This window comes from Lissotriton vulgaris, chromosome 2_1 (genome assembly GCF_964263255.1).
Source record: "Lissotriton vulgaris chromosome 2_1, aLisVul1.2, whole genome shotgun sequence".
Taxonomy (NCBI): Eukaryota; Metazoa; Chordata; class Amphibia; order Caudata; family Salamandridae; genus Lissotriton; species Lissotriton vulgaris.
This window is the reverse complement of record NC_141687.1, coordinates 1,277,002,140-1,277,124,035: the sequence shown is the minus strand read 5'-3', so window position 1 is coordinate 1,277,124,035 and position 121,896 is coordinate 1,277,002,140. Positions and strand designations below refer to the sequence as shown.

Below are 121,896 nucleotides of genomic sequence, written 5' to 3'. Positions count from 1 at the left end.
CTGACCGTCCGAAAACTCCTCAAGACGTGGCTTTTCGAGCAGTAGCAGCACTCCCCACCCCCTTGAGACCCTCAGGGGTAAGTAGTGCGCTCTACAAATGATATGATTGATCAAAGACTACAACAAACCAGTGACTATTCAATCCCCTAAATTTGGGTTCTCTGGTTATGGTGAGGTTATACCCCTTATATTGACATTTATATTGACATTTATGTTCTCCTTTTGTTAAACTGTCAGACCTAAATTTAAAATTGTGTGCAGGTGAGTCAAAACGTTTTACTGTTGTCTCTCTACCAAAAGTTTAAAAACAGCCGGGTCGAACAACAGACCATGCTTTTTGTCAACATGTTTTGGAGCTTGAAGATTACCCTTGTGGGTTCAGGCACCTTCCTCAAGACTAAAGGTATCAAACATCAGATATTGTGAAACAGTCCCTAGTTAAAAGTGTATGTTGTTGTTAAGGTGCATTCAATCTATCCTTTATTTTTTTATAATATGGGGCAACAGCAGTTGAACAGACAATGCGTATGTTCCACTTTCAGTTCTGTCACCCCAATAGCATACATTACTTCTGGTTGCCTAACTATTGTGACATCAGAAGTAGTCCGTGCTGTTGGGGTGATACAGACCCCAAAAGGGGAACATGCTCATTGTCTCTGCAGAATTGGTACCCAGTGATCAGTGGGTTACCCCCAGCCTGCGCACGAAGGCGCTGTACTATCCCAGCCTCAGTGCTGCAGGTGTTTGAAATGTTGAGGGCCACCACCAGTTGGAATCCTGGTATGATAGCTCAAAGAGTAAGTACCCCGGCAGCAGAGATCTGGTTACAATCCTAGGAAGAAATTCTCAGTAGGCTAATTTCCCCCCACTGTTGATATATAAGTACTACGAAGGTGACTAATAGACCTGCATGCTGTTTCCTAGTCAGATTTACATCCTTCTTTGGTTCATAAAATTAGTGAGCTGAAGACTCTGTCAATAAACATTAACAATACAATATTTAACTTTCGTATTTATTACTATCAAAGCAAGCTTGAAACATATTTCCAAAAAGTACAGAATAAATGTAAGAGAAAAAGATGGCTTGCATAACTTAGGCCTGTGCCCAGAGCTTTGAAATTCAAGGTTGCTTAATAATAGGGGATGGGACCTCCCCTGACGCTCACTTTGAATGCCTGTGACAAACATTAACCCCCAGTTTGGGGACCTCATATATTTCTAATGCACTTTTACATGGTACTTTGATGTCATGTGAAGTCGTCAATAGCTGCAGAGCAAGTTTCTGGAGACCGAATGGTGGACGGGCTGATTGACTGCGGCCATCTTGAAACAAGCCTCTTTCGCGTATGCGTGGGATGACGTCAGCCTGTACCGTGACTTTACTTCCGGCGAGGCCTGCTGGCAGAGATGTGGCTATAGGCGCTCTCTTCGCGGTCTCTCAGTGGCTGCCAGAGAAAAACACCAAGACAATGTGTGAATGACTGACTCTGGTGTGTCAACCTGAGAAAATCAGGCCACGGTCAAACTACTTTGCCTCTCCATTCGCAACATACTGGACTCCAAGTTGAAATAAAATCAAAACACAATGGAAGATATGCAAGTTTAAAGATGGGGTGCAAGGATTATGTGTTAATAGATGTGAAAAGATGGAAGAGAAATGGGTGCAGCACAAGGGTTGCTAGAATACAGAGGCACCATCGCTGTGTTCGTGTTATGATATCCAGATTTCGAAAACCATTAAACGGGACATGGGGATTCAATTAGGACTGCAATTTGTCAGCATCTGAGGGCAGAAAATTGTAAACTGACTGCAATGACATCCCAAAAGTGCAGTTTGTCGTAATTACACTTGGAAAATTAAATAAAACTTGACGCACACACTATCACCTGAGTCACTCAAATTTTCTCCTTATGTTCTCAAAGCTCTCAAGTGTTACCAATGTTGAGGAGTAAAACGAATTTGCACAATGATGACATAACAGGAAGTGATGTCACATGACATTTGACAATGATGACACTACAGGAAATAAAATGCTACAAATGCTCAGAATTTTTTCAACAATATAATAATACTAAAACCATCACAAAACACACAGGCTAATTAAAAAGATGTTAAGTCTTCAATTATAAGCTAGGGGTCATAGTAATTACCACATTCCAGGATAAATAGCTCATCAAATTACAACACTTCTTAGCACAAGTTAGTCACATGCAAAAGTTTTCCCATACGCTAAATACCAGACGAAAGTGGTCCACGTACATTAGATATTGCTTGCACTATATATCACATATGATATTTACCACATGCAAAAAATAACACGTGGTAAATAAACCCAATTACAAGCATGAGAGGGTATGGAAACCATTATAAAATATCACCTAATAATATCTGCACTCAGAAGCATGTGGCTAAAGATCCGGAAAGAGTAGCAAATGAAGCAAAAGTTGGAAACACCACCAAAAACCTAACAACACAACAAAAAAAGAGTGCCTGCAGTTTTAGCTGAAAAAAACGCATACCTGTACACAGGGCCAGAACTAGATAAACCACGATGCAGAGGTGAACCATTCTTACAGGGATTGCAGCAGCTCACGCTTCCACTCTGCAGTACATCACTATGGGTACAACAGTGCTAGGTAGGCCTTCTGGACAGAACTGTACTCACCACAACCTATAGGTCATCATCTATGTCCACTCATTCTTTGTAACTGGACGCCATTGTTTCTGTATGCCATTAGGCTCGTCATCATTATTCTAAAGTGTGATGTAATCTCTCCAATTGGGAAGGGTGTTGTGAGTATTGGAATTTCACTCAATGTTTTTTTAATTTTGGTGAACATGTTTGTTGGACATCACTCATTATTCACACATTCACTAGATTCAATATGAGAATTACCTGATGAGGACTCGCACAATACAGAAGCATATCCATAGCCACAGCACCATCTCTCCTCTCATGTCCATATGTTGGATCCCTCTGACCTCTTGACCACAACTGATACCTTTCACTAAGGGACATGCTAAGGATAGTCATCATTTTTTCTTCCCCCGGCTTGGGGTAAAGCTGGAGGAAAGAACCAACCCACATGCCATAGTCGCATTTATTTTATTTATAAAAGCTTGTGCTTAGCTAAGAGCTTACGTGTCCAAAGTTTCAACGAGTGGAGCCTCTTTTTGACATCTTAAGTTCACATGGATATGTTGATACAGCATTGGGGCCCTAATTTCCTTCCACAGTTGTGCTAGTTTTCAATGGGGTCTTTAGCTGATCAGACGGTTAAGGAGTCTTCTTACCTCCCTTACGCTTGTACTGGCTAACCCTGATGGAATCCCTGATGGAAGAATTTGACAGGTTTTTGTAGGTGTTAACTGAGTGATGCCAGAGGATGGCAATTAACTCTGTTTTCAATTTTTAAGATATTTTAGGCACAACAAATATTTGATTGTGCGCTGCCACCCAGGAAGGAAGTGTTGGTGAGCTTAGGGGGTGTCCCGAGTTTTTATGTGTGCAGCTCTGGCTGCTTCTGCTCTCTACAAATTATTTTTCGCATTCAAGGGCTGTCAATGCAGTGGCGTAGCTAGAAGTGGGTGGGGGGAAGCGGCCCGCCCTGCACTGTACGGTTTTTGGGGGCTGCGGAGGTGAGCAAGTTGTGTCTGTCGACTAACACCATACCCCCGCCCCCCGAGAACAACTCGTAGTTCGGCCGACAGACTACCACCTCCCCAGAACAGGTCCCTCACCCCCACCCTACGGTCCCCCCGGGGTGAAGTAGGTACGCCACTGTGTTAATGCCTGGAAATGGGATTTTCACTGTGTTTTGTGCATTCACTCTTTATTGAGTGTGATATTGCCTGCAAGAAGGATTTTGCAGGCCACGGAAAATAAGCCTATTCACTGTAATTTAGCGTACCTATTGGAATCAGTATTCACAGAATGTGTGAGTTTCGTGGCTTTTACGACCAGACTCGAGGCCTAAGTACATAATATTCACAGGTATTCAGAGGACATATGGAAAATGAATTATGTTGCGCACTCTAATATCCAGTGTGTCCCTTTTCCCTGTACGTCTGTGCTGGTGTCTGGAATACTAAGAGTGAATGATGATGTAAAAGAATGTGATCTGTGCGTGTGGAGTAGGAGCCTGTAGACAGTTCCAGTGGGTGAAAGGATAAAGCCCCCACTAGAGCTAAGTACCTGACTCTGTATCTAAGAAGATATCCCCCTCTATCTGACTAGCTCTTGTCTGAAGTGATGACAGGGCCAGACTGGGAACCCAAAGCAACCCTGGCAATCTTCCCAGTCTCCCCCCTGCCCCCTCCCCCGGCAGGAGTTGGGGGGCAGAAAGTGTGAAGCACTGCTGCTTTTGTATCTGGGGGCTGATTTCGCAGGACCGCCACAAAAATGGCCCCACACTTCCAGCCTCCCAGGGAAATATCCAATGCCCACTACTGCCAGTCCATCCCTGGGAGATGAGGTGTTTTCAAAGTTCCTGCATGGCAATGCTGGAAAGCTTATGAGGAGCTATGAAGATCTTCCTTGGAGAGGAGGGGTCTTGAAGACCAATAAGATGTATCTTGGACTGCCCATCCTCAAATATGCCCTGCTGGGCAGGAGGAACTCAGTGAGGGGGTGGGCAGAGGATTTAAAGACTTGCCGTGGCGTATTAGAGTGGGACACGGTGCAGGCAGCGTTTCAGGTCTACACCACAGGAGCTGTAGATAGAAGTGGCAGATGGTGGGTAAAGGATAGAAGTTTGCTGGCCATTTGGTAGAACAGTAGAAACTGTGACCTAGATTAATTAATGAGACGGACAGAGACTGGACAAGAGGGGTTGGAATAGGTTGAGCAGTGTTTCAGGACTGCTATTTCTGAACAAGAGCAAGGACCCATCACAGGTAGGTGCTGGAAGTGTAAGATGATTTTGTTTGGGTGCATTTTGAGACTAGACCAGTGGTGACTGGCCAATCAGAGTTAAGGTACTGTGGGCATTTGGGAAAAGTACAAGATTGTATGAGCTCCCTAGTGGTGTGCACGCTCTCTGCAACGGTCAGCGTGGGTTTTTCAACAACAGTTGGTGAGGAGATGAAGCCCTGCCTATAGCTATGTACACCACACTGTTCCTCTGGGCCTAACATGTAAATAAAGAAGATAAGCTCCTCTACCTCAGTGGCTCCTGTCTCATCCTATAGGAACCTTCCTCAAGGCTTACCAAGCATATATCTTCCACGTGCAGAGCAGCAGCTGCAAGAGAGCCTTTTGAGCCTGTGAGGATTTGTTCTGATAACAGTAACTTTTGAGGTCTGGGTCGAGAGACCCTCACCAGTCTGAGTCAGCTGATGAGCTGTTGTACCTGATGCTCAGCCAGTGTGAGTGTGGTGTGGAATGTTGGTGAGTGGTGATGCAGAGGAATGTTGGATGTCTGTGAGTGTCAGTTGGAGTATGGACTGAGCATCAAGGAGGCTACTCCTGGTGCGGCTCTTAATTGTAAATACTCAGTAAACCATCTTATCTAATCTACACTTGGACTAATGGACTTCTTTGATTACAACATGAGCACTGAACTGAAGCACTACCTGTGAATCACACTCATGATGAGCGAGACTTGAGGCCTTTACAAGCTCTGCAAACCAACCCTGCACAGATTCATATCAAGACCCATCTCACTCTGTGCTTAGTCGACCCTCTTTGAAAAGTAAAACAGGTAGTATGTTTATAGAGATTTGCTGGGACAAACAATGAAAAACCAGGAGTATCCCAGCAAATCCTGAACGTATGGTCACCCTAAAAAAAAGAACGCCCATTCCTTCACCTGGATTTGTCAGTGGCATATAGGCCCAGGCCACCGGTTCACTGCTGACCAACTCGCTTGGCCACTGGATTCACTGTGTAGGTATAGAGGGAACCAATGTCAAGCCCCTGTGCAGGAGTAAAGCTCAGGTATTGAGCAGCATGAGGCTAGATACTCCACGGTGTAGGACACAGAGGGAAGCAATTTCAAGGGCACCATGTAAAGACAAGGGAGGCTCAAGATTCCTGAATGTGTAGATGCGAAAGGGAATCATGCCATGAGTGACACCTTTGGCCAGTCCTGACCTTTCACTCAAAGGTACTTTGCACAGGTAGATTCATATTACTAGAGAAAGCATTGTTTATAAAAAAAATCCCAGCATACAATGTGTTGCTGACCAAGAACGGCACAAGGTGTTGCATATATGACCTGGGTCCCCTTAGCATTTAAATGAACGTTTGCGCAAGTTCCAAAGTCAAGCCACAAGTTTTCCACGAGTGATCTTCCCCTTGAACCAGGCAGAACGGGCCAACCATGCTCAAGGCCCGATGCCCTTATGCCAGAGTTCCCTCCAGTCCGGGTCCACACTATTGGGATCACATTTAACAAGGAATCTCCTCTGCTCCTTCTTCCTCCTCAGGAAGGTAACATTATTGATACTCTTTTTAAAAACATATAATCAGCTCTTTAACTCCTCCTAAACCAACCTCTGGTGTCCCACTCTGATGCAAACTCTTCAAAGTACATTCCTCTATGAGAAAAGAGGCCTTGTCATGGACAACAAGTTAGACATTTTTCTTATGGAAACCTGGTAAAGCAACTTGCTCACCTTCCTAAAGCTGAACTTCTTGCATTTTCCTTAATTTGCTCCTCATCTTACACTTCTGTTTGTGAACCGCCCCCAGCCCTCAACAGACTTTGTCTCCTCTACTGCCGATTATTTTTGTCCCTCTTGCTCTGCACTCTGCTAAATCGGTGGTTTTGGGTGGGGACTTAGACATCTGGACTGAAGCATCAGACTTACCTCCCACATGCTTTCTGATTACTTCCTGTCTAACCCTTGGCCTTACAGATAACTGACTTACCTTACCCACGCCACTAGACATACTATTGACTTACTTTTGCCCTCTGGAGAATTTGTGACTAAGCTCTCCACCACTTCGATGTGCATGACAGATCAATCTTCTGTCCTGTTCTTCCTCCCTGTATGTGTCAGATTCTCCAATCCCAGGCCTGTTTTTTTAAGCCGCTACAGCTCGTTGACGGACAAGGATCAACTGCAGCAACCGTACAGATGCCCTAACTCCCTCTGCCCTTCCATCTTTTCCGATGTATATTCTAGTACTAACTTATCATGAGTGGGCAAATTCTGCTTATAACGTTCTTCCTCCAATCAAACCTCAGTCAGCTAACTGTGGCAAACATCAGGCTGAATGGTAGCCCTCTAAGATAGTCAAGCCAAAGTGATTCCCTTAGCCAAGCATTCAAAAGAACCTGGCAATGGGATTACCAGAGAAGCTCTAAATCAACTTATCTTGCCTAAGTCCGCATCTATTCAAAAGATTTAAATCAGTACACACACATATACTTCTCCTCGACATGCAGCATTCCAAAGGGCTCTTCTCTTAGTCCAACACTTTTCAACATCTATGTAAGGCCTATGGCGACACTCATTCAATCTTTTGCTGCCTTACATATGGGCTATACAGAAGGCACCTAACTTATTGTAAAACTCGATTCTGATCAAAATCCCACCAGATTGACCTTTCAGGAGTGTTCCATAAGCATTGGTCACTGGATAAAAGATCTCACCTTTAAAGTGGACTCAGATAAAACTAACATTCTGATCATAGTTGGAGCATCTTTCATCTGGTGCGACAGCTGATGGCCTTCTGAATTAGGAAACACACCTAGACAGTCTACCTCAGAAAGCAACCTTGGCGTCCTGTCCTTTAAGAATCTTTTCATTATCACTCTGGTGAACAAGTATCTGGCATAACCTTATTTGTACTTGAAAAGCCTGGCATTACTTCCTCCATCTTGCCACTTCTCTACAGTTCATGCCACCATAAAATCTCGCCTGGATTACTGCAATGCTCTATTCTTGGGTCTTCCTAACTCTGAGCCTTATTATGATGTAGATGGGACCGCCACTGACAAGCCATCAGTGGTGTTCCCACCGACATCCAGAATAGTTGTCCGACCACAGCATTATGATGCAGTCAGTGGGACCAGAGCAGTTGGAGGGTCAGACCTCTGCCTCCAACAAGCTCAATGAGACAGTCAGGGCAGGGGTGAGACCATAATCCCAACTGTGAAAGCGGTGCATGGGCAGGCACTACCAAGGGGATTACGATGTCCATTTTACACAGTCTTTTTATGGCGGTCCCACCGCCATGGAAAGGCTGTTGGAATATAACTTTGGTTGTCCCTAACAGGGTCACTGTCCCCCGTGGGCCTCTGCTATGTTGCCTGGTGGGGCACATGTGGTGCCCCACTAAACATCCATGCACGGCGTGCCAGCCACCACATCCATGCACAGTGTGTCAGGCACCACATGGTGCATGGATGTTTAAAAGCATCCCTTTTTCTATTGCGGCGTGTGCTGCAAACCTTTTCCGGACCCCAGCACAAGCCGCAATAGAAAAAAGGGATGCTTCCGACCGTCAACATGGTGATCGCATCAGAATCTGGCGAGTAGGACCTCCGAGTCCTTGTCGGATGGGCCCACTCCAGCTGCGATGGCAATCGGACGCTCGTCCGACCACCATCGTAATAAGGTCCTATGCTATCAGTCGTTCACAGACTGTGCAAAACTCTGCAACCAAGCTCCTCTCCTTGCGCTGCCCCACAGAGCTACCATCTCCAATCATCTTGCAAGACTGCAAAGACGGCCATGTTTAAGAGTTTTGTGTATATTTTTTAGAGGAGTAAACAACTCTGGCCCTCTTTCCTCCTGCAGTGGCTTTCCCCTACTTCCCTACTAGAACACTGCACACCTCATCTTCCAAGCACTTGCTTTCCCTACTTAAGGCTCTATCTGTTGCAGTTCCATACTCTCCTGGCGTCAGAACAGAAATAAATAAATATGCAGTTCAATATGCAAGAGCAGTGCTCAGTACCTCTCAAGGCTGGTCAAGGGTTGGCTTGTCGTTGGCCCTTCGTTGATGCAGATGCCTGCAAACAAAATACGTAGACACAGACAACCAAATCTCGACCTAATATAAATATCTCACAAGTTTTATAACTGAACATCTGTGACCTGGACATATCTCTGTGTGCATTATGATTCCACCTCTATCTCCTGAAAGACACTTCCTGATCGTGTCAACAGGATATAGTTGTTTACTAGTCATTTCCTGCTTTCATCCTGGTTTGGCCCTTTTTGATTCTTCCAGAAATTCCTAGGACACGTTTCTGACAGTGTGGCATACAGTGAAAGTAATAATTGTATGTTGCCATATATGTGGTAGGGTAGTGAAATAGGGGCGGTAGGGCCAGTGCCATCTTAAAGATTTTGGGGTCCCCAGGCAAGGCCTTTTTTTAGGGCTCGGAACAAATTTAAGTGTTATTACCCATTCCGTGCTAATTCAAGACTGCATAATACCAAACATTTCTAAAGTAGCTGTTAAACTTTAGCAGGTCACACAAAAAGCTAATACATATCGTGCCCAGGAAAGCAAAAAATCCTTAAGGTGACACCGGGCAGTGAGACTTGTCACAGAAAGCTTGTTTTCCCAGGAGGCCCCATGGAAAGTGGGGGCCCTGGTCAATTGCCCCACTTTGCGTATGCCTAAAAACATCTGTAGTGCTTAAAATGCAAAAGAAAGTATGTACCAGGGCCGTTCTCAGAAAGCCACAGCCACTTGAACCATACGTGGCCCCTGTCAGCACTGACAATGACAGTCCCAACACAACTACTAGCTATCACACTCCTACAAGTGTGACAATTTGGACTATTCCGGGCCTCCCAAAGCTATAAAAATGGCGTTAGCAGTAGGTATTATTCATATTTAATGTATATTGGATTAATAAACAACTATTATTGCACTCATCTCAAAACTAGACCAATGGCGCCCCCATGTGGTGCACTGTCATAAGTGTTGATGTTAAGTGCCAGTATTGAGCCCCGGAAGCCACCAGCTCAAAATAAGCCTGAAGGGGGAAAAAGACAGCAGTAGAACCATATGCAATGTGCTTTGTCATTGTGCGACATGCCCAACTTAATGATATTCTTGGTATACTCTAATAGGTCTGAAAATTCTTTCCATATATTTGTAACACTCCAGTGAGACCAAAATCAGACACACCTTTATTGGCACAAGTACCACAAAGAGGCTCTGCCTGTACCCTCACTGCCCACCCTATCAGTCACCCACCTGGTAGAGTTGGTCATTTGGGATCAGCACCTGCTTGTCTGAAGCTAAAGAGAAGAAAATATTCTTTTAGTTTTAAATGCTTACTGAAAACAAAAATGTAACAATATGTATAGAGAATTAATTACGATTTACAATGAAGACTATTAATGTGTGAAAGTTACATTAATTTGTAAATTAATATAATTTATATAAGAGTATCTGAATAAATGTAACCCAGAAAATACTATTTTTAGATAAAAGAAAACATATAAAAGAATTTAAAGAGAGAAAGTAAAAAAGAAGTGTACAAGAGGATGGGTAGGAGTATGAGTATTAAGAAAGTATATGCCAAAACGTATGCACTTTTTGTGCATAGTAACTGTGCAAATAAAGCCGAAAATTATTGTGTAGACATATTTTAGAACAACCCAAGTGTGTAAAAGATATAATTACATAAGACAGAGATAAAGAACACAAATTCACGAAGAAAATACATTTAATGGTAAAATCTGAATTAGAAGTAATTCCTTTGTCTCTACAAATCCTACTGGCCATGGGCATTACATGACCCCTACACTAGGACCTTCGACACCCATGGGCACCCAAGGAATTATTATTTTTATTTGTGTATTTTGTAAAGCGCGCAGCGGCCCCAACGGGGCATCCCGGCGCTAACGACTCTGACAACAAGAGGAACGGGTCGGGGTACCAGACTAGGTGGAAAAGAGATGCGTTTTCAGGGATTTGCGAAATGCTGGTTCTGCTTGGCAGGTGCGTAGAGCCAGCGGGAGCTTGTTCCAGTGCTGAGTGGCACAAACCTCAAAGGTTTTTCCACATGCCCGGGATCGTTTAAATCGGGGAGTTTCTAGGAAAAATAGGGAATTGGAGCGTAGAGCCCTGGATTTGACATATGGACGGAGGGTGTTTTTCAGATGGGCCGAGCCGTTGCCTTTAAATGCACGGAAAGCCAGCGTCATTGCTTTGAAAACGCATCTTTTAGCGATGGGAAGCCAGTGCAGTTTACGGAGATGGGGAGAGATATGATGTCTTACAGGGATTCTCTCCACCAGCCGGGCGGCGGCATTTTGGACCGCCTGTAGTTTGTGGCACAGGCCAGCTGTGATACCATGATAGAGGGCATTGGCATAATCAAGATGGGATATGATTAATGCCTGGATCACAGTCTTACGGCAGTCCTCCGGCAGATAATTAATAAGCCGTTTAATTGTTCTGATTTTAGCAAAACAGGAGGCTGCGACTGTTTGTACCTGGGTGTTGAAGCTGAGATGGTTGTCCCAGCGTAATCCTAGGTTTCTCACCGAGTCTTTAGGCGTGGGGGCTTGGCACAGATCTTCGAGCCACCACAGAGTAGAATCCAGGGGAGAAGGTGAATTAAAAAACAGGATCTCCGTTTTGCCTGCATTAAGACGGAGGGAATTAGCATCCATCCAATTAGAGATATCTCTAAGGCAGGATTTCAGCGGATCAAAGGCAGAGGCCGAGGGGGTATCGAACGTAAAGAGTAGCTGGATGTCATCAGCATAGGATGTGGATTTAATCCCAGTCTGAGCAATCAGCTTGGCCAAGGGGGTAAAATAAACATTAAACAAAAGCGGGCTTAGGGAAGAGCCTTGTGGGACTCCCCATTTGAGTGGTCTGGCAGAGGAAGTGAAAGGAGGGGTGAAAACTTGTTGTGTGCGGTCAGACAGATAGGAATGACAGCCATTTCAGCACAGAGCCGCCCAGGCCTAAGTCCTCCAGCCTTCCCAGCAGGATCTTATGAGAGACGGTGTCGAATGCTGCTGAAAGATCCAGCAGCACTAACACCGCCCTCAACCCTCGGTCAAGCGTCTACCTAACAGAGTCAGCCATTTCAATAAGGGCCGACTCCGTGCTGTGGCCCGACCTGAAGCCATGCTGGGAGTCATGGAGAAGCCCATTGGACTCGATGAAGTTCGCCAATTGGGAGTGAACCAGTTTTTCCAAGATCTTAGCTGGAGCAGGCAAAAGGGAGATAGGCCTGTAGTTGCTGGGAAGGTCGGGGTCCAAATTGGGCTTCTTCAGAATGGGGACTAAGGAGGCATGTTTCCATTTAGTAGGGAAGCTTCCTGTTTGGAGGGAGTCCTTCCAGATGTGATTTAGATAGGGGTTAAGTAGGGGTGCCAGTTTTTTGTATTCCTTGGCTGGCCAAGGGTCGTTTGGGGAACCTGATTTACACTTAAGTAGCTCTGTCATGGAATCGGCTTCCGATATTACTGCAAATTCAGACAGGAAGGACCGTGGCGGTGTACGAGGAATGGGTCGCTCGTCTCCTCCTTCACTTTTGGCGGGGGGAAAGGATGAATAAATGATCTCAATTTTGTCCTCAAAAAATTGAGAAAGTTTATTGCATAGCGCCTGTGAGGCGGGCTGAGATCGGGTCATCGCGATGGGATCCGTGAAGGATCTAACAATGTTAAAAATCTCCCTGGCGCCGTTGCTAGTGAGTTTGATTCTGGAAGCCAGAAAATCCTGTTTATGCTCCTCTATCATTCTCCGATATTCTTTAAGGGCGGTTTTATAGATGGTTTTGCTGTTGGGAGAATAATTCTGTCTCCAGTGGCGTTCAAGAGATTTACAGAAAGCCTTTTTCTGCCGAAGTTCGTCAGAGTACCAGGGGGCTGATGGTACCGGCCTGTGAGTTTTGATGGGTTTAATGGGGGCCAGGACATCTAAGGCCTGACCGATCCATATGTCCAGATGGTTGATAGCTAGGTCAGGGTCAGACGACGGGCAGGGTTGGGAGTTGTTGAGGTGTTTCTGGAGCGCATCCAGGGTGATGCGGCTCCAGTTTCTACCTGAATATTTAGGGGTGATAGAAGGTCTGGTGGGACGGGGAATGTCGATCTCAAAAGAGATAAAAAAAATGGTCCGACCAAGTAACCGGAATGGGGGGAGCCGCCCGGATGAAGGGGAGATTGGAGCAAATTAAGTCCAGTATGTGACCCGCTTTGTGCGTGGGTAGGGTTATTGTTTGGACTAGGTTACAGGCCGTTAGCGTGGAGATAAAAAGGCTACTGTGTGAGCAGGATTCGTTGTTAACAGGAAGGTTAAAATCTCCTAAGGCGGTGAAGTTAGCATATCGAGTGCTAAGCTGAATAATATAGTCCATCAAAACCGGTAAGTGCAATAGATTGGAGTGAGGGGGACGATAAATAAGTATTCCCGAACAGGAGGAGGACGGAGAGGTTTTGATGCTAAAAGGCAACCCTTCTATACAGTCAATTTGGTCGAATGGGGGAAAGGTAGCCGTCCAAACGGATTTGTGAATTAGGGCGACACCGCCTCCCGCTTACCATTAGGTCTATTAGCGCAGCTAATACTGTAGCCCTCCGGTAGGGAAATGGCGGGGTTAGTGGTGTCGTTCAGCCATGTTTCCGTTAGGAAAAGCAAATCCCAGTTGTTAGTGCTCGGCAGTGGACCTGATACAGGTTATCTCATAGAGATTACACTTATCTACGACCAAACTCATCTGGTCAATTTCATCAACAACCTTATCATCTAAATGTCATTAACATTAAGGAGGTTCTTAATATACAGTTCATTTAATAAAGTTTCCATTTCGCCTGCTGTATAAAATGAAATCTGGGAACAACACACATCAATTATTGCAACATAATGTGGTTGTGAGGAATGTTTTCTCACCGTAAAGTAGAGCATTCCATTTCCTCCACCATTCCTCTATGTGTATTTATATAGCGCTGGGAAGCAACGGAACGTTGTACAGTTAGCGCAGAGTGCTAAGAGGCAATTTTCAAAATAGTGTACCTCAAGTGGGGATTACACAAATATGCCACACCCATTATATTTCACATTTTAATCAATTCATTGCAATATTATTTCTTACCGTATGATCTCTCAAACATTAACATTCAGTATACCACTAACAATACCATTAATCCAGGTCCTACTTCAGGTAATGCTTGCCAATTTACCACTGCTATGCCTACTTCTACCATTAATATAACTTCTACTATTGCCACTAACCCTGGGCCATCCACTACTTATCCCCTTACTACTAGGATTTATAGTGCTTCAAGTAACTGGGTGCTGAAATGATAGTACTGTTGCTACATGTACCAGTGCTAGGCTAGATCTAGCGGCACAACAGTGGCTGGCCCTACTGATGCTTCTGACCCAACTGATATTTACAGAACTGTGAGGCTGTCTTGGGTCCAAGGTCAGTCGGAGGTTACTGGGCATCATTTGTAGCAACTGGTCATCATGCTGTTGCACTCTGGTTGGATGGCCAAGTACTCTTCTTTGGCGCTTAAATCTCAGAGGGTAGCGAGGCCCCGCTACCAAGGCTTACTCAAGGAGGTGATTTGTGGTTAGTCTCTAAAATTACAATAGGACTGCAAGTAACAGCAATTAAGGTCAATGCCCAGGTAAATAATGCTCTAAACATAAACCCGTAATAAACGGTTAAAACCAGACTTGCCTGGAATCCTCTGGGTCTTAGATTCAACTCCAAGTATATTTAAAGCTCCTAGTATGCATTAGGCGCTAGAAACAGAAGTTAACATTATGTTCTAAGGCCCACATCAGTCCAGGTGGGAATGTTCGCTGATCTTCAGATGTACCTGAGACCAGTATTTCAGGGACTGAAGTACAATAGTTAGTTTCAGAGAAACAAAAGGTACATTTTAATGGCTGAGGTAACATTATGGGGGGGTTCTGATTTGGGGTAGATGGGCGTTCTGTTATGTGTTCAGGAAGGTGGCCATGGTACCTGCTGGAAAGCCAGCTTACTACAGTGTACCAAGATCTGGTCAACAGAGCCCATTATTCAAAGAACAATGTGGCGCAATGTCATCGGGCCTTCCTGGTGTGTCTGGTGGGGTTGACTAGGGCACAAGTGTAGGGTACACGCAGGTAGACGGCATCTACCCACTCTTTTTAGAGGATGGACGCTGTCTACCCTGCCAAGAGTTTGGGCCTCACTGCTAAACTTGTCCCTCTTTGATTTTCAGACACCAGGACACATTCGGCAGCGCCTGCCGCTTGTCTGCTTTCTTCCGAACAGCTACGTGCAGGCGGGAGGGGGCTTATAAAGGCTGAAGTTAAGGGTCCACCAGGCCTCATTTTGTTGGAGTATCCTGGCTGAGAGGTATGGAGAGCCTCACACCTAAATGCAATGGAAGGAAAACAAAGGCACACAGCTTGGTATCACTTCACAAGTACTTAGAGGCATGGTTTGGACTTTGTCCAGTCCCTGCTTAAGGCACATGCATGCACTTTAAGAATGGCAGATGTGTTGGTCTGTCCTGGTATTTACACAAATAACAATTGAAAAACCACTATTTGTTGTATTTCTTTAATAGCACCAGAGTGCTACTCATCCTAATGCAGGGTGTCCGAGTGCTTCACATCATTCATACACATTATACATTGATAGTAAATCCTATGTGTGGTTATCAATGTACAGGATGTGTTACATAAGACAGTGAGGGTTACAAGGTGTAGGAGCCACATGTACTTCATAGTTCACTGTGCTGTGTTAGAAGGATTAAAATTTATGAACTGCAAATAACAAAAGGATCTCTGTTAAAAACAATAACCCACTTACCCATTTATCTAAAATGAACATCTGTCATCTGTGTGTTACGTTACATAATGTGCTTTGCAGTAGACATATTAACACTCTATGATTATTTGAATCAAACCTGAGGCTAGACAAAACACATGTCTCTCCAGTAAATACATTTTCTTACCATGATTATTATTCCCTGAGATTTAGTTGCACACAAAGATCTCTGCAGCAGGTGCCTTAACCCCATAAGATATTTTAAAATGCAGACTTTGCAACCAATTAAGCAGCACCGATCTACTCCCATGTTTCTTTGTGTTGCCAATTTCTTTGCGGCAGGATTAAAAAAAAAATTTACGTTGAGACTCAGATGTTACATTGGGGTTTCATCATTTTTTTGGCACAACACCGATGCAAAATCTAATTTGTTAAATATTGTAATGTGTTCAAGTGTACTCATGCTAGACCTGCTAAACATATGTGTGAGGTCTTAAGGTCTGATGTCACTTCTTGTGATGTATCAACAAAAAAAAAGAAGGGGGACCAGGAGCTATTTATGGTCCAGTACCCATGCTCCAATGTCGAATGCTATATCCAAAGAGGGGGGTCACTGATCTGTGGGTGTGGGTGCTATAGAGTCACACTAACATCGAATAGAGAGTAATGAGAAAGAGTGGGAAATATAAGAAGGATAGAACTAGGTCCAGGACCCTCTTTGTGAAGGTGGGAAAGACACTTCTTGTCTATTGTTGCCCTCACACACCCCAAAGGATGTCATGCTTCATCATCGGGCGGTTGCTTCTCGTCGGGCCGGCGCTGCAATGCCCTACAGGTCCCCCGAAGGGTCACTTTGGCGGAGATCTTTTTTTTTTTTTTTTTTTTTTGGTTGTAAGACTTTATTAGCAGTTGCCAAATGTACATTGCATTCTTGTACAACCCGGAGGTCAGTTGTCTTTCACAATATAGTTCACCTTCGTTGTTACCCAGCTCTTCAGCCGACAACCTTCCGGTCCGGCAGCAATATATCGACAATTTACGTAAGGCAGTGTGATAATAAGTGAATAATCTGAATCGTCTTACTTTTATTTTTTTTTCTTAACACAACTTTAGACTCAGTAAGAATAGTTATCTGTTTGTATTGGTATCAATGTATATTCAGTAACTCACGTTAGTGGGTGTTCCCGGCCTCTATCCTATCTCCTCTTGCCCCTAGTCCTACAGGCAACCAGACACATTCGTAACCCAAACCCCCTCCCGACCCTTATCGATGACTTCTAAGTGCATCATTCGTCCGTCTCCTCCTCATCCCCTGAACTATCAATATCTTCTTCAGGAAGAGGTTCACACAGTTCCCCCCTATAACTATTCCAGGGCTGCCAGATCTTATTCTATTTGCGAGGGTTGGCTCTCATCTTGTACACTGCTCGCTCAACCACCATAAGTCTGTCCATATTCCTGCACCATTGTGCCAGAGTCGGTATTTCCGCCACTCCCCATTTCTGCGCTATATCCCGTTTGGCAACCATGACCCCCACTGTTACCCATTACTGCCCCTGACGCGTCAGATCATTCTGTCCCCACACATTCAACAGGCACACACGTGGGTCTGGTGTCAGTGATATCTCTAGAGTTTGGGAAATGGTGCGCATGATTTGTCGCCAATAGTCAGTGATAATCGGGCAGTCCCAAAGTGTGTGTAGCAGTGTCCCCTCTTCTCCACAGCCCCGGAGGCAGTTTGGGTGGTCTGCCCTATGTATTTTGTGCAGGGTAGTTCTGGTGTAGTAAACCCTGTGCAGTATCTTAAACTGCACCAATCGAAATCGGGCCGAAACGCCAGCCTCCCGTGAGGGATGCCAATGCAGCGTTCCAATCCGTCTCATCCATCGCACCCAGCTCTTCCTCCCATTTCTCTTTTAATTTAACCAGAGGGTCCGGCAAGTTGTTCAGTAATTTTCGGTAAGTAAGGGACGTGGCGCCCGTTTGCATAAAGTCAGTGAGCAGACGGTCTTCTAGCGGCGAAGACTCCGGGACCTTGGACCCCGGCTCAATGGCCGCCATCAATGCATGTCGTATTTGTATGTATCGGTAGGTTTCGTTGGGGCCCAGTTCGTACTGCTGTTGTAGGCGCGAGAAGGAGACCATTCCATTGCTGGTCCATAGGTCTCCCACCGTGGTGATCCCAATGTTGTCCCATTGAGTAAATCCCTTGCTAAATCTCAAGCATCCTAACAGTTTGGTGTCCCACAAAGGTGTAAGTTTCGTTATAACCCCTCTCCATTTGAGTCTTGTCTGTGCCCTGTGCCATAGCGTCACTGTGTGTTTGGTTGGGCCTATTAGCTTTGCCGTGAGACCTCGGTTGTATAACGGGGCCAGCAGGCTGTGTGTGCCTAGTTGCGCTCTGTCTGCTAGATATGCCGGGTCATCTTGTGGGGCGTGGATCCACTGATTTATCACCTTGAGTTGCGATGCCTAGTAATACAATTGAATATTCGGCAGGGCTATCCCACCTTCGTACCAACCTCGATTGAGTTTTATATGGGCTGGGCGTTCTCCCCACAACAGACCTGTCACTACCGTCATTACTTTCTGGAAATAAGAGGGTGGTACCAAAATTGGAGTGTTTTCTAATATATATAGGAGACGTGGTAACGCCATCATTTTAAACAGTGCCGCTCGTCCCAGCATTGTCAAAGGGAGAGCTTTCCAATGTCTCACGTCTGCTTTTAAGCGGCGTCACAAGTGACATAGAGCCCCAGATATTTAAACAAGATATCTGCTATTGTCAAGGAACAGTTGCTAGGCAGGTTTGGAGTAGGTCCCCTCAGCACATAGATGACCGATTTTGCCCAGTTGATCGTATAGCCCGAATTTGTTCCATGTGTGTCACATAGCTCCAGCAACACCGGGATGCCATTCTCCGGGTCAGCCAGATAGACCAGCATGTCATCAGCATATAGGGAAACTCTATCTTCCCAATTGTCTCCCCATTGCACTCCCTTTAACAACGGGGTATTTCTAATGACAGTGGCTAGTGGCTCTAGAACCAAGGCGAACAGTAGGGGGGAAAGCGGGCAACCGTGCCGTGTTCCCCTAGCTAATAGAATTTCTCGGGAGATATGGCCATTTGCTGCTACGTGTGCAACAGGATTCATGTAGAGAAGTCTTATCCAGGAAATACATTTAGGGCCGAAGCCCATATGGGCTAACACTGCGAAGAGATACTGCCATTCCACCATATCAAACGCCATTCTGGCATCTAATGATAGTATGGCTGTCGGTCCTGTCAGCAAGGGGGCTCGTGCTATTGCTCCGTGTACACGACGAAGGTTCCTTGCCGTGCTTCTATGTGGCATGAAGACCGATTGATCCGGATGAATCAAGCACGATAGATAGGGCATCAGTCTGATGGCCAGTATTTTTGCCAGAATTTTTGCTTCGGCATTAAGAAGAGAAATCGGAAGGTATGATGCACACTCAGTGGGTGGCTTGCCCGGTTTTGGTATGGCCACAATTGTCGCCATTCGTTGATCATGGGGCAAGGTTCCCTTAACTCGACTCTCCATAAACATGGCTAGTAAGGGTTTGCTCAGTACGTCTGCCATAGTCTGAAACCATTCGATCGGGATCCCTTTAGGGCCCAGTGCTTTACCTGTGTGAAGTGCCTTAATTGCCATTTGTATCTCTTCTACCGAAAGGTCCGCCTCTAGCTCGTCCACAGCATCTTGTGGCAAAGTCGTGGTTTGCACAGTTTGGAGCGCTAACATTGCTGCTTCTGCCGTGACTTCTACTTCCGGGGTGTATACCCCTTGGAAGTGATCGGCTAGGACCTCTATTATTTCCGAGGGATGCGAGTGTAGTATCCCCTCCGAATCTCTCAACAGTAGTATGTTTTTGCAACCTTCCTTTTTTTTATCCAGCCAGGCCTGGAGTTTACTGGCTTTGTCCCCTATATCGTACACCCTGTGCGCTGTCGCTTCTATGTTCTCAACTGTCCGTCGTCTAAGGTGGTCGTCATGTAGTTGTTGGCAGAGGTTAAGCACGTGCAGTGTATCCTCCGTTGGGCTCGCCATATGGGCCGTGTTTGCAGTTTCTAATTTTAGCTCTAAGTCCTGCAGTTCCCTTTTTTGCTGGTGCTTGTGTCCCGCTATTGTTGTAATTGCCTGTCCTCTTAAAACTGTTTTATTGGCCTCCCATAAGGTTGGGGGGGAAGATACAGAATCTATGTTTTCTGTGAAGTAATATCGGGTTGCCTTTTTCAATTCTTTACAGATGTGTGGTACCTTAAGATACCCTGGGTAAATTGGATAGACTCTTTTGCGGACCCTTTCAGAGCACGACAGGCTCAGTGTTAGAGGAGAATGATCTGAAATTCCCCTAGGCCTAATCTTCATGTCATGTATTGTAAGGTGACCCCCTCCCAGCGTAAGGAAGTAGTCAATGCGAGAGAGGCTGTTATGGGTTGCAGAGTAATAGGTGTAGTGCTGGTCTTCAGGGTTGAGATGTCGCCATATGTCCAGTAGCCCCTGCGCCTCCTTGAACTCACCAAAGCGGGACGGGCCAGGAGTCTGCGTCCGGACCGGAAATCTATCCTGTATATTATGAGCCACTGCATTAAAATCACCCCCCACCACAAGGTCTCCCTCCGGGAGTTCCAGCAGGAATTTCCCAAAGTCAGGAAGGGCAGCCGCATGCAGCGCCGGTGGAATGTATACCGACACTACGTTAAGCGATTTTCCTTCCCATTGTCCACATGCTGCTGCAAAGCGGCCGTGGTCATCAGATTTAGTGGTCTGCAGTATGAACCGGGATGTATTCCTCATTAAAATGCCTGTCCCCCGGGATCCCGAAGTGAAGTCTGAATGTACAATCATGCGGTAACCCCGTCTGTCCAGTGCCTTGCTGGCTGGGCCCACTAGGTGCGTTTCCTGAAGAAGGATCAGGTCATGATTTAATCTCCTGATACCCTGCAGAACCAGCCCCCTCTTTATCTTGTCTCCCAGTCCTCGCACATTCCAGGACATCAATTGTAATGGATTTACCGGCCCCGAGTGAGGATTTCCATCTAGGGTATCAGCCTGTATATCTTGTGTCATTTCTTGTCTACAAGGACGGACATGTTTGTCAAAATTATTGGTGTCATTGTTCCCGGTCTATACCCATCTGCGTCGGTGCTATTCCGTGCCTGTATTAACAGGTGCGCTTGCATTTTGGACTGGCTCCGTTGCGCTTGGCCTGTACCCACCAATACGTCAGCACTTTTGCAACTTACACAATCCTGATGAGTCCAACAATTTAAACAATTAAACACTCCCATCTCCCCTGAATTCCCCCCCTCCCTGCCCCCCTGCTACACGGACTTCGAACTATCCGCCACCCCAACTTAGCAGAGTGCTTGACCCACCCCACATTGAAACACAAAGTTACTTGCTCGTTGGGGGAGAAGAACACTCCGGAGTCAGCGACCCCCCTTACCCTCCTCGGAGGTCCTCAGCCCAGTGTCCATGGCAGCCTATGCGGCAGTTCCATAACTGATAAATGTTCCGTACCCATCGGTCTGCTATTCCTCCATCACTGAGTCCCCGTGAATACTGTCTCTCGCTGGTGAGCGTCTCGCCCCCTCTGGTCCTGATTCCTGAGTGTCTGCGTGTTCTTCTGTGCGTTGATCTTTTGTGTTCCTGCCTGTGCGGCGTGGCTGAGAAGCCGGTTTCCAGCCCTCAAGCCAGTCCCGGGCTACATCTGGATTGTCGAAAAACCATGTCTTATTTTCCGCGACCACCCTCAGTTTAGCTGGGAACAGCTCTGGATAGCCGGGATCTCTCTGGCCCTTAAGTCTTTTTTAATGTCCAAAAACGTCGTCCGTCGATGGGCCACTTCCGTGTATAGTCCGGGAAGAAGGCCAGGGTGGAGTTCTGGATCTTCACTGGAGGGGATACTCTTGCCGCCTGCAGGATTGCGTCCCTGTCTCGGAAGTTAAATAGTCTCGCCAAAAAGGGCCTTGGAACTGCTCCTGGCTTTGGTCGCCCTCCCGGCACCCTATGCGCCCTCTCGACCGAGAAGAAGGTCGACAGACCTTTAGGCTGAAGTCTCGTCTTTATCAAGTCTTCTACGAAGAGATCAATTGCTCTGGTACCTTCAGATTCTGGAGCCCCAAGGATTCTTATGTTGTTCCTCCTAGAGCGCCCTTCTTGGTGGTCCAGCTTCTCTTTTAGTACTTTATTTTCCGCCGTTATTTTCTCCATCGCTGTTTGTAATTCAGACACATCCTCCACCAGTGATTTCGTGACTAGTTCCAGAGATCCCACCTTTTCAGACATTTTATGGAGATCCGCTCTGATGAGAGTTATCTCGGTAGAGATGGAGCCCACCGTGGTTTGTACCTGCGCCAACGCCTGCATCACATCGTCTAGTGTTGCTTTTTTCACCCCTGCTCCGTCTGTCGTTTACGTAGCATTTAGTCTGCCGTCTGCTAGGGGAGAGGCACTCTTGTTGCATGTGTATAGTTCTATACGAGTTTGTGTTGTGCCACTTTTGGAGCCTTTACCCGCCATGGTGCCTGCCTTTTCGGTATCGCTCACCAGAACCGGTTGGTTTTCTTGAGGAATGGTGCAGATAGGGGGAGGCAGCTGTGCTTTCTCGATCAGCCGGCACTCAGGCTCACTCGTCACCCTTCTACGTTCACTCAGGCCGTGTCTTGGCTGATGCTGGCGTTACACGTCTCACACTTTAATTCCTTATGGTACCTCTGGATAGACACACACATTCAGATGGCCGGTCCTATTTATTCGGCACCCACGATTATACGGTAACTTCCTTTCCCTGATTGGCGTGATTGAGGGCAGAGACGTTCTTGTTGATGACCACACTCGTCGCCGCCACTGCCAAAATTGCGCCTCGTAGCAGTGGTGAACTGTTTTCCCGGGGTGGTGGTGTATCCCGGTGAGCTAGGGTCCCCCCCAACCTCCGGCGCTATGTACTCTGATGCGTCATCGAGTCGACCAGCCCACAGGGTCCATGCTATTGCTGAGCAGGCTTATATAGTAGTGTCTTTTCGTTGACTGGCGTGATTGAAGGCAGAGGCGTTCTTGGTGATGGCCCCACTCATCGCCGCAACTGCCAAAATTGCGCCCCACAGCAGTGGTGAACGGCGCTGTTTACCGGGGTGGTGGTGTATCCTGGTGAGCTAGGGTCCCCCTCAACCTCCGGCGCTATGCGCTCTGATGTGTCACCGAGTCGACCAGTCTATAGGGTCCATGTCATTATTGAGCAGGCTAGTCGGAAGGACCCCCCGCACCGCCCGTTGGACTCCACCGTCTCCAAGCTTGCGCCCGCTGTTCAAGCCGCGGATGCCACCAGACTCTGTCCGCCACTCAGTCAGGTCCACTTGAGAAGGAGGGGGGGATCTCACACAGCTGCTCCCCTATGTCGGCGCTTGAATGTCCGGCAGCGCTACGCTTTCCTCTGCAGTCGCTCCACCGGCGGCTGTTCCAGCAGTCTCACCAGTAATGACTCGCTGCCTGCTGTGGCGGAGATCTTTTTAAGAGAACAGCCGTGTGATGAATCTGTGTATGTGGAAAGGGTCCTAAGTGCACAGTGAAGGTGTGTGTTGGTGGTAAGATAAAAATGGCTAAGGGATACCGGAAAGGTTAGTCTTTAACAGTGTAAGCACCCTTGTTATATTAAAAACTAAGAGGTTGCAACACCAAGAACTGTCTATATATAATCATATGCCCATGCCAGTTGAGATACGTTGGCATAACCACTAGACCAGTCAAGGTCAGGATGAGTGAACACAGGAGCACGATACGCAGGGGTCGCGCATCCACTAAAATGACTAACCATTTCATTGAGATAGGACACTCCTGTGACGAAATGGAAGGGAACACTCTGGAGGCTAACCACACTACTGAGGCGTGAGCAAAGCTGGGTCCACCGTCTACGCACCCACACACACGGTCTTAACGATGAGATACCATGGGTGGAGCTTGTAATTCTGTCTCTCAAACCCATTGGGTAATAATAAAAAGAAACTTTCTATTTACAATGTGCAATTCACAACTCTGAGGGCAACAAGAGACAAGAAGTGTCTTTCCCTCCTTCACAAAGAGGGTCCCGGACCTAGTTCTTTCCTTCTTATATTTCCCACTCTTTCTCATTACTCTCTCTTCGAGGTGAGCATGACTCTTTAGCACTTCTTGTGATGTCACTTCTTGTGAGGTCATCCGTTGAGATGTCACTACCTGTGATGCCATGTGCAATGTCACTCGTCGTGATGTCACTCACTGTGATGTCATGCTCCATGATGTCACTTGCATACTGCCTAACTTGGTTAGTCCCCTCACTTCTTCTTTTAGTACTTGTGACCTGAGGGTGACTCAGTGTCCGGTCACTGATGCCCAGTGCTGAGGGTACATTCAGCTGAAGTCTGGTCGGCACTGGTCTAATGGTTGGACATGGTGGTTGGTATGGGAACCAGTTCACCCTAAATGACTCTTAGATTAAGGTGACTTATATATTGGAATGCACTGATCGTGGCAGAAATTTTTGTGCGGAAAATACACCTACGAACAGGGTGCTCACAATGGTCCAGTGGCCAGCATCTGGTATAGGGGTACCGGCCAGGAAGTTCTAACCTCTATATACCTAGAACTGCTTAGGCAAGAATTATAAATCCAATGTTCTGGAACCACTGCAATCGCCTCCAACTACTGGCACAGGACCCAAGGACAGTGGTTAAAGTCAGGATTTTCCCCTAGTCTCCGCAGATGACTTCTGAGTTTGATACAGTCAAACTACTGGGACACGCAGGGTTGGGATGGAGGAGGATTACTCTTCTCATTGCCTGGTGGACATTAGCCTCCTCTGGGACCCAAATGTCATTTTCCTGGGCGGTTCTTCAACTGAGTAACTGGCTGATGTGACCTCATAACTCCTGGACAGCCACGGTTAATCAGGCTGCACAGGCCCTTCCTGTCGGCTGTGGATTACTCAGTCCTTCTGAGAGTTGCAGATCAGTCTCTCAAGCTGCATGTAGGTCTCCTTCTCTTCACCGGTCAGCAGCAAAGTGGTCTGGCAGTCTTTCTCAGACATCTGTCTAGTACAGAGTGAGAGTATCAACCCGTAGAGGATGTATTCTTTGATCTTCGGTATCACTCTGCTAAATTGGTGAGCAAGACCTCCTCCAATGTCAAATGCAATGGCAAACATGGCGCTAGTTGCAGGGCCCTGGACTTACCTTTACCGCAGGATCAATGACGTGATCGCCAGCTTTAAAATTGTAAAAAAAAACACAATCCTTGGGGAAATGTTCCAAAGTGATCAAGTGAGCCTGGATTAGGCTGGTTCAGCTAGTTTTGTGCAATGGCTCCATAAGAGAGATTGTCTAAAGGAATGCAGACCAGGGCAGGAAATGGATCAGGGTTGGTTTCACGCTGATGTGGCAGTTGTCATTACTTCCAAGGATCGAGGTAAAGGACCACAGTTATGGAGGACCTCTCAGATTTATCACCAAAAGGGCTGACAGGTTTTCACCCCATAGGAGTACGGGTGTAAAGGCCTCTCTCTGAACTAAGGATCATACTGTGACCAATTCCAATCTAAGAGCAACCTGGGTGGAGAAGACAGTAATCATCAGTGCAAAGAGGATGATTCCTTTTGACTCGACAGGAAATCTTTGGCTTGCTCTAGAGCTTCTTAGTAAATAGGAGGACCCTTGGTGGGCTTGCATGATTGTCGCGCTTACTTGTGGGAGAAGTACAAGACTGTCCAAAATATATACAAGGGCACCAGAGCTTCACAAATCCAGGAAAATCAATGTTGTTCCAACTACTATCACCACCACCAGTAGACATGTTACTAACTCTAACCAAGCATTGGCAAACTCTAAACAAGCATACTGTCTGTTGTGGTGGGCTGAAACAACACGTGATTGATGCTTGAACAGACCAATGAATGAAGAGGGCTGACCGAAAGCTCCTGCATGGATGTATTTTTTCCCTACTGTTTTTTAGGAACATGAGATTGCAAGGCAGTTAAAGCTGTCTCTTGGCTATACCTAAAAAGGACTCACTCCTGATTACCCCATCATACTTTAGCCTTTCAACTTCTTGTTAACTTTATCCATATCACTTGAGAAAAAGTAACCATAAGTGACTTGATGTACATATTCCTTTAAGAAATGGACATGATGTAAAGTTCAGTCAAAGTGTTTGACCTCAAAGGGGCTCACCCTATTGCCTAGGTTGACCAGATGGCTCTATGTCACCGGGACACCAGTTTTCTAGTCCTGAGATTCAATTTAACAAATTTGTGCATTGTGGGAAAGGGATCATTAGTTTGACTCCATTGAGGCAATTGCTCTAACACACCTGAAAGTAATGATTGGTCAAAGGAAAGCACATGGCTGAAAAACTGGTGTCCCAGTGACATGCCTCTGGTCATCATACCATAACCCCACATGCAAAACAGAGCTCTTCAGTGTCTATTATTGAATGGGCCCTCACCCTAAGGTCACCCACTTACTTAAAGGTGGAGCCACGCCAAGCACTCTGGGACCACGGATGCTCAAGGTGATCTGCATGTTGACTTAGAGGCCCCTGTTGCACAAGAACACACAGACGGTGCACAGCCCTCCTTCATTGAAGCTGACTGGGGCAACTTTCAGCCTCACGTGGTCGTATCTGCCAACATGGTAAGCATGCTAAGGCATCTAGGGCCATACTCACATTTGCCTCGCGAGGGCCGCCCCTTTTCGGTCCCAGACACGCAGTACACAGCCACAGCGATGAGGACGGTGATGATGACGTCAGCCACCACGATACCAGAGATGGTGCCCGGGTCCAGCTCGATGCAATTCTCGCACACTAGAAGAACATGAATGACAAGACCCGAGTAACCAACTATACCCAAAAACCAGCAACAATCAACAGTGGGCTAACCACGGGTTCTGGAGTAAAGCCTGGAGCAAAGTGCTTCAATGCTCATTGGCGGAGGTAAGTGCCATATGGATACAATTACACTACAATTATGAGGTCACACCTAACAGCACAGAAAAACTACAGATACAACCCCAGCCACCAAAATCAAGGTGAGAGCTGGAGATATCCTACAGTCTGGTCGGTGTCTTTGAAGGGCCGACACCCAGAGGAAGAAAAGACACAATGTGAGAATTGGATATGGCTTGCATCTAAGGTCACCATGATTGGCGTGATCAGCTTGAGTATGGGTTTGGGGTCAAGGCTCAGGGTTCAAGGCTCAGGGATTGTATTTTTGTCAAGGTCTGAAATGTATTTACCCCAGAGGTCAAAACTGGCTGTGACCAGTAGAACTGTAGAAGTGGAAAGAGATTATAACGGTGGCAGACTCCAGAGGTCAGAAATGTGGCAGGTGTCAAGAGGCAAGGTTGGAAGAATGCCGTGGTCATGGTCTGGACTACGTCTGAGATCAGAGGTCGGGTTGAAGAACTGGTCTGGATTTTTGTTGAGGACGGAATCCTGGAGATCAAAGGGCAGGTTTATTGATACTGATCAAAATAGAAGGTGAATGAATGTGTTTGAAGATAGATGTTTAGGTGGGACCCTAAGCGCTGCAGACTTGCACCTGCACTCACTGCTGCCAACAGAAAGGAATCACTGACGTGTAGAGAGGGGTGCCCAATAGTTCCGTGATGACTGAACACCATGTTGCCAGTTCTCTAATTTTATTTAACAAGACAGTGCATTCTGGGAGTTGTGGTCTTTGTTTCCTTCGAATGCATTGGTCTAAACGAACCAAACAACAGTGATGAAAAGCAGAAAGCCCACGTCTGGGTGGGTGGTGCTTGAGGAGCATGGAACATCCGGCAGCCCTATTCACATAGTGCATACATCACAATATACAATACAACTATATGAAATAAGAGAAGGGGTGCGGCCATGTGGGGACCCGTACTCACTTCGCACATAGACCTGCAGGGTGTTCTTGATTGCTTTATCGTCTTCTTTCTGGCAGGTGTAGGTCCCCCGAGGGTCCCTGGTCAGAGCGCCCAGGTTCAAATCCTTCCCTTTGTCCCCGGATTCCCAATTCCCACCTTCGCACTCCAAGACCAGCTCCCCATGGCGCTCCATCACTGTCACTGCAAGAGAAGAGACATGCAATGGGTAAGGCCGGAGGGGCAGGGGAGACTAGAGCAGGGTCAGGCCTGAGCACGCAAGTAGGCAAGCCTAGGGGACTACAGAATGTTCCTATCCAGGGATATTTAGAAACCATCTTAGAGTCAGGCTTGAGAGTCAATGTCGTCCTGCCTATGACCTGGCCTTGTTCTCTGGGGAGATGACCGTAAGGACAGGCCTAGTGCTAACAGATAGGCCTAGGGTGAGGCCCAGGGCACTGAGAGGTCAAGCCTAGGGTCAGGCCTGAGACCCATGGTTCACACCTAGTGAACCAGAGAGTCAGGCCCAGGATAACGTGTAGGGGGGTGGGGGGACAAGAGTAGGGTAAGGGCTGGGCTAAAGAGACAACCCTATAGACATGCAACGAGACAGAGGAATCCTAGGCTCAGAGATGTGGGAGGGAGAGCAGTCTTTCAGCAGGCCTGGGGGAAAAATGCAATCCTATAAGCAGGCTTACAGACAGGGTAGACAAGAATAGACTCACCCTAGGAGACTGATGGAACAAGCCTAGGTTATGAAGGCAGGGCCTAGGGGACTGAGAAGATAAACTTATGCTGTGAAGGCAGGTCCTAGGGGAATGGGCAGACAAGTCAAGGCCTAGGGGACTGGGAAGACAAGCCTAGGGTATGAAGGCAGGCCTAGGAGGACTGGAAAAACAAGCCTACGGTATGAAAGCATGGCCTTGGGGACAGAGAAGATAAACCTAGGATATGAGGGCAGGGCCTCGGAGAATGGGACAAGCCTAGGGTAAGAAGGCAGGGTCTTGGGACTGGGAAACAAGCCTAGGGTATGAAGGCATGGCCTAGGGGACTGAGAAGATAAATGTATGCTATGAAGGCAGGTCCTAGGGGAATGAGAAGACAAGTCATGGCCTAGGGGGGTTGGGAAAACAAGCCTAAGGTATGAAAGCATGGCCTAGGAGACTGAGAAGATAAACTTATGCTATTAAGACAGGTCCTAGGGGAATGGGAAGACAAGTCATGGCCTAGGGGGGGGGGGGGGGGGGGGGGGGCTGGGAAAACAAGCCTAAGGTATGAAAGCATGGCCTTGGGGACTGAGAAAATAAACCTAGGATATGAGGGCAGGGCCTCGGAGAATGGGACAAGCCTAGGGTAAGAAGGCAGGGCCTTGGGACTGGGAAACAAGCCTAGGGTATTAAGGCTGGGCCTAGAGGCCTGGGACGATATGCCTACGGTACGAAGGCAGGGCCTAGGGGACCGGGGAGACAATCCTAGGGTATGACGGCAGGGCATAGGGAACAGGGAATACAAGTCTCGGGTATGAAGGCAGGGCAGAGGGGAATGTGAAGACAATCCTAGTGTCAGGCCTGGGACTATGAAGACAAGCTTTGTGTCAAGCTGACAGGATTGTAGAATAACCTAGGCTGACCAGGGGCATAGGTGGCACGTCATGAGTCAGGACTAGGGCACAAAGACTAGAAATGCATCTATGGAAACACGCCGAAGGGACTGAGGAAAGCCTGAGGAGACAGACCTGAGCTGAAGGGTGGGTTGGCTCAGACATACAGACAGAGCCCCTCAGCCTCCGGGGTGGACGGGATCAAGTGTAAAGAGACTGCCACCACCAGGGGTGAATGCACGTGAGGGACTAGGATCCAAAGTCTGACGCCTCCACCGTCACATGGGATCCGCGGATGGACATGTGAACCATGTGCCTGCCACCAACAGGCCTGGACAGGCTGAGGGGAAGTGACGCTCTATTGACAACATACTTTCATGCCACTCACCGTTAACTTTAGAACCTGTAAGGGATGAGAAGAATATCAGATTATTGAAATGTTTTTTATATTTCATTTCACATTTCCAACTACAGAGCATGTTATCAAATGTACCATGCTCTCAATGAGGCAATCCCTGATAAAAGGCACTGTCTTTGCCAGCACCCCCCAAAACTGGAAGGCTAAGGAAGGCAAGTGACCACTCTACCAGGAGCTTTCCCTGGGAACCCTCCTCACATCATTTAGCTTAACCTCCCCCAACTAATTGAGCCATGGGGAAGTCAGCATTACCATTATATTTTAATAATTTGAAAGGTTGTTAAAAAAAATAGCCCTCATATTCTCTCACAGCAGGAAGAGAAAGCAAACGTTTGAAGTGAACCTTTCTCTCGTAAACTGACTTGACACTCTTTTTTTGTTTGATAAAAATGCTTTTGTTCATAATTTGTCCACTGAAAAACATTTTACTAACAGGACTGATAAGACCAACCTGAGATGTCGGTAAGTTCTTTTTTCCAATTATTACGACTAAAACCAATTGCTAAAAATGCTACAAACTTTACTGTCCCATTTTTAATATTTTTAAGACAACTTGTTCCATTAACAAGGTGTGAACGCAATTACTGAGAAATGAAAAGCATATTAGCGCTGATTAGTGTGACATCTTTAACAAGAAGATCTGTTATCGTTATTTTCATTATTTTTGTTGTTTAATAGTTATTACTACATATTTCCACCCTAATAGCCACTTAAGCCTCTATTGCACTTGTGGAAACACAAAATTCTTCTCCATTCCAGTAACTTGTGTTCATCCTAGTAAGCACTTAAAAATTACATTTCCACAATCGACCCTTGAACGCAAGTTCAGAAATGTTGTCAGTATTCCTGTGTCAATACTTCACATCTTACATAAAAAGGCTTCCTAGTCCCAATTGTAATCAGTATACCTTCAGTGGTAGTTTACTGTCATCTGTGAATATGCTTTCATCAATATTTTATATACTGTATTTCTTTACTCTGAACCAAAGCTGCATGTGTTTATGTACTGACACTGGAGTAGGGCGAGAGCTTCATGTAATTGTAAAACAACAGATCGGTAAGAAATGTATGCGTAGGTACCATCCTAATATTGCTTCCCCTATGACATCAACTAACATTAACTATGTCCAGCAAATAGGACACTTTACCTCGCACTCTCTTACTCCTCATGCCATTACTCTGCAGTTTTTACACTGCAAAATCTTTTACAATGCACATTCCCCCATTACAATGAAATTTACTATTCTAACTCCACGGTGGCGTTACTTTGGGGAATGCATTGTAATAGGTGGCGGTGTAAAGCCCTGCGTTATAAATGATTTTGCAGAGTAAAAAATGTGGGTAATTGCATGCAAAGTAACGCATGTGGGGTAAAGGATGTTTCCTATTTCCAACCCATACAGTCAATATCCCTGATGACCAACCCCCCCCCCCAAGCCCAGTCTCCTGATGTATTTGTGCTGCTATCTTATGCATTTGGTAACATTTGTTCCATTAAATGCATCATGCAGTGTCTGAATAAACGTGTTAACCTGATATTTTTTCCTGGCATCATGTTTACGAGGTGGCATAGTAAAATGGTGGTGTTCTGGCAATTGGGTGGAGATAGGAACCAGTTTATGCAAATAATCATATTTCTAAATACCATGTTAGACTAAATATTCCAGCAACAATCACAATTAGCCTTTGTATAACTGCTGCTTTCAATTTCTTATGCTTTCGGCCATTATTTACAGGCAATAAAGCATTTTCTTTAGGAGCAACAGGCAGTCCAAAGAAGTGCATCTCCATTACTATTATTCAATTTTCAGTGTCCTTATTTTACTAACCTCACTGCACAAGTTAGTCCATATAAGTTGGCACTCTTGAGTGTCTGGCAGTTGGTGCTTGCTTTGCTCCGTCCCAAGCACTTTCTTATCCAAACCCTCAACTTCAGCGGGCACAAATTGTATGCTGCCTTGGCAGGTGGGCCAGCTGATGGTACATGAGGCACTTTAACCATTAGGGCCAAAACACTTCCTTCTGGAGGTAGCTCTGGCCAAAATGGTGGTGCTCTTTTCACGTTTGTCAAATGTATCCCATTATTGTGGCCTTCAAATCGGACTGCTGTCTGTGTCACCAACAGTGCTTGCATCTGTCCTTTCCAGCGAGGCTGCAAACTTTTCTTTCACACAAAATTTTAGTTAGGACCCAAGACCCCTTCTTGGTGCTATGAGTCTCCTTCCGAGGACGGGGCCCAGGTGTCTCTGACCTGTTAATGAATAGCAGACAAACTATTGGTCAGTTCCTTACAACATTCCAACAATCCAGAAAGAGGCAAATCACGCCGTTTTGATGGAGTTGCGAATCCGGGACAACGTAGTTTTTTTCTGTTGCAATGTTTCTCATAGAAAATAGTGCTAAAGGTAACCCAGCACCCAATTCAATCTGCTGATGCACATATTTTTCTTTACAGTTTATTCTTTAATGTTTCGTTAATGCTCAGACCTTGACACACTAAGTTAATTACTTTATTTGTAGTTCAATACCCACTTACATTTTTATTTTTCATTTTCTGATTGTCCTAACTGGCCACTGAAAACATAACCCTTATCTTTCCATTCTTTCCTCTATTATTACTTTCCTCCATTATCTGTTGTTTTTTTCTACATTGGTCAGTGTGTGTTTGCTTCAGACATTGTTCCTTGCTATTTCATAACATTCAGTTACATTTTTATCTCCAATTTACCCTCTTTCTGCCCATAGTCTCCCAAAGTTGTTGGCTATTCCAAACGCGTCTAAATATTCACTGTGAGCCCTTTAGATAGTACACAAACAGTAGTTAATTTGTGATTAGTTTTATTCTATCTTAACAGGTTCTACCACTGTTTTCTTTTGTTATGATCACATATGCTGCCAAAAGAGTTCCATCTGGGTTCTTGAGACAAAAGTCATTCACAAAAAGGGTGCCATCTACAAGGGGTAGTGGCATATAAACCAAGTCCACCCGACCGACTGTGTTCCAGTTTCAGTGACAATCACATAACCGTGCTGGCCATCTTCCAGCTTCAAAGGGAGAGGCAACAGCGGGGCTAGATTAAAGATGTTACACCGTTTTAAAGCAACATTTGCTGCCATCAGTGTAATTTCATAATACTTTAATCTGGCATTGTTCAAAGGTCACATGTTGTTTTGTTCAATATGATGAGGTTTGTATACAGTAACCTCATGATCAAGAATAATTGAATCTACCTGTTTTAGCGCAACAGCCGCTTTTGTTTTAAGGCAGTTCAGTGGTCCTCCAACTACCCTTGTCCAGTATTGAGGAAAAATAGGCACATTGTCTATTCTCCTCAACATTTTTCTGTGTTAATACAGCCAAAGCACAAATACAGCCAAAGCATAACCATCTTTTTAGTGCACAAATAAAGCAAATTATAATCTAGCATACACAAAGCTGGTCAATTGCAAAGCGCTATTTTTAATTTCTTGATGGTTAGGATGCCAGGGCACTCGGTCACTGATATACATGTGCATTAAAGACAACAACGTTTTCTCTATCAGGGAAAAATTTGGTATCCATTGTCTGCAAAATGAGACCATGACTAAAAATGCGCATACATCTTTCTGCGTTTATAGTTGAAGCATGTTTTGCACAGCTTTTTTCTATCCGGTCCTCCCCTCTTTCAAGAGTGGTTATCTAAAGAGGTAACCTCCTGTTGACAATATTGCAATTTAGATAACAAATTTTGTGTCCATGTGAAGCTAAAAACGATAATGCTGCATGATAAGCAATTCATCTACAAGCTGGAACAGCATTGTTCCAGCTAGAAATGTACATGCATTAATTTGTTGTTTTTTAAAGCCTCACTGTAAATATTTGCACTTTGTATATACATCCGGGGTGCCCAACAAAATACATAGCGCTTACTTAAAAACTAAAGCCAAAGAGGTATTGACTAGCGTCATGAATTGGACTACAAAAGAAAGTATTTTTTAAATTCATCAAAGTAAACTATTTAGCATTCCCTGGGATGGAAGAGAACATGGCTGTTATACCTGGGACCACAGGGGTCTCAGTCTCCACTATTCTGTTAACTGCTCTCAAGTCAACCACCATTCGATATTTCACTTCTCCAGTATCTTCCAGTATCTTCATTTCTTTCAACCACAGGTAAAATCGGACCATCACAGACATATTTCCAGCCATCGTGGGTATTATTTTTTTCTCTAATAAATACAGTATTACTTTTTTCAAACCCTGTTCTCCTTCCTTGGATATATTATTTTGTTGTATTCTACGCAAAATGGCATTTTGTTTAACTCTAACTTTCACAGGCTCTATTTTCATAAAACCAGTGTCATTTGGACCTCACACTCATACTTTAGGATCAATATTTAACAATTCTGGTGGCATATCTTGTTGTCATTTAACCATAAAACGTTTGCCAAATGCATCCTTTCTGCAATGTAAATAAATGCCCTCTGGAGTACATTATATTGTTGCATATATCATTTGTAATAGTTTCAATCCCAACAAATTAAAGGAACATTTATCGGTTAACACAAAGGGCATCTGTCCTGTAATAGGGCCAATGCTCACATCAAGGGGCATTGATATGGGACTTGTAACAGTATAAGAATAACCCACCGACCTATTTATTTTTCCAAGAGAGGAATGTGGGAGATTGAGGTGTTTGTGGCACCCGTACCTAATGCAAATCGTTCTTCCTTTCCTGCAACTGTCATGTTAACATACAGTCCAGAAGAATCTACAAGTATGGTTACTTGCGCCCCTTCCTCTCTTGGTCACCTTCATGCATTCCATTCATGGTAATTTCTGTCCTCTGGTAGTGCTGTGTGCAATATACCTTAGTATTTCTGTCATAGTAGCTATTGTCCTATGCCTGTCCTGCACCCTCGCTATTAAACGGTCCTCTTTCTCGACCTCTTCTTCTTTCTCTGTCTCTTACCTCTTGTCCTCCTACATTGTGTCCTTGTAAAGACGGACACTCACTCTTCCAATGACCTTCCTGTAAACAATAGGCCCATGTATTGTAACCTAGTCCTGTTCTCTGTTGCACCAGAGGTGAAGCAGCTTGACTAACCCCTCTTCCGCTTACCCCATCCTTCTGATAACTTCCTCTGTTTAACAAACATACACTATCAGGAAACACCTGTTGCTTTAAACATGTTCTTTTCAAATCTCACATCTTTTGATTTTTTACTCTTTTCTGCATTTCTTTTATTTTTATAATATCCTGCCATTGTCAGTAAGTCAATTGGTGTCTTAGTAGTCCACGTACTTTCATATGTATGTATCACGTCTCTCAATTCTGGATGTCGTTTATTAATGTGCTCATGTAAAGTGCTCTGATACCTGATATCTTTGGGTCTAGTTTGCACTATATAAAATGCTAAAAAAAATAAAAAAATGTTAAGTGGTAAAAATGTGACTGTCTGCTACCGTCGTCATGTCTTGTCCACTGTGCAATTTCAAAATATTTCTTCCATCTTACTATTTACAAGTAGTCACTTTATCTCAGTCTACCTTCTCCCTGGGCCTTATTTGTTGTAGTTCTTGTATTCATTTCTAGACTAACCTTTTGGTAAATACTTTCCCCCTGTTTTCTCCCTTCTCTTTTCTATCTTTAATTTTAAAGAGATAACAAAAGAAAAGTATGTCCAACATTTATAAACCTTAGTTATTGTTGTTCAAATACTTTCCTTTTCCAAATACTCACGCAAATACTGCAGTTTTACCAAACCAAAAGTTCCATTTATGGAGAACTCCAAATACCAAAGGTACAATATATCGGGAACTCCAAATCCTTATTTATTCCAAAATCTGTTGTATAAAAGTAACAGCATTTCTGTACACTTATTCCAAAATCTGTTGTATAAGTTCGCAGCAACTCCCTTTTTAACAATCAAGTTTGTTATCTGAAGTTGTACAACAGCACCAATATTTAGAAATGCATTTCTAAACCAAAAATATCATTAGTTCCTATTTCTGGCACCAGCCACTATTACCTATATACAAAATATATGACAACAATCAATGTTTAATAGAACAATCTCACCAATATCTTAATCCTTGCCCAACGTCCGACCACCAGTCTTCAAACAAAACATCTTCTCCAAAAAGATCAGTTTGGGACCTCTGCCGGGGAGATCCTGCTGTCAGGAGGTTCAGTTTGGGACTTCAGATGGCTGCTGCTAAGAAACTCTGTCTCATATGTGCAGGGGCCAGTTGAACCTCCTTGACCACAGTCCTCAGCCTGTTAGATGTCCCTGGGAGAGGTCCCTTTGTGGTCGCCAGTTGAGGAAAAAAAATTCTTCTCCACTCCACTCACATAAAGAAGACCAGCAGTCGGAGGTAACGGAAAACCTGGCAATATTTATTATCACTATAGTGGGCACACACGGACAACCCACAGCGCAATCAATGGCCATGAGAGAGCGGGTGTGCGACTATCAGAAGTCTTACAAGCTTTTATACATTTCTTACAAAATAGGTGCCTATGACAGTTGCAAAAAACATTAATCTCTTCGACATCTGTGGTTACAAAGTAAGCTCAGGAAATATATTCAGTGCATTGATTCTCAAAAGTTATGCTAGGCCAGGTGCAAAGTACAAAAATATGGCTTCTGATCGGAAACCCCTGCCCAATAGCCAAAGATTTGAACATTTTGTGGTTATGCCTTACAGTCAGTTCTTGTAACATTTCCCTCACGCGAGAAACATAGGTAACAGTAGCCAATTACGGGTTAAAACAAAATAGGTAGAATATGTAACAGTACCAGGTGAGCAAAGATACATGAAAAATAAACTTTGTTTTTGTAACAATGGAGGATTACAAAAAAAGAGACACCCGTGCCCATGATACAAAATGTTAGCTAAAACAAAATAGAAGAGCTTGTGTTCATCCTGGTAAGCATTTAGAAATTAAATTTCCACACACATTTTTAGTAACAGTATAGAACAGGAGCTCGAGAAACTAAAACAGAGAAATAAAGAAGACCATTATTTGAAAACAGTGCCACCGATATTTCAGTGACATATAAGAGGTGGATGGCACAATAACTGGTTCATCAGTGGGAATTCAGGGCTTTCGGTATCCAAACCCATGGGATTGGCTTTTATTGACAATATAATATAGGCTAGAAAGGGAATACTTTATTTATGCTGAACAGTTTGATGGACATTTTCCACGAAGGCCAGATATTTGGATGGTGAGTCCATTTAACACCGAGCATGAACCACACTGTAATATGTTGTAATTACTGTCTTTTTCTTGCTAGCATTGCTTTGAAAATCCATGTTCTACAGGGGCGATATCATCTACAAGAATTATGATACTTGGAAAAATGACAAAAGATCATATATGACAAAAGAAAAATCTAGGTAGCACACCATATATTTTAAAAATACTTAAAGTCACCAAGGATATATTTGACTATTAAGAAGGATGAGGCTGAAGTGCGAGTTCATTTATGAGGTCGTGGGACTCCGATGGCTGATTTTGTCTGTATGATAGATTGCAATATCACTCTCTGCCACGTCCACACAACCCTTTACCCACAACACCCAAATACATTTGTTGTTTCTTGGTCCTCCTTAAATACATAATAGATAATGTATTTTGTTTCTTATATTTAAATGAAGACTCTTTGTACATTGCAAACCAAAAATAATATTCGTGGCTGGCCAGCATCAATAATTAAGGATGGTTTGCTGTGCAAATTAAAATAATGATATATTCATTAGTAATTACCAATTAGATTTCTAAAAAATCAGCACTTTGATTGTAGCTCTAAACACACTAATATTTACTGTATCTAAAAAATAATTTGTAGAAGTCCTCAGTCATTATTAAAAAATATAGAGAATAATTTTTAACAGTGAACATATTTTTTAATCTATTCTCAATTCTGTTAAATGAAGACATTAATATATTACATAACTCCTTTTTTCTAAGTGGGCAAAACTGTCTTTAAACTAATCATGGGCAAAGCACTACGCTACACTCCAGTAGTTTGCGAAGTTTGCACAACTTCGCACTACGCTAACTGCACGTAGCACAGTGCAAACATGCGTTGCTTAGCATAGTGTAGTGCAGCGTTCAATTTTTGCTTGCTCGCGGTCCTCAACGTCATGTTGGTGACCGCGAGCAAGCAAAATTACATACTCGCAAGACTTATTCCTTGTTCACGATCAGCAACATCAAGTTGCCGATCGTGAGCATGGATAATAAACCTCCTGGCGAGATTCTCAACGCGGGGAGGTCAGGTTTCTCATTGCGAGTGGTCGCGCATGCTCGCGACCGCTCGTGATGAGAAACTACCAGTCCGCGTTGAGAAAGCTGCAGTTCGAGTAAAAATCTACTTGAGTGGCAGACAAGGACAGCTCGCACTGTGCAAGATGCCTTTTTCAATGACTGGACAGTGTCGGATGCTTGTCCACACTGTGCAATCATTGAAAACGACATCTTGCACAGTGCGAACATGCTACTACGCAGTTTGTGTAGTGCTACGCGTAGCTCGCGTAGTGCGAAGTGCACTTTGCGTAGCTACACGTAGCGCTACTTCGCGAACTACGCCCACCCCTACTTTAAAAAGCCCAGGGATTGTAATTTGAATGCTACTAATGGGCCTGTACCACTGATTGTGCCACCCACTTAAGTGGCCCTTTAAAACATGCCTCAGATCTGCCACTTCAGAGCCTGTGAGTTTGGTTTACACAGCCATGTTGAATTGCAATTTTATACCCTTGCCAAGCCTTACACTCCCCTTTTATTACATATAGGTCACACCTGATGTAGGTCCTAGGTAGCCCATAGGGCAGAGTGCACTGTAAATAAAAGTTAGAAAATGTGTTTTTAAGTTTTACAAGTCCTGGAAGTGAAAAACTCCCAATGATTTTTTCACTACTGTGAGACCTACCCCTCCCATAGGTTAACACTGAGGATTCCTTGTTACATCTAATAAGCTGTAATTCCCAGTTGCAAGGAGATAGATCTACCATGTTTAGTACCTATGAAATTGTAATGCCAAATCTTATTTAATGGTAAAGTCAAACTTATTATTAGAATTATAAAAATGGTACTTTTAGAAGGATGGCATTTTTCTGCTCTTAGCCCTGTGTGCCTGCAGCCTGTCTCCAATACACATCTGGGGTTGATAACATCTGGGCTTTGTGATTTCCCTCTAGACAGCCACACACAAAGGGAGCTCAGGTGTGACTTGATGGGACATCCACATCCACATCCTGATTGCCCATCCTGTGCAGGATGTTGGAGGAAGAGCTTGGCACTGCCTCACACTTACATCTGAATAGGCTATGTCCTGTCCCCACAAAAAGGACTGCCTAACCCCCTGTAATGAGTCTTGAGCCAGGGCAGGAAGGGAGGATCTTTGTGCACCTCTGAGCCCTTGTTCGAAGTCTCCCCCACTTCAAAGGCACCACTGGGTATAAGAACTGGACTTCTGACCCTACCACTTCAGTACACTTCTGATGCTGTGGTCACTCTGCCACGAAGATGGACGGCTGTGCTGCTGTAGGACTGCCACTCTGCTGGACAGCTGCTCTGGAAGAACTGCTTTCTTGCTGTGCTAACCTGCTGCCCTTCTTGCCTGGATGAGAAAAACTGGACCCACATCACTCGAACCCAAAACCAGAGTGAACCCAAGGGCTTGCTTTCTTTCTTCCAATTGAAGTCTCAGGGACATAAAGACTTCCAACTCACCTGCCTCAACATTGGGACTCTGCCATCTGTGATCTGGGCTGCCAAGTGGTGCCAGTCCAGGCTTGGGCCCTTGGAAGTGGGTTTAAGGTGCTGCTTCAGCAGAATCCATGAATCACCGTAGACCCAAAGGACTCGGAATGATCGCATTGTCACCATTGTGAGGATCGACTCCAAAAGTTAGGAAAATTAACAATAGCAAACATACATTAAATAACGTAACTCTATGGGTGCAAAAATAGATAGTCCACAGTTCAATATTTTAGAAAAATATATCTTTATTCTATTTTCTGATAGTTTTTTTAGAACATTCTTAATTTCCTTACCATTTGTCAGAATGTCAGATGCATTTTGTCACATTATTTACAGTTACTATTTACATTCATGATTCTGAACACAGAAAGCGGATACATTTAACCTCTTAGCAGCTATGGAACGTCCAGCTCCAGTGCTGAACGTTCCATTGCGCAGGTGAGGTTCGAACGTCCAACGGCCGACGGCAGCACTCCTGAGGTAGTGGTGCCGTCGGCCGTTGAAATAGGCGCAGCACCTAAGAGGATAATGATGGCTAGCGGCAGAATAGAGACTACTCGCGTTTCGGCACTGGTGCCTTCATCAGGACACTGTCTTTTAGCATCATTTCTACTCCATAAAACAATCGTTTTGGCTGTGATAAAAGTCAAGAGATGGGGTAGCACATATGTTGATTTACAGTATAGTTGAATGTTCAGTAATATTCGATCATTCAGTTGTTTTGAATTTTTTGACAGTCCTGTGTTCTTAACTAAATTAAGAATGTTCTAAAAAAACTATCAGAAAATAGAATAAAGATATATTTTTCTAAAATATTGAACTGTGGACTATCCATTTTTGCACCCACAGAGTTAAGTTATTTAATGTATGTTTGCTATTGTTATTTTCCTAACTTGTGCTATTTCCCTACATATAGCAAACCCATTTGTTCAGTAGGGGTCCCTTTTGTTTTCCAAAAATGAGGATCGACTCCAATGCATCATTGACTGTGCTGCACAGTGCCACCATTACTGACGCATCTCTAACTTGTGCATCTCAGAACTGGTGCATCAGCTTCACTCTATGGGTCGATGACAACACATCGCCGCCTCTGTACTTCGTATCTTGTCCTCGACGACGGAGCGTCGTCTCCTCTGCACCCCACACCTCGTCTTTGGCGATAAAGCAACCAAGGTACTTTTCATCAGGGCAAGGCTGGTCCCTGTATCTGACCCACGCTCCATTGTGGTCGGACTGAACTTTTGGATTTGATCCGGTCTAGCACGGCCAGATAGCCCCAGTTAGCACTATATTACAATGTATGCTTTAAAAATTCATAATGTCGGATCTACTTATTGAATTTTTGTTGATTTGGTCTTATTTATTCATTAAATTAAGCTCTATTTTTCTAACCGGGTGTGGTATCTTTTTTGTGTGGTGTTTTCACTGTTTTACTGATTTAGGTGTGCTGCATAAATACTCTACACGTTGCCTCTTAAGTTAAACCTGATTGCTCTACGGCAAGCTACCAGAGGATGAGCACAAGTTAATTTATGGGGTGCTTGTGACTTACCACGACAAGTTTTGTGGTTCCTGCTTGGACAGGGTGCTTACCTCTGCCAACCAGAAACTCAATTTCTTATCATGGGACCCCTGGTAACAATAATTCCAGGGTTAGGGACATAACAGGAATTATTCTGGGCCATTCATAGCGAATGTCTAAGCGTGCACACATCTTCAGGGCAATAAGTGAATAGCAATGTGTTTTATGATATTCTTATATCATGCACATCCTAAATAAAAAAAGTCATACATTTGTAATTGAATTTTCATTAGATTAGCAAAGTAAAAGCACAAAATAACACACTGGTTTACAAGCTACACGTCGTCTGCAATCTAACAAAATGACTACTTGATTGTCCATCACAAAAATCTAATATGAACGCAAATTTGATAATGTATCCATTCTATAAACACTAAGGGGCCCACTAGGATCACGGGTGGATCGCCACCACCCGCATGGCGGTGGCGATCCACCCGTGATCCGACCCCTCCCGCCACCCATTTTCCCCCCGCCATATTACTATGGCGGGGGGACCGCGAAGGACGGAAAGACCGTCCACCGCTTTTCCGCCCGGTCAACGAGTTGACATGGCGGAAAAGGGTTTAATATGGTGGCAAGACACCGCCAGCCATATTACCATGGGTGCACAGAGAGGCCTTTCTGCCAAGGAAAGGCATGCGAGAATGGACTGTGGGGGCCCGTTGCAGGCCCCCAGGTACCCTGGGGGGTGGGGAGTGCACATGGGGGTTACCTATGGTACCCCCCAGCAGTTCCATGCACAACATGCCTTCCTGGCATTGTGGCGGGCGGTGCTGAGTGCACTGCCCGCCACAATGACAGGAATGCAGGATGCGCCCGCCGCTGTGGCGAGCGCATCCTAATTGCCCCCACGGGACCCCCGCACTTATGGCGGGTGGTCCCATTTCCCGATAGGGACCCCATAAGGCTTTGATGTGCAATCCATCCCTGAATTGGCAAACCATGAGTGGCAAAAAGGGAATTACCCAAATCCCACTCTTTCTGTATATCTTCTTATTGTTCTTGTTATAAGATTTAAAGATACACGTTCTTCCAGGCAGCTAAAGTGGTCTGAAGCGACACCTAGAAATATGTATACTTCTAAACTTTCAAGTTTAAAAAACTCCACACTTTAAATGTATGTACGCCTTGCAAAAAGCAATATATAAAAACGTTTTAAATACAATGTGGCCTTTAAAAAAAGAAGGCGGATCTCTTTTAGGTAAGGAGTTCTCTGCTATTTTTAAACAATTCTATATAATGTTGTTCATATTATTCAGGTGGTTCAAAAAAAATCATGTCCATTTTTTATAGCAGTTCTAGAAATGCAAAACATGCTCAATTTTGATTTGAAATGTTGAGTAATTCAATTCAAGAGTCAATTAAACTGTTATCAAATGTCTCCGGGATATATGATGATTTTAAAGCAAACTCTGCTGGAAACTAATGACCCAAGTAGAATTTTCTACGAGGCCACTGTGATTCTGCACAAAGTAAAAATACTAAATAAGACAACAATTCTATGAAAATGTAATGGAACACAATTGTGGGATATTTCAGCAGGACTAATATATATGGCAAAGTTGCAGCCTGCTTAAGTATTCACGTACAGACATAAGAATATTCATAGAGGTATACTTAGATGTTGCTTGTTGCACTCGAGCTGAAAGCACAGTTAAATTGCTCTGCAATATGCACGTGGACATTTTAATATCTCGACTAATAAAACATTTAATCCTATAAGGCTTCCAAGTTTTATTTTAAGGAGAACTAGTTGGGTCAGTCAGTCAGTCATCTTTAGTGACATGATATAATTGCTGCATGCCACAAACCAAAAAACCAAGTACGGTAAAATATAGGGGACATTTTCTGCTGCATCATTCCTCACTAGCATGAGGAATAAATAAAAGTGACCTATATACTCTCCCAACGGTATTGGTCGGTGGTGGATAGGTGCCGGGCGGCGAAGTGGAGAGGGGAAGGGGCAGGGTGCGGGGTAGTAATCTATGGATTACGGAGGATTACAGGTAAGTAAACATATAAATAAATAAAACGAATTTCGTTGCGCGCACTGCATCCCCAAATGCAATGCAGTGCACGCAACGAATTTTGTTTTATTTATTTATATGTTTACTTACCTGTAATCCTTCGTAATCCATAGAGTACTACCCCCCACCCTGTCCCTCCCCCTCCCCATGTCACCGCCCAGCAGCTACTCCCACCACCGACCGCTACTGTCTCCCAAATTAAGTGGGTCATTACGATGACAGGCGGACTTGAGTCCACCATCGTGGTGGCGCTTGGGACCGCCTGCCTGTATAGCGACGGTCCCGCACTTTGAATCACGATGCGATCGCCACCATGGCGGATGGATCTTGCATCTTCACCATTGCGGCGGGTGCTGCTGACTGCAGCACCCGCCACAATGTGCAAAATGCATGTAGTGCGTTTCCCTGCACTACGCGGCAGACACCACGCAGTGCCTGCCACTTAGTGCAGGGAAATGTAGGGGGGTACCATTGGTACCCCCCAGTGCACCACCACCTCCCCCCAACAAAAGGGGGGCCCACAACTGGCCCCCGAAACAAAACCCGCCAGCCTTTCAATGGAGGATTACCGGCCACAGAGAGGCTGGGCGCGACCAGCATTGTAATTTGGCTGACGGTGCCTGCTAGGCATCGCCACCATTTTACTGATGGTGACCGCTCCGCCAGGCAGTCGGAACGATTACCTGTGGCAGATCTGTGGCAAGTGATCTTTGTGCCCTCCACGTCGCTGTCCAATTCCCCTGCCATCCTAATTTTGCGGTAGAAAATTGTTGTCCGATGGCGGGCGATACTCCAGCGCACGACTGGCGGTGACGGGCCTTCCGCCATCATAATGACCCCCTAAGTTCGGTGCCCCAGCTTCATATCCACTGTATGTGATATTTTTATTGAATTTGTATTTCTCCATATTGATGGCCAGTGCTTTAAGAGGGGTTTATTGTTTTGTGGACACTGGATGGTGAATATTCTTTAATCTTACCCACAAGAAGTACACAGGCCTACGGATTATTGTACAATTATTTGGAACTCTCCTTATTGTTCATGCATACACAACATGAAAAATACTAATTGATAAAAACATTACAAAATGAATACATAGCAAAAATACACAAACCTGTACATAGTACAATTAATTCATTCACATAATAATAATAATATATTCAACATATTAAATGTAAAAAAATACAATTGTAATGAACAATTTATTAAATATTATAACATGCACATTTACACTTATACACTTCCTAACCTACGCCTCTACAAATCCAACATCCCTCCAACAAATCAAAAAACTTCAAATGAAATAAAATATTATCCTTTAAATATATTTCCAACCAAATAAAGAATAAAGTAACAATACTAAAATAATTACAAAGGATTAACAACAAAATAATAATTTAGAACACTCAAACTAATAAAACAAAATAAAGAAACAACATTCTTACCTGTAATTTTTGTCTGATGATATTCTGAACATCACAATATTTTTGGAATAATATTAAAGACCAACAATATATTTAAACAATTTTAAGGTCAAACAATGCCCTTTTCAGACTGAAGTTCAACCAACATTTAAGTTTGCGTAGATAAGGATAGACGTCAATGCGAAAGAAAGAAAGCGATCAGGTGCATTGTACGGCCACAATGCACTAACAAATGTCTATTAGATGTTGATTTCTAAACCCTGAAATAGACCTTTAGAGGAAGGGTGCGTGAATATTGATGGGCAAAAATCCCACAAAATATATGCAACAGGATGCTTTTGTTTGAGGTATGGCCTGAGTAGAGAAAAATGGGACCAAAAAATGTGTCCCTGTCTAAAACACATTAGGATACTGGGCAATATTTCATAGACTGTGGGATTCCGTTTAAGATGGCTTAATTAGCATGAACACCACTAAGGATGAGTATCTAAAAGTCCCTAGCCAGGAATGTAATAAAGTATGGATCTGTGGAAGACACTTGGAGCCTCATTACCAGGTCTCCATTGCTTCCTCAGTATCTCTGCCCCATGGAGTTACCCGCACAAAGGGGTAGAGTTACTGGAGATTGCAAGTGTGGCCCTTTCAGTCCCCTTAATTATGCAGAATTAGTAAATAAATCTGTAATTATGCATCTGATTCCCCTGAAAATATTTCTCCATGTCGCCCAGTTTCTCTCCCTGATATTTCACCTGATTCTTTTTCACCTCCAGGAGAAAAAAACTCAGATCTCTGCGGTGCTTCAAATTTTGGTGCGGCGTGTAACATTAGTTGCAGTCCCATCAAAATTAAATGGCAACTTGCATTGATATCCTTCGGGCCAGATTGCGAGTGGCCACAATTTGGGGCAGAATCACTACTTATAACCACCATTAACTTCCCTCTTGGAATACTGATGCAACTTGTAATCAATCCCTTTTTTCCTGTTTTTAAACTGACGTATTTGGAATTCCCATTTCAATGCTGCCAAATCATACATCATACTCCATTAAAAAAAGTGTCCTTTTCCGGTTATTGTTATTCAGAAAAGGGGTTTTCAAATTTCTGAACTGTGTTTTTATTAGTGATTTTACCAGAATTTATCACAGGGATTCTGTTCTATAAGATAAGATTGATTGATTGATGCTTTATTTCGATATGCACATATCATAAAAGCAGTACAAAAGATAAAAACAGCATGTCGAAAAAAGCGAGACTGTACATTTAGTAAAAAGGTAAAAACGCATTAAGTCAGCATAAATTAGGTAAAAAGAGAATTAAATTGATATGGACAGTCTTCTAGTTCTAATCAACCAAGCCCATTTTAAAAACTTAGCAACAGCACAAACAATGGGAGGGGCTGTGTTAGTTAGGAGAATCCGGAGTGCAACAGCGTGCTGACGAGTACCCAGTTCTCTGCAGATGGGACCGAGCCAACGTGATCTTGGGCGGCCGTACTCCGGGCATTCAAAAAGAAAATGTGGCACCGTCTCTGGCTTGTCTTGACAGAAGGCACAGAAGCATGATGTAGGCTGATATTTATTCCACCTCGAGCAGAAGTCGGCCAAGGGTAGGGTTCCTAACCGGAACTTGATGTACAGGGACCTATCCATAGCCACTGAAATAATGTCCAGGTATGGCTCATACATGACAGCGTCTTTAAACAGTAGAAAAGCTGCGGTGGTTTTACAGTGCTGCTGGCTTCTCAAGCGCTTCATACGGACCCACTCCCAGAAAAGTTTTTTTAAGATCTCCTTCGAGGGAGCGGAGTGGTTTTGCCAGCATGAGTCCAGGCCTAGGTCCCCTAAAAGTTGTTTAATATCCTTCAGCCATTTGATGCGATGCCAGCCGTCAGAATGCATCACCTCTGCCAGACCATTGGCATAGGATTTTAGCTCCGGGACCCTCCACAGACGTGCCCAAAGCAAAAGGGGTCGAAGCCGAGCCTGGTCCCTTATGGCTTTACAGCCGGTGTCCATGAGCACTGGGATGGTCGGGCTACTTGATGGGATAGCAAGGAGATCCTTGATGAATTTATTTTCAGCCTTGCTCAGGGAGTCGACTTTGCCCGCGCCCCACAGTTCCGCTCCGTAGAGTGACGCAGGAACCGCACGTGCTTTGTATATCTCAAGTAGTGGGGCAACACAATGTTTTGAGGAGTTGTTAAACTCCTTAAGAATAGCACCCCCCACCCTTTTATGGGCCAGTGTCATTTTGTCAATGTGGGCGGTCCAGCTCATCCCATCGTTCAGTCGAATTCCCAAATAGTCAAATTCAGCCACTCTTTCTAGGGGAATGGAGTTTAGAATGGGGGGGCGGCCAAGTTTGCGAGGAGGATGTATAACTAGGAACTTGGTCTTATCTACATTTATAACTAGGCCCTTAGTGGTACAGAAGTCCTGAAAGCGGTTCAGCAGTATCTGGAGGCCTTGGGGGGTTTTAGAAATGAGGAGGGTGTCATCGGCGAACAGCAAGGTTGGAATTTTTACTCCTCCCAGGGTGGGAGCATCTGCTGGTTCGCCCAATAGGTGATCTACCACCCCGTTAATGTAGAGGGAGAATAAGGTAGGCGCCAGCACGCAACCCTGCCTTACTCCCCTCTCGACCCTGATCTTGTTGGTCTTTTCCCCATTCAACCCCCATCTAACCTGGGCGTAGGTGTTGGTGTGCAGGTTGATAAGGAGGTTTAATAAGTACGGGGGCATCCCTAAACCGTAAAGGACCCTCCAAAGTTCCTCCCTGGGAACCAGGTCAAAGGCAGTCTTAAGGTCAATAAAGGCCAAGTAAAGACTGCCTTTGCCCAGCACCACCACCTTCCAGTATACCAACAAGAGCCTGAAGACCTGTTCGATGGTTCCTGTACCTGAGCGGAACCCGGCTTGCATATCGGACAGGATATGATTATCGTCCACCCATTGGGAGATCCTCCCCAGGATGACTTTTCCTGCCAATTTCTGGCTTGAATCTATTAGGCTTATAGGCCTATAGTTTCCAGGTGAGTCCCGACTGCCCTTTTTGTAGATGGGGACCACCTCCGCACCTCTCCAGGAGTCTGGCACAGGGCCTCCCCCAATAATTGCATTGAGGAGTGCAGAGATTAGTACCCCCCATTCGTCCGGATAGGCGCGGAGGATATCGCCTGGTAATCCGTCAGGACCAGCTGCTTTCAATGGGACCAGTGTTTTAATCTGCTTTGTTACTTCCAAGACAGAAAAAAGATCCAGATCGCGAGCTAGGGTAAAGGGTGGGAGGATGAAAGTATCGTTAAGTGGGCCTTCAACAACAGAGTAAAGATTTTGGAAGTGAGAAAACCAAGTCTGGGCGTTGATGGTACAGGTCCTCCGAGTATCGTCAGGACGGTTCCTTTTGCCCACCAAGTCCCAAAAGCCTTTGGCATCTTTCCCACGACTGGCAGACAGGAGGTCCTGCCAGAAGTTATCCTCCCACTCCCTCCTAGCATTTTTTTGGCAGAGTGCATAGTATCCTCTTGCCTCCCTCGCCTTAGATGGTAATTTGGACTTGACTGCCTCGATAAGAAGTGACTTCGCCTCCCTACATTTCTGATTATACCAGCCCTGTCCCGATCGTGAACCTGGTTTCCTTCTGCTCGAATTACCTGGAATTACAAAGAGGTCACTGATAGCCTTAGTTATGACGGAGAACCTAAGTTCCACCTCCATCAGCCCTTCCTCTTGGGGGTCGAGATTGGCTAGGGCTGAAACAAGGAGCAGCCTAATGGTGGAGGTTTTCTCCTCTGAAAGTGCCAACTTCGCCCACTTTAGGCGTCGTCCACAATTTGTAACCACTGACAGGTCCGGGGCGGGGTTGCTAGAAAATCTACTCGCGGTGATACTGAGACACCTGTAGGACAAGGTGAGGGACAGGAGATTGTGGTCACTCTCTACCGATGGTACAATCACCATGTCCTCCACCATGCTCCACAGGTGTATGTCAAGGAGAAAATAATCGATCCGTGACATGTGCCCTGGCCTGTTATAGGTGTGGGCCCCTGCTTTGTCGGACCTTGTCCTGCCATTGGCGGCCCTGAGACCAAACTCCATAGCTAGTGAGTTGATCTGAAGGGCCACTTCTGTCCATTTTTTAATAGGACTGAGCTCAAGGGGCGGAATCCCCCACCCAATATCATGCTCCTCTTGGTCTGATAGGATTTCTAGATCCAAAGGCTCGAAGGTGCAGTTCAGGTCACCCGCCACCAAGGTACAAGACCTGTGTGGAGATAAGCGGAGCTGAGCTTCCAGACAAGCTATTACTGGAGATTCTCTGCCCCCCTTCGTCCCTCGGGCGTAGATGTTAAAAATGTTTAAGATAACTTGGCCCTGGGGATTTCTCAACAGTATGTTAAGGAGATCCGGGCAATGGGTGTCCCGCTCCACTACCCTGCAGTTAAGATTTGAAGCCACCCAAATAAGTAAGCCACCCGATGGTCGGCCCCTACCAGTTACACTATGTACTGCCGGCAAAAAGTGGGTGGAATATCCCGCCTTATGTAGGGGCACCCGGCTCCAGGTTTCCTGGAACAGGCATATGGAGTATTGCTCCACAAGCTCGTTCCAGTCCGGCAATGCTAGCTTCCTCTCGAGGCCTGCCACATTCCAGCTGAAAACCCTAATCGGGGGGTCCGTTACAGCCGCAATGCGACAATCCTCAGCAAGGAGCGGTATGTCCAAAACACCCGCACCAGGGAGGCCAGCCAGCAGGTTGGAAGGTGCCTCGGTCACCCCTTGCTCTTCTACAAGCTCGGCTATAGCCTGAATTTGCGATGGGGACGAGTGGCTATTTAGTTTGGGGTGGGGTATTGGGACAACAGCAGGGCTCGAAGCCACAGAGACCTCCCTGGAGACATCCCTAAGTCAGCAACCCCACGATTCCCAGTTCTGTGTCACAGGAGCCTGGGTTGGTCGCTGTGGGAAAGCTCCCAGGGGAGAGTGGCCGTGAATGGTATTCTCCACAGTGATGATTTTGCCCCCATAACTGCTGATGTTAGTGGGTTGCCCGGGGTGAATGGGGGAAGAGTTCGTAATGGACCGGGGGTAAAAGAATGTTAAGTCAACGACTTCGATACCCGTTCCAGCCGTGGATTGTCCTTGGGAGCATATCAGATGGGCAACCCTGACATCTTGAAAATTTATCACCACGCAATCCCCTTCGAGAGATTTTTTCCCGTTTCCAATCCATCCCACCCTGCGTACACCAAGAATAATTCCATCCACTCCCGAAGGCAAGGGCCTGTAGGCTCTCAGCCAGTGGATGACCTTGTTCTTAAGTGACTGATGGTTTTCCTGCTGGGTACTCCCGATAGGGGGGACTTTGGTAAGGATAACAACGTACGGGTGGCACTCAGGGGGGAGGTCAACTGGGGGACACTTTCGTCTTAGATTCTCAGAAGAACCTGAGGGAGGAGGGTTTGTAGGTGGGACAGGAATAGGTATAGCCTTAGGGGTTGCTGCCAAGCCACCAGTTGTAACAAGGGAGACGGCCCCAGTTTGTGAGGTTGTGGCCGTTCCTCCCTTCTGATGTTGCCTTGGGCCTTGGGTAGGCGCCAGGGTTGTTACCACTGGGGGAGGGGCAGCATGCACTTGGGCTATATGGGTGGAGGCATTCGACCTTTTCTGCCTAGGGCCATCCCGAGGGGCAACCACGACAGTCTTCCCAGAGGCTGGTCGCTTAGGCGGCGGCGGCAGCTGCTCTCCTGGAGGGGGTGTCTCAGTAACCTCTATCCTAGTGGTCTTATCTATCCTATCAGTCTTATCCTCCCTAAGCTTTGGCTGATGTTTGAACAGGGTTTTGAGGGAAAAAAAATTATCCCTGGTTGACTGTTCAAAACAATCAAGTCTATCCCCCAATCTTTTAACCTGATCAACAAGTGGTACCAGAAGAGACCTGACCAGCTTCTCGATCAGCTCTAAAGAGGGGCCCACATTGGCCAGATCAGGCGCTGGAGGAACCAGCAGGGAAGGCGGCACTGTTTCAGCTACAACTGGGGCGGTAATTGTAATCCCTGGGGCTACAGGACTTACGGCACCCACGGGAGAAGAACCCCTCCTAGGCGGACACCTAGCATGCTTAGTAAACATAGGAGGACAGCCCTTGCGGATGTTGATAGCCCTTTTCCCCTTCCTTTTATTGTGGCCCTGAGTGGGACAAGTCTTAGGGGGAGGTTGTGGGTCAGGAACAAGAGCATCAGGGCAGGAATTGGTCTGGATGGCAGGTGGACAAGCCATGAGAGGATCAGTGCAGGGCTCCTTAGGCTCGGCACAAGGGCTGGTGGAGTGATTACCAGTCTGCGAGCTTTCTGCCCCATCTGTACCGCCCTCTACCTCACCTGCTATTGGTGCGATGTAAGAATCCCCAGGTAGGTCCCCATCCAAGCATGCAGAGGGAGAAGAGTTTTGTAAGGACAATACTGTTGCAGGAGAAGAGCTTTTGGAGGAAGGAAAGTCAAGTGAGAGGCGCCTTTCTGATATGGCGAGTTCATTGTCAATGACTGCCTCCACCCTAGTGAGGAACTTGTCCATAGAGCCAAACATTGGGCGCACAGGGGTATTGTCACCCCCACCCCTCAAAACCTTACCGGAGCGTGTTGACATACTGAGTTTCAGCCCCACGAGTTAGGTACAATACGATGGTTGTAAGGGGGGGTGGCCCAGCCCTGCCTCCTCCTGCCCCTGACGGCCACAGACGGCCCGCCCTTTGCCCGGGCTTCGCTCGGCGTCCCGCTCGCGTCCCGCGGAGCGCCTGACTGAGCGTTAAATCAAAGGGCGTTGCAGGCGGGGGGCGTGGCTGGTGGTGGGCGCGTCCACTCGCGCACCTGTGAGAGCAGGGACTCCTGGATCTTCGAGTCCCTGCTACAACGCCAATGCCAGATCGATGTTTCCCCCGGCGCCTCCTGGAGCCCAGCGCCTAGAAGCAGCTTTCACCTTCCAAGTCCGCGAAGCGGCACCCGCGGAGCGGGTGCGGCGAGGGGCAGCGGCAGGAATACAGGACACAGTCCCCGGATCTGCGGGACGTGCAAGGGCTCTCCAACACGCCTCAACTCCACTGCAGCACAGAGGTAGGTTCCCAGGGAGCACAGGAGACTCGCGCCTTTTCTGGCTGGCCAGGCGGGGGGCGTGGCTGGTGGTGGGCGCGTCCACTCGCGCACCTGTGAGAGCAGGGACTCCTGGATCTTCGAGTCCCTGCTACAACGCCAATGCCAGATCGATGTTTCCCCCGGCGCCTCCTGGAGCCCAGCGCCTAGAAGCAGCTTTCACCTTCCAAGTCCGCGAAGCGGCACCCGCGGAGCGGGTGCGGCGAGGGGCAGCGGCAGGAATACAGGACACAGTCCCCGGATCTGCGGGACGTGCAAGGGCTCTCCAACACGCCTCAACTCCACTGCAGCACAGAGGTAGGTTCCCAGGGAGCACAGGAGACTCGCGCCTTTTCTGGCTGGCCAGGCGGGGGGCGTGGCTGGTGGTGGGCGCGTCCACTCGCGCACCTGTGAGAGCAGGGACTCCTGGATCTTCGAGTCCCTGCTACAACGCCAATGCCAGATCGATGTTTCCCCCGGCGCCTCCTGGAGCCCAGCGCCTAGAAGCAGCTTTCACCTTCCAAGTCCGCGAAGCGGCACCCGCGGAGCGGGTGCGGCGAGGGGCAGCGGCAGGAATACAGGACACAGTCCCCGGATCTGCGGGACGTGCAAGGGCTCTCCAACACGCCTCAACTCCACTGCAGCACAGAGGTAGGTTCCCAGGGAGCACAGGAGACTCGCGCCTTTTCTGGCTGGCCAGGCGGGGGGCGTGGCTGGTGGTGGGCGCGTCCACTCGCGCACCTGTGAGAGCAGGGACTCCTGGATCTTCGAGTCCCTGCTACAACGCCAATGCCAGATCGATGTTTCCCCCGGCGCCTCCTGGAGCCCAGCGCCTAGAAGCAGCTTTCACCTTCCAAGTCCGCGAAGCGGCACCCGCGGAGCGGGTGCGGCGAGGGGCAGCGGCAGGAATACAGGACACAGTCCCCGGATCTGCGGGACGTGCAAGGGCTCTCCAACACGCCTCAACTCCACTGCAGCACAGAGGTAGGTTCCCAGGGAGCACAGGAGACTCGCGCCTTTTCTGGCTGGCCAGGCGGGGGGCGTGGCTGGTGGTGGGCGCGTCCACTCGCGCACCTGTGAGAGCAGGGACTCCTGGATCTTCGAGTCCCTGCTACAACGCCAATGCCAGATCGATGTTTCCCCCGGCGCCTCCTGGAGCCCAGCGCCTAGAAGCAGCTTTCACCTTCCAAGTCCGCGAAGCGGCACCCGCGGAGCGGGTGCGGCGAGGGGCAGCGGCAGGAATACAGGACACAGTCCCCGGATCTGCGGGACGTGCAAGGGCTCTCCAACACGCCTCAACTCCACTGCAGCACAGAGGTAGGTTCCCAGGGAGCACAGGAGACTCGCGCCTTTTCTGGCTGGCCAGGCGGGGGGCGTGGCTGGTGGTGGGCGCGTCCACTCGCGCACCTGTGAGAGCAGGGACTCCTGGATCTTCGAGTCCCTGCTACAACGCCAATGCCAGATCGATGTTTCCCCCGGCGCCTCCTGGAGCCCAGCGCCTAGAAGCAGCTTTCACCTTCCAAGTCCGCGAAGCGGCACCCGCGGAGCGGGTGCGGCGAGGGGCAGCGGCAGGAATACAGGACACAGTCCCCGGATCTGCGGGACGTGCAAGGGCTCTCCAACACGCCTCAACTCCACTGCAGCACAGAGGTAGGTTCCCAGGGAGCACAGGAGACTTGCGCCTTTTCTGGCTGGCCAGGCGGGGGGCGTGGCTGGTGGTGGGCGCGTCCACTCGCGCACCTGTGAGAGCAGGGACTCCTGGATCTTCGAGTCCCTGCTACAACGCCAATGCCAGATCGATGTTTCCCCCGGCGCCTCCTGGAGCCCAGCGCCTAGAAGCAGCTTTCACCTTCCAAGTCCGCGAAGCGGCACCCGCGGAGCGGGTGCGGCGAGGGGCAGCGGCAGGAATACAGGACACAGTCCCCGGATCTGCGGGACGTGCAAGGGCTCTCCAACACGCCTCAACTCCACTGCAGCACAGAGCTAGGTTCCCAGGGAGCACAGGAGACTCGCGCCTTTTCTGGCTGGCCAGGCGGGGGGCGTGGCTGGTGGTGGGCGCGTCCACTCGCGCACCTGTGAGAGCAGGGACTCCTGGATCTTCGAGTCCCTGCTACAACGCCAATGCCAGATCGATGTTTCCCCCGGCGCCTCCTGGAGCCCAGCGCCTAGAAGCAGCTTTCACCTTCCAAGTCCGCGAAGCGGCACCCGCGGAGCGGGTGCGGCGAGGGGCAGCGGCAGGAATACAGGACACAGTCCCCGGATCTGCGGGACGTGCAAGGGCTCTCCAACACGCCTCAACTCCACTGCAGCACAGAGGTAGGTTCCCAGGGAGCACAGGAGACTCGCGCCTTTTCTGGCTGGCCAGGCGGGGGGCGTGGCTGGTGGTGGGCGCGTCCACTCGCGCACCTGTGAGAGCAGGGACTCCTGGATCTTCGAGTCCCTGCTACAACGCCAATGCCAGATCGATGTTTCCCCCGGCGCCTCCTGGAGCCCAGCGCCTAGAAGCAGCTTTCACCTTCCAAGTCCGCGAAGCGGCACCCGCGGAGCGGGTGCGGCGAGGGGCAGCGGCAGGAATACAGGACACAGTCCCCGGATCTGCGGGACGTGCAAGGGCTCTCCAACACGCCTCAACTCCACTGCAGCACAGAGGTAGGTTCCCAGGGAGCACAGGAGACTCGCGCCTTTTCTGGCTGGCCAGGCGGGGGGCGTGGCTGGTGGTGGGCGCGTCCACTCGCGCACCTGTGAGAGCAGGGACTCCTGGATCTTCGAGTCCCTGCTACAACGCCAATGCCAGATCGATGTTTCCCCCGGCGCCTCCTGGAGCCCAGCGCCTAGAAGCAGCTTTCACCTTCCAAGTCCGCGAAGCGGCACCCGCGGAGCGGGTGCGGCGAGGGGCAGCGGCAGGAATACAGGACACAGTCCCCGGATCTGCGGGACGTGCAAGGGCTCTCCAACACGCCTCAACTCCACTGCAGCACAGAGGTAGGTTCCCAGGGAGCACAGGAGACTCGCGCCTTTTCTGGCTGGCCAGGCGGGGGGCGTGGCTGGTGGTGGGCGCGTCCACTCGCGCACCTGTGAGAGCAGGGACTCCTGGATCTTCGAGTCCCTGCTACAACGCCAATGCCAGATCGATGTTTCCCCCGGCGCCTCCTGGAGCCCAGCGCCTAGAAGCAGCTTTCACCTTCCAAGTCCGCGAAGCGGCACCCGCGGAGCGGGTGCGGCGAGGGGCAGCGGCAGGAATACAGGACACAGTCCCCGGATCTGCGGGACGTGCAAGGGCTCTCCAACACGCCTCAACTCCACTGCAGCACAGAGGTAGGTTCCCAGGGAGCACAGGAGACTCGCGCCTTTTCTGGCTGGCCAGGCGGGGGGCGTGGCTGGTGGTGGGCGCGTCCACTCGCGCACCTGTGAGAGCAGGGACTCCTGGATCTTCGAGTCCCTGCTACAACGCCAATGCCAGATCGATGTTTCCCCCGGCGCCTCCTGGAGCCCAGCGCCTAGAAGCAGCTTTCACCTTCCAAGTCCGCGAAGCGGCACCCGCGGAGCGGGTGCGGCGAGGGGCAGCGGCAGGAATACAGGACACAGTCCCCGGATCTGCGGGACGTGCAAGGGCTCTCCAACACGCCTCAACTCCACTGCAGCACAGAGGTAGGTTCCCAGGGAGCACAGGAGACTCGCGCCTTTTCTGGCTGGCCAGGCGGGGGGCGTGGCTGGTGGTGGGCGCGTCCACTCGCGCACCTGTGAGAGCAGGGACTCCTGGATCTTCGAGTCCCTGCTACAACGCCAATGCCAGATCGATGTTTCCCCCGGCGCCTCCTGGAGCCCAGCGCCTAGAAGCAGCTTTCACCTTCCAAGTCCGCGAAGCGGCACCCGCGGAGCGGGTGCGGCGAGGGGCAGCGGCAGGAATACAGGACACAGTCCCCGGATCTGCGGGACGTGCAAGGGCTCTCCAACACGCCTCAACTCCACTGCAGCACAGAGGTAGGTTCCCAGGGAGCACAGGAGACTCGCGCCTTTTCTGGCTGGCCAGGCGGGGGGCGTGGCTGGTGGTGGGCGCGTCCACTCGCGCACCTGTGAGAGCAGGGACTCCTGGATCTTCGAGTCCCTGCTACAACGCCAATGCCAGATCGATGTTTCCCCCGGCGCCTCCTGGAGCCCAGCGCCTAGAAGCAGCTTTCACCTTCCAAGTCCGCGAAGCGGCACCCGCGGAGCGGGTGCGGCGAGGGGCAGCGGCAGGAATACAGGACACAGTCCCCGGATCTGCGGGACGTGCAAGGGCTCTCCAACACGCCTCAACTCCACTGCAGCACAGAGGTAGGTTCCCAGGGAGCACAGGAGACTCGCGCCTTTTCTGGCTGGCCAGGCGGGGGGCGTGGCTGGTGGTGGGCGCGTCCACTCGCGCACCTGTGAGAGCAGGGACTCCTGGATCTTCGAGTCCCTGCTACAACGCCAATGCCAGATCGATGTTTCCCCCGGCGCCTCCTGGAGCCCAGCGCCTAGAAGCAGCTTTCACCTTCCAAGTCCGCGAAGCGGCACCCGCGGAGCGGGTGCGGCGAGGGGCAGCGGCAGGAATACAGGACACAGTCCCCGGATCTGCGGGACGTGCAAGGGCTCTCCAACACGCCTCAACTCCACTGCAGCACAGAGGTAGGTTCCCAGGGAGCACAGGAGACTCGCGCCTTTTCTGGCTGGCCAGGCGGGGGGCGTGGCTGGTGGTGGGCGCGTCCACTCGCGCACCTGTGAGAGCAGGGACTCCTGGATCTTCGAGTCCCTGCTACAACGCCAATGCCAGATCGATGTTTCCCCCGGCGCCTCCTGGAGCCCAGCGCCTAGAAGCAGCTTTCACCTTCCAAGTCCGCGAAGCGGCACCCGCGGAGCGGGTGCGGCGAGGGGCAGCGGCAGGAATACAGGACACAGTCCCCGGATCTGCGGGACGTGCAAGGGCTCTCCAACACGCCTCAACTCCACTGCAGCACAGAGGTAGGTTCTATAAGATAAGGCAAATCCTCACATTTCTCATCCAGAACTTTAGAAAACTTTAGAAAACAACTTCTGAACAATTTTCAAGCTAGGCAGATCACCTCTCTACTGATCTTTAAAGGCAGTTAATAATTTGATCCATTTTGCATCGTGTAGTAGCACTTGGATTTTGCAATACATAAAAACATGTAATCCTGATACATGCTCAATAAACTCCCAAATAGTTCATGTCTTTTTGGCAGTAAGGACCCAATCACGTCATCTGGTATGACTTGTAAAAGTGACAGTTTTGCCCTATCATACGTAGCCATTTAGGTTAGCTACACAAATTTTCGTGTTGAAACAGGTATGATCTACACCCATCCGAAAAAGCCATCATATATTGCTGGACGCAACAAGGGAAGGAGATACTGATTATGATGGAAAAGATGTTGCTTTCATCAATATATGAAATTCTCTGTATGTGTGTCCTTTTTTAAATAAATTTTAAAATAATAATAAAATAATAAATAAATATATAAAATAAATAAATGTATATAGGAATTGCGATTATTAGTAAACATTGAAAGATGACAAACTTATGGTCCCTGAGCCTTTATGAGTGCTTTTGTGTGTTTTTTAATATATGTGTTGTTACCAGTGATAAATGTTTTGTATATATCACATTTACATATTTGTGTATTATTCTAAGAATTTGTATCTATGTCCGTCAGTCAAGTGATATGATTTTTTGTCTTATACATGTTTTATGTTGCTTTGTCTGCAGCCCTGAAGAAGTTCTCTTGGCTTTTGCCATATTGAACGAAACGTGTTGGCTGCCTTTTTTGTGAAATTATATTTGGATTTGAAATTAAAGGATTTAAAGGAAATATATAAACAGACTGAAAAGGTTTTTTTGTTCAAGTGCACTGCTCGTTGTGAATCTGTGACCAGGGGCACCAAAGGGCAAAAGGTGCCGAGAAGTGTGCACGAACCACTACTCTAATAGGACTACAGCACAGCTGTGAGGTGCTTTTCTATAAATCCATTGCCCAGAGTCTTTTGAATCTATGAAAACACACTTAAGCCTGTTTTTGTAAGCATTCGCATACAAAGGAACAGGAAATGTGAAAAGTGCCTATTTTAACATTTGGATGTTTTTTCTCCAAAATTGAACGTATCAGTTTTCCCTTGGGTACTTTACCATATGTTAATGGGACCTACGCCAGATCTTTATGCTGTGCTGAAAAGTGCGGGGTACTAGTTTTCACATGTGTGTGACTACTCACCAAATTACACCTGAGTGAGTTTTCATGATATGTGCAGAAATCTCCAAGGTCACTCTTCAGACATGTCCTCGGAATGGTCTCAATTGTAAAGTAGGATAAAAAAATGTTTGGGCAGAAGTTAAGCACGACTGAAAAAATATGGACATTTATTTTGCATTCCTGTTACTTACACTGGCTTAAGTTATGAATGCTAGGCTGACTTAAGCGTGGAACTATCCTTTAAAACGTGGGCCCAAGCAGTTTGCCGGATTTTTGTAAAAGTAGCTGAATGTGTCATGCTGCTCAGTTAGAAAGAATCTCTTGTCCCTGGTCAAATTTGCTCGCTCAAGGGAGCATGGATGCAACACCATACAGAATGTTATCGAACGTGTTGATTACCAGCACATAATTGAAATATTGCATATTGTTCCTTATCGATTATATTGCTCCTTAACGACCATAACAGAAAGTTTGTTTATGTCTACATACCATTATGGTGGGGATTTTTTAGATGGTCAATGCTGTTAAAATCACTCTTGTTTAGGAATTTTGACCTTCGTGTAGTTAGGTGTTAATTTGAATGACATTTTTTATTATTTACTAAATAAATGCACGACCCATGTGAGTGAAAGTCAATTACATGTTGTTATACCTTCTTTGCATAACAGCGCGCACATTCAAAAATGGACACATAAATCCATAGGATATACTCGTACGGAGACGTGAGGTTATCTTCCTCTTCCTTACATTAAAAGTTGTTTTGAAAAGATCATCAACGGTAACCAAACTGTTAAGGACAGTCTGAAAATAATACAAACATCAAGAGATGGCATATTCGAAAGATCTATTTTCATAAATAATACCCAGAGATGTCATAGTTAAAAGCACGGTCCTCCAGCTGTATATCATTCATAAGCTTTTTTTATTTTTCTGTAGTATTATGTAGAGCAAACTCGACCGGAAGGTATCATGTCGATTTCCATGAGCACCAGTTACATTACTTAAGGACATATTCATTTTCGGTTGGCACGTGGAGATTCGGGGCTTATTTACAAGCCCATTGCGCTGCCGATGCGTCCCTTTAAACATGGGAGAAGTGACATACCACTGGCACAAGGGGCTTGTAAATAAGTCCCGAAGTGATTTGCTTAGAATCACACGGTGTTGAGCCGACGCCGAGACTCGAACCTGGTTCCCCAGTTCCAAAGGCGGCAGCTCTGGTAGTTACGCCACATCCACTGTTGTGGCTTGTCAAGAGTGTGCATGGGTCCAAGTTTTCATAATTATAACAATATGTGGGGCATTTATAGCGCCTTCCTGGAGTATCTAGGAGCCGAATAGAGTTTGTAAATGAACAAACTAGACATATTATCGACCTTGGCAGGATGAAAGCCTGAGTACGACCTGTCACAACTTGGTTTAAGGTAGGCGGAAATGTCTGCGGCAGGTGTATTAATTAGCCTTGTAGTTATTTGACGTACTTTGTTAAACAGAAATAAATACCGGACATTTTGGTCACATATAAAATGCTAATAATTAGAATTGTGTTAACGGAAATGGGTGTAGAAAATAACAGTCAAACTGGTTATAAAATAAGGAGGTCGAGCTGTGCTTACCTAAGCCGAACCCCGCCAGAAGGAGCAATGCCAGAGCGGTTCTTCTCACACCCATGGCGGCTGAGTGTGTGATTTATGAGACCGGCTGAGGGAGTCCAACGAGGCACTGGGCTCGAGCCAAATCCGAGCGTAGTTTCAGATACAATGACACACTGGGCTCGAGCGAATGTCACCATGAGCCGAGAAACAAGCAACCACTCACGGGGCTCTGTCCAACAACACCGTCTGGAAAAGTACAGCCACACACGGGCTCGAGCCAACAACACCCTGTGCTGAAATACAACCACACCCTGGGCTTGGTTCAACAACACCCTCTGCTGAAGCACACCCACACACGAGTTCGATCCAACAACACCCTCTGCTGAAGTACAGGCACACACTGGGCTTGGTTCAACAACACCCTCTGCTGAAGCACACCCACACACGAGTTCGATCCAACAACACCCTCTGCTGAAGCACAACCACACAAGAGTTCGATCCAACAACACCCTCTGCTGAAGTACAGCCACACACGGGGCTTGGTTCAACAACACCCTCTGCTGAAGCACAACTACACAAGAGTTTGATCCACCAACACCCTCTGTTCAAGTACAGCCACACACGGGGCTTGGTTCAACAACACCCTCTGCTGAAGCACAACAACACAAGAGTTCGATCCAACAACACCCTTTGCTGAAGTACAGCCACACAAGAGTTTGATCCAACAACACCCTTTGCTGAAGTACAGACACACAAGAGTTCGATCCAACAACACCCTATGTTGAAGTACAGCCGTACGCAGGGCTCGATCCAACAACACTCTCTGCTGAAGTACAGACACACAAGAGTTCGATCCAACAACACCCTTTGCTGAAGTACAGCCACACAAGAGTTCGATCCAACAACACCCTTTGCTGAAGTACAGACACACAAGAGTTCGATCCAACAACACCCTATGTTGAAGTATACAGCCACACGCAGGGCTCGATCCAACAACACCCTCTGCTGAAGTACAGCCACACAAGAGTTCGATCCAACAACACCCTTTGTTGAAGTACAGCCACACAAGAGTCCGATCCAACAACACCCTTTGCTGAAGTACAGCCGCACGCAGGGCTCAATCCAACAACACCCTCTGCTGAAGTACAGCCACACAAGAGTTCGATCCAACACCACCCTTTGTTGAAGTACAGCCACACAAGAGTTCGATCCAACAACACCCTATGTTGAATTACAGCCGCATGCAGGGCTCGATCCAACAACACTCTCTGCTGAAGTACAGCCACACAAGAGTTCGATCCAACAACACACTATGTTGAAGTACAGCCGCACGTAGGGCTCGATCCAACAACAGCCTCTGCTGAAGTACAGCCACACAAGAGTTCGATCCAACAAAACCCTTTGCTGAAGTACAGCCACACAAGAGTTCGATCCAACAACACCCTTTGCTGAAGTACAGACACACAAGAGTTCGATCCAACAACTCCCTATGTTGAAGTACAGCCACACGCAGGGCTCGATCCAACAACACCCTCGGCTGAAGTACAGCCACACAAGAGTTCGATCCAACAACACCCTTTGTTGAAGTACAGCCACACAAGAGTCCGATCCAACAACACCCTTTGCTGAAGTACAGCCGCACGCAGGGCTTGATCCAACAAAACCCTCTGCTGAAGTACAGCCACACAAGAGTTCGATCCAACACCACCCTTTGTTGAAGTACAGCCACACAAGAGTCCGATCCAACAACCCCCCTTATGTTGAAGTACAGCCGCACGCAGGGCTCGATCCAACAACACTCTCTGCTGAAGTACAACCACGCACAGGGCCCGATCCAACAACATGCTCTGATAAAATACAACCACTCGTGGGGCTCGCTCTAACCACACCCTCTGTTGAAATACAACCACACACTGCGTTCAATCCAACAATGCACTGAGTTGACCATATCCAATGACACACTCGGAGGATCCAACAACCAGCTGGGCCAGAATACAGAGCACTCAAGCCTGGTTTCGACGATGCAGTAGGCGGGGAATCAAGAACAGATACTCCACATTCAACAACACAGTAGGCCAGGAAGGAGTGACACGCTTTGGAGGGTCAAAAGATGTGCTGAGCTAACAGAGCTCTAATTCGGATCCAGCAACACTGTTGAGTAGATTAAAAGACTCCGCTGGATACAGAAAAACATCTCCCTGGATCCAATGGCGTGTTGATTAGCACTAACAGCTTGTTAGTGCAAATCAAAAATTTACCGGGCTGAAATCCAACACCACTCGGGGTGGAACAAACAATCCACTGGGCTGAATCCAGTGACAAACTAGCCTGAATGAAAAGATGCTTTCATTCAGATCCAAAGGCCCAACTGGCCAGACTCCAACCATGTATGCGGCCCGAAACCAGTGATGCGCGGAGCCAGATCTAATGCGGTACTAGACCAGATTGAGGAGGCACTCAGCCAGATCCAGCAATTTTCTAGAGAATTTCTATCACCGACTTGGGCCAGCCTTCAAGTATGCAGTTACTAGATCCAACAACATATTGAGCTGGATCTAACAATGCACTGGACTGGATCTCATAAAATACTATACCAGATCCTACAATCCAATGAAGCTCTGATTTAGATCTATGATGCACTGGGTGAGATATCAAGAGGCCAAACTAAACTTAAGAACGCGCCATGCCAAATCTAGGGAGGCACTGGACCCGATCAGACAACACACTGGATCCAATCCAGCGATCAAGATGGTGAAATTCAGCAATGTGGCAGGAGAGCACTAGTTACACCCTGGGAAAAATTCAACAACACATCAGACCAAGTCCAACAATTTACAGGCCAAATGAAGCAAAGATATAGGCCAGATTTATTAAAGAGAGCACAAGGCCAGATCCAACAAGGCACACTTCAACAGCGTGCTAGGCGCAAGACCACATGAGGTGTAAAATGTGCTAGACCAAGCATGCTAATCCAAATCACACTAGGCCACAACCAATGGCATACTGGGCCAGTCCTACCAAGCGAAAGGCTAAATGCAATGACTTGCTAGGCAGAACTCCATGACTCACGAGGTCAGATCCGACAGTCTGATAGGCCAAATCCAAAGATAGGTGGTGACAAATTTAATGACCCTGTAGGCCGAAAGTCATCTTCCAAACGAGGTGCAAACCCAAGCCCAACGCTGCACTGAACCAGGCTCAAGATTCACACTAGACAGTAGACACAGCGGAACATGTGCCCCGGGGGGCTGTGTTTTCGTGCTGAGAGCTTCGCAGCCTCCTCCCACCCCACAGCCTACCAGCCGTCCCCGCCACAACCTGCAGCCGCAGGTGGTGTAACGCTTTTTCCGTGTGTAACCCTGCGGCAAGCTCCCTCGGTGGGCGAGCTTGTGAACAGGATGCGCTTCAAGCGCTACAAGGCGCTGGAGGTTTCTCCACTCCCCTCTCTGGCTTTTTGGGGACCTTGTCGGAAAAAAATGCAGCAAACGTTATTTCGAACTCCACAATGTGGGGAGATAGATATAATTATCCGCCATTTCACAGGTGCTTGTAGTAATATAAACAGAGCAAAGATACTGATGGCAGACATTGACCCCGAGACCCACCAATCTGGACATTTTAGCCAGCTTAAACATGCTGGGACTCCTGGCTCCATATTTGCCATTATTAATAAAGGCAACGCAGATTTGGGTTTTTTTCCCGACTGTTTCACGTAAGTACGCATGGAGAACATCTTTCTTTAAATCTATATTTATTAGTAAAAATGAAAATATACAAAATTTGGATCTCTTTGAGTGTTCCTTTAGTCATTGCCAAGCCAATATCCGTGCCAGTTAACAGCAAAGAGTTAAATAAGATTTTCTAGTGACGTTTAATAGCTGGAAATTTGCATCAGTGTTTCTACTACAATGCTCATTTATTCAGGTGAGTGTATGGCTAATTGGGTCACTAAACCAGACATTTAAATAAGCATATATGTAGACTAATAAAAGAGATATGCCACTTACAATTTCATTTTTCACTAACCAAAAATAAATTTGGTACATTGCAAAATAAGTATGAACAAAATAAATATGTATACATAGAGAGTGGAGTGGCGTAGAGTGGAAAAATGTAGAGTGGTGTAGAGTTGATTGGCAAAGAGTGGGGTGCAGTAGATTGGTGTGAAGTTGAGAGGAGTGGATTGTCGTAGTGTAAAGTAGGTGGTATAGAGCATCATGGTGTAGAGGAGAGTGGCATGGAGTGGTATTGAGTTGAGTGAAGTGTTGTAGAGTACAGAATCACACTTGCAAAAAATCTGAATAACATGAAGGAATTTATGCAGAAATATTTAATTTCAATATCCAATTCAGCCCAGAGGTGATAGACGTGCAGGTGTGTAGGATGATAATGGAAAGTGTCATAGGGCCTTCTTCCTATTGTAAATTATAGTAGAGTGGCGTAGAATAGGTTGGCATAGAGCAGAGTGGCATGGAGTGGTGTAGAATGGAGTGGTGTAGAGTAGAGTGACATTGAGTGCCATAGAGTAACATTGTGTGGAGTGGAGTGGTGTAAAGTAGAGTGGAGTCGTGTGGCATAGACTAGAGTGGCATAGAGTGGAGTGGCGTAGAATGGAGTAGAGTGGCACAAAGTGCAGTGGAATGGGGTGGAGTATTGTAGAGTGGCATTTAGCACAGTGGCATAGAGAAGGATGGAGTGGAGAAGAGTGGAATAGAATTGGGCAGAGTGGCATAGAGTACAGTAGCGTGAAGTGGCATATAGTAGAGTGGAGTGGCATAGAGTAGAGTGGCGTAGAGTAGAATGCAGTAGCGTGGAATGGAGTGAAGTTGAGTGGTGAAGAGTAGAGAGGCGTAGAGGGGGTGCCATACAGTGGAGTTGTGTAGAGCGCAGTTGATAGAGTAGAGTGCCATAGAGTGATTTGGAGCGGAGTGGCACAGAGCAGTGTGAAGTAGAGTGGCATACAGCCGTGTGGAATAGAGTGGTATAGAGTGGTGTAGAATAGAGTGACGTAGAGTGCAGTGGGATACGGTGGGGTAGAGTAGAGTGGTGTGGTGTGACACAGAGTGGGGTGGAGTGGAGAAGAGTGCTGTAAAGTAGAGTGAGGAGTGGCACAGACAAAGTGGCATATAGTACAGTGGCATAGAGTGAAATGGAGTAGAGTAGCGTGGTGCACAGCAGAGTGGCATAGAGTGGGGTGGCGTGGAGTAAGGTGGTGTAGAGAGCAGTGGCATAGAGTGGTGTGGTATGTAGTAGCATATAGTGTTGTAGAGGGACATTGTGTGGATTGTAGTAGTGTAGAGTACAGTGGACTAACGTGGAGTGGCGTAGGGTTGAGTGGAGTAGAGTGGTGTAATTTGTAGAATACAGAATCACACTTGCAGAAAATATGAATAAAATGAAGGCAGTTTGGCAGAAATATTTTTTTTCAATACCCAGTTCAGCCCAGAGGTACTAGACGTGCAGGTGTGGAGGATGATAATGGAAAGTGTCATAGGGCCTTCTTCCTATTGTATAGTAGAGTAGAGTGGCGTAGAATAGGTTGTCATAGAGTAGATTGGCATGGAGTGGTGTAGCATGGAGGGGCGTAAAGTAGAGTTGCTTAGAGTAGAGTGGCATAGAGTCCCATAGAATGACATTGTGTGGAGTAGAGTGGTGTAGAGTAGGGTGGAGTGGTGTAGCATAGACTAGAGTAGCGTGGAGTGGCGTACAATGGAGTAGAGTGGCACAAAGTGCAGTGGAATGGGGTAGAGTATTGTAGAGTGGCATTTAGCACAGTGACATACAGAGGGATGAAGTGGAGTAGAGTGGAATAGAATTTGGCAGAGTGGCATAGAGTACAGTAGCGTGAAGTGGCATATAGTAGAGTGGAGTGGAATAGAGTAGAGTGGCGTAGAGTACAATGGAGTAGCGTGGAATGGAGTGAAGTTGAGTGGTGTAGAGTAGAGAGGAGTAGACGGGGGTGCCATACAGTGGAGTTGTGTATAGTGAAGTTGCATAGAGTAGAGTGCTAAAGAGTGCTGTGTAGCAGAGTGGCAGAGAGCGAGGTGAAGTAGAGTTGCATACAGCCGTGTGGAATAGAGTGGTATAGAGTGGTGTAGAATAGAGTGGCGTAGAGTGCAGTGGAGTACAATGTGGTAGAGTGGTGTAGAGACAGACAGAGTGGGGTAGTGTGGAAAAGAGTGATATAAAGTAGAGTGAGGAGTGGCATAGAGTGAAGTGGCGTAGAGTAGCACAGAGTAGAGTGGCATAGAGTGGAGTGGAGTAGAGTGGCATACAGTAGAGTGGCATAGAGTGGGGAGGCATAGAGTAGGCTTGTGTAGAGTGGATTGGCATAGAGTGGTGTGGTATTGAGTGGCGTAGCGCGACGTGGAGTAGAGTGTAGTAGCATATAGTATTGTAGAGGGACAATGTGTGGATTGGAGTAGTGTAGAGTAGAGCAACGTGGAGTGGCATAGGGTTGAGTAGAGTAGAGTGGTGTAATTTACAGTGGAGTAGAGTGGATTGGTGTAGGGTGGCAAAGAGTAGAGTGCCGTGGCATAGAGTGGCTTGGAGTGGTGTGGAGTGGCTTAGAGTGGCTTGGAGTGGCACATAATGGCATAGAGTGGAATAGCACAGAGTAGAGTAGTACAGAGTAGGATAGCTGTCGGTGAAAGTAAAGTGGCAATAGAGGAAGAAAATAGGGTGAAAACAGCATAAATAAAAAGCCGTATAAAGTAGGAAAGCAGAATGCATGTCCAATATTAATACTGAAATGCTTATAAAATAAAAAAATGTATGTGTTGCAAAAAGACGAAGAAGAGCAAAGATAAGGAAGAACACATGTACTTGGACCATGGTCCATGGAGGAGCTAACACAAGAAAGGAAGGGAAGCCTATGTGAGTTAAGAATTAAAAGATTGCAAATGAGAGTGGTAATGAAAACAACTAATGGAATGGTGTAGGTGGGTTTTAAGCCCACTGAATTGTAAACAATATGTCTTGCAGCACAGTGCACACACAGTAAAGGCAAGGCCTAAGAATGGGGCTAATTTGCCTTGATCACATTTTTTTTTAAAATTATGAATTTCTTCAGGTAACAATTGACTTTCTCCTTGGGTCTCATAAAGCTATAATGTACATTTACGTGGTGAGGTGAGACCTAGTTCCCAAGTCCAATGCCTTTCACAGTTCAGCTACTCAGATTTGCTTTCAAACTCTCATTATGTACAGTATTGTAGTTGCATTTGTACATTGCTTCATACCACTAAAGGGGCACTGAAGCACATTAGCTGACGGGTAACATTCAAATCCATGGGAGTGTTAAGACTGAAAGCCTGTATGTCGCTCATGTGGGCTATATGTAGGGCCACTGGAATTATGCAAATATGCAGCCGCTCCGTTTTCTGCATAATAATGGATTTGCCACATTTGTCACATAATGTGCTGCATAACCTTCAGATTTTAAGAAAAACATACCTTCTAGCTCAAACGGATCAAAAGTCACTACATACATGCTGGCGCGGGTTCCTATGGTCTTAAAAGTTAACAAGTCTTCTTTCAGTTGCTTATTGCTGTATTTGGGTGCTAAACTGGTACTAATAAGATGATTTCTTTACCCAGACAGTGTTATGTTGTGTAAAAATAAAAAAATAATGACGTCATATTTTTCTTGCTTCATTGTTTAGTCAACGCTGCCACAAAATCTGCCCCCACCCCCTGTATATACACTGGTACCCGAGGAAGGGATCTTTGGAATTTCAAGAGCGAAAAAATCTAACCATCGCTTCGTTTTGTTTCCCTTTTAGTATGGTTAAAGATACTATTCCATTGATTATTTGGATATAAAAAATATTACCGTTTCTGAGTAAAAGATGTATGTTTTGTAGTGAAATATGTATGGGCAATATACCCGAAAAATTGTGATTTTATTAAAATCTTTACAATAAAAGTGAGGTGTTTAATTTCTACTGTATTTGTACTGGGTGCCCTTCCTTGTCAGTATGCTTTAACGCAGAAAGCCAATTTTTATGGCGTATTGTTGTTTCTCTTTTTGAGTTATTTCCCCATTCATGTGATAGATGAATTGGTTAATATACCCCATATATATGTGGTTCCGTTGTGCCAATAAGGCGTATACTTGTCAAATGTAAGCAGTGTTTGTTTACATCCGTACAAGTACATAACACCCTTTATGCAATTCATCTTCATGTCACTTAAATCATAAAGCTTTGAAAAAATCTAATAAATAGCTCTTTCGAGTAATGTTCCTGCCACAAGTTCCAGTGCCTGTGAATTAATATGCCTACCGAGGGGCTGTCTATTACCTGCAAGTCAGTTTCAGATCTCAGAATAATTACTTCGGTTTCTAATGTACCTGCTACTGAGATCTTATTAACTCTACAAATCGCTGGTTCATGTTCCAGTGAGAAAGCTCAGGGGGTTAATTTACCTAGAAGAGAGAGCCGTGTACAGCATGGTGATCAAATGCTCCAGTTTCAGTAAGATACCCACGTGTGCTGGTTTTTGTACAGCAGGGATCTGTGTATTGTATTGTGCACTGCATATATCGTTTACTACCTCTCTGTGGGGAGCTGAGGTTTTTACTCACATAGATAGCAAGCTATGCCGTGTAGGGGAGTGATTGGATGGGCGTTGCTTTTGTTTTGAGCCTCTCTGGATGTGTTTTCATGTTGATCATAATGACCACCGAGGAGTAGTTATCTTGGTTTGGGACACTGCCTGGTAGGGTGATAGGTGGGGTATATCAGAGACAGGCAAATTATAAAGGGTGGTAACCAGAAAAGACCCAGTAATCCATATGACGACATGCACCAGGCAGAGATTCTGTAGAGTCAGTAAAAGGTTACCAAAATGACAAGAATGTCTTATTACTTACCGGTAATCTTCATTACCCAGATTAGGGTCCTCCCTCCCTCCCGCTGTGTTTGAGTCTGAGTCTTGTTGATAACAGGCATGGCGGTGGGTGGGAGGGGCTTATGTAACCTTCGACCTTTGGATTTCTGGTGTTTTGATTGGCTGGGTGGAGGCAGGACTGCCTCACGTAGTAAGGTCTCGGACGGGGGAGGACCCATGGGGGGGTAATGGGAATTGAGAATTTTTAAAATGTGGACCTAAGCTCCAGTTGCTTCCTATGTGCAAGGAAAGATTTGAGTAGTTCAAGTGCCCTGCCTCCTATTCCCATGGCAAAAAGTTGATCGATGAGAAGATCGTGATTGACTGTGTCAAATGCCGCTGAGACGTCCAACAAGATCGAGGCAGCCTTCCTGCCTTTATCCAGAACTTCCCTAATCGTTTCGTTTAAAAAACTTTTATTCAATTGACATTTAGTGAATCATAAAAAGTACATCATACAATTTGAATAACATTTACATAAAAACACGTTATTGCAGTGCAAAATGTTGTTTAAAAAACTTTGTATAAAACCAATTTACAATTTAATTCTAATATACAAGGGATCAGCGAGACGATAGCCCAATTTCTTTACGTGCCTTCAAACATGATTTTAGGAAAAGAGCTACATTTTTAGCTACATGTTGTGAATCTAATAGCTGAAGTGCCAGAAAGGCTGGCCGACAGGTCCTCAGCCCCATTTGTCGGAGAAGAGGAATAATCCAACGCTTACGTGGTTGTTCATAATATCGGCAAAACAAAGTAAGGTGAATGGTCGATTGGGGAGAAACACCGTCGCACGGACACTTAATCAAGTCGTGAGACCAGTTTAACTCAGTGGGGAAAGTAACAAGACGGAAAAATGAATTGAAACGAAACCTGGTTAGTACATATTTTTCATGATTAGAAAGATAGAAAGTTAGATAAGGCTGAATACCAGGGGAAGCTTGGACCATTAGTATTTGTACGTTAGTTTGCTTGGATACTTCACAGGAGAGGCGTAATTCCCTTAGATGATTTAGACAGAGGTTTTTCAAAGCACCTCTGCTAATGTCAGCTAGTGAAGAGGGATCCGTGAAGTAAGATGTGCGGTTCAGATCCTTTAAAAAGTTGGAAACATACATTAGCCATGGAATTTTTTTCCAGTTCACCATGGATAGACAGTCAGATGTCAGAGAACGAGTTAAGTGGCATTGTGGTTTATTCCAAATACGGTGCCAAAGAAGAATTGGCTGACATCTGATGTTATCAGTTAAATAATCGATGCCTAGTTCGATATGGCAACTGTAAATTGGAGCACTTTGTGGAAGTGCCAGTAAGTATTTTAAGAAACCGTTTTGGACTTTTTGTAAATCGTCTGCGGGTGCATAGCCCCAGACGCCAGTGCCATAGGTTGCTATGCTATGACATTTAGCATGGTAAATTTTGAGCAACTCAGATGGGGCTGGCTTGCCCAATTTCCTTGAAAAGGAGACAAGAGCCAAGGTTGCTCTATGATAGAGCAACTTCTTGCTTGCCACTGCTCGTTTCCAGGATAATTGATCGTCAATTAAAATACCTAAGTATGGGTATTCCCTGGCTCGTTCCAATCTAACTTGCTAAATGTAAAGAGGTTTAGTGTTCTTTACCTTTGGCCCAGTGTACATAACAAAGGTTTTGCTTTTGTTAACTTTTAACCCCAGGGAGAGCATAAACTGGCAATATTTGTCCAGTTGTTTTTGCAGCTGGATTAGAGTTCTTGCTAATATGACGGAGTCATCTGCATAAAGTAATGCAGGAATGGGGCGGTGGTTAATAGATGGTGGGTCCTGGTTCCTTGCTAACATGGCTGTTTCCAGCCCGTTAGTATAAAGATTAAACAAGAAAGGAGCCAGGACACAGCCCTGCCTAACTCCTTTTGATACGGAGAAAGAGGGCGATAATTCGCTGCCAATCCCGTATCTTACACATGCTGTGGCATCAGAATAAAGCTCTCGAAGAAACTTAATAAGAGGAGGATCGACCCCCAGTTCGCCAAGAATGGACCACAGCCTAGAGTGAATTACGCAGTCGAACGCTGCACTGAGGTCGACATATACTAGATACAAATTGCCTCCTCTTGCCCCAACATACTTGCCTATTAAAAGGGTTAAATTCAATGCCTGCTCAACAGTACCAAGTCCCTCCTGGAATCCGTACTGAAGGTCGGTCAAGACGTTGTTCTCCGACGCCCAATCCTGGAGACGTTCCAGGATAAGTCGTCCCGGGACCTTCCCCAGAGAGTCCAGGAGGGAAATGGGCTTGTAACAGGCTGGGTTGTTTCGTTCGCCCTTTTTAAAAATAGGGAGCAGAATGGAAGAGGGCCAGGAGTCTAATAGGCCAACTTTGGAGACCGCCGCCATCACCTGGGTGACGATGGGAGACCACAGTTCCATGTTGGTAACAAAGATGTCAAGAGGGACTCCATCAGGGCCTGGGGCCTTTCCAGTTTTCGAGGACGTTAGAGCGTATATGACCTCGCTTAGGCTGAAATGGAGGTCAATGGGATATACTTGTAGCTTGAAGTGGTCGGCTATCGGCGTGGCCCGTGTTGTGATGTCCACGGGGTACCACCAAAGATCTTAGAGAAGTGGGTCACCCACTCATCCGCCGTCACTGCCACATCTAGGTGCTGGGGTGTATTTACATCATCCAAAAAAGGTGATTTGACTATGCGCCAAAACTGAGAGCCGTCTTTACTTCAGCAACTCGCATGTAATTGGGCCCATAGATTATTCTTTAAATCCTTTTTACAATTATGTTGGGCCTTTTTATACTCCGTTCTGAGTTTGGCTATCTCAACTTTGTCTCTGATTGGATTATGTAAAGCCTTTTTTAGGGCAGTTAGCGCTTTGCGACAGGCCAAATTAAACCATCGGGGAGATGTCTGATTACCAGGTTTATGGTGTCGGAGTAATTCGGCCCTCATAACTTTTAGGATCTCCTGGAAACTAGATAAAATCAGCTCAGGTGGGGACTCATCTGCCAAACAAGTATTAATCCAGGGAAGAGCCTTGGATATAACCTTGCCAGTGATTATTGTAGGATCAATTTTTGACCATTTCACAGAAAAGCCATTGGTTTTATCCATGGCCAAAGATTGCTGGGTCAATAAACTAATCCAATTAGGATGAAAATCATCCATGGCGATTAAGAGAGTAATACTGTTTGGAAAGTGGTCACTTGAAATGTCAGTACCTGTGGTAAACTTTTGGAGTTTGCCCTGTAAAATTTGTGAACATAAAATAAAATCAATGGTACTTGACAAACCCCTACCGTGGAATGTGGGTCTGAATTCAACGGGGGGGGGGGTCCACAAGATAATTTGCGTACATCAATTCTAAGGAAAAAAGACTATCATTCAGAGTGTTACCCAGATGAGTATGTGAAAAATGGGTCAAAGGACAGTCATCTTCATCAAGAAGCCCACAGATACCTTTCTTATAATTAATACACAAGGGAACATTGAAATCTCCCCCCCCAGATCACGTTACAAACAAGTGATGGTTGTCTATTTCGCTGCTCGTTCATGAGAGAAGAAATTTCTAATACAGTTTTCACACAGTCTGCAGGGGAAAGGTTATTATAAAAATTAATAAAACAGTATGACATACATTTATTAAAAGTGACCATTATGATTTGAAAATTCATAGAGGTGTGAAGAACAATAATTTTCTTAACTGGCAAATTATTTGAAATGTACACTACTAGACCTCCCTTGGATCTGCCATGTGTGGTAATGCTGGCTGGAGTATGGTATGTTTTGTAGCCCTGTAAATGTATTGGGTCTATTGCCCAGGTCTCCTGGAGGCAGACTATCTGGTGAGTGTTTACTAAATCCAACCATGGTTTAAGGTTGATCTTTGAACCTGCAACATTCCAATATAATGCGGAAAGCGTCAGAGTAGGGGGAGTTGGATTTCTGACGTTCAGTTGATCGAATAAGTATCGAAATCACAGCTTTCTGGAGGTCTAAAGGAATAGAATAGTAGAATTTTCCTGAACGTTTTAATCATGAGAAAGCAGAAGGAGGTGATAACAATTATTTGGCCTTCAAAAGACAATTTATTGTCAAAATAAACTCCTACGTTTTTTACCATAGTGACCGGGTTAGGAAAATCTCCCAGTTCCTGCGGCCACCAACTAGGTTTCCAAAACGAAGTGTTGTGCCCAAATAAAAGAGTTTCAGTCTTTCCCGAGTTCAGCTTGAGACAATTTCTGGACATCCACTTTCCAACTTCATGCATATAGCCATGGAATCTAGAGGTGGTGTCCTCAGGACCACCAGCCAGTGATGCCACGATTTGCGTGTCATCAGCATATAACACCATAGTAAAGCCAAATTACTTTATTGGAGTGGCAAGCGTGGTGACATAAAGATTAAAAGTGTCAGACTTAACGATGAGCCCAGCACCCCACAGGGAAAGGAGAACCAGGTGGACCTAAGCTCCAGTTGCTCCCTATGTGCAAGGAAAGATTTGAGTAGTTCAAGTGCCCTGCCTCCTATTCTCATGGCAAAAAGTTGATAGATGAGAAGATCGTGATTGACTGTGTCAAATGCCGCTGAGAAGTCCAACAAGATTGAGGCAGCCTTCCTGCCTTTATCCAGAACTTCCCTAATCTCCTCCGAGACATTAATCAGTGCCAGAGCAATACACCAAAAACTACACAAAGAGACAATGTGGCGAAAGAAGACTTACCCTGCTTCCATTATTTGAGCTAGGACAGCAGCATGCAGTGGGGTAACAAAAGCCCAAAGCAGCCCCCGGGGTTCGGGGGGAGCTAGAGTGTGAGGGCGCCTCCTCCGGCATTGTGCACAGGTGGGGGGTCCCTGGGCTGAGAGCTGCCGATTGGATCTGGAGCGTGGGGCCCTCCTCCATGTACTTTTGCAGGGGGGGGGGCTCGAGTTTCGTTACGTCACCGGCAGCATGGCACTGATTTGGCAGCTCTCAATTTGGTCTGTCTTAGCCAAGCTCTTATCTGACTTCTGAGCCTTCTGAGAAACTCACTATATACATATATGACTCTACAAGTTAACTTCCCTTCCAGTTTCCTATGTCTGGTCCATTCCAATTCTTCTCAGAAAAAACACTTAACGAGGGAGTAGGGGTCAAAGGGAAAAGTTTAAAGACTACAGCAGATTCAATCCCCAAATCTAATCAATAACAATACACAAATAACCTGGTAGTCTGACAAACCAAAGAAGAGAAAAAACTATGAGAGGCTAGAGGAACAGGTTACAATAGTGATCACCTGATTTGATTTGATTTGATTTGATTTTGGGTTTTCTAGAGCGCACAGCTACCCTAGGGCATCCCGGCGCTAATTACTGGTGATCACTGGCATAGCTACAACAAATGCAACTCCATGACAGTAGAAACCCAGAGGAGGGGAAAAGGAAAAAGGATTTCCATCAACTGCCCTTGTTGTCCAGTGTCATCATTTGGAACTCCAAAGGTACCCCTGTCACCTCTGCTCTACTGGCAGCAAGCCAGAGACTGGTGAAGTAGGTGTAGTGAGAGACCAATGAAGGAAGAAAAAGACAGATTGAGAGCCTAATTGTCCAAAAGGGTATACTGACCGAAACAATCAAATGCAGTGCAAAGAAAAGAATATCTATGTGAGGTGAAGTTAAAAAAGATTACACAGCAGTCCAAAAACCTTTATTAATGACTACTGTTGATCTTAATAAAATAAGTGTCGGCATGTAACAAATCTGCCGGATGTACTTGGTCTACTAGTTTCAGCCGTTCTGGGTCAGAGAACCCCGGCTTTCGTCAGGACCTTAGGGTGAGAGCTACTGCATATCAGTGCTATTTGAAAAAGTGAAACAAATGTAGACAAAACATGAAAACATATAATTATCACAGCGAATGAACTTGTGATATTTCACAATACCTCTATACAGGAAGGATGGATATTCATACCTGTCCTGTGTGAGGTATGAGCCTCACCTCACCTGGCTCAGACTCAGGTCAAGGAGGCACCGGCCTCTCCGTCGGTACCTCAGTCAATGTACTGAGGCTGGGGGAGGTTCAAGTGCCCTGCCTCCTATTCCCATGGCAAAAGTTGATCGATGAGAAGATCGTGATTGAAGCAGCCTTCCTGCCTTTATCCAGAACTTCCCTAATCTCCTCCGAGACATTAATCAGTGCCAGAGCAATAAACCAAAAACTACACAAAGAGACAATGTGGTGAAAGAAGACTTACCCTGCTTCCATTATTTGAGCTAGGACAGCAGCATGCAGTGGGGTAACAAAAGCCCAAGCAGCCCCCGCGGTTCGGGGGGAGCTAGAGTGTGAGGGCGCCTCCTCCGGCATTGTGCACAGGTGGGGGGTCCCTGGCCTGAGAGCTGCCGATTGGATCTGGAGCGTGGGGCCCTCCTCCATGTACTTTTGCAGGGGGGGGGGGCTCGAGTTTCGTTACGCCACCGGCAGCATGGCACTGATTTGGCAGCTCTCAAGTTGTTCTGTCTTAGCCAAGCTCTTCTCTGACTTCTGAGCCTTCTGAGAAACTCACTATATACATATATGACTCTACAAGTTAACTTCCCTTCCAGTTTCCTATGTCTGGTCCATTCCAATTCTTCCCATCAGCCCCAAATTAACTTTTCTCTCACTTCTGGCAAGTGGTCTTTGAAATAAAGCAACAGCAGTCAATATGTGTCACTTCCTATAATAGACAACTCTTAATTCAACCTCTTTGAATGCAATCGCACGCCAGCAGAGTGTTTTGATTGAGCCTACTGGAAACTGCAGTTTATGTCAGCCCTGGGACAGCAGAGTCTTTGCCTGCCTTTTTCATCCAGGAACGCCGGTCTTGGGCCATACATGCACTTTGTAGGGAAAAATTAGACTACCCCTTACTACCTTAAGGCTTGTTGCAATGTTTTGGGCTAGCCTAACTGATTTCGCAACATTTGGCCACATCCTGCTGACCCTCTGCATTATAAAATAATCCTGTATCAGAATTGGAAGAAGGAAGTATGCTCAGCCACGCCTGCCAGGAAAATCAGAGCACCCCGTACCATTTTAGGAGTGGTTGCAATGTCTCAGGTTAGCCTTGCTGATTCCTGGGTGCCTGGTCCCACCCTGCTGACCCTTCCTATTGCAAAGCAATGATCTGTGATCCGACTGGTTCCACGTTAGAAGATTGAAGTATGCCGATCCCTACCAGCCATGAAAAATCTAACTATCCCCTACTACTTTAAGACTGCTCGTGGGCACTGGGACCCATCCTGTTGACCCTCCTCTGTACACAGAAATGACCTGCATTGTGCCTCCATCAACATAACGATTTAGAAAAGGGGGTGGTGATGAACAGAGTGTCTGAGTTAAACAGACCACTCTTTCCCCGGGAGCGTGTTTCCTTCCCAGTGTAAGAATTGGCTTTTGTAGTTTGGTTTGCCCTGTTCCCATCATGCACTGGGACAGGAACAGACTAATTTGCATACAGCCAGGTTCTGAAACTGGGATGGTGCAGTGAGCTAAAAAACGGTGTGGGATCTAGCCCTGATCTCTTGACTGGGTGAGAGCTTTCTGCTTAATTCAGAGACTCTGTCCCTCACCACCCCTTGTTGTAAATATTTTTGTCCACCCTAAGCGTGGAAGGGTATTCTCAGATGTGGGACCCTTGCTCATTGCACCATCAGGATTCAAGCAAACCGGGCCAAAGACGTCTGTAATGCCAGAAACCGGTCCCCGGGAGCTTGTTTCCTTCCCAGTGTAAGAATTGGCTTTTGTAGTTTGGTTTGCCCTGTTCCCATCATGCACTGGGACAGGAACAGACTAATTTGCATACAGCCAGGTTCTGAAACTGGGATGGTGCAGTGAGCTAAAAAACGGTGTGGGATCTAGCCCTGATCTCTTGACTGGGTGAGAGCTTTCTGCTTAATTCAGAGACTCTGTCCCTCACCACCCCTTGTTGTAAATATCCATCAACATAACAACATGAAAATACACTGAGCACTGAAGCCGGAAAAAACAATCTACTCACTACCAAGTTAAAGCTGGTCACAATATCTCAAACCGTCCTTGATGAATCCTAGGCCATTGGTCTAATCTTGCTAACTGTTTCCATTGCAAGATATGAGCACAATCTGCCTTTCCCCTCATTAGAAGATGACAGTATTCCAAGCCCTGCCAGGCAGGACAATCAAACTCCACCCTACCCCTTTAAAGATGATCATCGCATTGCCACGGGCTAACTTGGCTGATTCTAGGGCACTTGGTCCTGTCCTGCTGACCAACAAAAAAGATGTTGCCAACAAACTGCCATTGCAGCTACTGATCATGGGTTTTTCAATTGAGATACAGTATGCTAATGACCTAGCTCCTGTTTGGTGTGTAACCCTGAGATCACAGATTATAACCCCAGTAAGAGAGTTTGATGTGTTAATTAAGCTGCTGGTAAACTCTGAAACTACTTGCTTCAAACTTTGAGATCCCAGTCCAATCTGCTGTGTTTAGGAAACAGTTAAAAACATGGCTTTACGCTGAATCAATTAGGTAAGCTCAAGGACTCCATTTTCTCTCTACTGACTTCTATCGTTTAACCACTAGCGCTAAGACACCTTTGGGTAATTGCGCGCTTTATAAAACGAATTTACATGACATTACTGTCGAGTTAATGTGCTGCAGATCATATGCTTCAAATCATGCATGTCTGACTCAACCTTTCATCCTACAGATGCTGTTAAAATGAGGATAACTGAGCAAAGAACTGACTTTGCTGTTTAAAGCTTTTCATACATGAACAGAAAGAATGAGACTCTATGGTAAATGGGCACAAAGTGTGAGCAGATATTGTGTAAGGTAGAATGCATGAGCGTCTATGGTACATAGGCAGACAATGTGAGAATCTGTGGTAAATGTGCAGATAGTGTCAACGTAAGAAGTACCTGGACAGGAAATGAGAGGGTCTGTAGTAAATGGGCTGATAGTGAGGGCATCTGTTAAAAATGGGCAGAAAGAGCGGGTGCGTCTGTGGTAAATGGGCAGACAGTGAGACCATCTGTTGGAAATGGGCAGAAAGTGTGAGGCGCTAAGTAACATGGAATGACAGTTTGAGGAGCTTGTAACAAAGGAAGGCAGTGTTGACAACCATTAGGACATGAGCATAACATGAAGCAGCTTGAGGTTCATGACCTAATACACGGGAGAGAGAACAGACAAAATGCGGAGCTTTTGGCACAAAGTGCTTGAGCACCTAGGTAGGACTGGCCATTCGGGCACTGGCATTTCACAAGGAGGCTGCAGCCTAGGTCCTGCTCTCAGGGCGAATGGCCTGCCACAACCCAACCATGCCCCAATGGTCCCAATCTAATCAAGGCCTCCTTCGGTGTGGGGCAGTTTTGAACATTTTTGCCAGAGTTGGTTTTGGTTTTCCCTCTAGTCCTGTCGGGAACAAGCACTGACAGTTGTAAGTAGCCTGGACGAGGCACTTGGTCAGATAGTGAGCAGCACTATAAGATCTCGGCTCATTGAGAGGTAACGTGAGGAGCTTATGGCACAATGAACTGACACTGTGAGGACCTAGGTCTGGACAAACAGATGCCCCGGGGACCTTAGGTTACACTTCCAAAGTAAGCTTTGTGCACAAAGACTATGTGAGGGGCAGGAAGCGCACAGTGAGGGTAGGCAGCACAAGGCACTCTAAGGTAAATCCAGGAGCATAGGTTCAGGAGGGTATTTGTGGTGTTACGCCCCATAATAAATGTATTGTCTAGTAAATATTTGGGTACAAGGGCTTTCAGTCGGGTATTATGAGGTGTCTGTCGGATTTCACCAGGAATTTTACATACACGCAGACAAAAACACACACACTTTTCCCCCCTCTCTTTTGAAAGCCTTCAGAAATGTTGGTCATATCAGAAAACATTGTATTTTCTCTCACTTAGTTCCCCTAGCAATCCACACTTGTGTCCCTTTCCACTGCAACTTTAGCCCCTCTCATGCGCCCTGCTTATCATATAATGTACTTTAACATTATACTAGCGTGATTGTTGGAAAATCTGAAGCTCACACCCACCAAGTCTTACTTACCAAGCTACGCCCCTTGGTAAATCCAGAGAAATGTGAAAAGCTGTGGTGCATGTACTGAAAATACAAGCCGGGAAAGAGGACAGAAAGTATGATGTCTCGGGGCACTTGGGCAGTTTGAAGCGTTAGCCACACATTGCAGATAGTGTGGAGAGCTCACGTATGCAAAGATTGTGAGGAGTGTGAGACATATGGAGAGAAGCCATGAGGTTGTTCAACCTGCACCGAGCCAGGAGCTTGCAAACTTTGGACAGACTGAAAGGTGAGCACATACATGAATAACGCGAGGAGCGAGGAGCTTTAGGCTCTTAGAACGGTAGTATGACAAGTCTGGTTCAGTGTGGACCACTTGAATCCATGTGTACAGCATGTGAGGAGCTTGGCCCAAGGTTGGCAGTATGTACATGTTTGTCAAGCAGATTGGAAAGAAAGTGAGTAGCTTGTGGCAAGTGGACAGATTGAGGCACAGGGATAAACAACGCGAAGGCCATGGTGACACAGGCCATAGGGCACATAGAGATAATATGGCGCTTGGAGTACATGAAAAGACAGTGCGAGGAGCTTGATGCTCACTGTACGAGTGTTAGCAGTTTGAAGCTCACTGTAAGACAGTAAGAGAGTGTGGGGAGCTTGAAGCTCACTGTATGACAGTGTGAGGAGCTTGAAGCTCACTATAAGAAAGTGTGAGGGGCGTGAAGTTCACTGTAAAATAATGAGAAGAGCCTGAAGTTTACTGTATGACAGTGTGTGGAACTTGAAGCTCACTGTAAGAAAGTGCGAGGAGCTTGAAGCTCACTGTTGGAAAGTGTGAGGAGCCTGAAGCTCACAGTAAGACAGTGCGGGTGATAGGAGCTTGAAGCTCATTGTATGACAGTGTGAGGAACTTGAATCTCACTGTAAGAAAGTTTGAGGAGGCTGAAGCCCACTGTGGGAAAGTGTGAGGAGCCTGAAGCTCACTGTTAGAAAGTGTGAGGAGCATGAATCTCACTGTAAGACAGTACGAGTGAGAGGAGCTTGAAGCTCACTGTAAGACAGTATGAGTGAGAGGAGCTTGAAGCTCATTGTAAGACAGTACGAGTGAGAGGAGCTTGAAGCTCATTGTAAGACAGTACGAGTGAGAGGAGCTTGAAGCTCATTGTATGACAGTACGAGTGAGAGGAGCTTGAAGCTCATTGTAAGACAGTACGAGTGAGAGGAGCTTGAAGCTCATTGTATGACAGTGTGAGGAACTTGAAGCTCACTGTAAGAAAGTGTGAGGAGCCTGAAGCTCATTGTTGGAAAGTGTGAGGAGCTTGAATCTCACTGTAAGAGTGCGAGGAGCTTGAAGCTCACTGTAAGACAGTACGAGTTAGAGGAGCTTGAAGCTCATTGTATGACAGTGTGAGAAGCGTGAAGCTCAGTGTAAGACAGTGCGAAGAGCTTGAAGCTCACTGTAAGACAGTTTGAGTAGCTTGAAGTTCATTATATGACAGTGCGAGGAACTGGAGGCTCTCTATAAGAAAGTCTGAGCAGCTTGAAGTTCATTGTATAACAGAATGGTGAGCTTGAAGCTCACTGTAAGACAGTTTAAGGAGCTTGTAACTCACTGTAAGACAGTGTAAGAAGAGTGAAGCTCACCGAAGACAGTGCATGGAGCTTGAAGCTCACTATAGGACAGTGTGAGCAGCTTAAAGCTCATTGTATGACAGTGTGAGGAGCTAGAAGCTCACTGTAAGACAGTGCAAGGTGTGAGGAGCTTGAAGCTCACTATAAGAAAGTGTGAGAAGCGTGAAGATCACTGAAGACAGTGCGAGGAGCTTGCAGCTCACTGTAGGACAGAGTGAGCAGGTTGAAGCTCACTGTATGACAATGTGAGGAGGTTGAAGTGCACTGTAAGATAGTGCGAGGTGTGAGGAGCTTGAAGCTCACTATAAGAAAGTGTGAGGAGCCCGAAGCTCACTGTAAGACAGTGTGAGCTGTGGCAATAATGTTGAAGCATTTAGGGGTACCAGAAATGCGCACCGAAAGTGGGTATGTGGCCAGGATTAACCAGATAAAGAGTACACTCAGGCAATGTGTTTTTTTTAAATAAGCTGGAGAAAGGATTTGTACTATCTTGAAACCAAGAACGCAGTTATTCCCTACTTAAGCTCTAAGGAGAGCACAGATCTATTCCCTTACCTGTATAACATTCCGGCCAAGTGCCTACTTAATGAAGTCTTGTGTTAGAGGGTGCGAATGAACCCTGGGTGGCATATCAATGAATTAAAAATAGAAGTTCCTAAAACAAATGGGCAGTGCCCCTGTAGGCAAGCTAGGAAATATTCAGTAACCTATATATTGATGGATTGTTCATTCTTCATGACGGAAAGGAAAAATTTACTTAGACCTGTATTTAAAAAATATGGAACCCAAATGAGGGAAATGGGTTTGGATTTGATACATTACCTTAAGTTCCGAGATGTAGCGAAAGCCATTGAACAGTATTTGTGTAAAATCTTAGTCACTGGCGATATTACCCCTTTTTTAGGATTTTAACATAATGATGCCATGGGTGTTTTTTACTTAGTATTGAAAGCCAAATTGTAATGAGAGGATCTCCAATTAGGAATATGAGAGAAGACGGGAAGTATGTGTTAAACTGAAGCAAGATTAGGAGAGATCATTGAAGTTGTGATAAACTGCTATTACTTTGCATTTTACAAATGTTGATAGACGTATTATGAATTGTTTGTCATTGGCTAAAATCTTTATATGTTGTTTTATTAGAGCTGTAAATATGCGTGAAATCTTGGGCTGTGAACCATATTGAGTCACGGTATGGAGAAATATTAATGTTTTATGTTTGTAATAGCACAAATTGTAATTATATGGGTTGAAAGATATAATCATGAATTATTGTTTTAGGCTATTTAACAAAATGTTGTCTATTTTTAATGAAATATGTGTAGATTTCAATGAGATTTTATGTCATGGAAATAAAGTATTTTGACTTGAGTAGCTTGTGGCAGATGGACAGATTAAGGCACAGGGGTAAACAACGCTAGGTCCATGGCTACACCAGCCATAGAGTGTGAGGAGCTCCGAGCCCAAGGACAGATAGTAGTGAGCGCTTGGAACCATGGACAGATGGTGCAAGGAACATTGGGCAAGTACAGATTATAAGGAGCTTGGAGTACATGAACAGACATGTGAGGAGCTTGAATCTCACACTATGAGTGTGAACAGCTTGAAGCTTACTCACAGGCACTAAGACAGTGTGAGGAGGTGAAAGCTCCCTGTATGACAGTATGAGGAGCTTGAAGGTCACTGTGTGACAGTGTGAGGAACCTGAAGCTCACTGTAAGAAAGTGTGAGCAGCTTGAAGCTCCCTGTATGACAGTGTGAGGAGCCTGAAGCTCAATCGAAGATATTGTGAGCAGCTTGAAGCTTACTGTAAGACAGTGTGAGAAACTTGAAGCTCACTGTAAGAAAATGTGAGGAGCCTGAAGCTCACTGTAAGACAGTGTGAGCAGCTTGAAGCTCACTGTAAGACAATGTAAGCAGCTTGAAGCTCATTGTATGACAGTGAAGTTCACTGTAAAACAGTGTGAGAAGCCTGAAGTTCACTGTAAGACGAGGTGTGAGCAGCTTGAAGCTCTAAGATAGTGTAAGATAGTGTAAGAAGCGTGAAGCTCACTGAAGACAATGCGAGGAGCTCGAAGCTCACTGTAAGACAGTGTGAGCAGTATGAAGCTCACTGTATGACAGTGTGAGGAGCTTGAAGCTCACTGTAAGACATTGTGAGAAGCGTGAAGCTCACTGAAGACAGAGCGAGGAGCTTGCAGCTCACTGTAAGACAGTATGAGCAGGTTGAAGCTCACTGTATGAAAAAGTGAGGAGCTTGAACTTCACTATAAGACAGAGTGACGTGTGAGCAGCTTGAAGCTCACTGTAAGACAGTGTAATAAGCGTGAAGCCCACTGAAGACAGTTCGAGGAGCTTGAAGCTCACTGTAAGACAGGGTGAGCAGCATGAAGCTCACTGTATGACAGTGTGAGGAGCTTGAAGCTCACTGTAAGACATTGTGACAAGCGTGAAGCTCACTAAAGACAGTGCGAGGAGCTTGCAGCTCACTGTAAGACAGTGTGAGCAGGTTGAAGCTCACTGTATGACAGTGTGAGGAGCTTGAAGTTCACTGTAAAGCAGTGCGAGGTGTGAGGAGCTTGAAGCTCACTGTAACACAGTGTGCGAAGCGTGTAGTTCACTGAAGACAGTGCAAGGAGCGTGGAGATCACTGTAAGACAGTGTGAGGAGCTTGAAGTTTACTGTAAGACAGTGCGAAGTGTGAGGAGCTTGTAGCTCACTGTAAGACGGGGTGAGAAGTGTGAAGCTCACTGTAAGACAGTGTGAGAAGCTTGGGGCTAACAGAGAGAGAGTGAGAAGCTTCAGGCACATAGCAGAAACTGTAGTGTAAGGAGTATTTGTTAAATGTAAAGGGTCTCTTCAATAGCAGGGAAGCTCTTTGGGGACTAGGGAATATCAAAAACAATAACAAAGATTGGTATGTATCCCCCATCAAACCCCTGCACAACCACCAACTGCTGGAATACCCTTTCCTGAAACAGTTGAACCCCTCTCATTCACGCCATTTTGAGAAAAAAGAACAATGTCCAGGCAGTCGTGTTGGCTTAAAACTCACATTTACTTCTCAATGGTGGTGTGGCACCGATTAATAACCAAACTTCAGGGCACCAAGGTTCAGGAACAAGTTTAGCTTGGGAGCAATATGAACATGGCTAAAGATGGCATCAAAGTCAGTGGTCATCTTCTTGCGGGTTTTTCTTGCCACGCGGGAAAGAATCAAAAGATAAAGTCTATCCAGACGCTAATGGAACTTTGAAACTTGCATGGTGCAACCCCAAAAACTGCTCGTCAAAATAAAATCTGACATTTTTAGGATTATTTTTTAAGAATTAAGTGCATACTTGAAAGAAAGGCCAAATGATATGAAATGGCGTAGACATGGGCAAAAACAAATCTGAATAAAATGAAGGAAGTTTGGCAAAAATGTCTTTTTTTAAAACATCCAGTGCATCTCAGATGTAATAGACGTGTGGGTATGGGGGCTTTAATGGAAAATATCATAGGGCCTTCCGCCTACTGTAAAATACAATTAGGAAAATGTGCCTTGAAGTTAAATGGGCACCAAATATTAATCTTTAAACTCAATAAAAACCTGATCTATGTATTATGGAAAGTGGAACAAATAGCCAATTAGTGGAGGTAACCATTCGTGACTGGTTCAATAGGTAGAAAGGGTGGTTAATAACAGTTGCATTGTTCATAAACTGTGGGAAACAGAAGTTGAGTTGATAAATATAGTCAACAACAGTTCTGAACTTCTCAAATTGGGGGTCAACAATGTTAAATAGGCAATAGGGCTAGACCTCGGGCTGGTACTGGTCCACACGTTCCAGCAAGGTCTGTGGGTAACCTGGTGAGTAGTAGCGCACAATCTCCTCAGGGTAGCAGTTGTTGATGGTGTTGATGTACTCCTGTAGGACAGAACCTGGCTCAGCGTGGATCTCCTGGACCTTCTTCAAGCCGCCACTGGTGACGAAGAGCCTGCGGGCCTTGCTGTCATGGGGCAGCACCTTGCTGAACTGGCCCACCACGTGTTTCAGAATGTTGGGTGGCACGTCATGCAGCAGGGGCTCCAGGGCGGGCAGGTGGGTGCACTTCTGCAGAATGTTCTTTAGAGCTTTCTTGGCTTTGGTCTGTAGGTCTTCAGAATTGTCGGCCTCCATGTACAGGGCCAGCAGCTTAGGTAGGACATTTGCAGCAGCCACCGCACGGGCATGTTCAGGTGTGTGACGTCCGATCTGACCCAGGGCCCAGGCGGCAGCTGCCTTGACATGGTCTTCGGGCTCCTCGGCCAAGCAGATGGCCAGCTGGGGCACACCCTTGGAGACGATGACAGCCATGGCCAGGTTCTCAGAGTGGGCAGCCACATAGCCAAGCATCATGATCCCTGGCAACCGCACATTACCCTGGCTGGTGCCCAAGCAGTCGATGATGGCTGCAACGCCCCCAGCATTGACGATGAGCTGTGCTAACTCAGGTGTGTGCTTGGCGATTTCTCGCACCAGTGTTGCAGTGTTCTTCTTGACATAGTCATCAGGATCCCGCAGGCAGGTCAGGACGACTGGAAAGATCTCGGCTTCAACAACCATCTCAGCAAGGTCCACGGAGTGCTTGGAAATCTGGCTCAGCGCCGACAGCACTTGACGCTTCAGCTTAGCATCTGGATTCAGGATCATCTGCGCAAGATGGGCAATGGCCCCAGTGTCCACCACAGTCTGCGCTAGCTCTGGTGAATGCTTGGCGATGTCACTGAGGGCTGAAGCTGAAATCCGCTTGAGAGCAATCTCAGGCTCTTGGATGCAGAGCACCAGCAGTGGCACTGCGCCGGCATCCACCACAGCCTGAGACAATTCAGCTGTGTGCCGGGCAATGTAGCCCAGGGCCCAGGCGGCCGACTCCTTGACACCTGGGTCAAAGTCTTCTAAGCAGATCACTAGTGTGTCCAAGGCTCCACAGTCCACGATAGCTTGCGCTAGCTGGGGCGAGTGCTTGGCCACTGCGCGCAGGACGAAGGCAGCCGCTTTCTTGTAAAAGCGGTTCTGCTCAGCCAGGGAGTAGACGAGCTGTGGTAAGATGTCTCCCTTGACCACTGCCTCCGCCAGGTCATCATTGTAGTTGGCCAGGCGGCCCAAGGCCAGGGCTGAGGTCTGCTGGATGGTTGGCACCACGTCTAGGAGCAGCGGGCGTAACAAAGACATGACACCTGCGTTCTGGAGGGTCTCGATGTTCTGGGGTCGAGTGGCCAGTTCCGCCACCGTTTGCACAAACTGTGTGCGAGCCTTTTGATACTGTTCAAATACCTGAAGCACTTGCCGCTGACTCATGGCGTTCAATTGGTTGGCTTTGGCCTTACTCTGGTGATGTTCTCAGTTGCTTCTCACTTTCCAGATTGCCTTGGTGACTGTGTCTTGTCCGCTGTGATGTATGGTTGTTGTCAAAAGTCTCACGAGATTGTTTGGTAAATTACCGAAGTCCCTAGGCACTGGGGTGATCGATCACAGGTGCCAGGGATTGGGAGGTCACTGATTTCAACGAGTTCTGCAGAGATCACTGTGCCGAAGGATTCGGGAGATTACTTTTGCCAGAAGGTTCAGTGCCAGCCTGCCCAGGGAGTTGGTGCTGAAAGTTGCCCCGGTAGGTGGTCGGCACTCGAAGGCTCTGGCCGCCGGTGCCAGCCGGCTCTCGGGGATGAAGGGCGCTCGAGCTCGGAGGCCGTCTGGTGCAGCCCGCTCCGGAGCCTGCAGTGTGTGCATCCTTCGGTCGCTAAGGCGACCGCATTGTGTTTGTCCTCACAGCGCCTGCGCTTCCATGACGACGCCCCGGAAGCTTCTGTTGGAAACAAACACCGGGTCGCGAGGCGGACGCGGTGCTCTCGAGAGCTGTATAACCTGCAGGGTCCCTGAATGAGATTCCTCCCAGAGGGCGAAAACCCTGCTGCAGGAACAAGGTCACGAGTTCCCATCGCCCTAAAATATCCCGTGCTCCAAGTGAGATGACATAAAGTATGGGGAGTCTCCTAAAGGGGCGTGGCTAAAGTGGAGTAAATCCTGTCTAAGTGGTGTGGCCTATGTTTATTTTATTTTATTTTTATTTAATGCGATTTTATATAGCGCGAACTTTACCGGAAGGTGTCAGAGCGCTTTACATAAGAACCAGTTGCAAAACATAAGGACTAAGGATTAAATGCGTTACATAAAAGATACAAACAGAAAAAATTGCAAATGTACAAGATGTAAAGTCACACAAGAACGAGATACAAACAGAAAGAAAAATTGCAAATGTACAAATAGTAAAGTCACTCAAGGAAGAGATACGAATGGATATATTTTTTAAACAAAGGGAGGAACCTGGATGGACTATGTTTAATGGGGTCCAGTGTATAAGTCCAAACAACTAGTAACACAAAAGAGAGTACAAAGTTCCCCAGGGAGGAGGAGGTAAAGAAAAGTCTGTGTGAGTGTAGTGAAGAGCAGAGGAAGAGAAATTCCCTTGTTGGAACTAAAACCCTCACACACCCAGTAAACTAGGTGTCATGCTTCATCATATGGGCGCTGCAATGTCTGACGGGCTCCCGAAACCGGGGCTCTTTATCGGAGATCTTTTGTTCCAGCCATATGGTGCATGCATGTGAGAGGGCAGGGAAAGTGTAGTCGTGAAGTGAAGTGTGTCTAAAAAAGGGTAAGTCAGTCCACAATGTACTTTATTAGCGTGGTTGACTCCCTTGGTTAAAAGGGGTGGGAGGGGAGATATGTGCCAAGAAGATCCAAAGCAAGATATCTACTACCCTCAGGTCAGATCTACATGTTTCTTGCCATCATGGCAATTCTTCAGGACCTAGGTGTTGGTACTACATAGTGAAAAAAGAAAAATAATTAAATTACAACCTTATTAAATAGGTCTATGGAGGAGCAGGCCAATGGGTCGTGCTAAAGTTTAGCGACCTAGAGGAGATAAAAAACAAGCAACAGAGGGTCGTGGTAAGTATGATGCTCTGTTGAAAACTAGTTCGCATATGCTCTATATTGTACACACACACAGAAAAATATAAAAAAAGCATAACAGAATGCAAGGGCTCATTTTGTGGAATAAAATAACCCATAGTTATGCCTTCGACAAACTCAATTTAAGAGTATGGGTCATAGTAATACAAGCGATGTGAATGAAGAAACTGAGGGCTAAAAACTGTGGAATTTAAAGGGCTCAGTGCTTACCCTGGGCAGTTCCCTAAGGTGCCCCGCAGACTGCTCCCGTGGGACCGGCAAGGGGTATGGTACCTGTGGGAGAGAAAAATGCCACGCACGGGGCATGTTTACGAATTCGGAGACAAATAGTGACCTCTGTTTGTCAAACCGTCATGATGGAGCCCATCAATTTAGTCAATGACAGCTCAAGAGAATGGCAAGCTCTACTCGAGCCCAAGGTCTGTGTGGTGTAAAGACCAGAGATGCCTAATAGACAGCACGCGGCACCCGCGGCTCCCGCGGCCATCCGCCTCCACGAGGAACCGCCAAACCACAAAGCCGCACACTGCCCGCATCCCCGTACCGCTTAGAACCCGCGGGGGGGACTCAGGCCGTGCCAGGCAAGCAGAACGGCGGGAACCATCGCCGAGAACCGGAACGGCCCCACATGAACCGTGCTATCCCGGAAGCAAGAGTCTTCCACGTCAATGGTCTTTAGTGTAAGAGCGCTACTCACAACATTGCCATTCAGCTGACAGTGTTACATGGCTGGTATTAGAGTCCCACCCTGCCATTACCAAACAGGCATTATTCAGGATCGAACAGAGATGGGTTCACCGACTTAAGCTTGATTCCATGGGGTTAAATGATTCGGTCCCTTGGGCCTCTTTGGCACGATAAGCTACCTGTACACATGGTTGTGAGGGCATTTATCAACTGATGTGAAACATCCCCCTTCTCTGTATAACCCATGTCCCGCACTGTGTACCTCTTCCCTTTACGTTGACTGTACAATACATAATGTGTGCTGACTGGTTATGAACAGACCTACACACTACAAGACCAAACATATGGGTTCCATGACTACAAATAGACTACCAGTCCTACCAATATTATACTCAGAATGGTATGCCCACTGGCACCCCGCATTTGAGAGTCACACTATTTCACTATTTCGAAACATTGATCGAACAATCACCACCGTTGTATTTTCTGAGTATGCCATCACTCTAAATTCCCGTTCTCAACACCTTGCCCAATTCTGCCAACCACCGGCACTAATCCTGACAATATTTTTGCATCAAACATGGCCGCCGCATTTACCCGGTGGCTCTATGGCTTCTATCGGTGTAGTGCTCACACGGTGTACCTGGACCGGTGCATGCGCGTTCCTCGACAAAAGAGGCCACGCCCGAGCACACTGACTCGGCGGATTAGCGATGGCTCATAAACCCGGTTCTGACACCGGGCTCACCACCAGCTGCTCTGCGCCTTGACCAGGCGCTGTTCGTGGGGTAGGTTACTCAGCTTGGACCGCACGCCGCCTGAGGTAAGCTAAGGGGTATATTTACTCCGAATGATGCCCACAACCACGTCGGTGGCTTTTTACAGTTTGTGGTCAGCTCCGCTTTGATTTACCCTTTGTCGGCGTTGACGTGGAAGACTCTTGCTTCCGGGATAGCACGGTTCATGTGGGGCTGTTCCGGTTCTCGTCGATGGTTCCCGCCGTTCTGCTTGCCTGGCCCGGCCTGAGTCCCCCCGCAGGTTCTAAGCGGTACGGGATGAGGGCAGTGTGCGGCTTTGTGGTTTGGCGGTTCCTCGTGGAGGCGGATGGCCGCGGGTGCCGCGTGCTGTCTATTTAGGCATCTCTGGTCTTTACACCACACAGACCTTGGGCTCGAGTAGAGCTTGCCATTCTCTTGAGCTGTCATTGACTAAATTGGTGGGCTCCATCATGACGGTTTGACAAACAGAGGTCACTATTTGTCTCCGAATTCGTAAACATGCCTCGTGCTCGGCATTTTTCTCTCCCACAGGTACCATACCCCTTGCCGGTCCCACGGGAGCAGTCTGCGGGGCACCTTAGGGAACTTCCCAGGGTAAGCACTGAGCCCTTTAAATTCCACAGTTTTTTGCCCTCAGTTTCTTCATTCACATCGCTTGTATTACTATGATCCATACTCTTAAATTGAGTTTGTCGAAGGCAGAACTATGGGTTATTTTATTCCACAAAATGAGCCCTTGCATTCTGTTATGCTTTTTTAAAATATTTTTCTGTGTGTGTACAATATAAAGCATATGTGAACTAGTTTTCAACAGAGCATCATACTTACCACAACCCTCTGTTGCTTGTTTTTTATCTTCTCTAGGTCGCTAAACTTTAGCAGGACCCATTGGCCTGCTTCCTCCACAGACCTATTTAATAAGGTTGTAATTTAATTATTTTTCTTTTTTCACTGTGTAGTACCAACACCTTGGTCCTGAAGAATTGCCATGATGGCAAGAAACATGTTGACCTGACCTGAGGGTAATAGATATCTTGCTTTGGATCTTCTTGGCACATATCTCCCCTCCCACCCCTTTTAACCAAGGGAATCAACCACGCTAATAAAGTACATTGTGGACTGACTTACCCTTTTTTAGACACACTTCACTTCACGGCAACACTTTCCCTGCCCTCTCACACGCATGCACCATATGGCTGGAACAAAAGATCTCCGATAAAGAGCCCCGGTTTCGGGAGCCCGTCAGACATTGCAGCGCCAGTCTGACGAGGAGCAGAATCCATATGATGAAGCATAACACTTAGTTTACTGGGTGTGTGAGGGTTTTAGTTCCAACAAGGGAATTTCCCTTCCTCTGCTCTTCACTACACTCACAGGGACTTTTCTTTACCTCCTCCTCCCTGGGGAACTTTGTACTCTCTTTTGTGTTACTATACGAATGGATATACTCTAAGAGTCACATAGGAATGGTAGAGAGTACAAGAGTCTACTGCATAGACTAGTGATTAGAGTAATATCTATATACATAGGGAAGGGATACGAATGGATATACTCTAAGAGTCACATAGGAATGGTAGAGAGTACAAGGTCTACTGCATATACTAGTGATTAGAGTTATCTCTATATACATAGAGAAGGGAAATGAAAGGATATACTCTAAGAGTCACATAGGAATGGTAGAGAGTACAAAGGTCTACTGCATATACTAGTGATTTGAGTTATCTCTATATACAGAAAAGCAGAGTTCCATTAAGTGGGATCGGAGAGGGGATGCAGTCACAGCACCAAGGGAGGGCGGGAGGGATACACGGGTATGGAGAAAAGGCAAATCAGAAAAGGGAAGAAGGGGGCGTGGCTTGGACAGCAATGCAGGCAGACGCCTAAGTCCAAGAGCTCCGTCACCCTGAACGAAAAAGCGGCGAAACAACCAGCGAAAGTGCCCGAACAACAGCTACAAAGGAATTGAGAGACGTGGGAACCTCTGAGGCACGAAAGGAGACAAAAGAGGGGCCTCCAAGAACAGAAAGACAGGAGGAATCGAGGAAAAGGTGCAGGGAGCAGCGAGGAAGACCGAAGCTTCCAAGATGGTGGGCGGCACAGGACCGAGCAGCAAATAAGCCGCCGAACCCCCGAATGAGAAGCGAGCAGGTCGGAGACTAACGCGGTGAGGGGCGGAACAGCTAGCGCAGCAGTAAGTAATAAGCCGCGCGTACCAAGGTCGATGTGCCCACTTTAACCGCTAAACTGCAATTCCTCCGCTAAACTCCAACACGAAGAGGAAGCGAAACGAAATCGAAATGATCAAGTAGGCGGCCATTTTAAGTTGGGAGAACGCTGTGCACTCGCGCACCCACGAGCTCACGAACAAAGCGAATGCTCGAAGGAGTGAGGACACTCTAAGATCTGGCCCTGTAACGAAGTAACAAGTCCCGAACAGAGGCTCCAACACAGGAAGAAGTAAGGAGACCGGGCCCAACAGATCAGAGACAGAATCCTCGGGCACAATAACACCCGGAGGTGGCCATCTTAGGAAGGGGAGGCGAGTGTGTGCCACACCCAACAATAAGGACACTAAGAGGAGAGGCTGAGGGCGAGCACAGACAAGAGGAAGTAAGCGCGGGGAACGCACAACGCAAAGGGGCAAAGGTGGAAGCTGCGGCAAGCGCTGGAGCGCAAGGTGATTCGGGCGCCACTAACAAGCGCAAGGCGAGGAAGCCATAACCAAGACCAAGACCAAGATCGAACGAGGCCAAACAAGCGCGTGGGGGAGCGCACAACACAACCGTAGCAGGGCAAGCAAGACGTAGTAGACTCTGTTCGAATACAGCCAAATTTCAGAAGAAGACCTACTTTGATCTGACCTTTTTACTGAACGAAGGAGCCCCAAACACTGTTCGTAGGGTCATAGAGGCCAAAACAGGTGAAAAAAAAATGTGGGCTCTATAAATCAACCGCAGTGGGAAGGGGCCGGCACGAGTTCAGAAACTGACGCTGAATCTCGAGAGCTACTGGAGGGAGATGAAGAGGTTACACTGAAGTCAATATATAAACTACAGACGTCTATGTATAGAATGATCATGACTCACTGAGAGGAAACTAAAGCAGAGGGGCTTCGTACTCAAGGAGCTGTGCGTAAGCTTCAGAATGTTGTTCGCCGGTTGGCTAAGTCCAGTACGGATACCAATCTGAGAGTACAGGAGACTGAAACCCGCATATCTGCTGTGGAGGATGAATTAACTTTACAAAAAACCTCAATTAAGGATCTTAATAGTACTAGACAAGATATTGACTGGAAACTAACTGATTTGGAAAATCGCTCACGGCGCAACAACTTACGTATATTGGGAGTGGCTGAAAAATCAGAAGGAAAGGATGTCCGACGGTTTGTTGTAGAGATGCTCTCAGATGCCTTTCAGGATCTCAAAGGATGGGACTGGGATAAAGAAGTTATAAGAGCTCATCGTTTTCCCTTTAACCAAAAACATGATCAAGAGGGGGAAACAAAAACCCAAGAGCTATTCTTATATGCTTGCAGAATTACCTACTCCGTGAGATTTTATATGATTTGGCTAGGCCATCTAAAACTAGAAAGGGTCTGGGGCACAAATTGTTTGTTCGACCAGATTTTTGTTCAGCGACAGTGCAACAACGCTGGAGACTTAAACAATTAATGGCACCAATACAATCTAAGGGGGGGGGCAAACCTTTCTTTTAAATCCTGCTAAACTTAAGGTTGTGCATAAGGGGAGAACTATCTTTTTTGTATCTGAGATCAAAGCACAACAATTCTTAGAAACAATGCAATAGCGATTCATAGGATAAAGGTCAAGGATAATAAATATATTTAGCTTGAGTGGGCTGCCCTTCTATTAGTGATCTACTCTTTATGACTTTTTCTTTTCTTTGTGCCAGAGGTATATTACTTTTCAGTTCTGGTTGGCCCGGGCGGAACTAAATAGCTCATACTCACTTACCATCAATGAGGGTATTAGCCCTTACGCTTCCAGTGGGGGGTGTTGGGGAGAGGGTGGGTTGGGAGGGATGAGCTGGGGGGGACCGGGTGGGAAAAAGTTTTTTTTTTTGGGTGCAAGGACATACAACTTAAAGATGTATTTATTCTAAGTTTACGATTTTTTTATGGCAGGTGTCGAATTTTGGAATTTTCTGTCACTATATGTTTAACTGTGCTAACTTACTAAAACAATATAATGGCTAAATTGACGATATGTTCTATCAATGTTTGTGGCCTAAATGACAAAAGAAAAAGGGGTATAATAGCTCAGATGTTAAAAACTATGCGGTTGGATTTAGTCTGTGTACAGGAGACTCATATCTCCTGGTCAAATAGAGGGTGGCTGAGAGATCTTGGATTGGAAGTAGTAGGGTGCTCTCGTCAGAGCTCTACAATAAGAGGGGTGGCAATTTTAAAGAGATTTGGATTGGGGGAAACTAAAAAAGTTAAAGAAGACCCATTAGGACGATGGGTTATTGCTGAACTCAAATTTGGAGGATTGACTATTATTATTTGTTCATTATATGCATCTATATATATCTATCTATATATGTATAGCCCTACATTATCTAAGTTTGGAGCTAGCTCAATGGCCATCCAATATTATATTATGTGGAGATTTTAATCTACATTTGGATGAAACATTTGACATTAATGGCAGTACCCCATATATAGGCAGGAAGAAGAAGGTGTTTAAAGCACTTAAAGGGATAATTCAAGAATACAGATTGCTAGACGTAGGGTATGAGAAAAGGGGGGGAATGTTTGGATATACTTTTTTTCTGCCCCTCATCAAAGACATTTTAGACGGGACTATTTCTTCATATCTAAGACTTTATATAATGAACTTACTCAAGCGGAATATGGGGAGCTACCAAAAATCATATCAGATCATAATCCCATAACTTTTAAGTTTGAATTAATCACTCCACCCACCCCTCGATCATGGTCATTTGACCGCAAACTATTGTATGATTTATCTTATGTTGAGCATATAAACATCTGGATTCCTGAATTTTTTTTCTAACAACAAAGGCACTGCATCTTTAGAAATAGTTTGGGATGCCTTCAAATGTGGAGTTCGGGGAGAAACACTGAGTTACTCAATAAGAAAAAAAAGGAGACTAGAAAGCGAGAAGAATTAGAAATGAAAAATCTAAGATCGCTAGAGATTCAGCTTATGCAGGCATGTAATAAAGGATTAGCTACAGAAAGTATTATAAAGGAACTAATGACTCTTAAAGTCAAGATTCATCAAGGATTTGCTTTAAAGTTTGCTCAGCAAATTTCTGCTTTTTGGACGGAAGTTTATGAAGTTGGAGAAAACTCAGGTAAACATTTGGCTAAGAGGGCCAGACAGAAAGGGACATTTGCTAGTATCGATAAAATTAACAATCTGACCGGGATGACTGTTAATAAAATAGAAGACATACTTAAAGTATTTAGTGACTTCTACTTTAAATTGTATACTGAGGACGTTATGTTAGATTGTTCAGATCAGATTACTCAGTTTCTTGAATCAGCTTTGAATGCCACCTTACCCAGCGAAGAGAAGGAGAAAATAGATTTTCCAATTACTTGGGAGGAAATTGAACTCTCTCTGATGTCTTTAGCCTCAGGAAAAGCAGCGGGCCCTGACGCTATCCCTTTAGAGTTAGAGAACTAGTGGACCTATGTCTGAGTGCTCAACAAGGTATTGCCCCTCAATCATGGCATGACTCTATAATTACTGTGTTTCTTAAAAAAGGCAAACCTCCTTTATTACCCTCATCCTTTCGTCCCATATCACTCATAAATGCCGACAGTAAAAAAAATTCTAAAATTCTAGCTTTACGATTATCCAATATCATCTCTCCTTTAGTTTCTATATATCAACATGGCTTTATTCCAGCTAGAGACACTGCTGATCACATTCGACGAGTGATTACGTTCCTGGATTGGTCCCAAGCAACTCGGTCTAATGTTGGACTTGTATTTTTAGATGCTGAAAAAGCTTTTGACCGGGTTGCTTGGGGCTATCTATGGGAACTTTTATCTAGGAAGGGACTAGGTCCTGGTATTATAAAAGCTTTAAAAACCTTGTATACTGCTCCTAAAGCTTGTATTCGAATTAATGGGCAAATCTCCCCTTCTTTTCCAATCACCAGGGGCACCCGACAAGGATGTCCCTGTTCACCTTTACTTTTTGCTTTTAATAGCGACCCTTTAATTAATCGTTTTATTTTGGAACAAAAAATCAAACCTATTCATCTAGCTAATATTAATTATAGAGCTTTAGCTTATGCTGATGACATAGTGATAACTACTACTGATGTTCAGACAGCTCTACCAGCGATTGATGACCTTGTTAAGTAATTTGGGTTTTTCTCCGGCTATAAACTCAATCTGGAGAAAACACAAATTCTTTGCTCTGGGGATAACCCACCTTCAAATATTTCCACTATCTCAGAGGTCACATATTTAGGAATTAAGATCTCCCTGCCCATAGAGAAGATACCAGAACGTAATATAAATCCTATAATAACTCAAATTAACATCTCATTGCAGCGCCTAGATCATTTACATTTATCATTGTATGGCAGACTTAACATCTTAAAAATGCTGATTTTACCAAAAGTATTGTATATGTATCGCACAATACCATTAGAATTCCAATCGCTCTGCTTTAAAAATTTAGAAAGAAGCACTTCTCGGTTTTTATGGGGCTATAAACGTCATAGGAAAGCATTAAAGAAAATGATACTTAGTAACGAATGTGGCGGTTGGAATGTTCCTTACTTTTTTTTTTTATTACTTATCTACCGCATTACAATACATAAGCCCCTTAATTATGGAAGATAGAATAGAAGTGCCGAATTGCCAAACTCCGTCAATCTATGAAATGATTATGGGTGAGAAAATTAAGGGTAGCTTTCTTAGGATCGTAGAGCCTAGTTACCACAAAAAAACAAAGTATAAGACACTGAAGGCAGCCTCTGGAGTGTGGCAAAAAGTTCAAAAACATATAAACATATGTAAATTAAACTCCTATACCCCCTTAATATCAATGGGTCTTCTACCGGAAATTTTTTGGGATTTAACGATGTATAGATGGCAGCAGAAAGGAATACGGTATTTGGGAGATCTATTCAGTAATGGTCAAATTGTTTCATTCCAGGAATTAATGAACAATTTTTCCTTGGTAAGAAATGACTTTTTTAAATTTCTTCAACTTTGAAGCTTCCTGCAGAGCCATCCCTTAACTTCCCCAGCTAAAATGACGAAAATTCCATTGCTAGAACTCTTGCAGAAAAAGCCCCGTATAGAAACTATTTACTCAAGTCTAATTCAGGAATATGGGGATGATCTAGGACAATGTCAGCTGAAATGGGCTAACAGCCTAGGTATACCTGATGTCGATATTTTGCTATCGATTAAAGTTGCTTCAGACTGTCTGATCACAGGGATGATGACATTCCAACATTTTATGTGTATACATAATCTTTTCTATACTCCAAGTAAAGTTGCCAAGTGGAGTACTACGACGGGTACGAACTGCAGTCGCTGTGGGTTATTTGCAGCTGATGAATTGCATATGTATTTTTCTTGCCCTAAACTTTTTACGTTTTTTCAACATATTGAAAATGTCCTCTCTATTGTTGTTAAATGTGAGATTAAAATAACTGCTGAATTGTTGTTATTGGGCATCGATCATATTTCTATTAGGTCAAGACCAATTTCTTACTTTTTATTTATATGTATGGCTGCAGCAAAGTCCTGTATTACTAAGGAATGGATTAGCCCGGATCCTCCTTCATTCTTCACTTGGCGTGAAAAACTATTGTTTATATATAATATTGAATCTGCTATATACAAGTTAAAGGGAGTTAAAAGAAGAGCTTTGGGGGAGAAAATCTGGGCACCAATTGCTGAATGGATGTAATTTACTATGCTGCCTGAATTAGATTTATGTTATAAATTGTTATGCATTTTATGAGGACATTGTGCTATTTTTGTAACTATGTACTGCTGTATTTCCTTGCAATAAAACAATAAAATTAAAAAAAAAAAAGAAATATAGCCAACATGAACAAGCACTAATCAAGGAGGACCACCTGGGAAGCGCAAACTCGCAGCAAGCACCGGAAAGCTTCCAAAAAAGTAAGCCAAGCAAGTGTGCGCAACAGCTAGCACAGACAATAAGGTACCAACGCTGGCAACGCATAACGCAAGCATAGCGAGGGGAAGCAAGGCAAAGGGGCTCAGACCACACGCAGCGGAACTCGGCCAGGTACAGGCCAAGGAGGATCGCCTGAGAAGCGCAAACCAGCAAACTAGTTACAAGCGCCATAAGCCACAACCAGAGGCAGAGCAGGCGCACAGGAAGAACGAGCTGGGACGGCAGGCAGGAAGCAGGCAAACCGTACCAGACAGACAGCCGCCACCGCACCCCTCCTTGCAGTGTGAAGTGTGAAGTGTAAAACGTACAGGCCACTGCAGCGAACACGAACATAAACACCAAACAAACACAAACTCACAACAACGCCCTGGCGTCCAGCAAGACTAGGACAAGGACAATAAGGTGGCCGAGGAGGTTCAGACTTGAGAACACCCCAGAGCGCAAGATCATTGCGGACCAGTGTAGTAGTAGAACACACGACTACCTAGCGAGAAGAGGCTTTGATAAAATGGCAGGCCGAGAGGACAAAATATCCAGTGACAACAAAAAACTCAGGAAGGAAATGGCAGAGTCTCCAACAAAGCTGAAGAATAACACCACCAACGAGGCAGCAATGGACATACTCCTAAAGAAGATCACTGAGGCTAATGACCTAGCGAAAGCCACAAAAAACTCCATTCACAATGTGCAATTAGAACTCACAGCCATACGAGCCGACCAAAACAAAATGTCCAGTAGAGTCGATGAAGCGGAGAAAAGAATAAGCGACATAGAAGACAGCACAACCAGAACAAACAGGGGCATGCAAGATGTTGCTAAAGCGACCAGTGACCTACAAAGAATGCTAGCAGAGCAGGAGGATAGAAACAGGAAGGGCAACATCTGGCTCATGGGAGTGCCAGAGGACGAGGAGGCAACCGCAGGCTTTTGCGCTGTACTACTCGAAGACCTAATCCCCAAGCCGACAGGCCTAAAATTCGACAGGTCTTTCGAGATAGACAATGCGTAAAGAGTTCCAGCAATGAAACAATCACAAAGGAATGGGCCAAGACCAATGAGAGCGTATCACACAGATGCCATTTTTGCCTTTGCAAGGAAAGGCCAGACAGTGAAGTGGAAGGGACACAAGATAATAATAACACAGGACTTCTATAAAACAACGGTAGAGACAAGGAAAGGCTTCCTAGCGCTCAGAGAAAGACTCAAAAAAGCAAACATAACCTTCAGCTTCGCGGTGCCTGCAAAAATGCGTATCACTGACAGGAGAGGCACGAGGATCTTTGAGGAGCCGGCACAACTTCGGAGACACCTGCAAGGACCAGACCCGGAAGAAATGGAAGCACAAAGCCCAGGAGCAGCGAAAAGAAGAGCGTCGTCAGACGGCTCGGAAGGAGGCGCAGAAGGAGGACTTTGACCGATAGAAACATAGACTACCTCAAGACAACTAATCCACCTCAAGAACCTCTACCTCAACATGGCGCAACTAAAGAACAAGAAACTTACAGACTCTCAGGGGAAACGTAACCAACGTTGATAAAATCGTATATCCTTTGCTGAAGAGATACCAGATACACATGGAAGGGCAGGGAAAAATGACTCAGGGAGACGGAGGGAGGGAGGACCGTTGCTGTCGCACGTCTACAGTACGATGACAGGGGGGGGCCGAAAGGGCGGGAAGCCGGCAGTACGAACAGGGGCGATCTTGTGGACACACTTTTTTCTTTCTACCTACACTCTATCCCACTTCCTATCTACATCCCAGGGGGGAGGGACCAACAAGGGACCACACCAAGAACCACGCCAGAGGAGGGGGCAAGATGCAGAGCACGCCACATGGGTTAGCGCAAGAGTTAGCGAGAGACACAAACCACCATGACCGCGCCTAATCGCATCCAAACAGCCTCAGACATTAACCCCTTCGCTGCTAGGCCTTTTCCCCTCCTGTGCTAAGCCCTTTTTTGGCGATTTGGGGTAGTGCGCGCTTAGGCCCTTGTAACTTTTTGACCACATAAGGTATCCACGCCAAATTTGGGTCCTTTTCTTCCAACATCATGTGGATTCTAAAGGCGCCCAGGGTTTGTGGATTCCCATGGAGGGGTCCCAGAAATTAACCAAAATATAGTGATTTTTTTGTTTTTTCCAGAAAAATGGGAAAAACGGGCTGCAAATGAAAGCCTCTGGGTTTTTCCCTGAAAATGTTATCAAAAAAGGGTTTGTGGGGCTGAAATCTCCATTTTCTCAGCTTTTAGGAAATGACAGTCTTTTGTCAGAGAACCGACATTTTTCACACAGTTTTGGCATTTTTCTGGGACATAGCCTATTTTTGCTATTTTTAGAGCTTTCCACCTCCTTTCAGTTAATGGTAGAAATGAGTTTGAAAGCAATAATGGATCCTAGAAAGCTGTACAGTTTCGAAAAGTAGACAAAATTCTGAATTCAGAAAGGAGTCATTTGTCTAAATCCATGAAGGTTTCTTTATAGAAACTAACAGTTAAATATTGGAATAATTGAAAATTTGTTGAAAAAAACAGCCTTTTGTCTCAACGTTTTCACCTATAACTTTTTTTAATTTTGACAGCTATTGGAAAGCAATATACCGTTACATTCGTAGACCTTCCTGGTTGTGGGGATATATAGGACTTGTAGTTTTACCAAGAACCCGACGAACCCAGATCCAAAAACTGAGCAGCAACTTGCAATGGTATTTTTTCATTTACTGGGTATAGAGCAATTTGTCTTGGAAAATGTATACATGGAAAAATCTGTATGAAAGACACCTATGTATTTCTGAATTGGGTACAAATTATAGAGTTCAGAAACAGTATATAATTGCTAATTTTCAAAATTGGGAATACTCATACTAGCATGAGAATTATTGGTCATTTTTCAAATTTTTTTTTTTTTTTTACACAATGTCTTTCATTGAAAGCGAGAAATGCGCGAAAGCTCAATTGGTAATAACAGTTGATTTACAAATCTGAATTACCCCAAGTCTCCCGATAAAAACGGTACCTCACTTGTGTGGGTCGGCCTTGTGCCTGCAACAGGAAACGGCGCAAAATGCAACGTGGTGACACCTAAATTTTGCAGTTACAAATTGACCCTTTTTTAGCAAAGTGCCTACCTGTAGTTTTTGCACCCTAGCTCTGCCGGCACCTAGGGAAACATAGCAAACCTATACATTTTCGAAAAGTACACACCCAGGGAAATTCAGGATGGGGTGACTCGACTGCCTACCACCAGGTCTTGTTACCCAGAATCCCTTGCAAAGCTAAGAATTTGACAAAAAAAAAACATTTTCCTCACATTTCTGTGGAGTAAAGTTCTGGAATCTGCGTGGATCAACTAATTTCCACCCACCCAGTGTTTCCCCAGGTCTCCCAAAAAAAAATGGTACCTCACTTGCCTGGGTAGGCATAGTGGCTGCGACACGAAACAGCGCAAAACGCAACGTGGTTGCACCTCAATTTCCCAGTGAAATCTTGCGCTCTTTGGACAAAGAGATTACCTTTTGTTTTTGAGCCCTAGCTCTGTCAGCACCTAGGGAAACCTAGCACACCTATACATTTTTGAAAACTAGACACACAGGGGAATTCAGGATAAGGTGACTCGTCTGCCTACCCCCAGGTTTTGTTACCCAGAATCCCTTGCAAAGCTAAGATTTTGACAAAAAAAACACATTTTCCTAACATTTCTGTGGTGGAAAGTTCTGGAATCTGCGTGGATCAACAAATTTCCACCCACCCAGCGTTCCCCCAGGTCTCCGAAAAAAAATGGTACCTCACTTGCGTGGGTAGGCATAGTGGCTGCGACATGAAACAGCGCAAAACGCAACATGGTCTCACCTCAATTTCCCAGTAAAATGTTGCACTTTTTGAACAAAAAGACTACCTTTTGTTTTTGCGCCCTAGCTCTGCCAGCACCTAAGGAAACCTAGCAAACCTATACATTTCTGAAAAGTAGACACCCAGGGGAATTCAGGATGGGGTGACTCCTCTGCCTACCCTCAGGTTTTGTTACCCAGAATCCCTTGCAAAGCTAAGATTTTGAAAAAAAAACAAATTTTCCTAACATTTCTGTGGTGGAAAGTTCTGGAATCTGCGTGGATCAACAAATGTCCACCCACCCAGCGTTCCCCCAGGTCTCCCGGAAAAAATGGTACCTCACTTGCGTGGGTAGGCATAGTGGCTGGGACATGAAACAGCGCAAAACACAACATGGCTTTCCGTCTGATCTTTCGGTGGAACGGGGTGCTACACCAACTGCGCTCCTTACAAGATATCTGCAGAGTACTGGGCCTCACGGCCACGGAGGAAGACAGAGCTACACCGTCCTGGAGGCGTCCAGAGAGACGGAGCCGACGGAGGTCGACGAGGAGACAGTCACCAGCGAGTGCAAGTCGCCCTGATTCCCCTACTATCAGGGCGGACATGGCAGAAGCTTTGAGGGCAGCGGCCAGGGACTTGGCCGACTCCAATGGCGTGACCTTGACGGCCTGAATTCACTCCGGGGGGAGAGATTCTTAGCCTCTACGACGCTGGGTTTGTGGCCGGGGGGGGTGGGGGTGGGGGGGGGCGGTTGGAGGTGAGTGGCTGGACGTCCACTTTTCTGTTTCCTACGGACTTGCCTGTTTTTTGGGCTTGACTGAGACAATGGGGTGTTTACATCTGTTTTTGTTTTTGGCTAGTTGCCATGAGTATGTTTTGGGGGGGAGTAAGGGTTGTTTTGCTGTTGGGAGGGTCCCGTCCGATGTTACCCATGCCTACGCTTGGCCTGTCCTGGCCTCTTCCGCGCGCCTGCCCCGTGCGCCCCGCCTATCAACCCCATGCCTGCTGCATAGCGCTTCTGTTCCCCGGGTAGAATGCCGTCCCTAAAGGTAGTGACCCTGAACGTTAAGGGTCTGAATAACCCTGTGAAGCGTAGGGCGATCCTGTCATTGCTGGAGGGGACGCAGGCGGATATATGCCTCATGCAGGAGACCCACTTGTTGCCCAGGGACTGCCCTAGGCTGCGCTCTGCCAAGTTCCCCACTCAGTTCTTCTCCTCAGCAGCGACCAAGACAGCGGGGGTGGCCATTCTTTTAGCTAGCTCCTTTAGAGGCGAGGTTCTGTATAAATATGCCGAACAGAAGGGGAGGCTCCTTGCATATCGCATGCGCCTGGGGGGAACAGCTTTTACGGTTGGTTCCATTTATAGCCCGAATGATCACCAGGATAGTTTCCTAGATTCAGTGTTGGTGGACGTCACTGCCTCGCCCGATCGCCATGTTATCCTGGGGGGAGACCTGAACATCGTTTTCGACTCGGCTATGGACAGGTCGGCACAACGCTCCCCGCAGACCGGGGAACTTCCCCGCGCGGTGAAGGATCGGATTGAGGAGATGGATCTGCACGACCTCTGGCGCTCTTTGCGCTCTTTGCACCCCACTGATAGGGATTACTCCTACTTCTCCCACGCGCACCGCACTTACTCGCGGCTGGATTACCTCCTGGTGAGTGGACCGATGCGCACTGCCGCCGTAGCGGCGGATATCGGGGTCCTGTCCCTGTCTGACCATGCGCCAGTTTCCGGCGTTTTCAAGTGGCCGGGGGCCTCTCCCTCTCGAGGGACGTGGCGTCTTCGCGATACTCTTTTACATAAGAAGTCGGTTGTGAAGCGCATAGGGGAGGTCATTCAGGACTATTTGATCCACAATGGCAACTCCGACACGTCTCAAGCAACGCAGTGGGCAGCTTTGAAAGCGGTCCTCCGAGGGGAATTTATTTCCATCTCCTCAGCCGAAAATAGGGAGCGGCAGCGTAAGAGGGACGAACTGACTGCGCAGGTCAGGGAGCTTGAGCAGGTTCGCCGCCGCACAGGGGCTCCGAGAGTTTGGCGGCAATTGAAAGCAGCGAGGAAGCTCTTATCAGCGCTAGATCTTGATAGGGCGGAATATGCCGCTTTGCGCCTGAAGCATGCCTTTTACTCAGGGGGAGACAAGTGTGGTAAGCTCCTGGCCCATCGACTCCGGGTGGCGCAGCAGCGTAATGTTGTGAGGGAACTGGTGGGAGCGGACAGGGTTACTGTTTCTGGTGACGCGGAGGTGGAGTAATCCTTTCGCAGCTTCTACGAGACACTGTACGCTGGGGAGTCCTCCTCGCTGCGGGACGCCGAGAATTATTTGGAGTCTGTAGCCCTCCCGGTGCTGGACTCCGCCCAGGCGGACCATCTAGAGAGAGACATCCATGTTGAGGAAGTCATCTCCGCTATAGCGCGACTAAAGCACGGTAAGGCCCCGGGCCCGGATGGCTACACAGCTTTGTTTTATAAGACCTTCTGCACCGCTGTGGCCCCAATCCTGGCTCGACTGTTTAACTCCTTCTCCGAGCCGGGCGCTATCCCACCGGACCTCCTCAACGCCACGGTGTCATCCATCCCGAAACCCTGGAAGGACCGGACCTTGTGTGGTTCGTATAGGCCCATCTCACTCTTAAATGTTGACCTCAAGCTATACGCATCCAGGCTTGGTCTACACTTACCGGGACTGGTGGAGGCGGACCAGGCGGGCTTTGTACCCGGTAGACAGACGGTGGACAACACCAAAAGAGTGACGCATGTATTAGAAAAGGCCTCGCGTATCCCGGGGGAGCGGATGTTGCTATCAGTTGATGCGGAGAAGGCCTTTGACAGGGTTCATTGGCCGTACCTTGAGCTGGTTCTCGGGAAACTGGGTATCGGTGAGAAGTTCCGCACCATGGTTTTCAACTGTTACAAAAGTCCATCGGCGTCGGTGCGAGTCAATGGGTGCAGCTCCGGTAGTTTTGCCATCGAACGCGGTACGAGACAAGGTTGTCCCCTCTCGCCGCTTCTGTTCGCCCTCTATATGGAGCCGTTTGCTCAGAGGATTCGCAATAATCCTGACGCCATTGGGGTTAAGATGGGCCAATATGTCCGCACAGTCAGCCTTTACGCGGACGACGTCTTGCTGACCCTAGACGACCCCAAGAGGTCACTCCCTGCTTGCGTCCAGGAACTGGACGCCTTTGCGCGAGTAGTCGGCTTCAAAATGAATATGAGCAAGTCGGTGGCGTTGGACGTGTCACTGGCTGCGGACACCAGGAGAGACCTCCAAGGTCTTTTTCCCATGCAGTGGTCCTCGTCTGCGGTGCCATACCTGGGGATTCTGCTGGCGCCCACGCTGTCCGAGATGGTCACAGCCAATTACACTTCCCTCAGTAGGAAGATCAAGGAGGAACTTGGCCGGTGGAACAAGGGTCTGCTGTCGTGGCTGGGTCGTATCGCAGCGGTTAAGATGACGGTGCTGCCCCAGATTCTGTACCTCTTCCGCGCTCTACCTCACCAACCCCCTGTGGGTTGGATACAGCAAACGCAAGCTGACATCTCCCGCTTCGTTTGGCAAGGCCGCAAGCCGCGGATGAAGAGGGTCCTCTCCACGCTTGCTCCGGAGGCGGGAGGTCTTGGCATCCCGGACCTCCGGAAATACTTTCAAGCGGCACAATTGCGATACTTGGTGGAGTGGAACAGGTGGGAATCCGATAAGCACTGGCTGTTTCAAGACCAGGCAGTGGCGGGCCGCACCCTCCAGGAGGTTCCGTTCTTGCGCCGCACGCATCGCCCTGCTAATCTCTACGCCTCCTTTGTCACGCGGACCCCCCTGCGGGTGTGGGACGCGGTTTGCGAAGCCCGTGACTTGACCACTTTCCCCTCGCCGTTCACGCCCATAGTGGGTAACCCGGACTTTGCACCGGGCCTGGAGCCGGGAGCCGGGAGCCTTTTCCCACTGGGTGAGCGCGGGTTGCAGGGCGCTTTTCCAGATCTATGGGCCGGATGGCGTGATTCCTTTCCAGCAACTTCGACAGGACTTCGGCCTGACGGAGATGGACAGACTGCGCTATATGCAGGTCCGACACTGGGCTCTCCAACCCCAAGTGCGCGACACCGCAGCTCGCCAAATCACACCATATGAGCGTTGGTTGGTGACCCGGACCTCGGACGCCAAGCTAATTACTGATTTGTACAAATTCCTTCAACCCCCGACGTTTCACTATCATAACCCAGGGAGGGAGCGCTGGCACAGAGAATTGGGTAGAACACTTAGTCATAAAGAATGGGACAAAATTGCATATCGGGCGAGGCACTCTGCATACCACACTGGACTTACAGAGACATTTACTAAAGTGTCTACTTATTGGTATTACACCCCGGAGAGGCTATACGAAATGCATAAACACACTGACAAGGGGTGTTGGCGGGGCTGCGGACAGGAGGGTACTCTCTCGCACATTCTTTGGGCTTGCCCGGTGCTGATTGCTTATTGGAAGGAGGTCTTGGATGAGGTAGATAAGCATTTTGAGATTGAGCTGCCACGCTTCCCAGCGTATGTTCTGTTAGGCCTTCCCAATGACCTCATGTACCCGTTGAAGTCCCGCAGGGGTAGACAGATTGCTATCGCGCTAGGCTCAGCTGTCCAGAATATTCTTATTCACTGGCGCACCGCCACTGCCCCCTCCATTACTGGTTGGTTGCATAGACTCTGGCAGGTGTTGGGTATGGAGAAGATGTCGCTTACAGTGGCTGGGGATGTGGACCAATTTGAGGAACTGTGGCAACCATTCCTAGCACTACTGTCCACGGAATTCCGGGAACTCACCTGCCCTAGGTACCTTCGCCTTCTCAGGCTTACGCCACCGGTGACCCCGGCGGATTAGAGTGTACAGAAGATAGGGGCATGGAGGGTGGGGTGTGGGCTGTTTGGGGCGGGTTATCTTGAGACAGGGCCATTGGACGGGGGAGTTGGGGTGTTGTTTCCTTTCTTTTTCCTTTATCGGGGGTGGGGGGCATGGAGGGGTGGGGTTAGGCCTTATTGGATCGCTGATGGCTACTCGCGCTCGACTTTGAGTGGGGTGCTGGAGTGCATGAGAAGGTTACACAAACTGCCTAATTGCCTTATATTTGTTGTATTTCCCTTCTGGACCACCGGACTACTTTTGACCAACGCTCCTGAGACACGCTTCTTCTTGCTATACTGTATGTAACCTTAACCTCCTCTCCCCTACCCCATGTTTTTTTGTCTTAATAAAAATGCTTTAAACTTAAAACACAACATGGTCACACCTCAATTTCCCAGTAAAATTTTGCACTTTTTGGACAAAAAGACTACCTTTTGTTTTTGCGCCCTAGCTCTGCCAGCACCTAAGGAAACCTAGCAAACCTATACATTTTTGAAAAGTAGACACCCAGGGGAATTCAGGATGGGGTGACTCCTCTGCCTACCGTCAGGTTTTGTTACCCAGAATCCCTTGCAAAGCTAAGATTTTATCCAAAAAAACACATTTTCCTGACATTTCTGTGGTGGAAAGTTCTGGAATCTGCGTGGATCAACAAATTTCCACCCACCCAGCGTTTCCCCTGGTCTCCCGAAAAAAATGGTACCTCACTTGCGTGGGTAGGCATAGTGGCTGCGACATGAAACAGCGCAAAACGCAACATGGTCGCACCTCAATTTCCCAGTAAAATTTTGCACTTTTTGGACAAAAAGACTACCTTTTGTTTTTGCGCCCTAGCTCTGCCAGCACCTAAGGAAACCTAGCAAACCTATACCTTTTTGAAAACTAGACACACAGGGGAATACAGGATGGGGTGACTCGTCTGCCTACCCCCAGGTTTTGTTACCCAGAATCCCTTGCAAAGCTAAGATTTTGACAAAAAAAACACATTTTCCTAACATTTCTGTGGTGGAAAGTTCTGGAATCTGCGCGGATCAACAAATTTCCACCCACCCAGCGTTCCCCCAGGTCTCCCGAAAAAAATGGTACCTCACTTGCGTGGGTAGGCATAGTGGCTGCGACATGAAACTGCGCAAAACGCAACATGGTCGCATCTCAATTTCCCAGTAAAATTGTGCACTTTTTGGACAAAAAGACTACCTTTTGTTTTTGCGCCCTAGCTCTGCCAGCACCTAAGGAAACCTAGCAAACCTATACATTTTTGAAAAGTAGACACCGAGGGAAATTCAGGATGGGGTGACTCCTCTGCCTACCCTCAGGTTTTGTTACCCAGAATCCCTTGCAAAGCTAAGATTTTGACAAAATAAACACATTTTCCTCACATTTCTGTGGTGGAAAGTTCTGGAATCTGCGTGGATCAACAAATTTTCACCCACCCAGCGTTCCCCCAGGTCTCCCGGAAAAAATGGTACCTCACTTGTGTTGGTAGGCATAGTGGCTGCGACATGCAACAGCACAAAACGCAACATGGTCACACCTCAATTTCCCAGTGAAATCTTGCACTTTTTGGACAAAAAGACTACCTTTTGTTTTTGCGCCCTAGCTCTGCCAGCACCTAGGGAAACCTAGCAAACCTATACATGTTTGAAAACTAGGCACCCAGGGGAAATCAGGATGGGGTGACTCCTCTGCCTACCCTCAGGTTTTGTTACCCAGAATCCCTTGCAAAGCTAAAATTTGGACAAAAAAAACACATTTTCCTCACATTTCTGTGGTGGAAAGTTCTGGAATCTGCGTGGATCAACAAATTTCCACCCACCCAGCGTTCCCCCAGGTCTCCCGATAAAAAATGGTACCTCACTTGCGTGGGTACGCATAGTGGCTGCGACATGAAACAGCGCAAAACACAACATGGTCGCTCCTCATTTTCCCAGTGAAATTTTGGACTTTTTGGACAAAAAGACTACCTTTTGTTTTTGCGCCCTAGCTCTGCCAGCACCTAGGGAAAACTAGCAAACCTATACATGTTTGAAAACTAGACACCCAGGGGAATTTAGGATGGGGTGACTCCTCTGCCTATCCTCAGGTTTTGTTACCCAGAATCCCTTGCAAAGCTAAGATTTTGACAAAATAAACACATTTTCCTCACATTTCTGTGGTGGAACGTTCTGGAATCTGCGTGGATCAACAAATTTCCACCCACCCAGCGTTCCCCCAGGTCTCCCGAAAAAAATGGTACCTCACTTGCGTGGGTAGGCATAGTGGCTGCAACAGGAAACGGATCAAATCGTATGGTGGTGAATTTACAATACCCAATTGCAAAACAACCTTGATTTTTGGGGGGGGCACCTGAGTTTTTGGCCCGGGGCTCGGTGGTATTCTTTGGAAACTACCAAACCCAAACAGTTCTGAAAATTAGACACCCGGGGGAGTCCAGGGAGGTATGGCATGCATAGGTCCCACAATGTTTTCCTACCCAGAACTCCTTGCAAACCTTCAAATTAGGTAAAAATATCACTTTTCCAAACTTTTTTGCGTGGGATCTCCATGCCGGCAAAAATGTCCTATGACCCAGCGTTCCCCTTGTTCTCCCGAGTAAAAGGATACCTCACTTGTGTGGGTGCCCCAAAGCAGAACAGTCCGAAAATGAATTTTGAAAAAGTAGTATTTGAGTTTTACAAATTAAGCCCCCCTGCCTTAGACACAGGCCTTTGGCCCACCCACACAAGTGAGGTATCATTTTACTCGGGAGAACAAGGGGAACGCTGGGTGGTAAGACATTTGTGCCGACACGGAGATCCCACGCAAAAATGTATGGAAAACTGTTTTTTTAACCTAAATTCATATACCTACCCACGCAAGTGAGGTACCATTTTTATCGGGAGACCTGGGGGAACGCTGGGTGGGAGGAAATTTGTGTGAGCCCAGTGACGCCATGCTTTTCCACGCATAAAAAGTGTGAAAAAACTGATTTTTCCAGCAAAAATTGAGGTTTGCAAGGGATTCTGGGTAAAGGAACGTTGGAGGATCCACGCACGCCATACCTCCTTGGAAACCCCCGGGTGTCTACTTTTCAGAAATGTATGGGTTTGGTAGGTTTCCCTAGATGGCCGTCTAGCACGGGGCCAAAAACCCAGGTAACCCCTCTTGCAAAAGCTGGCGGTATTGACATTCAATACAACCGAAAGTTCTCGAGCGCCATGTTACTTCTGCCTTGAGTTCTTTCGTGGAGAAGAATGGGGTCCTCGCCCCCCGCCAGGCTGGGTTTCGCCCCGCACACTCTAAGGAGTCCGTAGTGCTTTCGGTCCTTGACAACCTCAGGGAGGGTATGGACACCAATCAACCTCCGGCCTTGGTCCTCCTCGATCTCTCAGCCGCTTTTGACACGGTGGATCATTCCTTCTTGCTTTCCCGTGTCAGGGCGGCGGGGATCGGGGGCACGGCGTTGGTCTGGTTATCCTCCTTCCTGAGGGACCGCACCCAGGCTATCCGCCTGGGTGATTTCACTGCGGACTTCCGTAATGTTCAGTGCGGGGTCCCCCAAGGCTCCTCCCTTTCCCCCCTTTTATTTAACCTATACATCTCCCCTCTTATTTTTTCATTGCAACAAATGGAGGTCGCCGTATTTAATTATGCGGACGACCTCCAGCTTGTCTTTAACCTTTCTTCCTCCCCCGACTCTGCTCTTAACTTTCAAACCATCATGATTCACATCCGTGACTGGATGAACCACAATCATCTTAAACTCAACCCAGACAAAACAGAGCTGGTGTTGACGGGTGGTTCATCCAGCCCCTGGTCCCCCATCTTCTGGCCCCCTTCCCTTGGTCCCCCACCTGCCCCCTCTACCTCAGTTAAAACTCTCGGCATCAAGCTCAACTCCCAACTCACTCTTCACTCCCAGGTCAGTTCTGTGGTTTCCTCTTCCTTTCTGGCACTGCGTACCATACGCAAGGTGTCCCGTTTTTTCTCATTTGATGCACTTAAACTGATTACCCTCGCCATGGTCGTGTCCCGCCTGGATTACGGCAACGCCCTATATGTAGGTATTCCTGCATATAGTCTTCGGCGGTTGCAGCAGATTCAAAACCAGGCGGCGCGCCTGGTGTTCAAACTTCCTAAATCTCACCATACCACTCCCCTCCTAAAGTCCCTACACTGGCTTCCTGTCTGTGCCCGTGTCCAGTTCAAGCTTGCCTCTATCACCTTTCAAGCACGACTGGGCACGGCTCCGGCTTTCATCTCATCTGAGATTATCCCCTATGTTCCCGCTAGGGAACTGCGGTCTTCTACCCAATCCCTTCTTACGGTCCCACGGTTCCGGAGAAAGAAATGGGGAGGCTCTAAATTTGCGACCCTTGCTCCGATTTTCTGGAACTCACTGCCTTTGGAGCTCAGAGCTTCAACCTCGTACCTACTGTTGCGGAAACAGCTCAAGGCACATCTTTTTGCTAAAGTTTTTAACTAAAATTCTACTTCTCACTCCTGTCCCCACTTAGCTTCCGCCCTCATCTCCAGTTCTCTGTCAGTTTAGCGCCATGAAACCGCTGGTGTACGTGCGCTGTATAAATAATTTTAAATAGAAATTTTTAACCTAAATTCATGGTTTGCAGGGATTTCTGGGTAGGAAAACATTGGGGGACCCACATATGCCATACCTTCCTGGACTCCCCCGGGTGTCTAGTTTTCAGAACTGTTTGGGTTTGGTAGTTTCCAAAGATGCCCGCCGAGCCCCGGTCCAAAAACTCAATCCTACCCCCTAAAAAAGAAGGTAATGTTGCTATTGGTTATTGTAATTTCTCCACCGTACGATTTGGACCGTTTCCTGTTGCAGCCACTATGCCTACCCACGCAAGTGAGGTACCATTTTTATCGGGAGACCTGGGGGAACGCTGGGTGGGAGGAAATTTGTGTGAGCCCAGTGACGCCACGCTTTCCCACGCATAAAAAGTGTGAAAAAAATTGATTTTTCCAGCAAAAATTGAGGTTTGCAAGGGATTCTGGGTAAAGGAACGTTGGAGGATCCACGCACGCCATACCTCCTTGGAAACCCCCGGGTGTCTTCTTTTCAGAAATGTATGGGTTTGGTAGGTTTCCCTAGATGGCCGTCTAGCACGGGGCCAAAAACCCAGGTAACCCCTCTTGCAAAAGCAGGCGGTATTGACATTCAATACAACCAGCTTTTGCAAGAGGGGTTACCTGGGTTTTTGGCCCCTTGCTAGATGGCCATCTAGGGAAACCTACCAAACCCATACATTTCTGAAAAGTAGACACCCGGGGGCTTCCAATGAGGTATGGCTTGTGTGGATCCTCCAACGTTCCTTTACCCAGAATCCCTTGCAAACCTCAATTTTAGCTAAAAAAAAATCAGTTTTTTCACACTTTTTTTCATGGGAAAGCGTGGCATCACTGGGCTCACACAAATTTCCTCCCACCCAGCGTTCCCCTAGGTCTCCCAATAAAAATGGTACCTCACTTGCGTGGGTAGGCATAGTGGCTGCAACAGGAAATGGTTCAAATTGTACGGTGGTGAATTTACAATACCCAAATGCAAAACAACCTTTATTTTTGGGGGGGGGGGGCCCTGAGTTTTTTGCCCGGGGCTCGGTGGTATTCTTTGGAAACTACCAAACCCAAACAGTTCTGAAAAGTAGACACCCGGGGGAGTCCAGGGAGGTATGGCATGGGTAGGTCTCCCAATGTTTTCCTACCCAGAACTCCTTGCAAACCTTAAAATTAGGTAAAAATATCACTTTTCCAAACTTTTTTGCGTGGGATCTCCGTGCCGGCAAAAATGTCCTACCACCCAGCGTTCCCCTTGTTCTCCCGAGTAAAAGGATACCTCACTTGTGTAGGTGCCCCAAAGCAGAACAGTCCGAAAATGAATTTTGAAAAAGTAGTATTTGAGTTTTACAAATTAAGCCCCCTGCCTTAGACACAGGCCTTTGGCCCACCCACACAAGTGAGGTATCATTTTACTCGGGAGAACAAGGGGAACGCTGGGTGGTAGGACATTTGTGCCGACACGGAGATCCACGCAAAAATGTATGGAAAACTGTTTTTTTAACCTAAATTCATGGTTTGCAGGGATTTCTGGGTAGGAAAACATTGGGGGACCCACACATGCCATACCTCCCTGGACTCCCCCGGGTGTCTAGTTTTCAGAACTGTTTGGGTTTGGTAGTTTCCAAAGATGCCCGCCGAGCCCCGGTCCAAAAACTCAATCCTACCCCCCAAAAAAGAAGGTAATGTTGCTATTGGTTATTGTAATTTCTCCACCATACGATTTGGACCGTTTCCTGTTGCAGCCACTATGCCTACCCACGCAAGTGAGGTACCATTTTTATCGGGAGACCTGGGGGAACGCTGGGTGGGAGGAAATTTGTGTGAGCCCTGTGACGCCACGCTTTCCCACGCATAAAAAGTGTGAAAAACTGATTTTTCCAGCAAAAATTGAGGTTTGCAAGGGATTCTGGGTAAAGGAACGTTGGAGGATCCACGCACGCCATACCTCCTTGGAAACCCCCGGGTGTCGGCTTTTCAGAAATGTATGGGTTTGGTAGGTTTCCATAGATGGCCGTCTAGCACGGTGTTAAAACTTAGGCCGCAAACGTCAACATTATCGGCGCCATCTTGCCCCTTTTCGAGCCCATTCGTGCGCGTAAGCGGCAGCCATTTTGAGCACCATGGCCTCTCTGCCCCTCCCTGATAGCCAGCGCGTCTCTCTCTCTCCCTCCTAACCTCGCAAGCATCCCCCGCACGCTGACCACCCCCACTCTCACATGCCTTGGATCATAAACCCCTCTTCAGCGCAGCTCTGCCTCGGAACCCCATCCTGTTCCCAGCGCGACACCTCCCTTCATTCCTTTCATGGTCCCGGGTCCTTTGATACAACCCCCTTTTCCTGTGTGCCCGTTTGTCCTCCTCGTTCCCAGGCCGCCACCTGGCCCTGCGGATACTGTTTATTGCCCCCCTGTACAGTAGGAAGCTTCCCCCATCAAAGGACCCTCGAGTTGATTAAAGCCCCCACCCTATGAGATCCGATCAACCCCACACATTCCGTGAATCGGCGGAATATCCAGCTGCGCGATAATCATCACCTGTTGTGACCGGGGTGGGGACTCCAACTGTAAATAATGTGTGTGGGAACGGGCCTGAAGGGGGGGATTCCGAGGATGTCTTTCCGTACATCAAAGGGTTGACAGAGATGTGTTTCATACAATAAAGCAATAAACTCGTGTATAAGAGGCCAGGCCTCAGAGATGCGGTTAGAGCACCTCGAGAAGATACCCTGTTGTCTGATTTGATGTGTTCTGCTCCGTCGGAATAAAACTTCTGTTTCCTGCCTTCCAGTCTCCAGTGCCTGCCTCTTTGTTTGGTAACTTGAGTGGGTATAGAGGCGGTTAACGCCGGGCAACTCTGAAAAAGGTCATTGGCCCTACCTTTTTCCATAATTGGCATCCCAAACGTGGGGCCCATCAGCGACTCGTGGATCCAGTGGGAGATGTCCTGACGACAGAGTGAACGACTGCAACGATCGGGAATGCACCTGTCCGATAGACCCTCGTCTGACAGCCGATCATCCGAACTTCACTGGTTCGGAACAGACCTCTCTCGAGTGATCTACGGTCCTGACTGGGAACCATCAGGAGTGCCGCGAGGATCACGAAGAATAGAGGACGATCGGGTGCTGGATTCGGAAGACAAGAAACTGTCCATGCGGTCCGGGTAAGGTCGTGTAAACACGACGAATTGCGAAATGATTGTTTGATTGTTTGGAAAATACTAGTATTACTCTTTTGTTGATTTGTTTTGGAGATTCGCTGTCTGCAAACGGAGAAACAACAGGCTCTCTCTTTGCAAGCAGTGAAGGATAGGTAACGCAGACTTTTGTCCCCATTGTAATCCGTCGTGCCTATCTTCCTCCCCCACTGATTGATTGTTTGGCCCGAACTGTTGTTCGTGGATTGTTCTCTGGAGATTCTCTGTCTGCAAACAGGGAAGAACAGGTTCTCTCTTTGCAGGTAGTGAAAGGGTAGGTAACGCAGACTTTTGTCCCCGTTGTAACCCGTCGTGCCTACTTATTCTCCCCATTGATTGTTTGATTGACCGAACATTGACTGTTCGATATTGGTTCTTTTTGAGGTATTCACCGCCTGCAAACAACGTAGAATAGAAATATTCTGTCTAGTCTTTGCACGCAGTGATAAGATAGGTAGTGCTGACTTTTGTCCCCGTTGTAATCCGTCATGCCTGTCTTCTCCCCACTGATTGATAGCCTGTTTAGCCCGGACCGCTTATTAGAGATGAACCATCCGGCTCCACTGGAAGGCACCCCTAATAAGGACATGTTCATGAAGCATGAACTGATCGCTATAGCTTATAGCAAGCTGTGGCATAAATATACGAAGAAGGATCGAGAAAGTCAGTGGCCACTGATAGGATCCTTAGATGAGGATAAAATAAGCGCGCTAGAAACAGCCCTTGGTAAACACAAGACAACGCCCACTATGCTTGATAGTCTCGGCATGTGGCGCAAAGAAACCGAACAACGTAAAAAGAGAACTGAGAGTAGGTTGGGAAAAGAGCTGCGTAAAGCAGCCCACCTAGCTGCTCAGAAACTAGAAGAAGAGATTAAGGAAAGAGAGGAAGCCAAACAGAAACTAGAGATGGAAACATCAAGCCAGTGTCCGGTTAGAACACCCTCCACGCTCTATCCTGAATTACCCTTGAAACAGCGAGCCAACGATGATCTGCTGTTAGGTCCTCCGATCATCTACATGCCCCCTCCATATGCCCCTTCCCAACCCTTAGCACAGCACCCAACACCCCCAAGCACAGGCAAGAGTAGCACCAGAGCTTCGGCCCCCGTGGCCTCTGTGCCGGCCGAACCCCTTGTATTAGGTACAACACAAGCGGCAGGGTTAAATGACCCGGAGACCCGGAAGGCTGATTCTGCAAGAACGAACAGATTAAGCAAGGATGAGCGAGCAGGGATTGACAAGGTAGTGAGGACATTGGTAGAAAGAAAGGAAAGTGAAGAGCACGTCACGGACATGTTCAACACGTATACAGGGAGCCACAGACGACATTTTACCGTACGACTGTGTTACCATATCTTGAATGCGTACGAGGACCGATATCGAGAAAAGGGTCCCGAGTGTCAGGAAAACTTAAGCATGAGTTATAATTCAGGATAAAACATGTTAAACTCTGAAAGAATCATGCTTGTGCAGAAATGTGCTTGGAGGTAGCAATGCTTATTGATGTTTGTACAGTGCAACGTTTTCTCCAACAGGTTAAAGGCTGCTCATACATATTTATGAGGGAAGCATGTTGAGCAGGTGTGCTCAACCGATATTTTCCACACGTGTTAAAAGCCTATAAAAGGCTTGCCGGTTCCCTAAACAAACGCTTCGCTTCGCAGCTTCAGCGCCGATCAGGAGCCTCCAGGACCCGTCATCCAGCACCCGGCCCCGCCCGCTCTCCAGTTACCAGCGCGACGTGCCTGACTCGCCTGCTCTCCTCTTCGGTCAAGGAACAACCTCGAAGGAGTTTCCCGATCATCGGAGGGAACAGGCTGCTTCCTCGAACTCCGTCAAGCAGCGCATCAGTGTTCCAGTCATTTCCGGTTTCCTAGCGCGATAGCGAGTCGGAACTCGTTCCTGGTGGGACCCGATCCTTCTTTCCGGTCGCAGGACATTGATAGCCTTCCCCACACGGATTAAAGTAAGACTATTCCGTTTATTGTAAAATAATCGAACAAACCTTGGCAAATGTAAAAACGGAGTTTGGCAATAACAATAACGAATGGAAACGAATCTTGATTAATGCTAAAAGAAAAGGATTTTCTCTAGATGAACATTGTAGGTGATTATGTGGACATTGTAGCTGATTGTTGATTGTAGCTGATTTGTTGATACTTTAAACTTGTACCACTTAGGAAACGAACTGTATGTGCACATAGTGGTAATGCAGTGACTAAAACTGCAAAAGAACTAAATGTGAGATTGAAACCTAGAGATGGTTAATCACAATAGTTGTTAGGGGGCCAGTATTTGTTCTTGGTTTTCTTTTCACAGAACCCCAATTATTGCTACACACGAAACAGTTTAAGGTAAGACAAGATTGCATGCTGAGTGCAGTTTACAGTTCAACTAACCAGTTCACTGAATTGTTGGCAAACAGTTTAAGTCAAGCAATTGTTTACACAGTGTGTTATGTTTTGAAGGTGTCATAAGCTCTAAGCAATTCGGAGAAATCCTAGATGATGTTCATGTTCTAGCATGAGGAGCACAGGCTTGGGCTTTCTAAAAGTTGGTATGTACTAAAAGCTACTTAATGCATATGTTGAAGGAAACTGTGGATTTATAAGAAAACAAAAGTGATTGGTGTAAACCTTTTATGCAGCATTGTAATCTGAGAATCAAGACTACAAGAGAAAGTCCAGAGTGCTTCGAACCAGAGAGAGAGACCCATCTCCTAGAAGAGATCCAGTGTTGTTTCTCTCTCTCTCTCTCGCTTTCCCATCCCCATCCACTACCCTTTCCGTCCCCCACTTCCCTGTCCCTTTGGAGGTCAGCAGGTTGTGCCAAGAGTTTCTTCAATCCTTGTCACATTTGCTGATTCCTGAAGGTATTGGGACTAGTCAACTACAAGACGGAAGAAACCTGGACTCCTGAGGTGGCGTCTCTGACACCGAGAGCCTTACGACTCTATACAGAAAGGTCGATATCGGGGATGAGAGTGAGTGTGATGTGACGGACCTCCTTACGCGTACGCTTGAGGTTTTCCGCCACCTCACTGAACAAGAATCGGAAGCTAAACCTCCGACACCCGTAGCAACCGAACCCCAAACTGAGCGAGCTAGCACCATGATGCCAATTAGAGAGGCTGCTCCCTACTGGGTTCCTCCACGAGGTCTAGGAACTCACGATGCCGTTAACCACAAAGATGCAAGAGGGAGGGTAGTGTATAATTGGGTCTACCAGCCATGGGATCGGCAGGATATCCTGACGTTCCGAAAATCTCTGCCTGATTTACGTAAAAACCCCACTGCCTTCTATACTGAATTAGGTACAGCCCTAGGTTCAACGATCATGACCCTGGCTGATATCGATTTGTTTTTCGGGCTATGTCTCCCAGCTGATGTGTGGAAGCTAATCCGGAAAGTCGACCACCTTGAGCTGTTCGGACATACCTGGTCACAACTCGATGACATAGATAAGCAACGAGAGCCTGGACAGAAACCCTTGAAATCCATTTTAGACCTCCCAGATAAGATCGTACAGAAATTGAAAACCCTGATTCCAGAAAAGAAAGTGGACTGGTCGATAGTAACGACTTGTCGTCAGAAACCCCAGGAGGATGTATCGGAATACTTCTCCCGGTTTGAAACGGTGTTCTCCGATTACAGCGGCCAGGACATGACCACTGCAACCGGACACCATCTGTTTGTCCAAAATTACGTTAAAGGTTTGTCACCGGAGGTCTCCCAGAAACTGCAGGCCAGCGAAAGTAGTTGGGCTGCCTCCAAACCTGCGGCTATCCACCAGATGGCCCAATATTACGAACACAAGAAAAACGAAAACGATAGAGCGACAGAGAAAAAGAAGAAAGACTTAAAAGAGAGGGTGATGATTGCGCAATTGCAAGGGGTGACTATAGGACGAGAGCAATACAAGGGAAGCTATCAGACGAATGTCCCTAAGAACACACCTTCTAAAGACCGCACCTCGACACCCCACATTGGACGTACAGACATTAGAGAGGACCAGTGTGCCTTCTGTAAAGGATATGGCCATTGGAAATCCCAGTGCCCGGTTCTTTCAGAGATGAACAGAAATAGGGACCCCAAGGACGTAGCGGGTGGACCAAGAAATAGAGGACAGCAGCGGGGGCTCACAAATGACATGACTAACGATAGATCAAACAGACCGAATACATTTGACCGACCCAGACAGAATCAGTACCAACAGTCTGACTGCGACGATGCCCACGACTTTGCATAGGACTGCCAAGGGCAAGGGAGGGATCCAGTCGAGCTCTATGTTGACCAGCAAGGTCCTTATGTCACTGCTAAGGTCCTGGGTACAAAGTCTCCATTTCTGGTAGACACTGGCGCAACACGTAGTGCGTTATCTAAACGACTGATTCCAAGGGCACCCTTGTCTGGCTCACTTGTGACATCGATAGGTTTCGATGGAACGCCCTCCACTAACCCTTTGTCCGCTCCGATCCCCTTCAACTTAGAAAACAATACCACTGACACAACGTTTTTGCTTTCCTCCAATACTCCTGACGCCATTATGGGGCTTGACTTACTGAAACACTTCCGAGCGACCATTAGATGTTCCCAAGACAGAGTTCGAGTTTTCCTGTACGACAACCCCATTCTGCTTAGACATTGCCCTTCCTGACGCATGTTTTCTATCAATGACGCTGACACATCCCTGCTTGACACTCTGCCTCTGTATCTGTGGGCCAAGACGGATTCAGACGTAGGGCGCATGATGATTGACCCAGTGCACATTACTGTCCGACCAGATGCAACACTCCCAAAACTTCCACAATATCGGATATCGCCCGAGGGCGAGAAGGCATTGGCAAAGATTATTCAGTCACTCATAGACGCAGGAGTGGTAGAGGAAGTGGTTAGCAACGTTTGCAACAGTCCTATCTTGCCCATCATCAAGAAACAAGGAGAGGGGGATGAGAAAGCATACCGCTTCATCATCGACCTTCGAGAGATCAACAAAGTGGTTGTACCCCAGTACCCCGTGGTCTCAGACATCACCACTATCCTGACCTTGATTCCTTCTACTGCCACCACCTTCACTGTCATTGACCTTAAAAATGCATTTTTCTCTATCCCCATCCACCCAGACAGCCGATATCTCTTCGGCTTTACCCTGAAAGCCCGCTCATATAGGTTCTGCCGAGCACCCCAAGGATACACTGAAAGCCCCAGTATCTACAGTCAGGCCCTCAAGAGACAACTGGATCAAGTCCAGTTACCCGATGGAGTGGTGTTAGTACAATACGTCGATGACATCCTTTTGGCGGCCGACACCACTCCACTAGCAGTCACAGCCACTATTCAACTCCTGCACTTCCTTGCGGAAAATGGCCACAAGGTCTCCAAAAAGAAGTTGCAATTCTGCCAACCCCAGGTCACTTACTTGGGCCACCTCCTGTCCAAAGACGGAAGGAAACTTACTCCCGACCGGATCCAAACCATCCTTGAAACCCCTGTCCCTAAGACTCAGAAACAGGTCCGCTCCCTACTAGGCCTCACCTCCTTCTGCCGACAGTGGTTACCAAACTTTAGCCTCATTGTGAAACCGCTGCTTTCCCTGCTAGCTAAAGATGTCCCCTTCCCACTCCCTTGGACCCCTGAGTGCCAAACCTCCTTCACGGAACTACGAGATGCCCTTTGTTCGGCCCCTGTCCTAGGTACCCCCGATTACACAAAGCCCTTCTCCCTCTACACTCACGAAAGGGAGGGGTGCGCTTTATCTGTCCTAACCCAGTCCATTGGCCCAAAGCAACGACTGTGCGCTTACTTCTCTGCCACTCTTGACCCTGTAGCCAGAGCCTTACCTGCCTGCCTTCGAGCTGTAGCTGCCGCTGCTATCTCTATCCGACAGAGTGAGGGGATTGTGCTCTCGAATTCCCTCACGGTACTAGTACCCCATGCAGTTGACACCCTCCTGAACCAAACCAAGACGCAACACCTGACGAGTGCACGACTGACTGGATACGAGCTGACTTTGCTTGCACCCCATATCACCCTGAAAAGATGCACCACACTGAACCCGGCAACTTTGCTACCCCTACCAGAGAACGATCCCAATGTGCCCCCTGTACACGACTGTGTGACTCTCACGGACGAACAGACTAGAAGTAGGGTTGACCTCAGAGACACGGCTTTTCCTGACCCTGACGGAGAGCTGTAGTTGGACGGCTCTTGCATCAAACTCCCCGATGGCACCACTTCAGCTGCCTATGCAGTCACCACGGTCCGAACTGTAGTAGAGACAGCCCGCATCACACAACGATCTGCCCAGGCAGCGGAACTGATTGCCCTAACACGAGCATGCATCCTGGCAGCAGGAACCACAGCGAACATTTACACCGACAGCCAGTATGCCTTCGGGGTGGTTCACCATTTTGGGCTCCTTTGGAAGGAAAGGGGATTCTTGACCTCACACGGCACCCCTATCTTGCATGGAGATTTAGTCTCCACCTTGATCGAAGCTGTCCTTCTCCCCAGAAGACTTGCGGTCATCAAATGCCAGGCACACAAGAAAGTGACAGACATTATTGGACAGGGAAATGCACTAGCGGACCTCACTGCTCGAACGACAGCTGAAAATAGGACGACAACACGCATGTACGTGACCAGGTCACAAGCAGAAAAATGGACCCACGCTAGGGACACTGTTAGGGGCATTCAAATGGCTAGCACACAACGCGAACTGACTGAATGGGCACGGGTGGGACTAAAGGACGATGAAGGCTGCTGGCGGACAAAAGACGCAAACAAATGGTTGTTACCTGACTCATACCTGATTCCCATACTGACTATGGCACACTCCCCTGCCCCCATAGGATCAGCCCCCATGATTGAACTTGTCTCCAGAGTTTGGCACAACGATAAAATCACGGACTCCGCCAAACGTCTGGTCCAACAATGCCTGATATGCCTGCAACATAACCCTGGGAAAGGAACTGTGGTCCCCCGGGGAGGGTTTGGGGTTCCCAATCACCCATTTGAAGTCCTACAGATGGACTACATCCAGCTAGACAGATGCCAAGGCCTGAAATATGTGCTTGTAGTGGTGTGTGCATTTAGCAAGTGGGTGGAGGCATACCCAACCCGTGATAACACTGCAATGGCCACTGCAAAAGTACTGCTAAAAGAATTCTTCCCTCGCTACGGCCTTTGTCGAATTTTATGGAGCGACAATGGCCCCCACTTCATAGCCGAAGTCATCCAGCTCATCTTAAAGGGGCTGGGTATCACACAAAAGTTCCACGCAGTCTTCCACCCCCAGTCTGCTGGACTAGTCGAGCGACACAATGCCACACTGAAGTTAAAATTAGCCAAGATAGTGGCTACCACAGGACTGAAATGGCCAGACGCTCTCCCACTGGCATTGCTATCAATGCGTTCCACCCCCACCAAACACCACCTGACACCATACGAGGTCGTTTTCGGCCGGCCCATGAGCGTCTGGTCTGCACCTAAACCCACCTCCATTCATGACGTCCTGGACGTCCTAATGTCTGATTATTTGTACAAGTTAACTGAAACTCTGTCTGTCATTCATCAGCAGGTGCAGCAGGCCATCCCCGATGCTTCCAGGGGTCCTGGCCACGACATCCAACCGGGGGACTATATACTAGTCTGGAATTTTCAGCGAGCGAAGAGTTTGGAACCCCGGTGGACGGGCCCCTGGCATGTGCTGATCACCACCCGGACGGCGCTTCGAGTGGAGGGGAAACGGCACTGGCTGCACACACACCACTGCAAGAAGGTCTCCTCGACCCTGGCCACGACAGAAAACATCGACAACCAAGAAGAGCTCCTGAACAAGGATCGACCATCACTGAACTGCTATCCTGACACCGAGTCACTTGAACTTGCCAAATTCTCTGATCCCACTGTGCCAACCAGAGAAGGGTATTTCCTGCGTCGAAAGGAGGGAGCTTCGGCTAAGTAGACCACGGACTGAGTTAAATCTCAGAACGGTGACCTAAACACTACCAAGGGTTACCCGGAGAGAAGCTAAACAAAGTCTGTGGTTCTGCCCGCTACCGAGCACCTTGAAGATGATGGAAGCGCCAGATAAGAAGATGATGGAAGCGCCAGATAAGAAGATGATGGAAGCAACAGGAAATACCCACTACAGGAACCCAAAGACTGACAATATGCACAAATCAAAGACAATCGCCTTCTTCATTGTCCTCCTCTTTTGCCTCCTCCTTATGACTTCCTTCTGGATCCTGGAAGAGAGCACGCCTGCTCATCAGATACTTTTAACCACTGCACAGCCTACCACCATGAAAGAACATTATTTGATCTCACTCTCTCCTCAACTCAGAGAAAGGCGAAAGGAGTTCTGGAACAACTCTTTTGTGCAGCTACTCCACCAGCACAATCTCGCCACCAATGCCACCAACTGCTGGATCTGTGGGTTGCTACCCCACGCCACTGGACACTCGATACCTTTCATCCCTTCACCCTTCTCAATTCACGGCTCCTGCCTTGCTTGGCTGATCCTCCTGCAAGAAAGCTACAAAAAGACAATGCCACCTCCAGCAAAACCATGACGCACTTCTTTCATGAGGTCTGGCAAAACAAAACAAAGACACACTTCTGCCCGCAGACCTCCAACGACTCAATCCACATGGACATCCCTACTAAAGAACGAATTGAAATGCAGGTGTTCAACAATCCAACCAGACCCACCTTCTCCTACCTGCGGAAACGAACGGCTGCCACTCTGACTGTGGCCCTGTCTGTCATCAACGTCACAGGCCACATGTGCATAGAAGGGCTTGGGACACAGCTGGTAGGCCGCAGTGCCTGCCGTTTC

The 121,896-nt window shown here is 46.8% G+C and overlaps 2 protein-coding genes across 8 annotated transcripts; both read right to left on the bottom strand.

The window, feature by feature from the left end:
- Nucleotides 1-994: 994 nt before the first annotated feature.
- Nucleotides 995-60,315, bottom strand: CD3D (CD3 delta subunit of T-cell receptor complex). 7 transcript variants are annotated; one of them, XM_086956998.1, is made up of 7 exons: nt 59,398-59,729; nt 31,470-31,891; nt 29,611-29,625; nt 27,647-27,826; nt 26,439-26,576; nt 10,170-10,213; nt 995-1,445 (listed from the first exon to the last, which is right to left on the bottom strand). In XM_086956998.1, exons 4-7 carry the CDS (start codon nt 27,816-27,818, stop codon nt 1,380-1,382), a joined length of 420 nt encoding a protein of 139 aa, XP_086813124.1. In that variant the 5' UTR covers nt 27,819-27,826; nt 29,611-29,625; nt 31,470-31,891; nt 59,398-59,729; the 3' UTR covers nt 995-1,379. The 7 variants fall into 7 exon arrangements, with proteins under 7 accessions (XP_086813124.1, XP_086813123.1, XP_086813125.1 ...); XM_086956997.1 differs by lacking the exon at nt 59,398-59,729 and adding an exon at nt 35,703-36,091; XM_086956999.1 differs by lacking the exon at nt 59,398-59,729 and adding an exon at nt 35,976-36,069.
- A 22,652-nt stretch (nt 60,316-82,967) lies between these two features.
- SPAG6 (sperm associated antigen 6) lies at nt 82,968-85,692 on the bottom strand. Its single transcript, XM_086956993.1, has one exon. It carries the CDS (start codon nt 85,250-85,252, stop codon nt 83,726-83,728), a length of 1,527 nt encoding a protein of 508 aa, XP_086813119.1. The 5' UTR covers nt 85,253-85,692; the 3' UTR covers nt 82,968-83,725.
- Nucleotides 85,693-121,896: the final 36,204 nt, after the last annotated feature.

Coding starts and splice junctions, on each gene's coding strand:
- CD3D (XM_086956994.1), bottom strand. CDS start 29,701: ATGCTCTGTAGTTGGAAATGTGAAATGAAATATAAAAAACATTTCAAT. Junction 27,827..29,610: donor TACAGGTTCTAAAGTTAACG/GTGAGTGGCATG, acceptor CTTCTCTTGCAG/TGACAGTGATGGAGCGCCAT. Junction 10,214..26,438: donor GCGGCCCTCGCGAGGCAAAT/GTGAGTATGGCC, acceptor TCTTCTCTTTAG/CTTCAGACAAGCAGGTGCTG.
- SPAG6 (XM_086956993.1), bottom strand. CDS start 85,252: ATGAGTCAGCGGCAAGTGCTTCAGGTATTTGAACAGTATCAAAAGGCT.